Consider the following 113,358-nt stretch of genomic DNA (forward strand, 5'->3'; position numbering starts at 1 on the left):
CAGCTCAGGAGGGAATAATGTCCCAACTCTCTTTTTATCACGGCTTTAGTGGGAATTCTGCTCAAAACATGAAGCTCCAGGTGACGCTGCTGCTCCAGTTTTCTGATGTTTGGACTTCCTCCTGAACCAGACTTTTCCTGCACATTATTTTAACTCAATTAAAATAACATAGGTATCGAAAAAAGTACCGTTAAGGCACTGGTACCGAAAAGCAGGTATCGCTAAAGTAGTGGTATTGAAAAACGAACGGTGCCCAGCCCTACATGAGACACACAGGAGACACACATGAGACACACATGAGACACACATGAGACACACATGAGACACACATGAGACACACATGAGACACACATGAGACACACATGAGACACACATGAGACACACATGAGACACACATGAGACACACTCCATTTTTGAGTACCAATATATTCCCGATTTCCCCCATTATATAAGACACACTGTACTGAGACTGCTTTTGATGCTGTAAATCAGTGGTTCTCAACCTGGGGGTCGGGACCCCCAAGGGGTGTTGGGGAGAATCTGTAGGTAAAATATACATCTTTTTATTAGCATATAATCTAATATTTTATTGTAGCATGTGCGTGCTATTATTTGAACGTAATTTGATGAATTTTACTTTAGCCATTTGTTTTTTTTCTTTGTTCTTTAACCCCTTAACCCTGAACCGAGCACATTTTCTCCAGTTTGGCTTTACCCCAATCCAAAAGCTTCAGGAAAACAGCTGTGAAAATAGCGACAAAACTGAGACGAAAACAATGAAAATGTGACAAAAAAATGACAAAAATTTGACAAAAATGTGATTAAAAAAAATGGACGAAAAAATGACAAAAAAGTTACAAAAATGACCCATTTACCCAACAAAAAAAATGATGGAAAAAAAATCTGATGACGTGATGAAAAAGATCCTCTCGGTTCAGGCGGGAGTTCAGAGGTTAAAGAATTACGTCGACTAATGTGCCTATGTCTCACGATGTGACCAGGGAGGGGGTTCACGAGACCCTTTAACTGTTATAAGGGGGGTCGCGTCTCCAGAAGGTTGAGAACCACTGCTGTAGATCATAAACTGTTGCTACAGAGACTCAGCACTGACTTTGGAACATCTGGTCCTGAAGTGGCTGACGTCCTATTTGACCAACAGAACATTCTCTGTGTGTATAAATAACACTATGTCTGAAGTCTTTGTTTTATGGTGTTCCTCAGGGATTAGTCTTGGGGCCAAGTTTGTTTCTGTTGCACCTCAGCCCTCTTGGAAAAATCACCGGCCGTTTTAAAATGTTTCTTACCATCTCTGTGCGAAAGTCCCAAACACGACTCTAGGAATAAAAACATGGCAGTTCTCGTTCTCTCTCCGTCAGGAACAAATGTTTTCTGACTCCACAGCCTGATGCAGATTAAGAGCTTTCCTTTAGCTCAGCGCCAACAACATGAGCGTCTGAAATATCACGTCCTTTCATCTCAGCCCGTCTGTGATTCTCAACTGCAGTAACTGTAGTACAACAGTGTACCAGCGCAGGCCTAAGTACTTCAGTTCATTACTGGAGTAAAAGTACAGATAATACTGGTCAGATATTACCGTACTCCAGTAACTGATAGCTGATGCATAAATGTTCGAACCAGCCCCACAGGTCTTGAGTGAGTGTATAGTTCCACTCAGGGCTGTGGGTTCAAGGACTAGAGGAGCTCAGAACGGGAACTATCAGATCCCGAAGCAAAACACTTCATTTGGACAATCAGCTTTCTCTGTACGAGGCACTAAAGCCTGGAACTGTTCACCCCCTGACCTGCAGGGGGCGTCAAACACAAACTTAAAGACTTTTTAATCAGAGGTCAGAAATGTGACCGCTGACCGTCTGCTCTGCTGTGTTTATATAGTGTTGTGCTGTATTATTATATGTGTTTTAACTATGTATTATGTGTTTATGTGACATACTTGTCCCTATTCAAATAAACTTAAAGAAATAAAATAAAATAAAAAGTAACTTAAGTCACTTGAGTAAAAGTACTGAAGTGTTTCCATCTGTACTCAGAGGAAAAGTACAGGTGACAAAGGGCAGCCCTGGGGGAGGCCGACGTCATGTAATGCGAGACACTCCAGGTGAAGAGGGAAAAGAAATATATTTAGAGATTTCAACGTCACTGATATAAATATAAGAAAAGTTTTCTGTCATTTTATGTTTTCATATAAAAATAAGGCATTTTGTTCATAATAATGGAAAAAATGTAGATATTTTCAGCAACAAAATAATAGAACTAATGGATAAACCCAGATTTAGAGAGGGGGTGTTTGTGCTTTTGTCAGTCCCATAGCACCAGTCTATATCACACTACAATGATGACAAACCTTCTGTTGGTCTGTAAATGCAGTAAATTAGAATAACTGCCTTGTATAAAATGTCTCTCTCAAAATGGCTGTAGTGAATGTCTTGAAATAGGCGTCTGTCTCTTTAAGAACCTCTGAGCTTTTCCGACACGCCCCCTCCACCAGTGATGTACCTGAACGCGTTCATTGAACGAAAGTTCATGAACGCGTTCATATTTTGGGTGAACTGAACACTGAACGCACAGTGTTACTGCCTGATGAACGAAACCATGAACGCGTTCATTCTGGTGTCTGTGAACGGCATTTCTCGTTCTTTTTACGTTCGTTCATTATGGTGCCAGATTTCTTATATCGGTGATTATAAAACCCCGCCGCGCCGTCAGAGTTTACCAGCGGCTCTAAACTCTGGCGGGTCCACGGTGTAGCTCGCTCCGTTCAGCTCCGCCCCCGCGCCAAGAGCCCGACTGTGTCCAGTTCTGTGGCGGTGAACTCGGCTGTTTATGGCCCTGGCACAGGCCCTGCACACCGGCAACCTGTGCACGGTGCCCGCAACAGCCACAGTGTGAGGTTACGAAGCGAGTCTCCCTTTCCCTCTGCTCCGCGGTGCGCACTCATTTGCATAAAGCCACAATGTGGAGTTTTTTAACTACAAATTAGCTCCTAAAACAATCTTATTCACATGATTAGTTTACCAAATTAACACACATGCAATTCAATATTTGTAGCCTCATTTTCCACTAAGAATTTTCCAATTAAACTAAAAATAATAATAATAATACAAATAAAATAAAACATGATCAGCAAAGATATCCAAAATCCACTCATAAAACAGTGACAGGCTGACATGAAAGAGCTTTAACACTAAGTGAGGAGGCCATAATATTTTTGACTCATGGCTGAACTGGCTCAACTTTCTCCAGCTCTCCCAAGGTTGGCAAAAATGCATCTCAAAATTCTGAAGATCGTTGCTTTAAGGGGGAAATATACTTCTCACCTTTTTCACCCCGATCCGTTTTCATGCCTCAATAATAGCTTGCAGCAAAAAACAAAAACAAAAAAAAGAACTATGAACTAGTTCATTTTTGGAACTATGAACGAACTATTTACTTTAAACAATTATGAACTATGAACGAACTAGTTCATTTTGAAATTTGTGAACTGAACTTTGAACTAGTTCATGTAGAAAATGAACTTTCCCAACACTGCCCTCCACACGCTGTCTGTGGCATCAGTGGGGAGGGGGTTCTGCTGAGGAGCAGTGGTTGGTTACTCGGCTCGGAGGCGTCTCCAGGAGGTGGGGGCGTTCCTAGGAGGACTCAGGCAAACCTATCCCTAAAATGGCCGCCATCAGAGTTTTTACAGATTACTCAGAAATACGTGAATGTGCCAAGGCAACACTTCAGCCATGTTTTTAATGAGGGAGTGACGGAATAACATGATGGAAAGCTTGAAAAAGTCCATTTTGTCTTTAAATATATGGTTTTATTTTGTGACATTTTAGTTACAGAGATTTTGGATTTTGGATCTGGTCTAATGAAAAACGTGAAAACATCCGTAAAATCTCAAATATTGCCCTGTTTTATTTTTGGTTCAAAGCTGAATAAATCAGGCTGGGAATTAGTTAGTATCTAATCTTGTGAAGTCCAAGTCGGTAAAGTTCTGAGTCTGTAGGAGCTAAAGTGGAACAAAAGCCAGCCCGACTTCCTGACGGTCCGAGCCTGCGGGTCCAACACGGCGGCTCCAGCTTCCCCTTATTATCAGGAGGTTCTGTCTTTGGTCATGTGACATATAAACGCCGTTTCCCGGTAACAAGAACCTGATTCTCCAACAGCTTTAACCTCTGAACTCCCGCCTGAACCGAGAGGATCTTTTCCCTCACGTTATCAGATTTTTATTCCATCGTTTTTTTGTTGGGTATTCAACTCTTTTTTGTAACTTTTGTGTCATTTATTTGTCAAATATTTGTCATTTTTTAGTCAATTTTTTCGTCAATTTTTAGTCATTTTTTTGGTCAAATATTTGTCATTTTTTTGTCCATTTTTAATCAATTTTTAGTCATTTTTTTGGTCAAATTTTGTCACATTTTTGTCATTTTTTTGTATTTTTTTGTCATATTTTGTCACATTTTTGTTATTTTTTTGTCCATTTTTAATCAATTTTTCGTCATTTTTTTGGTCAACTTTTTATCACATTTTTGTATTTTTTTTGTCCATTTTTTGTCATTTTTTTGGGTCAAATTTTGTCAAATTTTTGTCATTTTTTTGTATTTTTTGTCATATTTTCTCACATTTTTGTCATTTTCTCATCCATTTTTAATCAATTTTTGGTCATTTTTTTGGTCAAATTTTTATCACATTTTTGTCACATTTTTGTATTTTTTTGTCAGTTTTTGTCACATTTTTGTAATTTTTTGGTCCATTTTTAATCAATTTTTCGTCATTTTTTTGGTCAAATTTTTATCACATTTTTGTATTTTTTTTGTCATATTTTATCACATTTTTGTCATATTTTGTCAATTTTTTGTCATTTAGAGAAAACCAGCTGTGAACGGCGCGGTGGCTCAGCGGTTAGTGCTCTCGCTTCACAGCATGAAGGTCCAGGGTTCGATTCCCACCTGGACGGGGCCTTTCTGTGTGGAGTTTGTTCTCCCTGTGTCTGCGTAGGTTTCCTCCGGGTACTCGTGTCTCCCCTACCACTAAAAACATGCACAATGGGCCGGGATGAATGATGTGTGGGATTAAAAAACACAAACAAAACAGCTCAGCCAAGTGTAGCTTTGTTTTTTAAATGACCAAACCAAGAGACGATGTTCTCTCGCAACAAAACGTCATAAAATAAAAATCGTGCGGGGTCAGTTTAGTCTTTTTTATTCTCTGACGTGAAAACTAAGATGTGAAGGAGGAAACGAGCGACATGGATCGGGTTCCATGTTGGTGTTCGTATTATGAGCTAAATAAAGAGTGTCTAATCAGAGAAACCCCAGAGTTAAAGGTAAACAAGGGGCCGATGGGGCCTTGTTCGGGGACCCTGGCGCCGGCACAGATGTTTGTGGGGCCTTGTTTGGGGACCCTGGGGACAGATGTTTGTGAAGGCGCTCGCTCCTCCGGCAGCTGACGGCGAGGAGACCCCCGTGTTTACAAATAACGGAGCGAGCTGGCGTTCCTCCGCGAGCCGGGGGAGTCCGCCGCTCACGCCGCTCGTCTCCAAGACTCCGCATCGCCATGGCAACTAGCGGGACAGCAGGCGGAGAGGCGGCACTACGGCGCGTGCGAGGAGACGCTCGCTGACATCGGACAAAGGTCAGCTTCACGCGGGCTTTACGCGGCTCCACACAGACCCAGCCCGACTTCCCGACGGTCCGAGCCGGCGGGTCCAACACGGCGGCTCCAGGTTCTCCAGGTTCCCCTTGTTATCAGGAGGTTCTGTCTTTGGTCATGTGACATATAAACGCTGTTTCCCGGTAACAAGAACCTGATTCTCCAACAGTGACCGGGTAATAACAGCTTTGACCTCTTAACTCCAGCCTGAACCGAGAGGATCTTTATCCTCACGTTATCAGATTTTTTTCCATCTTTTTTTGTTGGGTATTCAACTCTTTTGTCTTTTTTTTTTTCATTATTTGTCAAATTTTTGTCACATTTTTGTCACATTTTTGTCACATTTTTGTCATTTCTTAATCTTTTTTTTGTAATTTTTTTGTCACATTTTTGGTCAATTTCCTGTGTTATTTTTGCCACTTTGTCATCCATTTTTCGTCACTTTTTTATCATTTTTTTGGTCATATTTTTTGTATTTTTTGGTCATTTTTTGGTCATATTTTGTCACATTTTTATCAATTTTTTGTATTTTTTTTTGTCAAATTTTGTCACATTTTTGTTTTTTTGTTTTTTTTTGTCACATTTTTGGTTTTTTTTGTCACATTTTTGTATTTTTTGGTCATTTTTTGGTCAAATTTTGTCACATTTTAGTCTCTTTTTTAAATCTTTTTTTTGGTCATTTTTTTGTCATATTTTGTCACATTTGTATCAATTTTTTGTAATTTTGTCAACCATTTTTCTGCACTTTTTTCGTCACTTTTTTGTCACATTTCCATCATTGTTTTCGTCTCAGTTTTGTTGCTATTTCCACACCTTTTTGTCCAGAAGCTTTTGGATTGGGGTAAAGCCAAACTGGAGAAAATGTGCTCGATATGGATAAGAATCCCTGCATGTTTAAGCCGACATAAGGACCCGGCGCATGACTACTCTGACAGGACAGAAGTGGGCGTAACACACAGCCTTGGGGGACGCCGGGGCTGATGGTGGAGGAGATGAGGTCTGTGTTGGAGATGAGGTCTCTGAGCCGCACACGCTGTGGAAGTCTGTTCTCCAGGGTCAGAGTGGAAGTTCAGGCCCAGAGGGAGATGGTGGAAACTTATTCACTTCCCTGATAATGAGCTGCTTTTCCACACGGGGAAATGAACCGTACTTTACACCCATGTTATTTAAATTTAATTCAAACAGCAGAACAGAAAGACCAGACCAGTTCTAGGGTAAATCTCGCTTGAAATAAGAAAGTAAAATTGCCAATGAGATAAGACCGTTTTTCTTTCCCCATTGGCAAAGAAAATGACCTGAAATAAGGACGAAATGTATCGAAACGAGTCAGAAACATCTCAGAACAAGTGAAATAATCCAGTTGAGATGTTTATACTAATCTAGTTAATTACTTTTTACAGTGTAGTTTGACTTTTTTTTCCCCCAAGAAGCTTTTAGATTTGGGTAAAGTCAGATATGAGAAAATGTGCTCAGTTCATGCGGAGGTTTAGAGGTTAAAGAGCATCGACAAGCCCATTTTTAAACATCCGAAAAAAGAAAAATGTTTATGAAGAATTGTGAAATCGATTTGATTTAACAACTGGATTTTTAATTGAAACAGATTTTCTCAGCCCGAGCACCGAGTGGGTTCTGTCAGACCAGTGGTTCTCAACCGGGGGGTCACGAGACAAAACTGGGGGTCGCCAGATCACGCAGATAAAATAAAGATATTTTTATAAGCCAACAGTAAAATATAATATTTGACTGGAGCAGTGCTGTTATTTTAGTCATGATGAATTATATTTTCTTTGTTTTTTAAGAGTGATTCAGGCTTCTGTTCCTCACGGTGTGACCCGGGGGGGGAACTGGGGGGGTCACGAACCCTTTACCTGTTAGAACGGGAACCACTGATGTCCCGCCCTGACGGTCTCGCTCAGACCAGCGGGACGATTCACACCAAACAAAAACATCAGTGCGTTTAAACCGAGTTCATACTAAGCCGATATATCGGCTCGATATTTAGGGATTTTACAATATCGCCTAAAGGCCGAAATGGCACCGGAAACAGGCGACGAATTCTCTGAAAGTCATCGAGACTTCTCGCTTTTTACATCGGAAAGAGTGAGGTCTCGACTCCCTCGACCTCAGAGGAACCGAGAAACATCTAGAACCTTAGTGAATATGGAGAACATTCTGCAGCTCATTCTGAAGCACAACATCTGAAGAACTCAAGTGTTTTCTCTGAAACTTGTCCAAAAAAGACAATGTTCAGAACAAACGTAGCAGGTTTGTGAATCCGGTCACTTCCAAATAAAGATCAACATTTGTGTGGATGAGTCCCTGACCTCCACCCTCAGGGTCTCGGACATGAACCTGCTCTGACCCTCTTGACCCCCTGACCCTCCGACCCTCAGACCCTCTGACCCCCTGACCCCCTGACCCTCTGCCCCCCCGCCCCTCAGACCCACCTGGCTGGAGCTGGAGGGGAAGGCGGAGATGGGCGGCACGTCCAGCACCTTGAGCTCGTACATGGCCCCGTTGAGGACCCTCAGACCCTCAGACCCTCGGACCCCCTGACCCTCAGACTCTCAGACTCTCAGACCCTCAGACCCCCTGACCCTCAGCCCCCCCGCCCCTCGGACCCACCTGGCTGGAGCTGGAGGGGAAGGCGGAGATGGGCGGCACGTCCAGCACCTTGAGCTCGTACATGGCCCCGTTGAGGACCCCCTGTCCCCCTGACTCTCTGACCCTCTGACCCTCTGACCCTCTGACTCTCCGACCCCCCGTCCCCCTGACCCTCAGCCCCCTCGCCCCCCGGACCCACCTGGCTGGAGCTGGAGGGGAAGGCGGAGATGGGCGGCACGTCCAGCACCTTGAGCTCGTACATGGCCCCGTTGAGGATGACCGCGGGCCGGTACACGTAGCGGGCGCGCGTGGGCGTGTAGGCCTCGCTGAAGTCCTGGTAGATGAACTGGCGGATTATGGAGGTCTTGCCCACGCCGGGAGCGCCGATCACCGCGATACTCAGAGTCTCCACCATCCCTGGAGCTCCTCGGCACCATGGGCGGAGCCAAGCACGCCGCGGTCCACAACACGGGGCTGGAGGAGGAGGGGCTCTGACGAGGGGGGGGGGGGGACAGACATCAGTACAATATTCTACTAAACTAGTACTCAGCACATTTAAACTCAAGCACAGACTTAGAAACAACGACAGCCTTGGACACGAACTTGGACAGATGTTTTTACCCGAGTTGTTTCTACAAATAAACTTCCTTCCTTTACAGAATATTAAATGTTCTGATGATCCTTGGTCCGACGTCTTGGAATTTAGAAGCCCCTCCCCTTGGCTTCGAGGGGAGGGGCTAAAATACTCATATACTGAATATCCGGGTAGAGTAACTAGAGGTTAACCAGGGTGGATTTTGATAAACCGATGCCAAAATGCACCACCGATATTTTTGTCTGATATTTTTTGGGCGATATTTATGGCCGATATTTATGGCCGATGTTTTTGTCTATTTTTGTCTGATATTTTTGGCCGATATTTTTGGCCGATATTTATGGCCGATATTTATGGCCGATGTTATTTTTGGCTAAGATTTTTGGCCGATATTTTTGTCTGATATTTATGGCCGATATTTTTGTCCGATATTTTTGGCGGATATTTTTGTCCGATATTTTTGGTTAATATTTTTGGCCGATATTTTTGGCCGATATTTTTGTCCGATATTTTTGGCCGATATTTTTGTCCGATATTTTTGGCTAATATTTGTGGCTGATATTTTTGGCCGATATTTTTGGCCGATATTTTTGGCTGATATTTTTGGCCGATATTTTTGGCTGATATTTTTGGCTAATATTTTTGTCCGATATTTTTGTCCGATATTTTTGGCTGATATTTTTGGCCGATATTTTTGTCCGATATTTTTGTGCGATATTTTTGTGCGATATTTTTGTGCGATATTTTTGGATAATGTTTTTTGTCCGATATTTTTGTCCGATATTTTTGTCCGATATTTTTGGCTAATACTTTGGCCGATATTTTTGTGCGATATTTTTGTGCGATATTTTTGTCCGATATTTTTGGCTAATACTTTGGCCGATATTTTTGGCCGATATTTTTGGCCGATATTTTTGGCCGATATTTTTGGCAATTTTGAAAATATAAAATGTACGACGCTTCTGTGAAATGTGTCCGTGTTCCAGCAGGGGGCGCTTTAATGGGGACTTTTGTCTTTTGGTTTATTCGTTTAAAAGACAAAAAGCAGCAGATTTCCTGATACTAAATTATTCGTCGTCTAGAACCAGAAACATCTGCAAAGTGGAGCTGTCCAGATGTGCAACAAAAAGCGGAATAATCTGAGGAAAAAATGGAGGAAATATTAGTCATAAAAATGAGGGAAAAAATTGGGAAAACAAGAAAAATGTGGGAAATATAATATTTAAAAAATTTGGGAGAAATGAGGCAAACATTGGAAACATTGGAAAAAAAATAGTGAGGAAAATGAATAAATGTTGGTTTAAAAAAGCTGAAACAAGTCTCTCCCCTTAGTGCCGTCCCGGGACCAACAACATTTTCAGTTCCTGCTTTAAAGGGATACTTTCCTTTTTCTGAAACAGGTCGAACTTAAACTCTTGTGACCGTTTGGTTTAACGTTGCCCGAGGCAGGAGCGGCTTCAGTTTATCGTCATCGACTACACATTTCTGACCAAAGTAAAACAGGGTGACCAGATGTCCCAGTTTGAGGCCTTTGCCCCCCGGCCCAGTTTTACAGGTTCTGGCCCAGGTGTCCCGGTTTATGGACAATATGACCCAAAGCTTGAAAATCAAAGTCTTTGGATCACGTGAAGGTCAATGACGAGACTTGAACCTCTTCACCCCCACATGAACCGAGCACCTGTCCCCCAGCTCAACTCTACCAAAAGGAGAAAACTGAGAGGCCAGAGCGGCGGCCCCAGAGCCAGTGGCCTTTCTGTGACATGTCAATCAATCAATCAATCGATCAAAGTTTATTTATATCGCACTTTACAGCCACACCAGGAGGACCAAAGTGCTTCACAGAAAGATAAAAAACATTTAAAAAACACCAAATAATTACAACCTAGACACAATTCAGTGTGTTCTAAGTATTACAAGCAAGTTTGAAGAGATGAGTCTTTAATCTGGATTTAAAATCTGGATTTACATGTGGCCAGTCAAAATCTGGAATTACAATTTTTTGTAATTTTTTTGTCACATTTTTATCACATTTTTGTCATTATTATTTATTTATTTTTTTATCACATTTTTGTCATTTTTTTTGTCCAATTTTGTCACATTTTTGTCATTTTTTTGTAATTTTTTTTAAATCACATTTTTGTCTTTTTATTCCCTTTTTTTTCATCTTTTGACAATTTTTTATCACATTTTTGTCATTTTTTTGTCCAATTTTGTCACATTTTTGTAAAAATTTTTATCACATTTTTGTCATTTTTTTGTCCATTTTTTGTCATTTCTTTGTCACATTTTTATCACGTTTTGTATTTTTTTAAATCACATTTTTGTCTTTATTTTGGTCTTTTTTTTTACTTTTTTTGTTTTTTTTTAGTCATTTTTTGTCACATTTTTATCACATTTTTGTAATTTTTTTGTCCATTTTTTGTAATTTTTTGGTCAAATTTTGTCACATTTTTGTCCATTTTTTGTCAAAATTTACATGTGGCCAGTCCGCCCCTGATTCTAGAGGGAGGGTGTCCCAGGGGGAGGGTGTCCCAGGGGCAGGGTGTCCCAGGGGGAGGGTGTCTTGTTGGGACCGCCACACTGGTCACGCCTCAGATGTAAGAACAGCTTTGGCGACACTTTACAGTTTGGTGCATTACTCAGTCACAGCTGCCCTGGGGTAGACTGACTGAGGCAAGGGGACCAGTCTGTGCCATCGGCCCCTCCCACCACTCCCTCCCTCCCCCAGGCCCCCTGCTGTTTCCCTGCTGAGCTTCAGACCTGTCGGATCAGCAGAGCGAGGGAGGGACGGCTCTTTTTGTTGCTTTTTCATCACTTTTTCCAAACAGTTTTTACATTTGTGTGAACCAGGGAACCTCGGGGGGGGCTCAGGGGTTAAAGGGTTTATCCATCACGAGGAAAGACTGAAGAAATCTGGTCACCCGAGACACTTCAGACACAGATGTGGATTTGTGACGGGTACCATAGTTACCACCATAGAATTCTTATAACGATGTTCTCAAGAGGAACGAGCTCCTCAGAGCTTGTGATGTCACGTGGGAGGAGCATCGATCCAACAGAGTGTTTAACCCCTTAACTCCCGCCTGAACCGAGCACTTTTTCTCCAGTTTGGCTTTACCCCAATCCAAAAGCTTCTGGAAAAAAGGTGTGAAAATAGCAACAAAACTGAGACGAAAACAATGATGGAAATGTGACAAAAAAGTGAGAAAACATGGATGAAAAAGTGACGAAAAATGGATGGAAAAAGTGGAAAAAATGTCACAAAAATGTCAAAAGAAATTGACAAAAAATGGACGAAAAAATGACAAAAATGTGACAAAATATGACCAAAAAAATAAAAAAAATTGACCAAAAGAATGGAAAAAAAGGACAAAAATTTGACAAAAAAATTTAGAAAAAACAAAAACAAAAATTTGACAAAATTGTGAAAAAATGACAAAAATATGACATTTAAAAAAAAAAAAAAAAGACAAAAAAATGACAAAATTTGACCAAAAAAATTACAAAAAAAATATAAAAAATTGACCAAAAAATGAAAAAAAAAACAACACAAAACTGTGATTAAAAAAATGACAAAAATGCAACAAAATTTGACAAAAAATGAAAATAAAAAAAAAGATACAAAATTGACAAAAAAATAAAAAAAATGACAAAAATGTGATGAAAAAAATGAAAAAAATTTGACAAAATTTGAAAAAAATAAATAGAAAAAAATAAAACATAAAAAGACACAAATGTGATTTGAAAAAAACTACAAAAATGTGACAAAAAATTACAAAAAAATTAAAAAAAATTGGACAAAAATGTGATTTAAAAAATGGAAAAAAATTGATAAAAATTGACAAACAAATGACTAAAAAGCGACATAAATGAGTTGAATACCACGACTACCCAACAAAAAAATGATGTAAAAAAACGTGATCACGTGAGGGGAAAAGATCCTCTCGGTTCAGGCGGGAGTTAAGAGGTGAATAACTACTACAACATCCGGGGAACACGCGTGTGGAAAAGGAGATAAAAGAAGAGACTCTGAATAATGAGCTCCAGCCCGTCACCGTCACGTGCGCTGCCTACAACCTCCGCCAGAACCGTGTCCTCTGATTGGCTGCGAGGAGGCGCAACAAAAAGCAGCTGAAATGACAAATAATCACAATAATAATAAGAATAATAAAAACCGGCCTCACTTCTGCCTCACGTGGCGGACGGCGCGCGGCGGCGCTCAGTCGGTCCCCCCGCAGTAACACCAGGTCCCGGTACACGAGCAGCGGAGGGGGGGGGGCATGTCAACAACAGCCGCACGGACGAGCCTCCAGCGGCGGCGCGATCCCACGGCGAGCGGAGCGATCCGGGGGGGGCGGCGGGCGGACAGGACGAGCCCCGGGTGGAAGCGTCGCGCGCGGCATGTCTCAGAGCTCGTGGGGTCCGGAGCGCGCGTCACTCGCTGCCGCAGCCCGCGCGCGCCATCACGCCGTGTCCGTGACCTCCGCCTGATGAGGAGCGCCCGCGGGGGGAGCGTCGGTCAGGGCCGGGGGGGGGGCGGCAGGAGGCGGGCAGGCGGTGCACACGCAGCGGCAGTGAAGGCATCCGGAGGCAGAGGCACCGAGTGGAGACGCGCGCCCCCTCCCGCTGCGCTTTCAACCCCCGCGCAGCCAATCACAGCCAGGCGTGTGCCCGGGAGCGCGGCTCGGCCAATCACAGCGGCCTCGCTCTCTCTCGGTACAGCTGCGGGGGGGGGCGAGGGGGCGGGGGGGGGGGGAGGCGTGTGTGGTTCCGGCTCCACGTTTTTGCGTCTTTGCCAAGTTTTTTTTTTCCTGCAGAGTTTGATCCTGAAGAAGAAGCAGCACAAGGGGGCGCTGCAGGGAACACGGGACAAAGGAGGAGGTATCCGGGCGAGACTCACACATAATGGACGATCACTGGAGAATCAAACAGATGAACCTGTGTAGAAGGTTCGTCCTGTCTTCTTAGGTTCAGTCTGTTACAGTTTGTTTCTTTTAGACCGAAGGTTTCGTTTCCCTGCTTGACTAGTTTCCATCACTTCCTGTGATCTTCCTCAGAGGCGCCCCCTGGTGGTGGAGGTGACGTGTCGCAGCAGCTTCCCCTTGGAAAACCACATCATGAACTGGGACAATGCCAGGGTCACCCATGCCCAAAGTCCCACGGCTGAACCAGAGAAGCATCGAGATCAGGAAACATCAACATCCATGAACCGGGACGAGGGGGCTGCACCTTATCCCACACCTGGGACCGTCCTGGAGGAGGCGCCGGGAACATCCATGTACGTGCCCGTCAGTGACCAGAGCCCATTGACTTTTATGGGCTCTGTACAATTACAATGTTTGTTTATGCATTATATATGTATGTGCACGAAACGTGCACGACAAGCATTAGTGAGTGTTTGAGAGGAGGCGAGCGCCAAGCGCTCAATCTTTCTGTGCTCCGCGCACTTTGGGTGAGTGCGCTCCGCGACGCGCACTGTCCAAATACAATGTTTGTTTTCTGATACATGTGCACGACGAGAGGAGTGCGTTAGTGCATGTTTGAGAGGAGGCGAGCGCTTTGCGCTCGTTTTGTGCGCTCCGCGCACACAATTACAAGACCCTTCGCCAGCCCTGATGGCGAAGGGTCTAAAAATGACAAAAAATGTGACAAAAATGTGACAAAAAATGACAAAAAAAATAAAAAAAATTGACAAAATTGGAATAATAATTTATGAAAAAATGACCAAAAAATACAAAAATGTGACAGAAAGAAACACCCGCCGGCCCCGCCCTTCTCCCTCCCCTCACACACGGCCACACCTCCACAGCCTCGTCACCTCCCGTCTCCACTACTGCAAGTCCCGGCTGTTTGGTTTCCCTCAGAAAACTCTGCATAAACTCCGACTGGTCCAAAACGCAGCCGCCCGCCCTGCATCATCACCCCCCCCCCCCTCCATAAACCACATCACACCCCCCCCTCCATAAACCACATCACACCTGTCCTTCAGCAGCTCCACTGGCCCCCCATCACCCACCGCGTCCAACATAAGATCCCGCCCCTCACATTCAAAGCACAAGCTCCGCCCCTCCACACCTGCCTGACCTCCTCCATATCTCCTATAGGGGGCAGAGTTACTTAGTGCTGCTTTAATGAAGACTTTCCCCAGAGTACGGAGCCCTGTATTGGCATGAGGCAATAATTGTAAAGAAATATGACATTTTTCCAGCCTCTGACTGAGGGTCCGGCTCTCGTCCCACAGAGAGATAAATGAGCTGGAGCAAAAACTGAAAACTTGGATTAGATTTGGAGATATGGCCCTGGTGCCGTCAGGGCGCAGGTTCAGGCCCCGCCCTCTGGGGACAAAGAGGGCGGGGCCTCCACTTTCCTCCCGACCTCCATCCGCCTGCTGAATGAATGACTGTGTGGACCTCGGTCTATCAAAGGCCCATATTATTGTTTTAATGTGTTTATTATTGCTGTATGTTGTTGGATGTGCTGTTTTTATCGGGCCCGCTCTGGCACTTCTCCTGCAAATGAAGCTCCTAACGGATAAATAAAGGGATTTTGAATATAAATGACAACGAACACGTGTGGATGTACCGTGTGCTGAGAGAAAGTTTATTACATAATTATATATTTACTGCTTTTCCTGTGGACGGAGGATCAGCTCCTGGTGCTGCTCAACTGTGCACTTCACTCATGTGTCGATTCTTTATTGTTATTTATTTATTTGTGTTTAGGGACGACTCAAATGTGATGAAACACTTCAATAAAAAACTGATGAAAAATGTTTTCAGCGCAAATAAAATGGTTAAAGATCCTGAACAACTTACAATTCATAATGAACCCGAGAAGCTTTTAGATTTAGAGGAAATGAGCTCAGTTTGAGGCGCGAGTAAAAGGTTAAATCATCACTTACGGGAAACGGGACATAATCTTTCACCACTGAGTCCAAAAAAACAACATTATCCTCAGACTCAGGGTGAAAAATTAAAGCCGCTCCTTCCAAAAAGACCCACAATCCCTTTCTGCGAAAACCCCATGAATTTATAATCCGGCCCTTTGGCTCAGCTTCATCAGCGGGCGGCTCGGAAACCTGGAGATTCTAATGAGCGTCCTCCATCAGGCCCTGGGGAGGGAGGGGCGTCCGAGAGGCGTCCAGGAACCGTCCAGGAACCCGTCCTCCATCAGGCCCTGGGGAGGGAGAGGCGTCCAGGAGCCGTCCAGAGAGGCGTCCAGGAACCGTCCTCGTGGTCAGAGTGATGAGACAATGAGGACTTTAGAGGCGAGAAGATGTGATGCCTCTGGATGAGAGGACGAACAGAACTTTTCATCAGGCTCAACATGACATTTTTTTTGTTTTTGTAATTTTTTTGCTCAGTTTTTGTCACTTTTTTGTTGATTTTTTGTCACTTTTTCTGTTGAATTTTTGTAATTTTTTTGTTGAATTTTTGCAATTTTTTTGTTGATTTTTTGTAATTTTTTTGTTGAATTTTTGCAATGTTTTTGTTGAATTGTAGTAATTTTTTTGTTGAATTTTTGTCATTTTTTTGTTGAATTTTTGTCATTTTTTTGTTGAATTTTTGTCATTTTTTTGTTGAATTTTTGTCATTTTTTTGTTGAATTTTTGTCATTTTTTTGTTGAATTTTTGTCATTTTTTTGTTGAATTTTTGTCATTTTTTTGTTGAATTTTTGTCATTTTTTTGTTGAATTTTTGTCACATTTTTGTTGAATTTTTGTCACATTTTTGTTGAATTTTTGTAATTTTTTTGTTGAGTTTTTGTCACTTTTTTGTTTAATTTTTGTAATTTTTTTGTTGAATTTTTGTAGTTTTTTTGTTGAGTTTTTGTAATTTTGTTGTTGAATTTTTGTCACATTTTTGTTGAATTTTTGTAATTTTTTTGTTGAATTTTTGTCATTTTTTTGTTGAATTTTTGTCACATTTTTGTTGAATTTTTGTCATTTTGGGGAGGGAGAGGCGTCCAGGAACCCGTCCTCCATCAGGCCCTGGGGAGGGAGAGGCGTCCAGAGAGGCGTCCAGGAACCCGTCCAGGAACCGTCCTCGTGGTCAGAGTGATGAGACAATGAGGACTTTAGGGGTGAGAAGATTTGATGCCTGAATGAGAGGGCGAACTTTTCATCAGGCTCGACATTTTTTTTGTTTTTGTTGAATTTTTGTCACTTTTTTGTTGAATTTTTGTCATTTTTTTGTTGAATTTTTGTCATTTTTTTGTTGAATTTTTGTCATTTTTTTGTTGAATTTTTGTCACATTTTTGTTGAATTTTTGTCATTTTTTTGTTGAATTTTTGTCATTTTTTTGTTGAATTTTTGTCATTTTTTTGTTGAATTTTTGTCTTTTTTTTGTTGAATTTTTGTCATTTTTTTGTTTAATTTTTGTCACTTTTTTGTTGAGTTTTTGTAATTTTTTTGTTGAGTTTTTGTAACTTTTTTGTTGAATTTTTGTAATTTTTTTGTTTAATTTTTGTAATTTTTTTGTTGAATTTTTGTAGTTTTTTTGTTGAATTTTTGTCACATTTTTGTTGAATTTTTGTAATTTTTTTGTTGAATTTTTGTAATTTTTTTGTTGAATTTTTGTCACTTTTTTGTTTAATTTTTGTCATTTTGGGGAGGGAGAGGCGTCCAGGAACTGTCCAGGAACCGTCCTCGTGGTCAGAATGATGAGACAAAGATGTGATGCCTGAACGAGAGGGCGAACTTTCCATCAGGCTCAACATAACAGACACTTCATCTTCATTTATCTAATATAAATATATACTTCTCTTTTGCAGAAAGTAAATTACTACTAAAGTGCTTTTTCTCCAGTTCCGTTTTACCCAAACCGTTTGCTTAGTGTGACGTCACGACTTCCGCTTCCGAGAAAAAACCCCATAAAAACTCTTAAAAACATCCATCAATACTGGTCGATCACTGGCTTTACCCGATCTGAGCTGCTGTGCTGAGATTTGGGGAAATAATTACGAAAGTTCACTGATCTCATGAACTCGTCTACAAAAAAAGAGCCGTGAGAATTATCAACAAATCTGGTTTATCTTGATCAGACCAACATATTGAATTTTTGTAATTTATTTGTTGAATTTTTGTCACATTTTTGTTGAATTTGTGTAATTTTTTTGTTGAATTTTTGTCACTTTTTCTGTTGAATTTTTGTCACATTTTTTGTTGAGTTTTTGTCACTTTTTCTGTTGAATTTTTGTCACTTTTTTGTTGAATTTTTGTCACTTTTTTGTTGAATTTTTGTCACTTTTTCTGTTGAATTTTTGTCACTTTTTTGTTGAATTTTTGTCACATTTTTGTTGAATTTTTGTAATTTTTTTGTTGAATTTTTGTCACATTTTTGTTGAATTTTTGTAATTTTTTTGTTGAATTTTTGTCACATTTTTGTTGATTTTTTGTAATTTTTTTGTTGAATTTTTGCCACTTTTTTGTTGAATTTTTGTCACTTTTTTGTTGAATTTTTGTCACTTTTTTGTTGAATTTTTGTCACATTTTTGTTGAATTTGTGTAATTTTTTTGTTGAATTTTTGTCACTTTTTTGTTGAATTTTTGTCACTTTTTCTGTTGAATTTTTGTCACATTTTTTGTTGAGTTTTTGTCACTTTTTTGTTGAATTTTTGTCACTTTTTTGTTGAATTTTTGTCACTTTTTTGTTGAATTTTTGTCACTTTTTTGTTGAATTTTTGTCACATTTTTTGTTGAATTTTTGTCACTTTTTCTGTTGAATTTTTGTCACTTTTTTGTTGAATTTTTGTCACTTTTTTGTTGAATTTTTGTCACATATCTATCTTGATCAGACCAACATATTGTTCTTGGAATCAAAAGTCATTAAACTCACTGAGCTTGTCGATGATCAAACAGCCCAAATAATGTTCAGAGCAAAATACTTTACCAAACAATATACAAACACATTTTCTCACACAACAAACTGTACGGCCTCAGGATCAGCTGATGACCATACATTTACAATACAAACGTTTAAATCAACTGTGAAAAGTGTTTGTGTTTCCATTACTGGGGCCAAATTATGGAATGATTTAAGCTCAAGCATGAATCAGTTTAAGAAGAAATATAAAGAAAACATTTTTTTGAAATATGAGACAACAGAACTTACAGATTAGTGATTGGTCTCATGTACGAGCCTTGTTACTGTGGCTACTCAGCAATTTTCTTTTGAGTTTTGAGGAACTATGTAGGAACAGGAAACTGATGTTATCGATCTGTTTTTGAAATAGGGGGTGGGCTTAAATAAGTTTAACTTCTCCTAGGGCGGCTCGATTATTGAAAAAATAATAATCACGATTATTTTTGTCATAATTGAAATCACGATTATTTGTTGCCTTTAAAAAAAAGTCCATCTTTATTTTATTTATTTATTAATCAAAACACTACACTTTCTGTTTTCTGGACCGTCATAAAAGTACAAATGATTTCAAGTACGCCTTGATTAAAGAGAGGTCCCTGTTTCACACCCGCCCCCTGCTGGCCAGCCCTCACACCTGCGCAAGTAAACTGAGCGGTGCGGCCTGATGACATCATCACACAGCGCCGTTTGTTTTTATGTCAGACAAAAGCATGAGCCGTGACACGTGAAAAGCGAAGGGAAAATAATCCCAGCGCCTGAAATAACGCAAGTCTGCTTTGCAAAAAAATGGCCAAATAAAAAAAAAAAAAAAAAAAAAAATATTATTATTATTTTTTTTTTTTAAGAATTATTATCGATTCTTTGCGATTACGCTAATGTTGTAATCGTTTACTGTTGTAATCGAAATCGTAATCGAATTTCGATTAATTGCACAGCCCTAACTTCTCCTCACTCCTTTTTGGACGTTTGTATTTGGCTTTTCAAGGGAACTGACACGTTTGCTTTTGTCTTTCTGATTCGGAACAGCCTTTACGTTTAACATGTTAAGGTGTTGTGTTGCTCACGTGTTCAAAATAAAATAACGATCGATATTCGTGAAACTCACAGAGAGACTGAACCTCCTCGTGTCTCAGACTCATTAGACAAAAATGCTGAACCTGCTGCTAAAAGTCACATTTCCTAAAGTCGGTGCTTCCGGGGTCGGCGTAGCTGCTGCGCCGTTAGCGTAGCTGCTGCGCCGTTAGCGTAGCTGCTGCGCCGTTAGCGTAGCTCAGGGTCGGCAAGTTTGTGTCATGGAGGCCGAGTTTCTTCATTTCCAAAACACACAATTGTAGCCAAAGTAAAAGCTCCTTTTTTCTACAAATATAAGTTTTGCACATTTTACATAAAGGACGAGATCGCGAATACAAGCGGCCGAAATGAGTTTCCTTCGCAGGGTGGCTGGGGGGGAGGAGCTCAGTTACCCGGGAGGAGCTCGGAGTAGAGTCGCTGCTCCTTCACGTGGAAAGGAGCAGCTGAGGTGGCTCGGGCATCTGTTCCGGATGCCTCCTGGTCGCCTCCCGCGGGAGGTGTTCCAGGCATGTCCTAGTGGGACAAGGCCTCGTGGACCCAGGACACGCTGGTGGGACTATGTCTCCGAGCTGGCCTGGTGTGGCCTCGGGGTCAGAACAGCTGGAGGAGGTGTGGCCTCGGGGTCAGAACAGCTGGAGGAGGTGTGGCCTCGGGGTCAGAACAGCTGGAGGAGGTGTGGCCTCGGGGTCAGAACAGCTGGAGGAGGTGTGGCCTCGGGGTCAGAACAGCTGGAGGAGGTGTGGCCTCGGGGTCAGAACAGCTGGAGGAGGTGTGGCCTCGGGGTCAGAACAGCTGGAGGAGGTGTGGCCTCGGGGTCAGAACAGCTGGAGGAGGTGTGTGTGGATCAGACTGCTGTCCCCGCGACCCGGCCCCGGATAAAGAGGAACAAAATGGATGGACGTCTTACAGGACCTAATGCGGTGTTTTGGTGGGAAACATATTGACAGTATTTTTCACATTTTAGAGCCTTTTCATGTGTTGGGTCTCGATTTATGAAGAAATGTTTCTTCAAAATTCTCTCAGGGGCCAAAGGTTTTATGCTGGAGGGCCGATTTTGGCCCCCGGGCCTGACGTTGCCGACCCGCGCCGTAGCTGCTGCGTCGTTAGCATTTAACTCCGCTAACCCGGATGTCGCGATTTTGATGTGCGAGAAACTACAAAAAAACTCTTTAAAGCAGTACTAAGTAACTCTTCCCCCTAGAGGCCATACGCGCAACTGCAGGTGTCGTTGCAAGTTACGATTTTTTAACTTGGAGAGTAAATACGACGCCGACAGAAAAGGTGAAGGGAGAGAGGGTTACTGTGCATCCAATTATACAATGGAAATATTTTTTTTCACTCAAACTTGGCTGTAAATACTGTTTAAAGTGACGCTAGCCGCAGTTAGCTTTGCCCGTTAGCATGTTAGCTTCTTCTTCGTGATTCCATTAGTGTGTATTGCTTTCTCCGGACCGGTGGCAGTCAAGTTGCAAACATGGTTTTCTGTCCAGAGACACCAGGGGGCGATGAAAGACCCTCCAATCATCCCATAAACACTTGTATCACCCCCACAGGGACGACGGGGAGGATTTATTAAGGTAAACACGTTACTTAGTGCTGCTTTAAGTCCACAATTAATATTTGTGAAACTGCACAGAGAGTTACTGAACAGACTTATTTATCAGAACCATGAGCCAAACATGAACCTGCTGCTGTAAAAGCTACGCTACTTCCGGGTTAGCGAGATAATGCTAACGGCGCAGCAGCTACGCTAACGCCGGGGTTAGTGCTGGATGGTCTGCTCCGGAGGGACAGTCTGCTGTGAAAACGTGAGATATCGTGACACAAATTAAGGTTAGGGCCAGGGAAGTGGTTTAACCTCTTAACTCCCGCCTGAACCGAGAGGATCTTTTTCCTCACGTCATCACATTTTTTTTCCAACATTTTTTGTTGGGTGTTCAACTCATTTTTGTCATTTTTTTGTCACATTTTTGTAATTTTTTCGTCCATTTTTTCGTCACATTTTTGTCATTTTTTCGTCCATTTTTTGTCATTTTTTGTCATTTTTTTAAATCAATTTTTGTCCTTTTTTTGTCACATTTTTGAAATTTTTTCATCAATTTTTTTGTCATTTATCAATTTTTTGTGACATTTTTGCCATTTTTTTGTCAATTATTTATCCAATTTTTGTCAAATTTTTAACAAATTTTTGTCACATTTTTGGTCATTTTTTTAATCACTTTTTGCCACTTTTTCATCCATTTTTTGTCACTTTTTTGTCACATTTTTGTCACATTTTTTGTCTTTTTTTTGTCACATTTTTGTCACATTTTTTAGTCTTTTTTGTCATTTTTTGTAAAATTTTTGTAATTTTTTTGTCACATTTTAACACATTTTGTCACTTGTTTTGTCATTTTTTAATACATTTTTTGTCATTTTGTCGTCAATTTTTTTGTCAAATTTTAATCCATTTTTGGTCATTTTTTTCGTCCATTTTTTATCACATTTTTGTCATTTTTTTTGTCACATTTTGTCAATTTCTTGTGACATTTTTGCCACTTTTTCATCCATTTTTCGTCACTTTTTGGTCACATTTCCATCATTGTTTTCGTCTCAGTTTTGTTGCCATTTTCACACCTTTTTTTCCAGAAGCTTTTGGATTGGGGGTAAAGCCAAACTGGAGAAACTGTGCTCGGTTCAGGTGGGAGTTAAGGGGTTAAAACCTTAAGGATTAGGATTATTTATATTTTTAGACAAACCAACTCATAGATCTATACAAAATCACAGCAGACCGTCCCTCCGGAGCAGACGATCTAGCACTGACCCTAACCCCGGAAGCACCGACTTTAGTAAATATGACTTTTTTAGCAGCAGGTTTGGCACGTGAGGCTCATGAGTCTGAGAAACAAGTCGGTTCAGTCACTCTGTGGAGTTTCACAAATACTGACGGTTGTTTTTAGGAGTTTTTATGTTTTTTTCTCGGATATTTCCGTCTGCGAGAAACGACAAAAACCTCAGAGTAAAATCCAACACGTTTGAACAAAAACATTTACAAGCCCATGTCCATATTTAGAAGTTTAATAAGTCCTTTTTCAAATAATGTACACACGACACAGACTAAAGAGCCACTCAATCAGAAACATGTGACAAACATGTGATAAAACATGTGATTAAACATGTGATTAAACATTACATTTCAGAAGAGGCCGACACAGCCACTGCCCAGCGTCACATGACCAGACACTTAAGAGTCTCACGTTCAGACTGAGACACGAGGCTCGATTTAAGGCCAGAGACTCGAACCATCAGGCCCGAGCACACGGAACAAACACCGAGTTTAACGTCTCCTCGAGTTTAACGTTTAACTAGATCAGTGTAAACATCTCGATTTGAGCACAATAATCCACATTTTAGTTGTTTTGACTGGTTAAGAAGTTGTTGGGCATTTGTCCTGGATTATTTCACTTGTTTTGAGATGTTTCTGACTCGTTTCAATACATTTCGTCCTTATTTCAGGTCATTTTCTTTGCCAATGGGGAAAGAAAACTGGTCTTATCTCATTGGCAATTTTACTTTCTTATTTCAAGCGAGATTTACCCTAGAACTGGTGTGAAATGCATTTTTTGGTCGAATTCTTATCACTTTTTCGTCCATTTTTTCGTCCATTTTTCGTCAATTTTTTGTAAATTTTTTGTAAATTTTTTGTCACTTTTTCACCAAATTATTCACATTTTTTGGTAAATTTTTGGTAAATTTTTTGTCACTTTTTTGTAAATTTTTTGTCAATTTTTCGTCAAATTATTTACATTTTTTTGTAAATTGTTTGTAAATTTTTTGTCACTTTTTCGTCAAATTATTCGCATTTTTTTGGTCGAATTCTTATCACTTTTTCGTCCATTTTTTCTCAACTCGTTTCGATACGTTTCGTCCTTATTTCAGGTCATTTTCTTTGCCAATGGGGAAAGAAAATTGGTCTTATCTCATTGGCAGATTTACTTTCTTAGTTCAAGTGAGATTTCCCCTAGAACTGGTCTGAAATGTCCTCAAACAAGCAAAGGAAACTCCGATCAGGAAAAGTGTCTAAATGAGTGAAAACTGCTCAAAACAAGAAACATTTCCTCAATTCAAGTCATTTAAGCCAATGCTTGATTTACTTTTTGCAGTGTGTGGGGCCTGAAGGAGCAGTGGCTGATCTACCAGAAGAGCACAAACAAAAACACACAAATCAAACCATGGAATGACTCGGAACAAAAACAAAACTCATCACGGGTTTCACTTTCTCCACGACGTCACGTGAAGGGCAGTCACTCAGGAGAACCATCGGCTGGTGGAACGTGTGGCAGGTCAGGACGTTCAAGAGGAACATCTCCAACAGCGTGTTTCCACCTCCAGGTCAGGAATGATGTTTATCTGAACTACAGGCGCTTTAACCTCTTAACTCCCGCCTGAACCGAGAGTCTCCAGTTCAGCTTTACCCAAATCCTGTAGGCCAGCGTAACGCCTCGTTTGAAAGACCTACAAAACTAAATGGATCTTTTTCCTCACGTCAGATTTTTTTTTCATCACTTTTTTTGTTGGGTTGTTTTGTTGCTCATTTTTGTCACATTTTCGTCACTTTTTCGTCAAATTATTCGCATTTTTTGTCAAATTCGTATCACTTTTTTGTCCATTTTTTCTCCATTTTTTCGTCAATTTCTTGTCAATTTTTGTCATTTTTTCAGCAATTTTTTTGATTTTTTTGTCACTTTTTTGTCAAATTATTAGCATTTTTATGTCCAATTATTCACATTTTTTTGTCAAATTCTTATCACTTTTTCGTCCATTTTTTGTCACTTTTTCGTCCATTTTTTCTCAATTTTTTCATTTTTAGTCAATTTTTGTCATTTTTCTCGGCAATTTTTTTGTCCATTTTTGTTTCACTTTTTTGTCAAATTATCCAAATTTTTTCGTCCATTTTTTGTCACTTTTTCGTCAATTTTTTCTCAATTTTTTCGTCCAATTTTTGTCCATTTTTGGCATTTTTTCGGCAATAAAAAAAAAAAAAGTTATTTTTTTTGTCACTTTTTTGTCAAATTTTCGTCCATTTTTGGTACATTTTTTGTCCATTTTTTCACATTTTCATCCTTGTTTTCGTCTCAGTTTTGTTGCTATTTTCACACCTTTTTCCCAGAAGCTTTTGGATTGGGGTAAAGCTGGAGAAAATGTGCTCGGTTCAGGTCAATATGTGTTTTCCTAAGGCCGATGCTGATATGTGGCTCAACTCTCCTCAGACATGACGAACTTCACCGGGAGTGGGACGTCTCCAGCTCGTCTCCATGGAGATGTGACTAAAGCTTTAAAGATTTAAATAGTTTTCATCTGAATCCATTCTCTGATTATCCTCTGCAGAAACAGCATTTACTGAGCTGGACATTAGGGGCGTGTTCTGCTCTGATGGCAGCAGGATCCTCCAAAATGTTACGCAGTGTCCCTTTAACCTCTGAACTCCCGCCTGAACCCAGAGCTTTTTCCTCACGTCATCACATTTTGTTTCCATCATGTTTTTGTTGGGGATTCAACTCATTTTTATAACTTTTTTGTCATTTTTTGTCACATTTTTGTCAAATTTTTTGTAATTTTTTTGACAAATTTTAGTCATTTTTTTGGTCATATTTGTGTCAATTTTTTATCAATTTTGGTCATTTTTTGGTGATTTTTTGCGACATTTTTGTAATTTTTTCGTCATTTTTTTTAAATCACATTTTGTAAAATTTTGTCAATTTTTTTAATCAAATTTTGGTCATTTTTTCGTCTTTTTTGTAAATTTTTCTCACATTTTTTATAATTTTTTTGTCATTTTTTTATCAAATTTTTAGCATTTATTTGTGACATTTTTGTGACATTTTCATACATTTTTCGTCATTTTTTCATCAATGTTTTCTCACTTTTTTGTCACATTTCCATCATTGTTTTTGTCTCAGTTTTGTTGCTTTTTCCCAGAAGCTTTTGGATTGGGGTAAAGCCAAACTGGAGAAAATGTGCTCGGTTCAGGAGTTAAGGGGTTACGGTGATTCAATCATAGTTTCCGTTAGCATTAGCATACCGTTGCTCGCCGCAGCATTTTGCACAGCGATCCAAAATACATCCATGTAGGGCAGGGGGAGGCAAGTTTTCCGATTTTCTTTATCGTAAACAGACCGAGGGCCGAAGCCGCTGATTATTATGATTATTTGCCCAAAGTAAAGCACAACACTGGAAAAACTACCATCATGAGATAAGTGACTTAAAATTGCTTGAATTAAAGTTCTTCTATGTTGAATTTGAGTCGGTTTGAACTAATCCCAGACACAAATGCTGTAGCGCCGACGGAACAAGAATAAAACCCACTTGGAATCAGACAAATAATTGTTTTTCACTTGAAATGACACAAAATGATCTGAATTAAGAGAATAACGACGACTAAAGGTTTTATCTCGTCTAAAACCAGAACAAATCTACTCAAACCTTAGATTTAACCTCTTAACACAAAACCAAATGCTTTCTCTCTTCTTTGCCATTGTCGTCACTTTTTATTTCCCTTGTGTTTTAGTCACTTTTTTTACGGCACTTTTGTAAATTTTTTGCTGGATTATTGTCACTTTTTTGTTGCTCTTTTGTCACTTTTTTGTTGAATTTTTGTCTCTTTTTTTTTTTGCCGGATTTTTGACGCTTTTTTCCTGGATTTTTGTCGCTTTTTTCCTGGATTTTTGTCGCTTTTTTCCTGGATTTTTGTCACTTTTTTCCTGGATTTTTGTCACTTTTTTCCTGGATTTTTGTCACTTTTTTCCTGGATTTTTGTCACTTTTTTCCTGGATTTTTGTCACTTTTTTCCTGGATTTTTGTCACTTTTTTCCTGGATTTTTGTCACTTTTTTCCTGGATTTTTGTCACTTTTTTCCTGGATTTTTGTCACTTTTTTCCTGGATTTTTGTCACTTTTTTCCTGGATTTTTGTCACTTTTTTCCTGGATTTTTGTCACTTTTTTCCTGGATTTTTGTCACTTTTTTCCTGGATTTTTGTCACTTTTTTCCTGGATTTTTGTCGCTTTTTTGCTGAATTTTTGTCGGATTTTTGATGCTTTTTTGTCGGATTTTTGTCGCTTTTTTGCTGAATTTTTGTCACTTTTTTGTTGCGGTTTTGTGCCTTTTTTTTGCTGGATTTGTCGTCATTTTTGTCAATTCACATCCTCATTTTCTTCCCGTTTTTTGTCGCCATTTTGAAGAAGCTTCTCGATTTGGAGAACAGGAGAAAACATGGTGGGAGTTAAAAGGTTAATCTCTTAATTCAAGTAGATTCATGTCATTTCTTCCTGAAAACAATTATTCTTGTTCCACTTCCTTCAGATCCCAGTGTTATGACCTAATCGGGAGCATTGACAGCATTTCTATACCTTATTTTCTCCCATTAAACTCTAATAATGTTGAAAGTTCTCTGTGATTTATGTAATAGTGTTTTTTGCTGCTAATACTAATGTGACCTAATATAATAACAGCCGAGTATATTTAGTTATATTCCCCAATACACTTTATTAACAGATTTAATTGGTAAAGATTAGATTTGATTGATCACTCGCGGCGCCTCTGGGTTAAACCTCCAGTTTCTGCCTCCGTGTCTGGAGACAAGAACAGCTGGATCATCTTAAATTAAACAGTTCTGACCATGATTCCTGCGCTCGATCTGTGGAGAACCACGGCCTGAATCCCACAGACGGATGTTCCTGACGTTCCTCCCCTCGTGTCAGCGGGAAAAGTGAAGTGAAAACATAAAACACGGAGTCCAGAGAGCGACGCCGGGCGGGTTCTCGTCTCCGTCCTCTCAGGCGCTCCTTTAAGTGCTTCTCTGCGCTAAATTTAGACTCCGATTTGTGGAGAAACGGGGCTGGGGGGGGGGGGATTACAGAGACTCATGCAGGAAAGAAAAGAAAAAAAAAACAAGTCCCGCATCTTTCCCACGCACTCACACACACAATCTGAACACAATCTGAAATTAAATCTAAGGGGGCGGGCTCTTCCGCTCGGGCAGTCTGTTCAGCGGTCAGGAGGACGGTGGAGGTCCGGGCTCCGGGTTCCGCTCCTCCGCTCCTCAGGTCTTCAGTTCTTCAGGATGGCCTCGTAGCTTTGGAAAACGGCCTGGGACACCTCCGGAGCTCTGCACTTCAGCGACACCTGCCAGAGAACACAGGACACAGGAGGATGGTTACGTTCAGGAGGAGCCGGACCACTGGTTTTAAACCACTTTCTCCTCAAAAACGTCTCTTATTGATGGATTCCTGTTGATAAAAGTGTGTGCAGCTTTGAAAGACTCAGACCTTGGTAGTTCAGTAACATGTGAGCGGTAGTGACACCAAAACAGACCCATGTGTTAAACTATTAACTCCCGCCTGAACCGAGAGCGTTTTCTCCAGTTCAGCTTTACCCAAATCCCTGTAGGCCAGTGTAACGCCTCATTTGAAAGACCTACAAAACTAAATTGATCTTTTTCCTCACATCAGATTTTTTTTCAGCACTTTTTTTTTGGGGGGGGGGTGTCAATTTTGTAGCTTTTTTTGTCTTTTTTTGTTGTCAATTTTTTGTCATTTTTTTTCAATTTTTTTTTGTCATTTTTGGGTTTTTTTTGTCACATTTTTGTCATTTTTTTGGTCATTTTTGTCATTTTTTGTCAATTTGTCATTTTTTTTCACATTTTTGTCATTTTTGTCATTTTTGTCATTTGTCAATTTTTTGTCACATTTTTTTCACATTTTTGTCATTTTTGTCATTTGTCAATTTTTTGTCACATTTTTGTCACATTTTTTGTCAATTTTTTCAATTTTTTTTGTCATTTTTTGTCAATTTTTTGTCATTTTTTTGTCACATTTTTGTCTTTTTTTTGCTGGATTTTTGTCACTTTTTTGCTGGATTTTTGTCTTTTTTTGCTGGATTTTTGTCACTTTTTTGCTGGATTTTTGTCATTTTTTTGCTGGATTTTTGTCATTTTTTTGCTGGATTTTTGTCACTTTTTTGCTGGATTTTTGTCACTTTTTTGATGGATTTTTGTCACTTTTTTGCTGGATTTTTTTAAAGGCAACAAATAATCGTTTGAATAATCGTGATTTCAATTATGACAAAAATAATCGTGATTATTATTATTTCAATAATCGAGCCGCCCTACACCGGTGGTACTGAAACTTTAATTAACGAGACCAGCTCATCGTACCCGGGATCTACACTATAAAACCACCACTTACTGAGTCTGTTTTTAGCCTCGGCAGCCTCGCTCAGACGCCAGTGTGGGAAAAAGAGCTAAAAATAGAATGATCATATCAAAGACGTGATGTCGGCGAGTCAAACGAACGAGCGAACGGCTGCAGGATGTTCCTAAACCTCCTCCTTCTTCCAGACGGGGTTTGTACTTGAAAATGGAAGACGTGTCGACCCCTGAAAGCTTCAAGAGGAACTCGTTTCTAGCTCTCACGCCCTCCGCTGTTTGGGTCAAAGCTGAAAAGCACTGAGCTCATTTAGACTCTGCATCTGCCATCTTTAAAAGGCTCCATATTTAGACACAGGATGCTATAAATATCTTTCTTAAAAGGCTGGATCATTTATAGAGCTGAGGAGGAGCGGGGGCGGCGGCGGCGGAAACGAGAGGAACAGAGGACGGAGAGGGAGGACGTGTGATTGGCTCGATGTGTCCGCGGTTACGCAACACAGACTCAGGACGAGGCCAGAATCCACGTCCTCCTCGGGCCGAGAGGACGAGGAGGAAGTGCAGCGTCAGCAGAAGCCGCCGCGCTGCGTTTATAATGATGAGTTTAACCTCGTACTGAACCTGAACCGAGCACGTTCACTCCAGTCTGGCTTTAACCAAATCCAAAAGCTTCTGGAAAAAAAGGTGTGAAAATAGCGACAAAACTGAGACGGAAACAATGATGGGAATGTGACAAAAAAGTAACGAAAACTTGATGAAAAAGTGGCAAAAATGTCACAAAAATGTCATAAGAAATTGACAAAAAATGGACGAAAAATGACCAAAATGTGACAAAAAATGTGACAAAAATATGATAAAAATTTGACAAAAAAAAATATAAAAATGCAACAAAAATGTGATAAAAATGTTATAAAAAATGGACGAAAAAATGACAAAAATGTAATGAAAAAATGAAAAAAAAAATTTGACCAAAAAGTTACAAAAATGAGTTGAATACCCAACAAAAAAAATGATGGAAAAAAAATCTGATGACGTGAGGAAAAAGATCCTCTCAGTTCAGACGGGAGCTAAGAGGTTGAAGCATCTTTGTTTGGATTAGTAAAGTCAAACATAAAAGTTTCAGTTGGGGGGGCCCAGGTGTGACTCCTGCCCACGAGTGCCGCATATCGGTGTTTCCTTCCAGGGAAAAGTGTTTCCGGGTTAGTCCTGTTGTGTTGTGATTCTGTGCTGATGTTGTGTCGTTGAGCCTGACTGAGATCCTCGTAATAGCTGCGGAGAATGACTCGCTCTGAGACCAGCCTTCAGTGACCGGCTAATAACCCACACAAAATAGTCCCGTAGTCTGGCAGATTTAGTGACTTTAGTCAATGAAAAACACATTTATTATAAATGTTAGGTTTGTGGGACCCTGGTACAAGCGGATTAAACAACGAGGAGCCGCGTTAGACGTTATAATGCAGGAGGAACAACACTGTGTTGGCCGTTAGAACCGTCTAATGCACTAAGACTACGAGTGGTTTAATCCTTACTTAAGTGGCTGTTCTGCAAAGAAATGTAAAGGAACTGACTGTATGTTTCACATTTTTGAGTAGTTTAACCTCTTGCCACCCGCCATAACCGAGCGCATTTTCTCCAGTTCGGCTTTACCCAAATCTAAAACCTTCTCAACTGGAGCTAAGACCTACAAAACTGATCATAACGTTTTTGTTGCATTGCCGCCATGTTTTTTTCACACTAGTGTTGAGTTTTTTGTATTTTTTTGGTCATGTTTTTGCAGTTCTTTTGTTGCTTTTTAATCGACATTTTTATTTGTTTCTGTTACTTTTACATTGTTTACATTTTTGTCTTGGTTTCGCCACATTTTCGTCTTGTTTTTGTTGCTTCTGTCACTTTTTTGTGGCTATATTTTTGGTGTATTTTTTTTTTGCCACTTTTTTTGTTGAGTTTTCACCCTCGTTTTGAAGCTTTTAGATGTATATGATGATTTGTCGGTCTTAGCTTTCAAATGAGGTGTTACCCTGTCCTGTAAATTAGTGTGTAACCTGGGTAAAGCCAAACTGGAGGAAGTGTAGGAACTTAGTAACTTGTTTCTCTTAATAAACCCTTCCCGTCGTCCCTGTGGGGGTGATACAGGTGTTAATGGGATGATTGGAGGGTCTTTCATCGCCCCCTGGTGGCTCTGGCCAGAAAACCACAATTGCAACTTTTCTGCACCGGGTCGGAGTCACCAATACACACTAATGGAATCACGAAGAAGAAGCTAACAGGCTAACGGGCAAAGCTAACAGTGTTTACAGCCAAGTTTGAGTGACCTGGTTTCCCAATTTTTTCCTATTTTTGGCCCTATTTCCTTTCACAACTTTTCCTTATTTCTTTTTTTCTCCATTTTTACACATTTGACATTGCAGATTAATCTGTTATCGTAAATATGCAGATCTTCCACACATTATCGTTCTGTTTTCTGGTTCTAGATCACAAAAATGTTAGTATTAGTATCAGAAATGTATCGGTATCGAAAACCAAGTACGTTTAAGTACCAGGAAATGATGTTGAGTCAATACCAGCATTATCTAAAAGCATCTCTACAATAATAAACCTTTGTATTACGTGGAGAAAAGGAGTGAAAAGAGTTCCATCACATGGGTCTGAAGTGGATTAAGGATTGGAGTTTCTAAACCTGACTCAGCGTTTGGACTTTAATCACCAGGTTCTAAAAACAGGCGAATGGACGGCCCGACGTTTAAATCCCTCGCTCTGCAAATGAAAAACAATCATCTTTTGTGATCGCGCGGTTTCCATGGGGACGTGAGGGCAGGACAGAACACGCAGCTCCGTGTCCAGACACCTCCATAATATCATGTCTGAGCAGATCATCAGCTTTGATTCTGTTATGACACTATATCTTTAGGAGTGTTAATTTTGACAACATATTTTAATTTAGTTTTAGTCTTTTGACAACCGTAAATTCTCTAATACTGGCCTGTATTCCATTAGCAGCCGGGTTCGCGGCTGGCGGAGGCAAATTAAAGCCGGTCTCTAAAACAGGCCGGGGCTTTTATTAGAAACTATAGCAGTAGAAATATTCCCCATGTTATGAATTTGTCTCATACTGGTGTAAATGAAAACTCAGGTGCAGGAAGTAACAAACTGAACCCGGGCCGAGGGAGACGCTGCGGAGGAGCTGATCCCAGCGTAACTTTGACACAGATTTAGCCACTTTTCAAACCTCCTGTGACTGTATTTGGAAACAGGGCAAATGTTGTGTGACCCTCCAGGGTTTTAATAAAGTCTCCATCGCGTCTTCAAAGCACGTCCAGCTGCTCCGTGTGCAGGTCAGTCCCACGCCTCAAAATAACTCCTCCCATCAGCGCGAGCGTCTCGTCTTCTCTCGGGTCAGTCTCATGATCGATCACAAACACAAACGCTCCGTCTAAACTCGCCTTTTACACGAGATAACAACAAATAATCCGGTTCAGTAAAAACGAAACAGAAACCTGCAGTGACACTGATGTCAAAGCTCCGCTAACAGCAACGAAACACTTCCTGTTGTCCCGACAAAATAAAAGGCGTCAATGTTCCAGCCGCTGGGAGAGGGTTTGAAATGTTCATTAATAAATGAACCTCATATTTTAGGTGCAAATGGACACAAATCTCGTTTTTCTTCATTTTCCTGGTCGTAATTGTGGCCCGGTTCCAATAAAGGCCTGGTCCTGATGCCCTTGAGTGAATCAGTGTTAATTTTGACAACACATTATATTTTAGTTTTAGTCTTAGTCTTTTGACTAAAATGTAATGTAATTTTAGTCGAGATTTAGTCAAAAAAATCTTTTCAATTTTAGTCTAGTTTTAGTCGACTAAAATTGCATATCAATTTAGTCGACTAAATTTATGACTAATTTAGTCGACTTTGCAATGATAATATTCATTATAATCATATTTAATCTTGTTCCTCTGCTTCATGGAGCTGCTCCACATGAACAAAGCTCAGAGCGTTTCCTTTGGCAGAGAATTTACATGATCTGAGGCTCTTTCAGACGGTCAATAGAAGTTTGGATGATTTTAGTCTCTCCTTTTCATTTTTGTTTAGTCTTATTTTAGTCGACTAAAATATCTGGACATTTTAGTCATAGTTTTAGTCCCATGAACAACTTTTAATTTAGTTTTAGTCCAATTTTAGTCACAAAAATATCACTTTGACTAAAATTAAGACTAAATATTTTAGTCGACGAAATTAACACTGGAGTGAATAAAGGCCTATATTAGAGCATTTACGGTAATTCTCTTCCTTTTTTTGTCTAGTTTTAGTCGACTCAATTGAAGATAATTTAAGTCGACTTTACATATAAAAAATATATGTATTATTATCTTATCTAATCTTGTTTCTCATGGAGCTGCTCCACATGAACAAAGCTCAGAAAAAAAATGATGGGATGCACTGATTCAATACTGCTGTAAGTATCAGTCAATACTAAAAAAAAAAAGATCAGGTATGGGTTTAAAATATCCGATGCTGAAGCGATAACTGTTTTGTGCTGACACAGAGCTCCGTCCTCTGGTTTTACTGCTGATTCAGCATCAGTCAGGTACAAATTACAGATGAAAACGCTCACTGGAGAAAGACTGTCGAAGATGTACTTGGCAAAGATTTGATTTTGTACAAAATATTGGAAACTTTTTAAAATTTAGAAAAAACTTGGTTATGCCACCTGACATTTTTTATACAGAGAAACGTTTAAACTTACTTTCAAATGTTATCTTTAAATGTTATCTGTTATCTGATTAGCGACAAAAATAGAGGTTAGGTAACTTTGTGTGAACGAGCAAGAAAAATAGTGATCAAGACAGAGCGAATCTAAACAAGACTTAAAAATGCAAATAACTGAAAGAATCTTATCTGCACTCTTGCCTCTTACTGTAATTGATTAATTCTATGTTGATGTTTTCATTGATTGTATTTGTTTTCTTATATTTATGCAACTGTGAAGCACTTTGAATTGCCTTGTGTATGAATTGTGCTCTACAAATAAACTTGCCTTGCCTTATCTAACATAACATAAGTTGCTTAAACACATAATTATGGACTGAAAAACATACATGCCGTCAGTTTTGAAAAAACCCTTATACGTCATTGACCCTTACACAGATTTTAGTCAATGAAAACATCTGGACATTTCAGTCATAGTTTAGATTTGGGCAAAGCCAAACTGGAGAAACTGTGCTCGGTTCAGGCTGAGGTTAAGAGCGTATGACTGTTTCATGTGGATTGGCCCAGAAATGACAGAGAAATTAAACAACAAACTAAGAGTAGAAATCTGCGTGTCGACCGTTGCCATTGTTACCGCCAACTCAATAATAACTATGGGCTGTTTACAGTGTTGTGAACTCAACCTACGGACAAAAATCAATGTCTCTCAATCTTTTCGGGGACTTCCTTGATCACTGTGATGAAGCGATATTTTTCTAAACCGTCAGAATGATGTAAATGCTTCATGTTTTATTTTTAAATGTAGTCGCACTTTTTTTTTTATGCTTTCTTGAAATTGGAGATTTGCAAGTGTCCAATGTGGAGCAAACACTTGGACATGATCTTGTATCGGGTGTAAAAGCCGCCGTTCTTTAGACTCAATCCATTACGATCAGTCTCCATCAGCGCAGGACGGATTAAAGCTCCTGGAGAGTGAGACGGATTAATCATGTGACCAACAGGTGATCGCTGTCCTCAGATTTCCTCTCACTAATGGCTCGCCGTGTCCCGGAGGACGCTGACGCTGCAGATGTGTGAGCGGCGCACAACAGCTGGCTCCGGCTCGGCACAGCTGGGCCGACCCATCTCTGAAGAGCTTCATCGGACAAACTCTGAGGTCAAAACGCGTCTTCAGTAGTTGAACAAACTCTCGAGAGCAGAGGTGCTTCAGCGGAAACACCGTTACCCTCCAGGATCTACAACATCGCTGATTTTCTTACATCGCTTTGGAAGAGAAAGTGTTCGTTCGTTCGTGTTGGAAACTAGAAACTCCAAACTTTGAAACGAGCCCCCCCCGCTCCTTCTACGCCTCCGGGGAGCTGAGCAACACCGGGGTGAAAAATCATAAATTATCTTCAGAAGCAGATGTTCCTCCTCCGATATGACGGTTTCATGAAGCACATGCTCTGATGTTTCTTAATGAGCAGATACAATAAAATAAAACCTTTTCAATATCCAGATTCGTAATGTTATTCGGGTAAAGAAAACTCAGAGAAAGGCTTTGAGTATTTGGATTAACCTCTGAACTCCCGCCTGAACCGAGGGGATCTTTTTCCTCATGTCATCAGATTATTTTGCCATCATTTTTTTGTTGGGTATTCAACTCATTTTTGTAATTTTTTTGTCACATTTTGGTCATTTTTTCGTCCATTTTTTATCAAATTAGTAATTTTTTGTCTTTTTTTGTCATTTTTTTGTCACATTTTTATCACATTTTTGTATTTTTTTTGTCACATTTTGTCACATTTTTTTCCATTTTTTCATCAGTTTATCACATTTTGTGTCACATTTTTGCAATTTTGTTGTCGAATTTTTATCAATTTTTTTGTAATTTTTTTGTCAATTTTTTGTATTTTTTTGTATTTTTTTGTATTTTTTTGTATTTTTTTGTATTTTTTTTGTCAAATTTTTATCAAATTTTTGTAATTTTTTTGTAATTTTTTGTATTTTTTTTGTCAAATTTTTATCACATTTTTGTAAATTTTTTGTCACATTTCTTTAATTTTTCGTTAATTTTTTATTCAAATTTTTGTAATTTTTTGTAATTTTTTTGTCACATTTTTGCCACTTTTTCATCAATTTTTGTCACATTTTAGCAATTTTTTTGTCGAATTTTTATCACATTTTTTGTATTTTTTTTGTCACATGTCACATTTGTTTCATTTTTCGTTAATTTTTTAGACACATTTTTGTCATTTTTTGGTCATTTTTGTCACATTTTGTCACATTTTTTTCGTCAATTTTTTATCACATTTTTGTCATTTTTTGGTCACATTTTATCATTTTTTTTCCCGTCAATTTTTAATCAAATTTTGGTCATTTTTTGTAATTTTTTTGTCACATTTTTTGTCATTTTTCGGTCATTTTTGCCACTTTTTCATCAATTTTTCGTCACTTTTTTGTCACATTTCCATCATTGTTTTCGTCTCAGTTTTGTTGCCATTTCCACAGCTTTGTCCCAGAAGCTTTTGGATTGAGGTAAAGCCAAACTGGAGAAAATGTGCTCAGTTCAGGTGGGAGTTAAGGGGTTAAAGAGACAGAGGCCTATTTCAAGACATTCACTACAGCCATTTTGAGATTTATTCTAATTTACTGCATTTACAGACCAGCAGAAGGTTTGTCATCATTGTAGTGTGATATAGACTGGTGCTATGGGACTGACAAAAGCAGAACACCCCCTCTTTAACTCTCTAATGTCTCGGAAGTCAGAATTTCCGAGCTTCGAAGTTTCAACAGGAACGCGCACAGACTCTGACTCGGAAACTCGGGGCAGGATCAGCCGACCCGAGAACGAGCGCTTGATGTAACAGCTTCAGTTATGTCGCAGATGTTTCCCAAACAAACTTGTTGGATAAGCATTACTGCTCTGTTGCTAGTGTCTTATTAACAGTAAAAAAAAGTAAAGCAAATAAACGACTAGTGCTAAACGATCACTGTATTTACAACAATTATAATAAACACATTAAACTTGTAACAACTCTCGAGTTGCGAGCGCCTTTCCACCCCCACCGTCCGCACCATTTCTGGTGTACGCCCCGTGGCGTCGTAGACTCACCCCATTTGTCCACCGTTCGCGCCGCCGTTTGAGCTGCCTTCCTTCCTGTTTTAAATGTCAGTCTCCCTCTGATCAGTGTGGGAAGCAGTAGCCGCCGCCGTCGTCAGTTTTAGTCAGTGCGTTACATTCTAACTACAAATCCGAGGCGTGCAATCCCTCGTCACTCCGTCTGCTGGCCGCTGCTACTGGGATCAATGCGTGTCACGTTGTTGTGGAAAAGAGAACAGTACGAGTGCGCTCCTCTCCCTGTGTGTATCTCGCTCCAACACGGAAGCCCTCGGGGGTGCCGGTTGGTGACGTCATCGCGTCTCACGTGAAACCTCACCAAACGTGAGGTAAAAATATCACAAACTAAAGTTTTCCTTTTGTGTTTATTGCCACAAACATAGACTGTAACTTTATTATTATTTTCCGTGCAGAGCAAGTCAGGATTTATTCTGTTTCGTCCTGCCTTATCCTGTGACATGTGAGTCGGTACTTTTTTGTCTGTGTGTGTGTGAGCGGGATGCTGAGTTTGAATCTGTGTATATTTTATCTACAGCTTGTGCTGTGGAGCAACCCTGGTGGGGGGAGTAAAATAGAAGTCCACCTGCCTAGAACTGTGGGAAGGGGACAGATGTTGTTGTGGACACTAGAATTGTAAATACACATGCTGGACACTTATTGTTATTGTGTGGACCCTCTTGTTTTGTATCATTCACCATTTTACCAAGAAAGGGTTTATACAGCCTAGTGTAAATCCTTGTGTGACCGGTAACCCTGTAACCCATATCCAACTTGTCAGGAGGGATACCTGGCTGGCACCCCTATTCGGAAACCCCCTGTGTTCAGAGACCCTGCAAACCGTCACATAAAATAGTGGCACCCCAGATGGGACATGTGAATGGCAAAACAATTGTGAATTGTGTGAAAATAAGGACAGCATAAAAAAATAATAATAATAATAATAATAATAATAAAAAAATAATGACCACAACGACTGTTGATGAAGTCTTCCGGGCACTAGAAGAAGTGACATTTTTTCCCCAACCTTTGCCACCTACAAATGGATGCTCCACAGCATATTCACTCCTAGACATGGAGATCACCGAAGCACAGTTGGCCGACGTGGCTCTGGCTCCACAGGCTCCTAATCAGCCCCCTCGAGCGTCAATAACCCTATCTGGAGGTGAATCCCAGGTGTTGGGTTTAAACGCGAGGATGGAGGAAATGCAGACGAACCTCAGGGTGGAGATGGACAGTATGAAAACCACCCTGACTGACTTGATGAGGGAGAAGCAGAGAGAGGAGCTGGGACATCTTGATACTCAGTTTGAATATTATCTCACACAAATGAAAAGCACCTTGAGTTGGCGGCTTAAGCATCATCATAATGAGATGATCCAGGAAGTAAGCACTTTACTGGCTCCAGTCACAGCAAGTGTGGCCTGCCTGCAAGACGAAGTTACACGCCTGCAGGGGGATATTACACAGTGTACATCCTCCATTAAATCGATGGCAGGAGAGCTCACCGAAATGGCTCACACTAGGCCAACCAATATCCTGGATCCAAGGTATTCCACCCTGTGCCAGGAGGCACCCAATATAGTTACACTTCCGGGGAGGCCAAGGATGGAGTCTACCGCTCAGCTGGGGGTGACAGGAGCTCAAACCGCAGCACCTGGTTGTTTAACCATGCCTGTAAATAGAAACAGAGACATTGGAAAGAGCCCAGTGAAACTTCAGTTCCCTACGTATGGGAAAATTGATGACACCCCAGACCCCCTTCAGTACCTCGAGCGCTGTGAGGATTACTTGGCGCTCAACGCCTTAACTAATGAGGAGCTCATGGCCACCTTGAGAAATGTTTTACATGGTACAGCCCGGGATTGGTGGGATGTTGCCAGACATAAAGTGCAGACTTGGACAGAATTTCAGAGGCATTTTCGGGCGGCCTTCCTGTCCGAAGATTACGAGGATGAACTGGCCGAAAGGATACGTACCCGCGTCCAAGGGGAAAAGGAGAGCATCCGTGACTTTGTGTATATGTACCAGTCTCTATGTAAACGCTGGAAGACACACATCGAGGAAGAGGAAATTATTAAATTAATTCTCAAAAACATTAACCCTCAGTTGGCCAGTCAGCTGAGGAGTAGTCGAGTTGCAACGGTGGAGGAGCTTGTGCGACTGGGGCAGCAGCTGGAAAAGGACAGGGATAACCAACAGCAATATGAACATCGGAAAAAGGGGCATATCCCATCCAAGACCACTGACTATAGACCTCCTAACAGCGACCCCACTGTACGGCCCAAGACAGGCAATTATAATCCAAACCACAACCGGCCACTTCAACCATTCTGCTGGCGATGTAAGGGCAACCATTCCCCTGCTGACTGTCTCCGGGGAGGGCCCAACCGTCAATCTTCACCTCAAGTCCCTCCTCAACAGTCCGAGCAACCATCCTACGTCCGGGAGAGTTCTGCCACGCTTGGAACCCTCACCATTTCTGGACCTCCGGGAGGAGTCCCCATTCCTGCTGCCGGGGGGGCCAGTTCCCTGCCATGCCAGCTTATGGTTCCCATCAGCATGGGTTCCTGGAAAGGAGCTGCCATACTGGACACAGGATCATCTTACACTCTAGTCAATGAACGAGTGTGGGCAGAGTTGAACGGAGTGATGAAGGCTTGGGAGAGAGGACCTCTGTATCTGGCTGATGGAGAAGGACTGCAGCCTCTTGGATGGAGTGAAATAACAGTTGCCTTACAAAACCACACCATTATATTGCCCTGTGTAATCCTGCCTGCCCAAAGTCTCGCTTTTCCGGCTGTACTTGGGCTCGACTTCATATCTGTCTCTGGTTTACAATTCGATGTGTCAGATCAGCAATACTGGTTTAAGTCCAACAGAAGCCACCAATATTCCTTTCTGCAGGAGACGTTAACTTGGCAAACCACCCCATGCCAGCAGCTTGCCTTTTTCTCAGCTGTTGCTCCTGCTCGATTAATAGCCACTCGCGCTTGCCCCGATCTTATTCAGAGGGCAGTCACCAACGCTCACCTAGATGAATTTGGGAAGAGATCATTATTTTGCCAATTACAGGAGAACGTAGATGTGTGTACCACACTTCTAGGGTGTACTAAGGTTCTCACCCACAAAATTTACCTCTCTAATGATGTACCTATTAAGCAGAAGCCGTACAGAGTCTCACCTGCCAAACTCCAAGTGATAAAGACTCATGTGGAGGAAATGTTGGATAACGACATCATAGAACCATCCACGTCGCCGTATGCTGCTCCAGTTGTCCTTGTGCCAAAGAAAAATGATCCGAAACCCCGTTTCTGTGTGGACTATCGCAAGATTAATGCCGCTACTCACACTGATGCATATCCACTACCCAATATCCAGGAGATTTTGGAGTCTTTGGCGGGAGCAGAGGTATTCACCACCTTGGACCTCAATAGTGGATACTGGCAGGTCCAAATGGACCCAGACAGCCGTGAGAAAACCGCCTTTGTATGTCCTTATGGCCTCTTTCAATTTAAAGTGATGCCGTTTGGGCTGAAAAATGCCCCCGCCACCTTCCAGCGACTTATGGAAGTTGTTCTGGGAGAGTTGAGAGGAAGTATCTGTCTGGTGTACCTGGACGATATAATCATTTATTCTTCCTCTCAGGCCCAACACCATTATGACATTCAAGCAGTCTTGGACAAGTTACGTGAGGCCCACCTTACTGTGAACATGAAAAAGAGCCAATTCTTCCGGACCACTTTGAAGTTCTTGGGTCACACTGTCTCCTCGGATGGGGTAGCTGTGGATGGTGAGAAGATTAAGGCTGTGCAGGATTTCCCTGTCCCGCAGAACATGAAACAGCTCCAAAGATTTATGGGCATGGCCGGATGGTATCACCGCTTTGTGCCTGGGTTCTCTGCACTAACTGAGCCGCTAAATGCCCTGAAACGGAAAGGAGCAAAGTTTATCTGGACTTCCGCATGTCAAGAAGCGTTTGAGGCCCTGAAGCGACATTTGACCTCTTCGCCTGTTCTGGGACATCCAAATTTCCATCTGCCATTTATTGTCTACACCGATGCCAGTGACGTGGGCTTGGGTGCCGTGTTGGCTCAGCAAACTGGGCTGGGGACTGAGCAGGTACTTGCTTTTGCAAGCCGCACCTTGAACAAAGCTGAGCGAAATTACTCCACCACAGAGCAGGAGTGCCTTGCTGTTGTTTGGGCAATTGAGAAGTGGAGATACTACCTGGAAGGACGCCATTTCACCGTTGTGACAGACCACTCATCACTGGTCTGGGTCTTCAAGACTCAGAAGCCCACCACCCGGCTCATTCGATGGGCTCTTCGCCTCCAAGAGTTCTCCTTCACAGTGGAGTATCGGAAAGGGAAATATAACACCGTTCCGGACGCCCTGTCACGAGCTCCTGTGGAGGACTCGGAATACCCACCTGCCACCTGTGCTGTTGTGCTTCGGTCCAAGAGAGACACCGCTGAGGATTTCCACCCGGTGACCGATGAAAACATCTGGAGGGCCCAACAGCAGGATCCTTTTGCACAAGAACTGTACCAAGAGATTATGGAGAAAGGTGAAGCTGATAAAAACAACACCAAGTACACAATACTGGAGGACAAGGTGTACCGGGTGGTGAAACTTGCTCATAAGACCATCTACCAGGTGTACATCCCACCTTCTCTCCGACAACCGCTTCTCTACCATTACCATACAGACCCCTTGGCTGGTCATTTGGGGAGATACAAGACCTATAAACGATTGCAAGCTCTGGTATATTGGCCAAGGATGAGCCTCGATGTTCGGGACTATGTGCGAGGTTGCTCTATTTGCCAGAGGTACAAACCAGAAACCCGTAAGCCTGCTGGTAAACTACAACAGACCGAGGTGGAGATGCCATGGCAGATGTTGGGAGTGGATCTCATGGGACCTTTTCCACGGAGCTCCAACGGCAACCTTCATCTCCTTGTGTTCGTGGATTATTTTTCACGGTGGGTGGAGTTGTTCCCACTTCGCAGGGCTACGGCAGAGACCATCTCACAATACTTGATCAAAGACATTTTCACTCGGTGGGGTGTTCCCACGTACCTCCTGTCGGATCAAGGACCGCAGTTTGTGTCATCTGTTTTTGAGGAAGCCTGCCAAAGATGGAACCTTACCCATAAAAAAACCTCTGCTTATCATCCACAGACCAACCTTACAGAAAGGATCAACCGTAACATTAAGGCCATGCTTGCTTCGTATGTACAGGACAATCACAAAAGTTGGGATAAATACTTACCTGAATTCCGTTTTGCTTTGAACTCAGCGGTGCACGAGTCCATAGGAGTGACCCCCGCAGAACTTAACCTTGGGAGACCATTAAAGGGCCCATTGGATAGTGAGCTGCGGCCGAACCAATGCGACCCTGACGCTCCTGCCTATGCGACGGCAAAGCAGATGGCTGATCTCAGGGACTTTGTTGGTGTCAATCTGAAGAGGGCTAAGCAAAGACAAAAACAGAACTATGACCGTGGAAGAAGGGAAGGAGATTTTTCGGTAAAGGACCGTGTATGGCTCCGTACTCACCCTTTATCCCGAGCTGACAAATCTTTTTCGGCAAAGCTTGCCCCGAGGTGGAAGGGTCCGTACCGCGTCACAAGGAGGACTGGGCCTGTGAACTTTGAGGTTGTCCTGGAGGGCACCGGGGAGGATCTCCGGGTGGTCCACGTGGCCCAAATGAAGCCCTGCTACCCCACCGCAAAGGAGTTGGAGAAGGAGCAGCACCGAAAGGTCCTTGAAATTCTTCTGGAGGACAGTGAGGGGGAGGATTTCTTGGGTTTCACTGATGACGTTCAGGAGGCCAGTGCCGTGGCCACACTGACGTAGCAAAGTATCTAAATACACAAACCCCTCGCTAGTTCGGGTCTTCCGAAGGGGGGGGGAGTGTAACAACTCTCGAGTTGCGAGCGCCTTTCCACCCCCACCGTCCGCACCATTTCTGGTGTACGCCCCGTGGCGTCGTAGACTCACCCCATTTGTCCACCGTTCGCGCCGCCGTTTGAGCTGCCTTCCTTCCTGTTTTAAATGTCAGTCTCCCTCTGATCAGTGTGGGAAGCAGTAGCCGCCGCCGTCGTCAGTTTTAGTCAGTGCGTTACATTCTAACTACAAATCCGAGGCGTGCAATCCCTCGTCACTCCGTCTGCTGGCCGCTGCTACTGGGATCAATGCGTGTCACGTTGTTGTGGAAAAGAGAACAGTACGAGTGCGCTCCTCTCCCTGTGTGTATCTCGCTCCAACACGGAAGCCCTCGGGGGTGCCGGTTGGTGACGTCATCGCGTCTCACGTGAAACCTCACCAAACGTGAGGTAAAAATATCACAAACTAAAGTTTTCCTTTTGTGTTTATTGCCACAAACATAGACTGTAACTTTATTATTATTTTCCGTGCAGAGCAAGTCAGGATTTATTCTGTTTCGTCCTGCCTTATCCTGTGACATGTGAGTCGGTACTTTTTTGTCTGTGTGTGTGTGAGCGGGATGCTGAGTTTGAATCTGTGTATATTTTATCTACAGCTTGTGCTGTGGAGCAACCCTGGTGGGGGGAGTAAAATAGAAGTCCACCTGCCTAGAACTGTGGGAAGGGGACAGATGTTGTTGTGGACACTAGAATTGTAAATACACATGCTGGACACTTATTGTTATTGTGTGGACCCTCTTGTTTTGTATCATTCACCATTTTACCAAGAAAGGGTTTATACAGCCTAGTGTAAATCCTTGTGTGACCGGTAACCCTGTAACCCATATCCAACTTGTCAGGAGGGATACCTGGCTGGCACCCCTATTCGGAAACCCCCTGTGTTCAGAGACCCTGCAAACCGTCACAAACTGTTAGGGAAGAGGACGAGCTCCATCAGAGTGAGTGAGTGATTTGTTAGTTTCTCTTCTCCTCCGCTGTGATCCAGTGAGCACTCTGCCTCCGCTCTTCCAGACATTATACTATTGTGTGATGCTACAATGAGGTTTCTCTGTAAACTGATGACGCCGCTCGAACAACAAAGCAACTCCTGAGGACGCGTCAACCTCAGATGTTTCCCACCTGGACGACCCGAACGCTACAACTCGGAGATAATGTTTAATCCAATTTTCTGACCTCCGACACAAGTGGAACTCACCATAACTGTGCGGTTAGACCTAAATATACCATGGTCTGGGTGATACTGGATTCTGATTGGCTGGTGCATTATTTTGGTATAACCGCACACGTAGTCCGGTAGTTAAATCACTGGGATGTCACTCCGCTGTGGCGTCGCCATAGCAACGCCTGACACAGCTGAATCAGATAAAGGCGTAATTAGTGACTGACAGGAACGTATGAGATGGATTTAGTGTTTGCTAAATGTTTGTAGAGGAGAGTGAGCAGCTAGGTTAGCTACTGTTAATAACATATGAGCTTTACATTTCTATTGGAAACGGTTAAGGCTATTCATCATTTTCAGGCGTACATAAAATGATCCTGCATTGAAGCATATTTGTCTGGATTAGTAAAGTCAAACATGTTAGTTTGAGTTGGGGGGGCCCAGGTGTGAGCGACTCCACCGCAGCTGTTTCCATAAACAGTTGAGCTGGTTGAGCTAGCTAGCTTTAGCTTCAGGTTAAACCTTGTAAAAGGTAAATAACTCCTGCCCGCGAGTGCCGCATATCGGTGTTTCCTTCCAGGGAAAAGTGTTTCCGGGTTAGTCCTGTTGTGTTGTGATTCTGTGCTGATGTTGTGTCGTTGAGCCTGACTGAGATCCTCGTAATAGCTGCGGAGAATGACTCGCTCTGAGACCAGCCTTCAGTGACCGGCTAATAACCCACACGAAATAGTCCCGTAGTCTGGCAGATTTAGGGACTTTAGTCAATGAAAAACACATTTATTATAAATGTTAGGTTTGTGGGACCCTGGTATAAGCGGATTAAACAACGAGGAGCCGCGTTAGACGTTATAATGCAGGAGGAACAACACTGTGTCGGGCGTTAGAACCGTCTAACGCACTAAGGGTCCCAGTGGTTTAATCCTTACGTAATGCAGGACAGCTCCAAGCAACGCAAAAGATTCTCATGAGAGCAGTCCTTTTCCCCACACACATTCATTTCATTTCCAAAACGGGGAATACCATTGCAGATTACACACACGTGACTTTAACGTAACCCCAGAACCCTGGTGGGGTGGGGTGTACTGGTGGAGGAGGTGGAGGTGGTGTTTCATGAGGGCCTGCGCTCTGGCTCTGACTGACAAAACGAGCCAGTCTAGACAGCAACAAACAACCAGACAGGTAATGGCACCTTGTGAACGAGGACGTGATGTGAGCGCTCTGAAGCCGGGGGGGGGGGGGGGGAGGAGGCGTTCAAGGACGTCCAGGACAGACTTCACTCACGGGGAAACTTCAGGTTCTGAACGATGAACTGCGATTATCGGGCAGCGACGTCCAATCCGAATGCGATCATTTATGTCCAATCACTTCAGGTCAGAGACAGAGGGACATCTCACAAACTGACACGAGCCATCTGAGTCCTGTCTCCGTCTAAAGGCCGTCCCTGATCTACTGGATTACTTTTATGAAGACTTGACCAAGTATGCAACCCAGAGCACATGGCTACTTAAAGAGGGGGTGTTCTGCTTTTGGCAGTCCCACAGCACCAGTCTATATCACACTACAATGATGACAAACCTTCTGTTGGTCTGTAAATGCAGTAAATTAGAATAACTTTTTTTTTCACTAAACGTTTCATAGTTCTACACCAGGGGTTCTCAAACTTTAAATCAAAAGGTTAGAAAAATAACATTCACTGAAGTCAAAGGTCTGAAAAATGGATTAAATGATGCAAAATCAAAAGTGCTCATTTGTAAATAGTGAGTTCCCTGCATGTTGTCTGTGAAGTCCTGGTTTTATTTGACCTTATGTTGCTGCCCCTACAGGCCAAAGCTGCGACTGCACTTATGGGAACGCATCAGTCCACTCGTTTATCCTCATCAGGAACATTTATGGTTAGTGCTAGATCGTCTGCTCCGGAGGGACAGTCTGCTGCGAAAACGTGAGATATCATGACACAAATTAAGGTTAGGGCCAGGGAAGTGGTTAACCTCTTAACTCCCGCCTGAACCGAGAGGATCTTTTTCCTCACGTCATCACATTTTTTTTCCAACATTTTTTTGTTGGGTATTCAACTCATTTTTGTAACTTTTTTTGTCATTTTTTATCACATTTGTGTCATTTTTTTCGTCATTTTTTTTGTCACATTTTTGTCACTTTTTTTTATCACATTTTTGTCATTTTTTCATCAATTTTTCATCAATTTTTTGTAATTTTTTTGTCACATTTTTGTCACTTTTTTAATCACATTTTTGTCATTTTTTCATCAATTTTTAATCAATTTTTTGTCACATTTTTGTCATTTTTTGTCACATTTTTTGTCACATTTGTCATTTTTTCGTCTTTTTTTTGTCACATTTTTGTCACTTTTTTGTCATTTTTTCGTCAATTTTTAATCATTTTTTTGTCACATTTTTATCACATTTTTGTCATTTTTTCATAAATTTTTAATCAATTTTTTGTCACATTTTTGTCATTTTTTTAATCAATTTTTTGTCACATTTTTGTCACTTTTTTGTCATTTTTTCGTCAATTTTTAATCATTTTTTTGTCACATTTTTATCACATTGTCATTTTTTCATCAATTTTTAATCAATTTTTTGTCACATTTTTGTCATTTTTTAAATAAATTTCTTGTCACATTTTTGTCATTTTTTCATCAATTTTTAATCAATTTTTTGTCACATTTTAGTCATTTTTTTAATCAATTTTTAATCAATTTTTTGTCACATTTTTGTCATTTTTTGTCAATTTTTTTGTCACATTTTTGTCATTTTTTCGTCCATTTTTTTGTCACATTTTTGTCATTTTTTGTCAATTTTTTTGTCACATTTTTGTCATTTTTTCGTCAATTTAATGTCAATTTCTTGTGACATTTTGCCACTTTTTCATACATTTTTCGTCACTTTTTTGTCACATTTCCATCCTTCTCGTCTCAGTTTTGTTGCCATTTTCACACCTTTTTTTCCAGAAGCTTTTGGATTGGGGTAAAGCCAAACTGGAGAAAATGTGCTCGGTTCAGGCAGGATTAGGATTATTTGTATTTTTAGACAAACCAACTCATAGATCTATACAAAATCACAGCAGACTGTCCCTCCGGAGCAGACGATCTAGCGCTAACCAACATTTATCTCACAGGACTCGAGTGTAAATACTCACGGTGAAGACGGGGCTCCCTGCCTGCACCTTGAGCTCGGCCAGGACCCAGATGCCGTTGGTCAGCTTCAGGGACTGGTACAGCATGTCCTGGCCCTCCACGGTCCTCTTGGCGATGGTGAAGACGTTACTGCCCTGGAGCTTGTTGGAGGCGGCGTCTGTGCAGCGAGAAGGAAGTGAGCGTCAGTGACCGGTGAGATCTTATCCGTAATGATTCATAAACACATGTGAAGTGAAACCAAACCAAAGCAAAGGATTCTGGTGGATTTGTGTTAATATGAGATGGTGCTCCACAGACAGAGACATCATCTGCTCCTGTGCTGAACATATGCAGAGCTAGGGCTGTGCAATTAATCGCAATTCGATTACGATTTTGATTACAACAGTAAACGATTACAAAATTAGCATAATCGCAAAAAAACAATTATAATTTTTTTTTTTTCAATTTTTTCAATTTTTTTTTTTTCTTCAAATTTTTATTTTTAATTTTTGGATTTTTGTCACTTTTTTGATTGATTTTTGTCTTTTTCTGATGGATTTTTGTCTTTTTTTAATGGATTTTTGTCACTTTTTCTGCTGGATTTTTGTCTTTTTTTTGATGGATTTTTGTCACTTTTCTGCTGGATTTTTGTCTTTTTCTGCTGGATTTTTGTCACTTTTGTGATGGATTTTTTGACACTTTTGCTGGATTTTTGTCACTTTTGCTGGATTTTTGTCTTTTTTTTGATGGATTTTTGTCTATTTTTTGATGGATTTTTGTCACTTTTTTGCTTGATTTTTGTCTTTTTTTTGATGGATTTTTGTCATTTTTTTGCTGGATTTTTGTCTTTTTTTCTGCTGGATTTTTGTCTTTTTCTGCTGGATTTTTGTCTTTTTCTGCTGGATTTTTGTCTTTTTCTGCTGGATTTTTGTCTTTTTTTAATGGATTTTTGTCACTTTTTTGCTGGATTTTTGTCACTTTTTTGCTGGATTTTTGTCACTTTTTTGCTGGATTTTTGTCCCTTTTTTTGATGGATTTTTGTCCCTTTTTTTGATGGATTTTTGTCCCTTTTTTTGATGGATTTTTGTCTTTTTTTTGATGGATTTTTGTCTTTTTTTTGATGGATTTTTGTCACTTTTTTAATGGATTTTTGTCACTTTTTTAATGGATTTTTGTCACTTTTTTGATGGATTTTTGTCACTTTTTTTGATGGATTTTTGTCACTTTTTTGATGATTTTTGTCACTTTTTTAATGGATTTTTGTCTTTTTTTGCTGGACTTTTGTCACTTTTTTGCTGGATTTTTGTCACTTTTTTGCTGGATTTTTGTCACTTTTTTGATGGATTTTTGTCCCTTTTTTTGATGGATTTTTGTCACTTTTTTGATGGATTTTTGTCTTTTTTTTGATGGATTTTTTGTCACTTTTTTGTCACTTTTTTGATGGATTTTTTGTCTTTTTTTTATGATTTTTGTCACTTTTTTGATGGATTTTTTTAAAGGCAACAAATAATCGTTTGAATAATCGTGATTTCAATTATGACAAAAATAATGGTGATTATTATTTTTTCAATAATCGAGCAGCCCTAATCTGAGGCTTTAAGTGCTGGGGCATGAGCGTATACACTGGGACATGGATTCTGAGTCGTCATTGCGAGTTTCTCACGTCTGACTCCTCTTAGATACTTTAAAGCCTGGAGGAAACATTTGTATCCCCCCCGGCGCGTCAGGGCCGATCCTTCCTTTGACAGATCAAAGTCATAGAGCACATTATCAGCTAAAACAACAACAACAGTCCAAACCAATTTTATAAAGAGAATATTTCATACACGCTTCAGTCGTCAGCTGTGCTTCATCTTCCTGACAGCGATGTGCTTTCAGACTCGTCTAGCCGCGTGTCTAGGGGGTAAATTCCAGACTTTCTTAACAACGATGTTATATATATACAGTGTTAGGGCTGGGCAATCTCTACTTCAGTCAATCTTAATTGTCATGGGACTTTATAATCAACAGGTTTGGAGACTTTTGTGACTCTAATGATGCTGGAAAGAAGCTTTTGTTTGTGTAAAAGTCTAAAGCCTGGTGAACATGGTGCCATTTCTTTTCACACATGTCACACCGCAGACGTGGGGATTGTAAAACCGTGAGCCGCTCTCGTCTCCGCTGTGCGATGGTTCAAAGAGACCATGTGTTCAGCTGGGGCCAGTGCTGTTTGCTAGCGGGGGTTATTGTTGCAGAAAGAGCAGGGAAAGTTCAGTGAAATGCGGAGTCAGACGTGGCCTCAGGTGTTTACGACTCTGGCACGGTGCCGTGTGATAACATACATGAGATAAACTTTAATGTCGCACAAGTGGGGAATCTGTTTTGGGCTGTTCACGCATGTGGCAGCCAAAAATCTATACACATACATAATAAAACATAAACAACAGGCCTGCCCCATTCCATAAAGGTGCTTCCACACCAAATGCGTCAAAAGCGTCAGGTTTACAATGAAAATACATGGAGTCGCCTCGGGGTCAGCATCCAGGGCGTCCAGCCAGGGATGATCACACACTGAGCCAGGCTTCAGCAGCTGTGGTTTACAGACTTTTCAACAATGAGCTGTTGGTGATGGTGACAAGCTAACGGGGCTAACCGGGCCTATAGCCACTTGCTACCGGCACAAAATATGTCCCATATTCACTCGTATGGGCTGGATATCGGCTTAAATACTAGGGAGATTTCACACATGGGGATATAGTTAAAGATCCATAGGACATGGTAGTCGCAAAGAGGGAGACGAGTTTGTCCCAAACAGCAGCTATTTTTCGAGCAAGAGCTGCTTCGAAGATGGACGGACACTCTGAGCTGACGTGTGGCCAGAGCGTCTGACTTCAGTAAGAACAAGCTCCGCTGTGGACGCAGCATCAGAGTACAATAACAGAGTCCATCTCCATTGTCCATTCTCCATAAACCCATCAATGTTCAGCTTTGTTTAGACCTGTTCACCAGCCTGACTGACGCCGGGACAAAAGAGTTCTTAAACCTGACACAGGGACTCTGAGCTGATTCTTCCTGAAGGAAACATTTCGTACTCTGAAAAGATCATGTGACGGATCGAGTTGGCCAAACGCATCTTTGTCCTGGTCTCACTGTACGACCTACGAGTTAAGATTTTGTTGCAGACGGCCAAAATCGTAAAGTGAACCCCCGGCTTAAGTTCATGAATCTGCTACATGAAAATAAATATATAAAGACATTACATTTTTAAAGTGATAATTCTGATCGATGACCGGTGGAGGGACAATAATGTTGTGTCTCAAACATGTACAGTTGTTCGTGTGTGTAGAAGAGCAGCTGAAGGCCTCTGCTCGAGTGCCCGTCAGTAATACAGCTTTCTCCTGTGTTTCCGTGTAGTGTCTGATCAGAGTGATGTTCTTACCTGAGTTGAGATCTCGTCTGTGTTTCTGTGTAGTGTCTGTGATCAGAGTGATGCAGGAGCACTGATGGAGGAGCGATGTTCTTACCTGAGTTGAGATCTGTGTTTCCGTGTAGTGTCTGTGATCAGAGCGATGTTCTCACCTGAGTTGAGATGGCAGTCTTTGATCTGGCACTGGGTCTCGTTGTCATTAGGGATGTCTTTCCATGTGACGAGGAACACTTTACTCTCTGTGGGAGAAACGGCACAATCAGCCTTTAATCGCCCACACTCGGAGGCCTTCGAGCAGCCACGTTTCCATCACGGGATGTTAAAGCGCATTGCGACTCAGAGGACCTGAAGGTCGGACTTATTATTCAAGGTGGACGGACACACGTGGCCCGGGACGTTATAGCTGGAGCAACATCTACCTCACATCAGTGGTTACCGCCGCTTTTTGGGGGAAACAGCAGAAGCGCTCAGTCATTGAAACGTATGAGGAAACTTCACTGCAAAAAGTATTTAACTAGATCAGTATAAACATCTCAATTTGAGCACAATAATCCAAATTTTAGTTGTTGTGACTGGTTAAGAAGTTCTTGGGCATTTGTCCCAGATTATTTCACTTGTTCTGAGATGTTTCTGACTCGTTTCGATACATTTCGTCCTTATTTCAGGTCATTTTCTTTGCCAATGGGGAAAGAAAATTGATCTTATCTCATTGGCAATTTTACTTTCTTATTTCAAGTAAGATTTACCCTAGAACTGGTCTGAAATGTCCTCAAACAAGCAAAGCAAACTTGGTCCGATCAGGAAAAGTGTCTAAATGAGTGAAAACCGCTCAAAACAAGATACATTTCCTCAATTCAAGTCATTTAAGCCAAAGCTTGATATTTACTTTTTGTAGTGTTCTTATTTCCAAATGAAGGTTTTATTTATTTGTTGAATCTAAAAAAGTCATGGAAGTGACGCTTCAGATCATTCACAGAGAAGATGTTAATGTTTTTAAACTGAGCTAAACCCACTGTGATCATGACGTAAATTAAAACCACACAGCCGACGATGTAGTTTTGTAGCTCATGAGCAAATGGTTGAATCAGAAGCTAATCTACTGCTGCTAATGCTAACGCTAATGTGCGTTGAATCAGTCTAAATATTAACAGATTAAAGACGTCACTGCTGTTTCCTCCAAAATGAGCCCTGACAGAGGTCAATAATCGTGTCATAATTGAAATCACGATTATTCAAACGATTAAAAAATACAGCAAAAAAAGACAAAAATCCATCCAAAAAATGACAAAAAAACATAAAAAAAATGACAAATCTCCATCAAAAAAGTGACAAATCTCCAGCAAAAAAGTGACAAAAATCCATCAAAAAAAGACAAAAATCCAGCAAAAAAAAAAGACAAAAATCCAGCAAAAAAAAAGACAAAAATTAAGCAAAAAAATGATTAAAAATACAGCAAAAAAAGACAAAAATCCATCCAAAAAATGACAAAAAAACATCAAAAAAATGACAAATCTCCAGCAAAAAAGTGACAAAAATCCATCAAAAAAATGACCAAAAAACCTTAAAAAAAAAAAGACAAAAATCCAGCAAAAAAAAAAGACAAAAATCCAGCAAAAAAGTGACAAAAATCCAAAAATTAGAAAAAAAATGTGGATAAAAAAAAAAAAAAAAAGAAAAAAAAAAAAAAAAAAAAAAAAAATTATAATCGATTTTTTGCGATTATGCTAATTTTGTAATCGTTTACTGTTGTAATCGAAATCGTAATCGAATTTCGATTAATTGCACAGCCCTATTTAGATCCATCTCAAACTTTTCCAAACATAAATAATATGGTTGATGCTTCTAAGCCTGACCATCACAATGGTTCACTGTAAACATCGCCCAACCCTAGTGCCTCAGTAAAAGTCCCCGGATGTTGCTCCATCTATGATACCGGGTTTCCCTTCATTTGCATAAACTCTCTTGGAAACAAATGTAAACTCTCTTTTGTAAAGCGTTTTTTTTTAAGCAGATTTTAGATAAAGGCACATTTTCTTTGAACTCGTCAGTGTGGCAGGTTCATGTGCTCGGGCGTGTTTCCATCAGTGATCATTCATCTCCACTCCGCTCGGCTCACTCACCCATCTTCCCGTCCTCGCTGAAGAGCACGCTCATGGGGTACTGGCAGCTGAAGTAGAAGACGTCGATGTTGTTCTTCACCGCCACCTGGAGCACAGACGAGAGGGAGAGAGGCGGGTGAGGAGGGGGGGAGAGAGGGTGAGATGTAATCACCTTTGAAGGGCCCTCCAGGAGCACAGAGCGAGCCGCTTATTGCACATTTCACATTTCACATCACCGTCTACACTCTTCCTGAGCCGACGATAACAACGTGTCTTCATCGAATGATAATTAACTTCACTGCAGACGTGATCACCATCAGATCAATAATTACACAGACATTAAAAGCTCGTCTGGCCTTTAATCCTTTTAGTTAAGAATAAACAAACATCAAGAACCTGCCGACAGAAGCTTTTCTCCGAAGATGTAAGAGAATCAAAACGATTGAGACGAACTGGACTAAAAATAGCAGCTGGTGCTTCATGCTCGGGATCAGAGGAGATGGGAGGAGATGGGAGGAGATGGAGGGAGGAGATGGGAGATGGAGGGAGCGGCGGAGGTGAAGAGCAAGTGCTGAGTAAAGGACAGCGGCGTTTGGCTCCTGCATTACTCAGAGCGGGACACGGGGACGTTTCAGACGCCGCTAAGGCCAAACAGAGCTCATGCCTCAACCCCCAAAACCCCGGCCTTAACCCAGCGCATTGTCGACAGTTTTACCCAAATCTAAAAGGGTTTACAGCTACTGGGTAACGCCTCATTTGAAAGCCAAGACCTGGGAAACTCATCTAAGCTTCTTTTCATTGGGGTTTTTTACCATGTTTTATAGGGAAGGATTTATCGATACTCCTTCTCGATCCGGTGCTATAACGGTACTTTAAAAGGAGAAAAAAGTTAGACATTTTATTTCCAATTTGCGCATACACTTACAATACTTCACTTACTTTACTATTTTTTGAATCATGAGTATTATTTAGTAAATCAAGGCTGGTTAGATTTGGCTCTGGGGACTGAGAACAAATGAAAACTTAGTGCAGTAAAATACTGAACTAGACTGGAGCAACAGCCGGTTTTCTGCCTCTCAGCTCGTGTGGGTCAAATTTTTCGATTTTTTTTGTGTCAATTTTTTTGTCACTTTTTCGTCAAATTATTCGCATTTTTTTGTCAAATTCTTATCACTTTTTTGGCCTTTTTTTGGTCTTTTTTTCTCAATTTTTCATCAAATTTTTCTCACTTTTTTGTCTTTTTTTTGGCCTTTTCTTCTCAATTTTTCGTCAATTTTTTCTCACTTTTTTGTAATTTTTTGGGCCTTTTTTTCTCCATTTTTTGTCAAATTTTTCTCACTTTTTTGGCCTTTTTTTCTCAATTTTTCGTCATTTTTTTCTCACTTTTTTGTCATTTTTTTGGCCTTTTTTTCTCAATTTTTCATCAAATTTTTCTCACTTTTTTGTCACTTTTTCGGCCTTTTTTTCCTCCATTTTTCGTCAATTTTTTCTCACTTTTTTGTCATTTTTCTCACATTTTCATCCTTGTTTTCGTCTCAGTTTTGTTGCCATTTTCACACCTTTTCTCCAGAAACCTTTGGACTGGGGTAAAGCTGGAGACAATGTGCTCGGTTCCGGTGGGAGTTAAGCGGTTAAAGTCTGAGATCTTGTAGCAGAGGCAGAATCTCGCCGTTCACTTGAGGCTCGACCCGACTCCCTCACCGACTTAAACGTTTCCTTTCCTTGACTCTCATTACGGAGCGCTTACACTAAGAGTTAAATAATCGGCCTTGGAAGCTTAATCTTCTGCGCAAATGTTTTAAATTATATATAAGAGCCCTTTCCTCCCGGCAATAAACAAGAAGAGCTCCCAGTGGAGAAAAGCATAAATAATGGATGTGCGTCAGACCAGAGATGGATTTACGGCTCGATGTGTCAGTAAAGCTGCACTGATCCCTCAGGAAGCAGATCTATTAAAACACTTCAGTATTTAATAAAGGAGACATTTGTGCTTCTGTAGGTCTGAAGGAGAACAAAGCAACTGCCATTCTACTGTAGAAAACATCAGATTTAGGCCATAAAGTAAAAGAGTCGAGCCGAGACCTCATGGATGATTAAAGCAGAGTAAACAAACACTGATCTGCACTGCTCCTGGACCACGTTATACCTGGACTTCTGGAAACAAAGCTTTGGAGGTGGATTGGATCTCCTGGTCAGCACACTGCAAAAAGTGGATTCTAAGCAAGTAAAAAATATCTTACTTTCAGAAATAAGTTCCTATTTTTTCCCTAAAAAGTAATAATGTCTTGCCGAAAGTTTTCTTGAGAAAAAAAATCTTATTTTAGGAAATAAAATCTAGCCATTTCTTGTTCAGATAAATTTACTAAAAAAATGCTATTTTTTCTTGTAACAAGAAAGAAAAACTTTTTGAATCTTCTTCAGTTTTAGACAAAGAATATTTTTCTTATTTTAAGAAAAACTAAGATCAAAACAACTCTTAATGTAAGAACTGATTCTCACAGAGATAATACATTCCATTCTTTAAAGTGGGCGGCTCGGTGGCACAGCGGTTAGAGCCTCAGCTTCACAGCTCGAAGGTCCCGGGTTCGATTCCCACCAGGACGGGGCCTTTCTGTGTGGAGCATGTTCTCCCCGTGTCTACCACTAAAAACATGTACAATAGGTGAATCCTCCAGCAGGTGATTCTGACCATCAGCCTGGCTCCACATCATGGAGGCGGGTCTCCGGGCAATACTTTCCTTAAATATTAGTATTTTTTAAGAGTAATTTAGAACATTTTACTTAAATCAAGCAACAATTAAGTAAAATATCCACAATTTCTCACTAAATAAGAATGTTTTCCTTAAATTATTCCATTTTCTGAGGACATTTTGCTTAATTCTAGCTATTTATTTGCTTAAATTTAGTGTTTCTTTCTTGTTTTATGATGAGAAAAATATTCTAGAAATAAGAATTCTTAGCAAGAAAAAAACGCTGACCCCATTGGCAGAATTTCTTCCTTAAAACAAAACAAAATGTCTTATTTTAAGATTTTTTTCCTTGTTTTTCGTCGGGTACCTTTTGCAGTGCAGGACTTGGACGAACCTTTTCAAAGCGGTTCCTGTGTTTTTGGAGGATGTAGCTTTGCAGGTCAGGGGTGTCATTTATAAAGCTCACGTACGGACAAAACGAGGCCAAAACCTTCCGTACGAACTGTTCTGTGTTTATAGAACTCAAACTGAACGTGAAACATTAGCACCTCCACACTCGGTCTGAACCGGTCGTACGCAGTCCACACTTTCAGAAACGCCGCACAGACGCGAGGAGAGGCGAGGGGGGGTCGGATTGAGGAAGTGAAGTTTTGTGCACATGTTAAACTGCTGAGCTTTCTTTAACCTCTTACCACCCGCCTAAACCAAACGCATTCTGTCCTCTTAGGTTATTATATAGGCCCGTGTAGCACCTCATTTGAAAGCTAAGACCTACAAAACTGTTTTTTTTCCTTGCGTTGTTGCTGTGTTGTGTCACCTTTTTGGGGATTTTTAAAATTCTTTTTTTTTTTTTTTTTTTTTTTGTTGAATTTTTGTCTTTTTTTTTTTTTTTTTTTTTGTTGTCACTTTTTAGTTGAGTTTTTTGTCACTTTGTTGATTTGTCATTTTTTTGTTGAATTTTTGTCACTCTTTGGTTGAGTCTTTGTTGAATTTTAGTAGTAATTTTTTTGTTGAATTTGTCTTTTTTTTGTTTTTTTGTTGAATTTTTGTCCCTTTTTTGTTGAATTTTTGTCACTTTTTGTTGAATTTTTGTCTTTTTTTTTTGTTTTTGTTGAATTTTTGTCTTTTTTTAGTTTTTGTTGAATTTTTGTCACATTTTTGTTGAATTTTTGTCACTTTTTGGTTGAATTTGTCTTTTTTGTTGTTTTGTTTTGAATTCTTGTTGAATTTTTGTCCCTTTTTTGTTGAATTTGTCCCTTTTTTGTTGAATTTTTGTCACTCTTTGGTTGAGTCTTTGTTGAATTTTAGTAGTAATTTTTTTGTTGAATTTGTCTTTTTTTTGTTTTTTTGTTGAATTTTTGTCCCTTTTTGTTGAATTTTTGTCTTTTTTTTTGTTTTTGTTGAATTTTTGTCATTTTTTTGTTGAATTTTTGTCTTTTTTTTTAGTTTTTGTTGAATTTTTGTCACATTTTTGTTGAATTTTTGTCACTTTTTGGTTGAATTTGTCTTTTTTGTTGTTTTGTTTTGAATTTTTGTTGAATTTTTGTCACTTTTTTGTTGAGTTTTTTGTCACCAAAACAGCCACAAACAATGAGACGAAAACAAGGATGTAAACGCAACAAAAAAATGACAATAATTCAACAAAAATGTGACAAAAAATCAATAAAAATGTGACAAAAATTTAAAAAAAACTAAAATGGTGACACAACACAGCAACAACACGAGGAAAAAGATCAGTTTTGTGGGTCTTAGCTTTCAAATGAGGTGCTACACAGGCCTTATTAATAGCAAAGAGGACAGAATGCACTTGGTTTAGGCGGGTGGTAAGAGGTTAAACTCTCTAAATGTGGCTTTATCCCTCGTGCTAATTTAGCCAAATATGCTGCACACTGTTTCATGGAAAATGTAGGTCTATAAACTTCTTTGAGACAAACGGAAATGAAAAGGCGGCGGGACTGAGAAAACAATTCACTCTGAGGAGAGAGAACAGAGCTCACTCGCTGTATTCTAAGTCAGTTCTTAGGGGGGGCGGAGGAGTGCGGTTACCTGCAGGTTATTGAGCGGCTCCATCTTCATGATCGGGCCCAGCGTGTTGAGGGGGAGGCTCACCTCGATGCTCTGGTTCGGGCTCAGAGGGGTGAGCACCTGCAGAGGACCGGCCGGAGCCAGGCCAAAGCTGGAGAGAAGGACACGAGTCAGGCGTACGTTTGGGTAATCCCGACATCAGCAGCCGAGCGGGTGAGGAGCACGTCGTCATTCTGCGGATGAACTCACCTGTTTCTGTTGAACTGGATCGCAAAGTCGGTCATGACGCTCATGGCTTTGTTGGTCAGAGTCATCTCCATCTGAATGACCCCAGACCTGCGGGCGAAGGTCCCCGAGATCTCCAGACCTTTGCCCTTCATGGCCGGGAGCCACATCTGAGGGGAACAAGGACACGCTGGTGAAGCAGGAAGAGGGATCAGGACACTAAAGGCGAGACACTTTAGGTGAAAGTATTGATGTTTCACGCAGTGGTGGAAGTGGAGATTTGTATCTGTTTTCCTCCCTTTACATCTTAGTTTTCATGTCAGATATAAAAATGATGATGTTTATTTTATGATGTTTTGTCTGCGAGGTGGGGGCGACTCGGAAGTAGAAAGGCCGTCTTTCCCGCGGGTTTTCATTCATAAATATTGACAGATTTGACATCCACGTGTCCTGCTAAGGGGCCCCGTGATGACGCTTTCACCCAAATATGGTGTTTTTCCAAAAATGTGAGAAAAATGTGACAAAAAAATGACAAAAAATGACAAAAAATGACAAAAATGTGACAAAAAAATTACAAAAAATGTGACAAAAAATTGACAAAAAATTGACAAAACATTGACAAAAAATTGACAAAAAATTGACAAAAATTGACAAAAAATTGACAAAAATGTGACAAAAAATCGACAAAAATATGACAAAAAATGTGACAAAAATGTGACTAAAATGTGACAAAAATGTGACAAAAAATTGACAAAAAATTGACAAAAATTGACAAAAAGTGACAAAAATGTGACAAAAAATGTGACAAAAAATTGACAAAAAATTGACAAAAATGTGACAAAAAATGTGACAAAAAATGTGACAAAAATTAGACAAAAAATTGACCAAAAATTGACAAAAAATTGACAAAAAATGTGACAAAAAAATGACAAAAATGTGACAAAAAAATTGACAAAAATTGACAAAAAATTTGACAAAAAAATGAACAAAAAAATGAACAAAAAAAAGACAAAAAAATTGACAAAAAAGTGACAAAATTTGACAAAAAAATAAATAAAAAAATTACAAAAAAAATTACAAAAAATTACAAAAAAATGACAAAAAATTGACAAAAAAAAAGGACAAAAAAAGGACAAAAAAGTGATACAAAATTGACAAAAAAAGTGACAAAATTTGACAAAAAAATTACAAAAAAAATTACAAAAATGTGACAAAAAATTACAAAAATTTGACAAAAAATGCGATGTGATGACGCTTTCACCCAAATATGGTGTTTTTCCTCCTACGAGACGCTGGAGCGGAAAAGTGGAAGAACGGGCCGAGCATGCGCACTCGCTACAAAACTTCAGGGCTGGTTTTCTCTGAATGAGAGAAGCCGCACTCGGGCAGAGCCTGAGCCCTTATAGAAGCTCCCACAGACTCCACACTTTACAGTCTGAGACACAACAACATTTTGAAGGTTTTTTCAGAGGGATTTTTTAATATCTAATTCCTAGCCTGATTTATTCAGCTTTGAAACCAAAAAAAACAGGCGGAATTTTAGTTTTTACAGATTTTTTCACTAATGATTAGTTTATTGAAAAACTAAACAAAATATCCAAAATCCCCTCTGAAAAAATATTTACTAATATGTCAATAAAATAAAACCATAAAATTTAATCCGGCTCAATTCATTACTTTGATTTCGTTGCCTAAAATATAGGCAATTTTGGCCATTTTAATGCTCAAAATGCCTTATTTTTTCATGAAAACATAAAATGACAGAAAAAATGCAATACATTTTTTTCTCATATTTATATCTGTGATGTTCAGCAAAAGTTTCAAATTGACATCTCTACATTTATTATTTTTCCCTATTCACCTGCAGTGTCTCGCCTTAACAACCTCGTCTGACAAAATGGCGGAGAGAACTGACCCGCAGTGACGCCACAGGACGGTCTACTCACCGCTTTAGGGGGACAGTAGGTTCCCGTGGGCATCCCGACTCCCCCGCCCAGGTCGAACAGGTCGTCCAGGCCTCCGCTGGCAGGGGCGCTGAAGGAGGGGGGCATGGCTGAGGCGGGGGCTCCGAAACCTGCGCCCATCTGAAGCGAAGCAAGACCCGGTCACAACGCGGAGTAACAAACAAGACCAACACATGTGCGACACTTACCGGATTCCCTCCGAGGTCTCCACCGAGCTGTGAGGGAAGGAGAGAGTTCAGTCAGGCCGAGTTTAACACCATGGACAGAAGTCGATCAACCAGTGTGGGGCTTTAGACTCTTAACCCCCGTCTAAACCGAGCACGTTTTCCCCAGGGGGGCTGGAGAAAATGGCATTTTTCCATTAGTGTGTATGGGGAATCTGGCCCTTTAGTGTGTATGGGGAATCTGGCCCTTTAGTGTGTATGGGGAATCTGGTCCATTAGTGTGTATGGGGAATCTGGCCCATTAGTGTGAATGGGGAATCTGGCCCATTAGTGTGAATGGGGAATCTGGCTCATTAGTGTGTATGGGAAATCTGGCCCATTAGTGTGTATGTGGAATCCGGCCCATTAGTGTGTATGTGGAATCCGGCCCATTAGTGTGTATGGGGAATCTGGCCCATTAGTGTGTATGTGGAATCCGGCCCATTAGTGCGTATGTGGAATCTGGCCCATTAGTGTGTATGTGGAATCTGGCTCATTAGTGTGTATGTGGAATCTGGCTCATTAGTGTGTATGGGGAATCCGGCCCATTAGTGTGTATGGGGAATCTGGCCCATTAGTGTGTATGGGGAATTAGGCCCATTAGTGCGTATGTGGAATCTGGCCCATTAGTGTGTATGGGGAATCTGGCCCGTTAGTGTGTATGGGGAATCCGGCCCATTAGTGTGTATGGGGAAATAGGCCCATTAGTGTGTATGGGGAATCAGGCCCATTAGTGTGTATGTGGAATCTGGCTCATTAGTGTGTATGTGGAATCTGGTCAATTAGTGTGTATGTGGAATCTGGCCCATTAGTGTGTATGGGGAATCTGGCCCATTAGTGTGTATGGGGAATCTGGCCCATTAGTGTGTATGGGGAATCTGGTCCATTAGTGTGTATGTGGAATCTGGCCCATTAGTGTGTATGTGGAATCTGGCCCATTAGTGTGTATGGGGAATCCGGCCCATTAGTGTGTATGTGGAATCCGGCCCATTAGTGTGTATGTGGAATCTGGCCCATTAGTGTGTATGTGGAATCTGGCCCATTAGTGTGTATGGGGAATCTGGCCCATTAATGTGTATGTGGAATCTGGTCCATTAGTGTGTATGTGGAATCTGGCCCATTAGTGTGTATGTGGAATCTGGTCCATTAATGTGTATGGGGAATCCGGCCCATTAGTGTGTATGGGGAACCTTGCCCATTAGTGTGTATGGGGAATCTGGCCCATTAGTGTGTATGTGGAATCTGGCCCATTAGTGTGTATGGGGAATCTGGCTCATTAGTGTGTATGGGGAATCTGGCCCATTAGTGTGTATGGGGAATCTGGCCCATTAATGTGTATGGGAATCTGGCCCATTAGTGTGTATGGGGAATCTGGTACATTAATGTGTATGTGGAATCTGGCCCATTAGTGTGTATGGGGAATCTGGTACATTAATGTGTATGTGGAATCTGGCCCATTAGTGTGTATGGGGAATCAGGTACATTAGTGTGTATGGGGAATCTGGCCCATTAGTGTGTATGGGGAATCTGGCCCATTAGTGTGTATGTGGAATCTGGCTCATTAGTGTGTATGTGGATCTGGCCCATTAGTGTGTATGTGGAATCTGGCCCATTAGTGTGTATGGGGAATCTGGTCCATTAGTGTGTATGGGGAATCCGGGCCATTAGTGTGTATGGGGAATCTGGCCCATTAGTGTGTATGGGGAATCTGGCTCATTAGTGTGTATGGGGAATCTTGCCCATTAGTGTGTATGGGGAATCCGGCCCATTAGTGTGTATGTGGAATCCGGGCCATACATTTTAATACTGGGCAAAGCCAAACTGGAGGAAAAGTGGTCGGTTCGGGCGGGGGTGAAGAGGTTAAGTTTTCTATGTTGAATTAAGTCACACACAAAGTACGAGGAGAGAGGAATGGGTGAAACATAGTGAAGGATTCCAGGAGACGAGTGAGAAGACTGGGATCACTTTGGGGGGGGGAAGGGAGGGGAGGGGGGTCTAGGTCTATCCTGGTCTCTACTGGTCCCTCCTGGTCCCTGACAAACCTCGGTGGGGCTGTAGTCGGGGGGCGAGGGGGACGGCTGCTGCGGAGTGTCTGTCCGCACGACCATGTGATGCTGAGTGAGAGAACACAGCTGACGTCATGCACTGATGGAGACACTCGGGTGGAGCCGGGCACCGCTACTTTACCGATACCAGTACTTTAACGATACTTGGTTTTCAGTACAGATACATGAAATACTTTTTACGATACATGTACTGAAATACTTGTTATCTAGAACAAGGAAAACGGAACGATAATGTGTGGAAGATCTGAACATGTGGAATACAAAATGAGGAATAATTTGGGGGAAAAATAGAAGAAAATGAAGGAAAAAACTGGGGCAAAAATAAGACAATTGTGTAAAAAAAAGTTGGGATAAATGGGGCTAAAATATGGGGGGAAATGGGAATAAATTGGGTGAAACAATGGGGGGAAATGGAGAAAATCTTACAAATAAAAATGAGGGAGAGGGGAAAAAAAGATGGAGTTGGAGTAAAAATAAAGAATTGCGTTAAAAAAAATGAGAAATCGGGCAAACATTGGGCAAAAAAAAAATATCGAGTTCATCTCCAATGTCAAGAAATGTGTGACAAAATGAGGAATAATTTGGGGAAAAATGGGGAAAAAATAGAGAAGGAAATGAGGAAAAAATTGGGGCAAAAATAAGAAAATTGCGTAAAAAAAGTTTGGAAAAATGGGAATAAATTGGGTGAAACAATGGCGGAAATAGAGAAATTATTAGTAATAAAAATGAGGGGGAAAAATTGGGAAAAAAATAAAAAGTTGGAGCAAAAATATAAAAGACTTGCGTAAAAAAAAATGAGAAATCGGGCAAACATTGGGCAAAAAAAAAATGGAAACAGAACAATAATGTGTGGAAGATCGGAGCATGTAGAATATCGAGTTCATCTCCAATGTCAAGAAATGTGTGACCAAATGAGGAATAATTTGGAAAAAATGGGGAAAAAATAGAGAAGGAAATGAAGGAAAAAATTGGGGCAAAAATAAGAAAATTGTGTAAAAAAAAAGTTGGGATAAATGGGGCTAAAATATGGGGAAAATAGGAATAAATTGGGTGAAACAATGGGGGGAAATAGAGAAAATATGGGGGGGAAAAAAATTGGGGAAAAAAAAGAAAAAGTTGAAGAAAAATAAAATAAAAAGAAACATTGGGCAAAAAAAAAAAATGGAAACAGAACAATAATGTGTGGAAGATGTGGAATATCGAGTTCATTTCCAATGTCAAGAAATGTGGGACAAAATGAGGAATAATTTGGGAAAAATGGGGAAAAAATAGAGAAGGAAATGAGGAAAAAATTGGGGCAAAAATGAAGAAAATGGTGTAAAAAAAAGTTGGGAGAAATGGGGCTTAAATATGGGAAAAATGGGAATAAATTTGGTGAAACAATGGGTGAAATGGAGAAAATATTAGTAATAAAAATGAGGGGGAAAAAAATAAAAAAGTTGGAGCAAAAATATAAAAGAATTGCGTAAAAAAAAAGAGAAATTGGGCAAACATTGGGCAAAAAAAAAAAAAATGGAAACAGAACGATAATGTGTGGAAGATCGGAACATGTGGAATATCAGGTTCATCTCCAATGTCAAGAAATGTGGGACGAAATGAGGAATAATTTTGGGAAAAATGGGGGGAAAATCGAGAAGGAAATGAGGAAAAAACTGGGGCAAAAATAAGAAAATTGTGTAAAAAAAAAGTTGGGAGAAATGGGGCTTAAATATGGGAAAAATGGGAATAAATTGGGTGAAACAATGGGGGAAATGGAGAAAATATTAGTAATAAAAATGAGGGGGGAAAAAAATGGGAAAAAAAGAAAAAGTTGGAGCAAAAATAAAAAAGAATTGCGTAAAAAAAAAAGAGAAATGGGGCAAACATTGGGCAAAAAAAAAATGGAAACAGAACAATAATGTGTGGAAGATCGGAACATGTAGAATATCGAGTTCATCTACAATGTCAAGAAATGTGTGACAAAATGAGGAATAATTTGGGAAAAATGGGGACAAAATAGAGAAGGAAATGAGGAAAAAATTGGGGCAAAAATAAGAAAATTGTGTAAAAAAAAAAGTTGGGAAAAATGGGAATAAATTGGGTGAAACAATGGGGGAAATAGAGAAATTATTAGTAACAAAAATGAGGGGGAAAAAAAATGAAAAAAAAATAAAAAGTTGGAGCAAAAATATAAAAGAATTGCGTAAAAAAAAAAGAGAAATTGGGCAAACATTGGGCAAAAAAAAAAATGAAAAAAATAAAAATAAATGGGGGTGGGACAAAAGCTGAAACAGCCAAGTCACTTCCTTTACTTCCAGAGCGGTATCGTTTGACGGTGCCCACCCCTAAACCCGGGCGATGGAGACGGCGAGTGATGTGGGAGGAGTCTGTGTCTGAAACCACACCCTGAACGACGGCAGCGGAAACACTTGGGAATGGAGGATCATAGTTTGTAGTGTTTGCTGTAAGGCTGCCCCCTGTTGGTCGCTTAGTCAACTCATTAGTGGGTGTGGTCTTTGGTTTTGCATCGTTTAACATCAATATCAGAGACTTGAGGCAGGAGAGAAGATAAGATCATATCAAAAATGGGTGTTTGGAGATAAAGTCGATATTGTAAATGTGCATATCATCCCATGTCATGAAATTAGGAACAAATGGCAATAAAAAAAATTGGGAGGAGTGAAAGAATGTATAGAAATGGAGGAAAATATGGGGGGAAATGAGGAAAAACAGAAAAGAAAATTGGGAAGAAAAAATGTCAAAGCTGTGGAGAAAAAGAAATAGTAAAATAGTGTTTAAAAAAAACGGGGAAAGTGTTAATTTCTGCCCCTAGTGGTCTGTTCAGGACTATTCTCTTTTCAGGCAACAAATAAGCAATGTAAATAGGGAGGCACCGATACCACACCTCTAAAACTGATAAAAGTACAAGGCATTTTCTTCAACAGCAGATCGGTTTGTAATTAGTTCATTTACTCATTCACATTTTTTTAGAGAAGCTATATTAGAATTGAACAGATGTCATTTTATTTATTTAAATTTGTATGTCTCTGTCCATCACAGACAGAACAGCTCATGTCCTAAATACAAATACATAAATGAATAAAGCACAAGCACTGAGGAGCTTTAACAATAGTATTGAGATGTTACTTATTACTGCAGATAAACGGTCTCTTTTCTCCTTTACTTCAGCTCCGTGTGGATTTTCTCCTGTGTTTAGAGTAACTTATCCAGTAGCTTCAGCATTTTGGCTCAATATAAACATGCTGTATCTCTTTATTCTGGATTTTCTGACGACTTTTTAGTCGCTGGGTTAGTTTTTTAGATGAATAAACCCCTGGGGACGGAGTAAACGGAGTAAGAATCTCCAGAACTGTTAGCCGCGAGTTAGCGGCTAGTTAGCTACATTAGCAACATTAGCCTGTATGTTGTAAAAGAGCTGCGTCCTGTAGGAGCGCCGGACACATGGCAGGTGGTATCGGCTTCTGGTATCGGGACCTGATAAATGAGTACGAGTACGAGTATGTGGTATCGGCCCGATACCCGATACTGGTATCGGTGCATCCCTAAATGTAAATGTAGTACATGTAGATGTTTGCATATTTCTGAAGGTTAGCAAAAATGATCGTTAGAGAAAATCCCCAAAAATATTGAGATTCACACTTCTGTAGGCAGTTGTATCGTTTTAGTTTAAAGGAATAGGCCACCGTTTTTACATACTAAGATATGTTCTTACCTCACTTTAGCCGAGTTAATATATTCCCGTCTGGTCTTTGTCCGTGCGCTCACACATACGCAGCCTCTCCCACATGTCACATAGCTCCAAAAAAGCTCACGATAGAAGCTACCAAGCTCTTCCACGTGTTCCCTATTTAAATAAAGTTACGTGAAGTGTTTTCATGCGAAGTATATTTACACAGAAATGTAACATGTGGATTTTATAAGCAGATAAAAAGGGGGACTATATTGTGAGGCGTAATGATACGAGGAGTAAAACGTCCGCGCAGTAACTCCTAAAGACTATTGACGGAAGTGAGCGGGGGGAGTTACTGCGCGGACGTTTTGCTCCTGTATCATTACGCCTCACAATATAGTACCCCTTGGAGCTATGTGACATGTGGGAGAGGCTGCGTATGTGCTCCGTTTGCCTGGCAGAGCGCACGGACAAAGACCAGACGGGGATATATTAACTCGACTAAAGTGAGGTAAGAGCATATCTCAGTATGTAAAAACGGTGGCCTATTCCTTTAAAGCTAATGTTTCACAAATCCTTTAGTGCAGGGTCGGCAAGTCTGTGTCGTCGAGGGACGATTTTCATCATCGCCAAAACACCCAAGGGCCGAACCTCCACACTGTCGCCTAAAGTAAAGAACTATTTTCTGCAAATGCCACTGTTTTACATCAGTGGTTCGCAAGTGTCAGGGCTTTGGGACCCATTACCCTCGGATGACAATAAAATGTTGTATTTTCCACACATGTTTTTGTTGAACAAGCAGTAGATTTCCCTTTAAGACTGAAATTATGATCAAAACAACCCAATAGAATTAATTTTAACAGACAGTTAGTGTTTCTGTGCAGTTTCAGATGGAGAATATTGAAAAAAGGTTCCCTATAGACTCGCGACCCACTGAAAATGGTTCGGTCGCCCACTTTTGGGTCCCGACCCCCCAGTAGAGAATCACTGTTTAACATGACCGGGATCGGGATGTTCTGACAGGACATTTTTTAAATACTCACACTATTTCTCGCACTTATTTCTCTAGTACTTTAACAGTCTGGTTTGTTGAGGTGTTTTAGTCATGTTATGTGTTTGTACACGTAGTTTTTGTCTGAATATTGTGAGATTTATTTATTTCCTTTTGTCTTTTTTTTGTATTTTTGTAAAATGAAGCATTCAGTAACTTCAATCATGGTTAACCTGTAAAAAGATTTGCTTCTCAATAAAAAAATATTTGAATCGAAGAGTACTTTACCAGGTATCTGATCTCTTATCTGCATAATAATGTTCCTCAAAATCAGCTTGGGGCCAGAGGTTCTGTGCTGGAGGGCGGGACTTAGGGCTGTGCATTCGATTACGATTTCGATTACAACAGTAAACGATTACAAAATCAGCATAATCGGCAAAAATCGATTATAATTTTAGTTTTCAATTTTATTTTATTTTTTTCATTTTTTTTTTTCTTATTTTTTTTTCAATTTTTTTTCAAATTTTTAATTTTGGGATTTTTGTCACTTTTTTGCTGGATTTTTGTCTTTTTTTTTGCTGAATTTTTGTCATTTTTTGATGGATTTTTGTCACTTTTTTGATGGATTTTTGTCATTTTTTGATGGATTTTTGTCACTTTTTTGGATGGATTTTTGTCACTTTTTTTGATGGATTTTTGTCACTTTTTTGATGGATTTTTGTCACTTTTTTGCTGGATTTTTGTCACTTTTTTTATGGATTTTTGTCTTTTTGTCTTTTTTGCTGAATTTTTGTCATTTTTTGCTGGATTTTTGTCACTTTTTTTTATGGATTTTTGTCCCTTTTTTGATGGATTTTTGTCTTTTTGTCTTTTTTGCTGAATTTTTGTCATTTTTTGCTGGATTTTTGTCACTTTTTTTGCTGGATTTTTGTCACTTTTTTGATGGATTTTTGTCACTTTTTTTTATGGATTTTTGTCTTTTTTTGCTGGATTTTTGTCACTTTTTTGATGGATTTTTGTCAATTTTTTGATGGATTTTTGTCTTTTTTTTTGCTGGATTTTTGTCACTTTTTTGCTGGATTTTTGTCTTTTTTTGCTGGATTTTTGTCACTTTTTGCTGGATTTTTGTCATTTTTTGCTGGATTTTTGTCTTTTTTTGCTGGAATTTTGTCTTTTTTTGATGGAATTTTGTCACTTTTTGCTGGATTTTTGTCTTTTTTTGCTGGATTTTTTTTTTTTTTTATGGAATTTTGTCACTTTTTTGATGGATTTTTGTCACTTTTTTTTATGGATTTTTGTCTTTTTTTTGCTGAGTTTTTGTCACTTTTTTGATGGATTTTTGTCACTTTTTTGATGGATTTTTGTCACTTTTTTGATGGATTTTTGTCACTTTTTTTTAATGGATTTTTGTCTTTTTTTTGCTGGCAACAAATAATCTTTTGAATAATCGTGATTTCAATTATGACAAAAATAATCGTGATTATTATTTTTTCAATAATCGAGCAGCCCTAGCGGGACGTTGCCTCCCCCTGCTTTAGAGCTTCAGTCCGCGAGGCTGACATGAACTCACTGACGTTTGGAAACTTTGTGCCTCTACAGAAAGGATCGGGTGCGTATGACACTGGAGCCTGAACGCTGTGTTTGCAAACGTAAGGGTAGATAAAGTCTGGTGGATACAGTGAGGAGGAGGAGGTGCTGGTGTCAGACACAGGCTAAGCTACAGGGCCTGGATGTAGTTACCGCTTCAGAATCATCTCCCATCTGCAGGAGCCGCGGTCAGCAGGAGCCGCGGTCAGCAGACACAGGAGAAGAGCAGGTCAGCAGAGAAAGGGGAGCACAGAGGGACACGTTTAAAGGGCGGGACGTACCAGGCTGTCCAGGCCGCCGCCCAGCAGGTCCATGGCCCCCAGCTGCAGGCCGGAGGCGGGGGGCGGGGCGGCCGTGCTGGTGGGGGGGGTCAGGTCCAGGTTGAGCAGGTCTCCCAGCAGATCGCCCTGTGAGGGGATGACGGAGGGCGTGGCCTCGGGGACGGCGGCGGAGGCGGGTTCAGGGCTCTCCACACTCTCTCCACTGAGGAACAAACTGGAGTCAGTCACGTCAGACCAGAGCGACTGACAGGGGGGGGTTTGAAGGTCTTAGCTTTCAAATGAGGTGTTAATCTGGTCGATAGTCTGTAAGCTCCAGTCCAGAAGTTTTTACATTAGATTTGGGTAAAATCGAACTGGAGAAAATGAGCTTGATGAAGATGTTAATCTATTATTCACACACATTATAAAAAATAAACAAAAAACAAAGAAGAAAAAAAATCAGCAGATTCCAAAAGAAGAAAATCGTCTCTGTCTGTTATGTTTCTGAAAGTCTGCAACATAAAATTAAAGGTGCCTCATGCAACTTTTTTGCGTATTTGTCCTTGTAGTGACGAGGGCAGGGTTTAATTAACAGTGTTCCTTTGAAAAGCCCGATATCGATAAAAAAAAACAAAAAAGATTGATTCTAAGGTCGTGTTTGACCACATGAACTAGGTTTATTTCATGAAGTGTAAGGCGGCAAGTAGCGATTATTTTGTAATCGATTAATCCAGGGGCGCCCAAAGTGGGGCCGTGACCTGCTTTTGCGCTGCATGTGGTTAATACTAACTCTCTCCCATTCATTCTCAAAGGTAAATATGGATGCAGTACACGTTTTGACCACCAGCGGGCGCTGTTTCATTCCTTTCACAAAGTTAAGGAAACACTGTTGTGGTGTCTTGGTGGTTATTAATTACAGAGCGTTGTAGCAGCAACTTTCACAGTTTTCCAACTTTTATTGCAAAGGTTGTTACGTCAACAACAGTATATGTTAAAAGTGACTCATAAAAGAATTGATGCTGAACTGACACTTTCAAAATAATCTAATGTGGCATTTTCTTTGAGTGAACGAATGAGGTAAAGTTACTGTAGGAGCTGTAGATACAGGTGTTTGTTTTTTGCACTAAATTGCTACAATTGTTGATTTTGTTTTACTAAAATTAGGCTTTTGCCAGAGTTACCATTTGTTTTAATATAGCAGCTTATTTGCATAGATAGAAACAAATGCTAACGGAAACATTAAAAGTAAATACAATAAAGTAACTGTTTTTCGTGCTTGACATCGCCGTGTTTGGCCGCGACTCACAGGCACTTTTACATTTTGGCCTCGGAGACAAAAAGTTTGGGCCCCCCTGGATTAATCTATCGATTATTTTTACGATTAACCGATGAATCACTTGGCTGTGAGCGGTGAAGGAAAATTGTATTTTAATTTTTTTTAATCACGTTTAGCTTAAGTGGTGCTGCTTGAGGACGTGTTGATGGAGGAAACTAATGGGAGATGTTTGTTTGAAGTTCTGTTCACAATACAGACCCCAACTACAGAAACAAGTAGGTTTTCATCAAAAATACTACATTTTTATGTCACTTTTGCTCCATTTAAGTGTGTGAACCAGGAAAAGGATTTCAGCCCTAATGAAGAGTGTGAAACAAACGTATGAAGACTGTTCCACTCTTCATTTTCAGCACTCGCTCGTCCCTCTCGCCTCCGGGGAGCAGGGTTCATTTTGACGACATATTTTAAATTTAGTTTTAGTCTTTTGACAAAAATGTAATTCAGTTTTAGTCTAGCTTTAGTCGAAAAAAAATTGTAAGTACATTTAGTGGGCTGTGTATTTATAATATTCATTATAATCATATTTAATCAGCTCCTCTGCCAAAGGATCAGCTCCATGAAGCAGAGGATTAAACGATCTGAGGCTCTTTCAGACGGACAATAGAGGTTTGGATGATTTTAGTTTCTGCTTTTCATTTTTATTTAGTCTTGTATAAAAACTGTCACAGTTTTAGTCTCATGAAAAACGTTTAGTTTTAGTCGTCAAAAATATCAAAATTAAGCCCAAATATTTTAGTCGATGAAATGAACACGGCCGGGAGGAAACAAATAGAAAAGCTAATAAAGAATGTCTCCCCTGGATATTTTATTTATTAGTTTATTTGGTCGGGATAGTGCATGTTAATGAACATACATGGTAATAATGGTACTTGCAGCTTTGGGCTAATTTGCATCGGTCGTGCCCCACTCTCACTCTCAAACACACCCTCATTCATCCGGACCTATTGTACATGTTTTTAGTGGTAGGGTCACCAGAAAACCTACAAAACAACTGATCCTGGAGCTTTGTAGAGAGCAGTGTGATGGAAAGTGCCGACCCTCATACAGCCGCGGTGTCACCACAAGGTCAAATACGCACAAATATAAACTTACTCTTGCATAATGCACCTTTAATATAAAACAAACTTACCCTTGCATTAAAAGTTGCATAATGCAGCTTTAATATAAACCTGAGCTGTCCAAACGTGTGATGTATTAGCGTCGGAGTGGGCGCAGTACTCACGAGCCGGCGCTGCCCGGGAGCCTCTTGTGCTGCACGCCGCGGCTGCCCTCCACGAAGGCGCTGGGGGGTTTGTGGTAGACCGAGGCCAGGGTCCCGATGTGGCAGATGAGCTCCTCCAGCAGCGTGGGCTCGATCAGGTCCGTCTCCTCCGAGATCAGAGGCTTCTCCGCCAGCACCACCTCCTTCGCCGCCACCGGGTCCGTGGACAGCAGGCGCCAGTAGATGTAGCCTCGGTCACGCAGGTCCGGGTTATCCGAGTCCTGGAGGCACAAACGGGCACCGCTTAGAGGGCACCGTTTACAGGGCACCACTTACATGGCACCGCTTACAGGGCACCGCTTACAGGGCACGCTTATAGGGCACCGCTTACAGGGCACGCTTACAGGGCACGCTTACAGGGCACCGCTTATAGGGCACCGCTTACAGGGCACCGCTTACAGGGCACCGCTTATAGGGCACCGCTTACAGGGCACCGCTTACAGGGCACCGCTTATAGGGCACCGCTTACAGGGCACGCTTACAGGGCACCGCTTATAGGGCACCGCTTACAGGGCACGCTTATAGGGCACCGCTTACAGGGCACGCTTACAGGGCACGCTTACAGGGCACGCTTACAGGGCACCGCTTAGAGGGCACCGCTTACAGGGCACCGCTTACAGAGCACGGCTTACAGGACACCGCTTAAAGAGCACCTCTTACGGGGCACCGCTTACAGGGCACCGCTTACAGAGCACGGCTTACAGGGCACCGCTTACAGAGCACCTCTTACGGGGCACCGCTTACAGGGCACCGCTTACAGGGCACCGCTTACAGAGCACCGCTTACGGGGCACCGCTTACAGGGCACGGCTTACAGAGCACCGCTTACAGGGCACCGCTTACAGGGCACCGCTTAGAGGGCACCGCTTAGAGGGCACGCTTACAGAGCACCGCTTACAGGGCACCGCTTACAGGGCACCGCTTACAGGGCACGGCTTACAGGGCACGGCTTACGAGGCACCGCTTACAGGGCACCGCTTACAGGGCACCGCTTACAGGGCACCGTTTACAGGGCACCGCTTAGAGGGAACCGCTTAGAGGGCACCGCTTACAGGGCACCGTTTACAGGGCACCGCTTACAGAGCACCGCTTACAGGGCACCGCTTACAGGGCAAAGCTTACAGGGCAAAGCTTACAGGGCACCGCTTACAGGGCACCGCTTACAGGGCACCGCTTACAGGGCACCGCTTACAGGGCACCGCTTACAGGGCACCGCTTACAGGGCACCGCTTACAGGGCACCGCTTACAGAGCACCGCTTACAGGGCACCGCTTACAGGGCAAAGCTTACAGGGCAAAGCTTACAGGGCACCGCTTACAGGGCACCGCTTACAGGGCACCGCTTACAGGGCAGCGCTTACAGGGCACCGCTTACAGGGCACCGCTTACAGGGCACCGCTTACAGAGCAAAGCTTACAGGGCAAAGCTTACAGGGCACCGCTTACAGGGCACCGCTTACAGGGCACCGCTTACAGGGCACCGCTTACAGGGCACCGCTTACAGGGCACCGCTTACAGGGCACCGCTTACGGGGCACCGCTTACGGGGCACCGTTTACGGGGCACCGCTTACAGGGCACCGCTTACAGGGCACCGCTTACAGAGCACCGCTTACAGGGCACCGCTTACAGGGCACCGTTTACAGGGCACCGCTTACAGAGCACCGCTTACAGGGCACCGCTTACAGGGCACCGCTTACAGGGCACCGCTTACAGGGCACCGTTTACAGGGCACCGCTTACAGGGCACCGCTTACAGGGCACCGCTTACAGGGCACCGCTTACAGGGCACCGCTTACAGGGCACCGCTTACAGGGCACCGTTTACAGGGCACCGTTTACAGGGCACCGCTTATAGGGCACCGCTTAAAGAGCACCGCTTACAGGGCACCGCTTACAGAGCACCGCTTACAGGGCACCGCTTACAGGGCACCGCTTACAGGGCACCGCTTACAGGGCACCGCTTACAGGGCACCGTTTACAGAGCACCGCTTACAGGCCACCGCTTACGGGGCACCGCTTACAGGGCACCGCTTACAGGGCACCGCTTACAGAGCACCGCTTACAGGGCACCGCTTAAAGAGCACCGCTTACAGGGCACCGCTTAAAGACCACCGCTTACAGGGCACCGCTTAAAGAGCACCGCTTACAGGGCACCGCTTACAGGGCACCGCTTACAGGGCACCGCTTACAGGGCACCGCTTACAGAGCACCGCTTACAGGGCACCGCTTAAAGAGCACCGCTTACAGGGCACCGCTTACAGGGCACCGCTTACAGAGCACCGCTTACAGGGCACCGTTTACAGAGCACCGCTTACAGGGCACCGCTTACAGGGCACCGCTTACAGGGCACCGCTTACAGGGCACCGTTTACAGAGCACCGCTTACAGGGCACCGTTTACAGAGCACCGCTTACAGGGCACCGCTTACAGGGCACCGCTTACAGGGCACCGCTTACAGGGCACCGTTTACGGGGCACCGCTTACAGGGCACCGCTTACAGGGCACCGTTTACAGAGCACCGCTTACAGGGCACCGCTTACAGGGCACCGTTTACAGGGCACCGTTTACGGGGCACCGTTTACGGGGCACCGCTTAAAGAGCACCGCTTACAGGGCACCGCTTACAGAGCACCGCTTACAGGGCACCGTTTACAGGGCACCGCTTATAGGGAACGCTTAGAGGGCACCGCTTACAGGGCACCGCTTACAGGGCACCGCTTACAGGGCACCGCTTACAGGGCACCGCTTACAGGGCACCGCTTAAAGAGCACCGCTTACAGGGCACCGCTTACAGGGCACCGCTTACAGGGCACCGCTTACAGGGCAAAGCTTACAGGGCACCGCTTACAGGGCACCGCTTACAGGGCACGCTTACAGGGCACCGCTTACAGGGCACCGCTTACGGGGCACCGCTTACAGGGCACCGCTTACAGGGCACCGCTTACAGGGCACCGCTTACAGGGCACCGCTTACGGGGCACCGCTTACAGGGCACCGCTTACAGGGCACCGCTTACAGGGCACCGCTTACAGGGCACCGCTTACAGAGCACCGCTTACAGGGCACCGCTTACAGGGCAAAGCTTACAGGGCAAAGCTTACAGGGCACCGCTTACAGGGCACCGCTTACAGGGCACCGCTTACAGGGCAGCGCTTACAGGGCACCGCTTACAGGGCACCGCTTACAGGGCACCGCTTACAGAGCAAAGCTTACAGGGCAAAGCTTACAGGGCACCGCTTACAGGGCACCGCTTACAGGGCACCGCTTACAGGGCACCGCTTACAGGGCACCGCTTACAGGGCACCGCTTACAGGGCACCGCTTACGGGGCACCGCTTACGGGGCACCGTTTACGGGGCACCGCTTACAGGGCACCGCTTACAGGGCACCGCTTACAGAGCACCGCTTACAGGGCACCGCTTACAGGGCACCGTTTACAGGGCACCGCTTACAGAGCACCGCTTACAGGGCACCGCTTACAGGGCACCGCTTACAGGGCACCGCTTACAGGGCACCGTTTACAGGGCACCGCTTACAGGGCACCGCTTACAGGGCACCGCTTACAGGGCACCGCTTACAGGGCACCGCTTACAGGGCACCGCTTACAGGGCACCGTTTACAGGGCACCGTTTACAGGGCACCGCTTATAGGGCACCGCTTAAAGAGCACCGCTTACAGGGCACCGCTTACAGAGCACCGCTTACAGGGCACCGCTTACAGGGCACCGCTTACAGGGCACCGCTTACAGGGCACCGCTTACAGGGCACCGTTTACAGAGCACCGCTTACAGGCCACCGCTTACGGGGCACCGCTTACAGGGCACCGCTTACAGGGCACCGCTTACAGAGCACCGCTTACAGGGCACCGCTTAAAGAGCACCGCTTACAGGGCACCGCTTAAAGACCACCGCTTACAGGGCACCGCTTAAAGAGCACCGCTTACAGGGCACCGCTTACAGGGCACCGCTTACAGGGCACCGCTTACAGGGCACCGCTTACAGAGCACCGCTTACAGGGCACCGCTTAAAGAGCACCGCTTACAGGGCACCGCTTACAGGGCACCGCTTACAGAGCACCGCTTACAGGGCACCGTTTACAGAGCACCGCTTACAGGGCACCGCTTACAGGGCACCGCTTACAGGGCACCGCTTACAGGGCACCGTTTACAGAGCACCGCTTACAGGGCACCGTTTACAGAGCACCGCTTACAGGGCACCGCTTACAGGGCACCGCTTACAGGGCACCGCTTACAGGGCACCGTTTACGGGGCACCGCTTACAGGGCACCGCTTACAGGGCACCGTTTACAGAGCACCGCTTACAGGGCACCGCTTACAGGGCACCGTTTACAGGGCACCGTTTACGGGGCACCGTTTACGGGGCACCGCTTAAAGAGCACCGCTTACAGGGCACCGCTTACAGAGCACCGCTTACAGGGCACCGTTTACAGGGCACCGCTTATAGGGAACGCTTAGAGGGCACCGCTTACAGGGCACCGCTTACAGGGCACCGCTTACAGGGCACCGCTTACAGGGCACCGCTTACAGGGCACCGCTTAAAGAGCACCGCTTACAGGGCACCGCTTACAGGGCACCGCTTACAGGGCACCGCTTACAGGGCAAAGCTTACAGGGCACCGCTTACAGGGCACCGCTTACAGGGCACGCTTACAGGGCACCGCTTACAGGGCACCGCTTACGGGGCACCGCTTACAGGGCACCGCTTACAGGGCACCGCTTACAGGGCACCGCTTACAGGGCACCGCTTACAGGGCAAAGCTTACAGGGCACCGCTTACAGGGCACCGCTTACAGGGCACGCTTACAGGGCACCGCTTACAGGGCACCGCTTACAGGGCACCGCTTATAGGGCACCGCTTACAGGGCACCGCTTACAGGGCACCGCTTACGGGGCACCGCTTACGGGGCACCGCTTACAGGGCACGCTCAGGGCACCGCTTACGGGGCACCGCTTACGGGGCACCGCTTACGGGGCACCGCTTACAGGGCACCGCTTAGATCACGCTTACAGGGCACCGCTTACAGGGCACCGCTTACGGGGCACCGCTTACGGGGCACCGCTTATAGGGCACCGCTTACAGGGCACCGCTTACAGGGCACCGCTTACGGGGCACCGCTTACGGGGCACCGCTTACAGGGCACGCTTAGAGCACCACTTAGGGCACGCTCATAGGGCACCCCCAAACACTGGTGTGGGGGTGGCCGGTGTTTGGGAGACTCCCTCGTCCTCACCTGTGTGGCCAGACTGAGCACCTGCTGCACCAGCTCCTGAGTCTCCGTGGGCTTTTTGAGGAACAGCTTCACGATGCCCGTCAGAAGCTGCAACTGCACCTGTTTAACACATTTAACACATTTTAACGATGAGCAATGGATTTTCCTGACAACCATTATCAGCCCAAAATGCTTGCTTTTTAACTTGTTTTCACAGATGGTGTAAATGTTAAGCCTAAACATAGTGTCACAGCGCCACACACAGGCCTGGCAGAAGAATGGCAGTGTTCACAGAGAACGTTTCTGAAGCGTTTTGTCTTCGTGTGGATGCAGCTGAAGTCTCCACGTGTTTTTGTTTTAAGGCTGGTCGTGTAAACCCCCATTTCCCGGGCGATCTCCATTCCCACCTGGGTGCTCTCGTCGTGGAAGCCCTCGAGGAAGCTCTCCAGCAGCTCGTCTGCGTTGTCGATCCTCTCGGCGTACTCTCCCACGATCCAGATCATGGCCGCCCTGGCCTCCGGCTCGTCCAGGGAGTCCAGGTTCTCACACAGGGTGGCGATCACGCTCTCGTACCTGAGGAGGACACGGTGGAGAAACCAGTGAGTGCTGTGAGGGACATCATCTACGAGCTCACTAATCTGCAGTAACAATGGATTTCTACAACGAAGACCGACCGGATTCAAGAGACGGTTTAATATTTATGGACAAACATTTCATACGTTTAACCTCTGACCACCCGCCAAAACCAAATGCATTCTCTCCTCTTTGCTTTGTCGTCACTTTCTATTTCCCTTATGTGTTTTTGTCACTTTTTTATGGCACTTGTAACTTTTTGATGCATTTTTGTCACATTTTTTGCTGGATTTTGGTCATTTTTTTTGCTGGATTACTGTCACTTTTTTGATGGATTTTGCCTCTTTTTGCTGGATTTTTGCCATTTTTTTTGCTGCATTTTTGCCATTTTTTTGCTGGATTTTTGTCTTTTTTTGCTGGATTTTTGTCTTTTTTTTTGCCGGATTTTTGCCACTTTTTTGTTGGATTATAGTCACTTTTTTGTTGGATTATTGTCACTTTTTTGCCGTATTTTTGCCATTTTTTTGCTGAATTTTTGTCGTTTTTTTGGCTGGATTGTTGTCATTTTTTGCTGGATTTGTCATTTTTTTTGCTGGATTTTTGTCACTTATTTGTTACTTTTTTTTTACTGGATTACTGTCCTTTTTTTGCTGTATTTTTGTCTTTTTTTTGCTGCATTTTTGCCTCTTTTTTGCCTTTTTTTCACTTTTTTTTACTGAATTACTGTCCTTTTTTTGCTGGATTTTTGTCATTTTTGTCAACTTACATCCTCATTTTCTTCTCGTTTTTTGTCGCTATTTTGAAGAAGCTTTTAGATTGGGACAATTTGGAGAACAGGAGAAAACATGTTCAGGTGGGAGTTAAGAGGTTAATATGGATTTTACGTGAATGAAGAAAACTGCTCATATCCATTGACTTTTTTCTTGATTCGACGAAAGTTCAACGATCCCAACTCTTGCTTCAGGACGCTCGTCTAAAACTTACAAACGCACAGTGTCCAACATGCGAAAAGGATGCAGGATTCTCCTAATTAGAAGTGCGTTCACCAAATAGTTTGCATGTAAACCAGATGTTTGGAAGCCTTTGGTGCCATAACGCAGTGGTTTCCAAACGTTTTGCCTCGCGTACCCCTTGAGTAGTGTATTTTTTTTTGCTGGATTTTTGTCACTGTTTTTGTCACTTTTTTTTACTGGATTACTGTCCTTTTTTTGCTGGATTTTTGTCATTTTTTGCTGGATTTTTGTAAAAAAAATTGCTGGATTTTTGTAAAAAAATGTGCTGGATTTTTGTAATTTTTTTTGCTGGATTTGTGTCTTTTTTTTGCTGGATTTTTGTCTTTTTTTTGCTGGATTTTTCAATCCAATCCAATCCACTTTATTTGTATAGCACATTTAACCAACAAAATGTTTCCAAAGTGCTGCACATGAGATCTTAAAAACAGATACAATACTTATTAGCTCTACCACAAAATAAATAAATAAAAATAACTAAAAACCTTTTTGTCATTTTTTGCTGGATTTGTCAGTACACTTTTTTCGAAGCCAATACTTTAACGAATACTCGTTATTTCGATACCGATACCTGTACCTTTCCAATACCTATACTAAAATATTTGTCGTCTAGAGCCAAAAAAATCATTATAAAAACAACAAAAACAGGAAAAAATATTTCTTTTAGCTGAAACAACCAGGTCACTTTAATCCTTTAATCCTGTCCCTGGACCTGCAGCATCAAAACTTATTTATTAAACAATGTGGATTTTCTAAGCGGATAAAAAGGGGAACTATATTGTGAGGCGTAATAACACCAGGAGCAGTTACTGTCCGCATGTCACACTACTCCTCCACTACTCCAACCTACTCTTCACCTGGTTTGGAGCTATAGAGGAGAAGGGGCTATATGGTAACTGTGCTGTGTTTACGCGACTGAGGACACGCGGGAAGACCAGACAGGTACACATGAACTTGTCTAAACGTCAGCTCACACTACACGACTTTTATGCCCGATTTCGCTCTAATTCTCCGTCGCGTCTAGTGGAAGGCGGTCACACAGAGTCGGGTCGTGTAGTGTGGGCGGTAGAAAGACGCGACTAGACTCCAGCCGTACGAAATCAAACATGTTTGATTTTTAAGCCCGATTTTGGACGCACGGGAGAAACGTGGGTGATTTTACCGACACAAATGTGACTGACAGAGAGATATAAAGACAGGAAAACACCGCCGCGCCTCCTTTTTTCACTTCTCTGTTAAACCAGCGGCACAAACGACTCATGTCATGGCCAGAGCCCCACACACGAAACAGCACAACTTTATATCACCAAAAGTTCACCACAACCACCTTTTCCAGCTACATTTCAACCACGAACAGAGTTTAGCGGCTCTTACTGAGTTTGGAGACGAACTGTTTAGCTTCACCTCCCCGCTAACGGCAGCTAACCTCCCCACTTTCTCCTCCGTCTCCTCCATCTCTGGGCTGAGGTCCGTCTCCTTTTCTTATTAAATCCACTGAAATACGTCCCGCTAGGGCTGCTCGATTATTGAAAAAATAATAATCACGATTATTTTTGTCATAATTGAAATCACGATTATTCAAACGATTATTTGTTGCCTTTAAAAAAATCCATCAAAAAAGTGACAAAAATCCATCAAAAAAATGACAAAAATCCATCAAAAAAAGACAAAAATCCAGCAAAAATAGTGACAAAAATCCATCAAAAAAATGACAAAAATCCATCAAAAAAAAGACAAAAATCCATCAAAAAAAATGACAAAAATCCAGCAAAAAAGTGACAAAAATACATCAAAAAAGTGACAAAAATCCAGCAAAAAAGTGACAAAAATACATCAAAAAAGTGACAAAAATACATCAAAAAAGTGACAAAAATCCAAAAATTAAAAATTTGAAAAAAAAAAAAAAATTGAAAAAAATTGAAAATTTGCGATTTTGCTAATTTTGTAATCGTTTACTGTTGTAATCGAAATCGTAATCGAATTTCGATTAATTGCACAGCCCTACGTCCCGCTTCTTCCTGTCGCCAACTTTTATCTCCATTTGACAGAACTATAGCCCAGTTAAAGCTTCGCAGTAGCAGTAAGCTAGCGCTGCGGTGTTGTGACATTGTTGACACCGTTGACCAATCAGGACACAGACGTTATCCCGCGCTCACAAACACAGGCCTGTCTTTGTGGATTTGGGGTCAGTTTTCGAAGCCGTAGAGACGACAGACGCGCTGTGTTATAAAACATCAGCTGTTTGTCAGAATCGTGTCGTGTTTTCGCTCTTACGATTCTCAGTCGTTAAGTGTGAACCTCCAGACGTTCTATAATCGCACTGAATCCAGTCATGTAGTGTGGACCCCCCATTCTATATAAAACCGTTTAAGACTAGAAAAATCATGTAGTGTGTGCTGACCTTAAGCTAAGGTAAGAACATATCTCATCTCTCTCTTTCGATACCGGTAGAACCTAAACTTGTTTCCCGATGGCACACTGGTTTGGTTTAACGGTGCCCAGGCCTCTGCGTGGCCTCTTAGCGTGAGGTGAAGGTGCAGACTTAAACAGAGGCTGCCGCTCACTTGTTGGGGTACTTGCGGAAGATGTCCTTGATGACCACGATGGCCTCCTGCACCACGTAGTTGACCTTGGTCTGGATGAGGTCCAGCAGCGTGCTCACACACCGCTCCGCTGATTGCTGCGGCACACAGGAGGACAGGGGCATGATGGGAAAACAGCACGGTATTTAAATGTCACTTCACAAGGACAAGCAGCACGTCTTCCGCACGTGTTCCTCCGAGTCTGGGTCACAGAGGAACCTAATGGGACATTTCTGAAACGGTCTTTGATGTGATGGATGATATCGACGCCGCAAAGGCCACAGCACGTCACGCGGACGACTCTGGACTGACTCAGAGCTACACGTTTGTGGCAAATAAAACAAAGTAAAAAGGCCATGATGCTAGAAACGTGTGCACATTTAGCTGTGATCAGTTTTGGTCCTTTTTTGGTATTCATGTTTAGTCACAATTTGAAGAAAAACAACTTGATTCCTCCTGTTAATTAACCACGTGTTTGCAGATTGTGTTCAACATGTTCACGTTTTGTAGCTTATACTGTTTTAGTTCTTGTTGTTTTGCCTCCACTATAGAGCTCCACAGTCCCGCCTCCTCTCCACAGTCCCGCCTCCTCTCCACAGTCCCGCCTCCTCTCCACAGTCCCGCCTCCTCTCCGGTCCGGAAGTAAAAACCCCCCTTTGCTTTGAGACCGTATTGATTTGTAATAAAGTCTTTAACTCTCGGGCTGAATCCAGCTCTGTGGTTCTAAAGCGACCGCAGAGTCAGACGCAGGTGAAAAAAGCACGTCTGAGATCCACCTAGTTTAACTGCGAGCCTTCGTCCTATAGAACTACGTTACCCAGGATGCTCGGGAGTCCCATGATCTACTACGAGGCTTTTGATTGGTGGAGCTTCACGTTCCCACACCTGTTTATTTATTGTAATGTAGACGAAATGTTATAAACAATGTATTCAAACGTAATGCAGGCAGAGAGTGGACGTTTTATCCAGATCTAACACTGAGAGTAAGAAAAACGTCAAAAAAAATGTTCCCAATGATCCAATTAAACCTCTTAACTCCCGCCTGAACCGAGCACTTTTTCTCCAGCTTGGCTTTACCCCAATCCAAAAGCTTCTGGAAAAAACGAAAACAATGATGGAAATGTGACAAAAAGTGATGAAAAATTGATGAAAAAGTGGCAAAAATGTCACAAAAATGTCACAAGAAATTGACAAAAAATGGACGAAAAAAGTAACAAAAAATTGAAGAAAAATTGACAAAAAATGACAAAAAAAGTGACAAAAAAGTGACTAAAATGTGATAAAAAAGTGACAAAAAAGTAACAAAAATGATTTAAAAAATTACAAAAAATGACAAAAAAAGTGACAAAAAAGTGACTAAAATGTGATAAAAAAGTGACAAAAAAGTAACAAAAATGATTTAAAAAATTACAAAAAAGTGACAAAAAATTGATTAAAAAAGTGACAAAAAATTGACAAAAAATTGACAAAAAATTGACAAAAAAGTGACAAAAAATGACAAAAAAGTGACAAAAAAATGATTTAAAAAATGATTTAAAAATGACAAAAAAATGACAAAAAAGTGACAAAAAAGTGACAAAAAATTGATTAAAAAAATTGACAAAAAATTGACAAAAAATTGACAAAAAATTGACAAAAAAATGACAAAAAAAGTTACTAAAATGAGTTGAAAACCCAACAAAAAAATGATGGGAAAAAAATCTGATGACGTGAGGGAAAACATCCTCTCGGTTCAGGCGGGAGTTAAGAGGTTTAACGAACCACCGATCATTTTTATTCCCATTATCATGATTCAGATTGTTTAACAGTGAAATAATATAGAACTTGTGTCTGCAAAGTAACAGAAACTGGCCGTGTTTGCTGAAAACCTGGTTGCCTTGACCAGCGGGCGCGATGTCGCAATGGCTCTTGGGATACGGAGTTTCTATAGTCAGGAAGTGAATGATGTCACAGCCTTGTACCTTTGCCTTTTCTTCAACATGTCGTCTTCTTTTTGGATTGAAATCAAACATTTTATGGTCACGAATTGCAACATACAGTAGCTGATTAGCTTTTGTGGTGACGTTAAACTCTTAATATTTGAATCTTTGGAAAATCGACAGTCGTGCAGACGGGGGTTTTTTGCTTCCGGAACAACAAGACCACAAGGGGCGGGACTGTGGAGCTCTACTGAATTGAATATGACCCAAAAGTCCCAGGCCGATGTTCTTCTCTCAACTCTTTGTCCCACAGCTCACATATTTGTACAGCATCAAAAACCAGTTCAAATATTGACTCGCCGTACCTCCACTTTAATGGCACAGCGGCCAATGGCTCGGACTGCCTTACGGACGAAGTCCACGTCCACCTCGGTGGCGTACTCCTTCAGCTCGGCCAGCACCTGCAGCAGACACACGTGCACTCAGGGACGGCTCACGGGGAATCGTTTAAAGATCGCTTTAAAGATCTGACCTGAGCGATGTTGGCCTGAGACGCCAGGCGGATCATGATGTCCAGCTTCTCCAGCTTCACATATATGGGATCGTTGTACTTCACAAAGAACACCTTCATCTCATGTTTCAGGATCTCAGGCCTAAACAGATTCAAACATTGAAAAGCACGAACACATGGAAAATGTAAGCCTTGATTTAAAGACTTTTGAAATGATAAGAATAAGAAACTAGGGCTGGCGATTTTAAAAAGGTCTCCTGATCTTTCATATGAAGGAAACTGCCAGTCCAGCTCATTCATTTTTAAAATTCATAGTAGCCTACCATTCAAAATTATTGTCATTTCTGTTTTAAATATTCCTTGCCTGCTCTCAAAAGTAAAACTGTAGAGCTGTTTGGTTTTACATGGATCTCCTACACTGTATTCTCATTGCCGTTCTTGTTGTTTTTATATTTTTCCACGGCACACGCTGCCGTAAGTTGTGCCACTGATTTAAATGTTCATAGTGTGAAGACATCGCCACATTATTTTTAGATTGTCTACAAAGTAGCTACTGTGGCTTAATGTTGTTTGTGACTGCTCGCCGCAGCTACATCTCGGCTTTAGCTGCTGTCACTGCCATGACCATGGTTATTGGGAATGCAATTTTTTTTGTTTTTCCAAAAAAATATAAGACATTATCTTCACCAGACCAGGTCTATAGGGTTCTTAAAACCAGGTCCAGTCCAGATCATGTCCAGGTCGGGCTCAGCAACACACGCTTTCATTTATATGTTCACTCAAATTAGGAAAACAACAGATTTCATATAATCTAGACCATCCCATCTACTTTTGTGTTTTTTGGCATCATTATCTGTTTCAACCATATACTTTTCAATGCAATGAAGTGAATGTTTTTGATTATCGTTGCTGTAAATGATAAGGCTGCAACGACGCGTCGACGTCGTCGACGTCGTCGATTACGTAAATACGTCGACGCCGTTTTTGTGCGTCGACGCGTCGCTTGTTTACATTTCACTTCCAGCGTGGCTGCGCGTAATGCAAACGCTACGACCGAGGGGGGAAAAGCACGGCAAAAGTCGTCAAAAGTGTGGGAGTATTTCCAGAAACGGCCTAATAATGTTGTTGTTTGCACACTGTGTCGAGCGGAAATGTCATATCACAGCAGCACAACTAACCTGGCTAACGCCAGACTGCTGTGTGCGCTCCAATCACTTCGAACTGCAATATCACTTGTGATTTAACGAACATGTGAAACGAAAACACCCGCGGCTGCAAGGGCCCCGCATCTCAGTCAAACTACGGTGTTGTTTCACTGATTAATCAACGCGTTGTTACGGGACAGGCTCTGACAGCGCGCACTCACTCTCCGCCTACTTTGCCGCATATAAAACCAAAACGGAGCAGGCTGCTGAAGTGAATGAGCAGGAGAGACCGACCGCCTTCCCCGTCTCTCCCAACACGCGAGTAGGCTACTTCTCCGCTCGTGCCCCGCTCGGCGTCTGTCTCCCGGTTCTCGCTTCGCCTCATGCTGCCCTCATGCGCTCCTCCTCCGCGGCTGCATCCCGTCCCCGTGTCCGGGCGCTGTTCTCATGTTTTCTCTGCGCGGACTCGGGGCATCGGCCACAAACTCATTTAAACTCTCTTGTTGTTGTGTCTAGCGGAGAATCAGGACAGTAGTTTGATGGATAGACGAGAGTAAAGCCGTGTTCGTGGCCTTTTTGTCTTAAAGAGGAGTTGAATCCACACGGTTCTCACAAGCACAGTAACTTACAGTAACTCTGGTTCTCTGAATGTGCACAGTCTGTAACGGGTTGGGCGACTCACAGGCTAATTCTCAGTGGTCAGACTGAAATAACCGTCAGGTGCAGGTTTCAGTTAGTTTTAAATCAGCGGTTCCCAAACTGTGGGTCAGGGCCAGAAGTGAGAGAATGGGCCCATTTGCCATTTACTATTTTAAAAAGTGAGGAAAATAGACTAGTAGTAAATAAATATATAAAAGCCATGCCATTTGGAAACATCAATGTTTTTTTCTTCATTTCAAATGAAAAAATAATCGGTAACATGAAAAATAATCGATAGATTAATCGAAAAAATAATCGATAGATTAATCGATTAATCGAAAAAATAATCGATAGATTAATCGATAGAAAAATAATCGTTAGTTAAATGAATGTATTGATTTAGTGCATCCCTATGAAAAGAAATAATTTAAAAAAGTGTATACATGTGTACTGATGCTAGCTTTCACTGTGTTGGCTAGGTTGCTGCACACTGGACCTGGTTCTATCTATGGACAATAACGTCTAAAGCTCACGTCAAGGATCAGATCATCTGCTGCTGTCCGGGTCGGAGGCTCTGCAGCCGAACCACTCGTTCTCCACTCACTCACCGCGCGCTTGGACCTACTTTTGCTACTACTCGCCTTTTTGTTTTGGTTCCTTCTGTTAAACTGGACTATTCATGAACTTAAACTGGACTATGCATGAACTTAAACTGGACTATGCATGAACTTAAACTGGACTATTCATGAACTTAAACTGGACTATTCATGAACTTAAACTGGACTATTCATGAACTTAAACTGGACTATTCATGAACTTAAACTGGACTATTCATGAACTTAAACTGGACTATTCATGAACTTAAACTGGACTATTCATGAACTTAAACTGGACTATTCATGAACTTAAACTGGACTATGCATGAACTTAAACTGGACTATTCATGAACTTAAACTGGACTATTCATGAACTTAAACTGGACTATTCATGAACTTAAACTGGACTATTCATGAACTTAAACTGGACTATTCATGAACTTAAACTGGACTATTCATGAACTTAAACTGGACTATTCATGAACTTAAACTGGACTATTCATGAACTTAAACTGGACTATTCATGAACTTAAACTGGACTATTCATGAACTTAAACTGGACTATTCATGAACTTAAACTGGACTATTCATGAACTTAAACTGGACTATTCATGAACTTAAACTGGACTATTCATGAACTTAAACTGGACTATTCATGAACTTAAACTGGACTATTCATGAACTTAAACTGGACTATTCATGAACTTAAACTGGACTATTCATGAACTTAAACTGGACTATTCATGAACTTAAACTGGACTATTCATGAACTTAAACTGGACTATTCATGAACTTAAACTGGACTATTCATGAACTTAAACTGGACTATTCATGAACTTAAACCGGACTATTCATGAACTTAAACCGGACTATTCATGAACTTAAACCGGACTATTCATGAACTTAAACCGGACTATTCATGAACTTAAACCGGACTATTCATGAACTTAAACCGGACTATTCATGAACTTAAACCGGACTATTCATGAACTTAAACCGGACTATTCATGAACTTAAACCGGACTATTCATGAACTTAAACTGGACTATTCATGAACTTAAACCGGACTATTCATGAACTTAAACCGGACTATTCATGAACTTAAACCGGACTATTCATGAACTTAAACTGGACTATTCATGAACTTAAACTGGACTATTCATGAACTTAAACCGGACTATTCATGAACTTAAACCGGACTATTCATGAACTTAAACCGGACTATTCATGAACTTAAACCGGACTATTCATGAACTTAAACCGGACTATTCATGAACTTAAACCGGACTATTCATGAACTTAAACCGGACTATTCATGAACTTAAACTGGACTATTCATGAACTTAAACTGGACTATTCATGAACTTAAACTGGACTATTCATGAACTTAAACTGGACTATTCATGAACTTAAACTGGACTATTCATGAACTTAAACTGGACTATTCATGAACTTAAACTGGACTATTCATGAACTTAAACTGGACTATTCATGAACTTAAACTGGACTATTCATGAACTTAAACTGGACTATTCATGAACTTAAACTGGACTATTCATGAACTTAAACTGGACTATTCATGAACTTAAACTGGACTATTCATGAACTTAAACTGGACTATTCATGAACTTAAACTGGACTATTCATGAACTTAAACTGGACTATTCATGAACTTAAACTGGACTATTCATGAACTTAAACTGGACTATTCATGAACTTAAACTGGACTATTCATGAACTTAAACTGGACTATTCATGAACTTAAACTGGACTATTCATGAACTTAAACTGGACTATTCATGAACTTAAACTGGACTATTCATGAACTTAAACTGGACTATTCATGAACTTAAACTGGACTATTCATGAACTTAAACTGGACTATTCATGAACTTAAACTGGACTATTCATGAACTTAAACTGGACTATTCATGAACTTAAACTGGACTATTCATGAACTTAAACTGGACTATTCATGAACTTAAACTGGACTATTCATGAACTTAAACTGGACTATTCATGAACTTAAACTGGACTATTCATGAACTTAAACTGGACTATTCATGAACTTAAACTGGACTATTCATGAACTTAAACTGGACTATTCATGAACTTAAACTGGACTATTCATGAACTTAAACTGGACTATTCATGAACTTAAACTGGACTATTCATGAACTTAAACTGGACTATTCATGAACTTAAACTGGACTATTCATGAACTTAAACTGGACTATTCATGAACTTAAACTGGACTATTCATGAACTTAAACTGGACTATTCATGAACTTAAACTGGACTATTCATGAACTTAAACTGGACTATTCATGAACTTAAACTGGACTATTCATGAACTTAAACTGGACTATTCATGAACTTAAACTGGACAATTCATGAACTTAAACTGGACTATTCATGAACTTAAACTGGACTATTCATGAACTTAAACTGGACTATTCATGAACTTAAACTGGACTATTCATGAACTTAAACTGGACTATTCATGAACTTAAACTGGACTATTCATGAACTTTGCGCGTTGTGGATACGTGGACAATGAAGTGTTACTAAAGGTCTAACCGAGACACTATGAACTTAATGATTATTCCCAAAGGTGCACTCTGTAAATATTGTATATACTGTACATAGTTTTTTTTCTCTTTTTCCAGTACATTTGGTGCTTGGCTTATACCAGCAGATCGTTGCCCTGTGGTTTATTAAGTGCTGGTCCCTTCCTCTGAGACGAACCTATTTCTACCTCGGTCTAGTCCTACCACAAGTTTCACATACACGGTAAGTCATACGTGTTACATTTTACTTTTAGGAACCATTACCTCCGCTGCACGATGAGGTTGATGTTCCTCAGAGCCACGTACTGCAGCTCGGGCTCAGCCGACAGCAGCGTGACCAGAGGGGGGGCCAGCTTCTTCAGCAGCGTGCCGTAGTAATCCAGGTCTTTGGGCAACATCTCCATGAACTTCATCAGGACTTTGACGGCCGACAGCACCACAGCAGAGTTGGCGTGCGAGAGCCGCGGCGTCACACGCTCGCAGATGCTGAGGAGCAAACGGGGACATGATGTTACTCACAGTGGAGGTAAAGAGACTGTTCCCAGAGAGGGCTTTCATCCGACAGTTTTCATTTCCTTAGTCTAATATGTGTGTTCCGTGTCATGTGGGTGAGGGGCGTGTCACCTCTGGGACTCCCGGTCGTCCCGCGGGGTGTAGTTGGCCAGGCAGTCCAGGATGAAGATCTGGCCCCACTCGGTGCACTCGTTCAGAGCCGTCAGGAGCTTGTTGATGGTCTGGGGGTTCAGGTCCAGGAGGTTACTGTTGGGGTGGGACTCGGCGATCTCCGACAGAGCAGCCACCGCGTTGGCCACCACCTGGAGACGCAGACGAACGTGAGACACGGGACTCACGACAGGTTCTCTCTGTCATGGACTCATTCACATGGAATCAACTAGTGATGCACGATGATGCCAATTTGAACCGATAACCGATAATGACACCGATAATCATGTATATATATTTGCACTTTATTTTGTGACAAGAACTCAATGTAACAGTTCACAGATCTGCCCAGAATGCATTAACTCTACCGAGCAATATACATGTGTATAAATATAAATCAAATGATGAGTTTTACTTTGGGTTTGAGTCTCCACCTTTTTCTAAAGCTCTGTTTTTTTACAGTTCCATCATCTGAGCAGGTCTGACTCTGCTCATCTGTGTCACATCTTATTGAAAAAAAGAAGAATATTACTATTTCTACTTCCTTCCTAGTGTTTTTCTTTTTGTTGACATCATACTAATGAATTCTTATTTACAATACTGGAATATGGACAGTATTACAGTATTTCACTGAGTCTAGAGGCGTCTCTGACATGAGAGAGAAGTGATGCCAAATCTGTGACAGATTCTGACTAATAATACGATACTACAGCACAAAAACAAGACTCTCTCCTGCACTGGGCTCATTTATGCATTTGTGACGAGGCTCATTTCATCAATGTAAAACTCCTCTCGTTCATAGCGCTTCAATCTCGGGTCTGTCGTGTTTATTTGATCAGAAATGCTAAGATAATACATGGGTTTTTAGGCCCCGCTCTGTTCCAGTAACTTCACCAGTTCACATTTCCTCGTCTTTTTCTCATGTTGTTGCGGCGCTAATGTTGAAGTGACTTCGATGTAAAAAGTCGAAAACCTCTTCCTTCACGGAGAGCGCCTGCACAGCTGTTTCTCTGGAACACTCGTCGTGTTTTTCAGCTAAAACTGTGCAGAAGTCTGCCGTGGAGAGCGTATATCTGTTGCTGTAAATGTGCTGTCCTGAGTCTGCAGCAGCTCCGGGCTGCAGGACGTGCGGGGCGCGCGGCCGAGAGAAAGGCAGCGAGCTGGAGCCGCAGATTCAATGTCATTTGAGCTTAGAATTATCGGGCCTAATTATCGGCCACATTTTTTTTATCGGCTTTATCGGGGATGGCGCCAAAATCGGCGGCTGATATTATCGTGCATCCCTAGAACCACGATCCAACTCTGGGACTGAAAGCTCGTTTACTTCAGACCTCAGATTTACAATGAAGATGATCCTACAGCACAGAGGATACAGAGGAGGCCGGGAGGACAGTGACACACAGAGGAGGGGAGAGGGGAGAGGACGCAGATCTGTGATGTTACTGGAGGCGCAGGTAACACTGAGCACTGCCAAAAAAACCTCAGAAATGGAAACACGGCGCCGTATTGTATATTAACGTAGAAACACGTGAGCCTATATTGTTACATGACGTAATGATGTAATGATTCCTCCCACACATAAGAGGACCTCTAAAGAGTCAGTGGTCTTTAATGCCCAGCGTGTACCATGGGGTTGGAGTCTGAGATGAGGTCCTTGAGCGTGTCCAGGAAGCCCTGGTCCTCCACCAGCTGGGCGTTGATGTCGTGGAGCTTGGCCACACACACGGCAGCCGTCTTCCTCACGTACGGATCCTCGTCCTTCAGACACTTCCTGAGCGGCTCGCACAGGTACTCCGTGATCTTATCCACTCGGATACAGCCCATGGTGCGGACCGCCAGGGCCCGGATCAGGGGGTTCGGGTCCTCGCAGTCCTGAGGGGAACACAGGGCACGTCAGGCACATGTGACATTAGCAGCTGTTCATACATTATTAACAAGGAATGAGACAGAATACTCTCTTTGTCATAGAATAAACATCGTACAGGGTGGGCTTTCATCTTTGTTATTACTCTGACATTTAAAACTAAGCTGTTATGCGGAAAACTAGCAAAAAATCAACACTGACCAGTGAAAAAATCAATGTTTGTGTTTTGCTTTATGAGGTCAGGGCTTAACCTCTTAACTCCCGCCTGAACCCAGAGCATTTTCTCCAGTTCAGCTTTACCCAAATCCTGAAGGCCAGTGTAACGTCTCGTTTGAAAGCTAAGATCTACAAAACTCATCTAAATGGATCTTTTTCCTCACGTCATCACTTTTTTTTTCATAATTTTTTGGGGGAGTTTCAACTTATTTTTGTAACTTTTTGGTATTGTTTTTGTCAAATAGTAAATTCACTTTTTGTCACTTTCTGTAATTTTTTTGGCCTTTTTTCATCAATTTTTGTGACATTTTTGCCACTTTTTCATCATTTTTTTTGGTAAATTTTTCATCATTTTTTCTTCAATTTTTTGTCTTTTTTTGTCATTTTTTTGTCCATTTTTTTGTAATTTTTTTGCCACTTTTTCATCATTTTTTTTGGTAAATTTTTCATCATTTTTTCTTCAATTTGTCTTTTTTTGTCATTTTTTTGTCCCTTTTTTGTGACATTCTTGCCACTTTTTCATCATTTTTTTTGTCATTTTTTTGTCAATTTTTCATCATTTTTTCGTCAATTTTTGTGACATTTTTGCCACTTTTTCTTCAATTTTTTTGTCTTTTTTGGTCATTTTTTTGGTCAATTTTTTGTCCATTTTTTGTCCATTTTTTGTCCATTTTTTGTCCATTTTTGTCAATTTTTCATCATTTTTTTGTCCATTTTTTGTACATTTTTCTTCATTTTTTCTTACATTTTTTTTTGACATTTTTGCCTCTTTTTCTTCATTTTTTGTCAAATCTTTGTCACTTTTTTGTCTAAGTTTTCTCACTTTTTCTGTCACATCTTCATCATTGTTTTCGTCTCAGTTCTGTCGCTATTTTCTCACCTTTTTTCCAGAAGCTTTTGGATTGGGGTAAAGCCAAACTAGAGAAAATGTGCTCGGTTCAAGTGGGAGTAAACGGGTTAAACAAAACTCTTGCTCTGAGGCCTCACCTTGACGAAGGTGTTGACCGCCATGATGGCCATGTCGGGCTGGCTCTTGGCGTAGTTCATCAGGTACAGGTAGACCAGCTTCTTCAGCTCCAGGTTGTCCGTCTGCATGCAGTTGACCACGTCCGGGAACAGAGCGCTGCAGAGGGGACGGAAATGAAGCTCATTAGTAGAGATTCACCGATTCCACTTTTTCTAAAACCGATACGAGTACTTTGATTTAAGTACTCGCCGATACCGAATACAGATACGAGTACAAGGCATTTTCTTCTCCTCCTTTTTCCACAGCAGATTGGTTTGTAATGAGTTAATTTACTCATGTACATTTCCTTAAGTAAAGTCGGCGACACATTTAAGAGCAGTTATATTAGAATTGTGCTGATGCCGTTTATTTATTTTCATTCAATATATTTTTTATTTGTATGTCTCTGTCCATCACAGACAGAAAAGCTCATGTCCTAAAGCTCCCAATGCCTGAGCTTTATTCATTTATGTGTTTTTATGTAACAATAATATTGAGATGTGACTTAAATGGTCTCTTTTCGTCTTTACTTCAGCTCCTGTAGATTTTCTCGTGTGTTTGTAGTAACTTAGCGAGTAGCTACAGCGTTTTCATTGTTTTGCTGCAGCTCATTTTCCCTCAATATAAACATGCTGTATGTCTTTACTTTGGATTTTCTGAGGACTTTTTAGCCGCTGGGTTAGTTTTTCAGATGAATAAACCCCTGGGCATAAAACGGCGTCAGAATGGCCAGAACTGTTAGCCGCGAGTTAGCGACGTTAGCCTGTATGTTGTAAACACTGCAGACGCTGCAGCGTGTTAGCATCGTTAGCCTGTATGTTGTAAACACTGCAGACGCTGCAGCGCTAACAACATTAAGCTCTGGTTAAATCCAGCTCAGACTCTGGTTTAGAGAGCGCAGTCTGTAATAAAGTCAGCTCTATGTGGATTATTGTGTTTACACTAAACTATTCTGCAGTTTGTTGCTTCTTCTCTCCTCAGCTGAGAGCTGCGCCTCGTAGCTGCGCCTCGTAGCTGCGCCTCGTAGCTGCGCCTCGTAGCTGCGCCTCGTAGCTGCGCTGGCCACACGTCAAATAGTATCAGTTTCTGGTATCGGGACCTCATGAATGAGAATGAGTACAAGCATGTGGTATCGGCCCGATACCGGTATCGGTATTGGTGCATCCCTACTTATTAGAATACTGCTTTTCATGTGACACAACCCTAACATCCTGTAACATCTCACCTGACATCTTTGCCCACGGTCATGGACGCGATCACCTTCTTCACGGCCTCCTTCTTCTTCTCCTTCTTATCGCTGTTGAGCTCAGCCTTCAGCTCAAAGATCTCCCCTGCACCAAAAACACACCGAGGTCACACAGACGGCCTTAGCATGAAGTAAAGTTCAGCATTGGCAAAAACTGGCCGGGGGAAAACAAGCCAAATGTGGGTTTTCGCTCAAAAACTCCAGTGAAATCATTTGCATGGGCGAAGACGGAGAACGACGCGACGTGCCAGGGCTGGGTAAAGTGACAGTTTTCGATATCAGTAAATAATATCTTTAACGATATTTTTTCTTATACTTAGGCTAAAAATGTGTCCTCTCCAACCATGAAACAGATTAATAATGTTCATTTTGTCCTTCCATTCTTTAACCTCTTACCCCCCGCCTGAACCAAACGCATTCTGTCGTCTTTGGCCATTATATAGGTCTGTGTAACACCTCATTTGAAAGCTAAGACCCACAAAACTGATCTTTTTCCTCGCGTTGTTGCTGTGTTGTGTCTCCTTTTTTATGTTTTTTTTTACTGAGTTTTTGTCACATTTTTGTTGAATTTTTGTCATATTTTTGTTGAATTTTTGCTGAATTTTTGCTGAATTTTTGCTGAATTTTTGCTGAATTTTTGCTGAATTTTTGCTGAATTTTTGTTGAATTTTTGTCACATTTTTGTCACATTTTTGTCAAATTTTTGTCACATTTTTGTCACATTTTTGTCGAATTTTTGCTGAATTTTTGTTGAATTTTTGTTGAATTTTTGTTGAATTTTTGTCACTTTTTGTTGAATTTTTGTCACATTTTTGCTGAATTTTTGCTGAATTTTTGTCACATTTTTGTCACATTTTTGCTGAATTTTTGTTGAATTTTTGTCACATTTTTGTTGAATTTTTGTCACATTTTTGTTGAACTTTTTTCACATTTTTGTTGAATTTTTGTTGAATTTTTGTCACTTTTTGGTTGAATTTTTGTCACATTTTTGTTGAATTTTGTCACATTTTTGTTGAATTTTTGTCACATTTTAGTTGAATTTTTTGTCACATTTTTGTTGAATTTTTGTGACTTTTTGGTTGAATTTTTGTCACATTTTTGCTGCGTTTGTCTCTTTTTTGTTGCGTTTACATCCTTGTTTTCTTCTCATTTTTTGTGGCTGTTTTGGTGCTTTTTTCCCCAAGAAGCTTTTCGATTAGGGTAAAGCCAAACTGGAGAAAATGGGATCCAAAAGGCTGCGCAAGAAGAACCTAAAACACTGCACCGTGTGAACATTTACGTGATTTTGTCATCCCTTAAATCAAGCCAACACCAGTGTGCACAACAAACACAGGCGAGCTCGGGGTAATCTCTTTAAAGTATCGTATGTGGCCCCTCCCTGGATAAACGGAGCAGGTGGGGGTGAGAAGGCCCAATAAGTCAACACTGAAGCAAATCCAGCAGACACATAATGACACCTGTGAGCTCTTTCTCACCAGAGTCCTGAAAAACAAATGCTGGGAATTTCAAACACACTTTCCACCAACTCTGAAGGAAGTGTCTCATCCGTATCTGAGGCTTTACAGCGGGGGCAAAACGAACTAGCATCATTAACAGTCTGGGCCCAACCGATATATCGGCCGGCTGATATTAGGATATTTTCAGTATCGGCTATCAGCCAAAATCGACTAATAAAAAGGGTAGGGCTGGACGATATATCGATATATTTTTTAAATGAGATGTGGAATTAGACCATATGGCGAATACGGGGATATTAACTTAACTCCTTAACTCCCACCTGAACCGAGCACATTTTCTCCAGCTTTACCCCAATCCAAAAGCTTCTGGAAAAAAGGTGTGAAAATAGCGACAAAACTGAGACGAAAACAAGGATGAAAATGTGAAAAAAGTGAAAAAAAAATTATGAAAAATGTACAAAAAAAATGACAAAAATGTGACAAAATGTGACAAAAAAGTGAGAAAAATGTGACAAAAAAGTGAGAAAAATTTGACAAAAAAGTGAGAAAAATTTGCCCCCCGGGCCTGATGTTGCCTATCCCTGCTTTACTATAACAATAAATGTTTAACTTTAGGCTATTTAGGAAAAAAATAAAAATAAAAAAAATATCGGCCAACTCCTTCATATCGATATCGGAACCCGAAAATCCACATCGGTCGGTCCCTGAAAAGAACATTAGTAAATGAAGTGACCTTTTGAACTGGCTTTAGTTCTACACACCCTGAACCGAGCTGTGGGAGGAAACAAAGCTTCCCTTTTCTCTCCGATCATTTTCAAGATCTGTGTGAGGAGACACTTTGAGATTAACCCCTTAACTCCCGCCTGAACTGAGCACATTTTCTCCAGTTTGGCTTTACCCCAATCCAAAAGCTTCTGGAAAAAAGGAGTGAAAATAGCGACAGAACTGAGACGAAAACAATGATGAAGATGTGACGAAAAAATGACAAAAAATGTGACAAAAAAGTGACGAAAAAATGACAAAAAATGTGACAAAAAATGTGACAAAAAATGTGACAAAAAATGACAAAAAATGACAAAAAAATGATTTAAAAATGACAAAAAATGTGACAAAAAATGACAAAAAATGATTTAAAAAAAGACAAAAAATGACAAAAAATGATTTAAAAATGACAAAAAATGTGACAAAAAATGACAAAAAATGATTTAAAAAATGACAAAAAAATGATTAAAAAAAGACAAAAAATGTGACTAAAAATGTGACATAAAATGTAACAAAAAATGATTAGAAAAAGACAAAAAATGTGACAAAAAATGGCAAAAAAATGATTAAAAAATGACTAAAAATGACTAAAAATGTGACATAAAATGTAACAAAAAATGATTAAAAAAAGACAAAAAAGTGACGAAAAAATGACACAAAATTGATTAGAAAAAGACAAAAAATGTGACAAAAAATGACAAAAAAAATACAAAAAAATGACAAAAAATGGATTTAAAAAAATGACAAAAAAGTTACAAAATACGTTGAATACACCCCCAAAAAAAGATGGAAAAAAATCTGATGACGTGTAGGTCTTAGCTTTCAAATGAGGCGTTCCACTGGCCTACAGGATTTGAGTAAAGCTAAACTGGAGAAAATGCTCTCGGTTCCGGCGGGAGTTAAGAGGTTAAATACATATAAAACAGGGCCTTAAGGAAACATATTCTCACCCAAAGATATAGATAATGATAATATATATTATGGGTCATGGTTTGTCCCAAAACAACAGTTGGTCTAAACTACAGGTTTACAGGAGATAAGGCCCCACGAAGACGAGATATGTTGTTTATCGCAAAGTATTGTAAACAAAGATAAATCGAAATAGACGCACATTTCTGATACAGACGAGAATTCCTGTTTAAAGGATGTGACAAAATAACTGCCGTCGATCAACTTGCTGATCACAAAGAGTAAGATTTTGATTTGTAATTTATTATGCAGGACAAAAGTGAAGACGTTTTCTCATAATTTAACAGAAAACCTCATGAGAAATGATTTTATTTGATTGTAAAATGACCTTGAGCTAATCTATGACACCGATAAAAAGCAAAAGTGTGTGTATATGTGTGTGTGTGTGTGTGTGTGGAGGTCAGACCTTTCTTGGTGGTGGTGAAGTACTTCGAGTCCGTCATCTTGGATCCAAACTGGCGGTTCTCCTTAAAGCCACAGAACAGAAAATGTGTTAAACTGGACAGAGGAGACGAGGCTCGAACAACAGGAAGTACCAGAAGTGCAACTACAGGGAAAGCAAAGGAACTGCGCTTTCCTGCACGGCTCTGTCGCAAAGCCTCAGTCAGCAGTCAACTTCTCACATGGGCTCAAGATTTAAAAACATATAAGAATAAGAGAAACGGTAACTTTAATGTAGGGCTGAAACGACTAATCGATTATTGAAATGGTTGAGAACTATTTTAGTGATTGATTAATCGTTTTCTGGTTCACACAGACTCAAATAGAGCAAAACCGACATGAAAATGTAGTATTATTGATGAAAACCTACTTTGTTTTTCATAGTTTGGGTCTGTAGTGTTTTGTATATTGTAAATTTCATAAATATGACAAAAATTGATTTAAAAAAAAGACAAAAAATGTGACAAAAAATGACAAAAAAAGTGACGAAAAAATGACAAAAAATGGATTAAAAAATGACAAAAAAATGACAAAAAAATGACAAAAAAGACAAAAAATGTGACAAAAAAGTGACGAAAAAATGATTAAAAAATGACAAAAAAATGACAAAAAAATGGATTAAAAAAGACAAAAAATGACAAAAAAATGACAAAAAATGACAAAAAAATGTGACAAAAAAGTGACGAAAAAATGACAAAAAATGGATTAAAAAAAGACCAAAAAAAGACAAAAAAGTGACGAAAAAATGATTTAAAAAAGACAAAAAATGACCAAAAAAATGACCAAAAAAATGACAAAAAAGTGACAAAAAAATGACAAAAAATTGATTAAAAAAGACAAAAAATGACAAAAAATGTGAAAAAAATGACAAAAAAAAGTGAGGAAAAAATGACAAAAAATTGATTAAAAAAGACAAAAAATGACAAAAAATGACCAAAAAAAATGACTAAAAATGTGACAAAAAATGACAAAAAATGACAAAAAATGACAAAAAAATGACATAAATTTCATAAATATCCGTCTGTGTCTCGTCCAATCAGAAGCAGAATTAGCGCCAAGAGCCTCCAACAAACATTCACTTTAAGTTTGCTCCATCATCATGTCCTCGAGCGGCGCCACTTTAGCTTCATGTGATTTTTTATTTATTTTTTTAATCCAATTTTCCTCCACCGTTCACAGCCGAGCGATTCATCGATTAACCGTCAAAAAAATATTCGATAGATTAATCGACGACAAAATAATCGTTAGTTGCAGCCCTACTTTAATGTCATTTTCACTGGCTGATATTACTCTGTTTTTGATCATGTTCTAATGTTGGAAACACCCAGGACAAATTAGACTAAAAGCTTCAGCTGTAGGATTTCAGTTTGACATGTTTTGTTATGTTTGTTTTGATTCCAGGACAGACGAAGAGGCAGAATTTAAACTTTTGAAACGAATTGAGCCAGTGAGAAATGACTGAGATCTGTGGACCAATGTTTTATTAAGTATTTTCAAAATGTTATTCAACTTTTCCACATAAAATGGCCACTTTACTGGTGATAAACTTTGATAAATACTTAGCACAGGCAATGTCTCATAAACCTGCCAGCCTGTCACGTGCACTTTCGGAGGACTGACAAAGTAAACATATGTTGGTTAATAGTGAAACATGAGAGCATCAAATGAATGACATGTTTAAATAAATGATCTGTTCATAAACATTACAGCCTCTGAGACTGACAGTAGAAGCTTTCACCATTTCTGCGCATCATCATAACGAAGACGGTTAGAGATAAGTTGGAGAAAACAGATAAAGTCTCAGCTCTACCGTTAGCAACACAAACACAATGTTCAGGTTAAAATGTAAACGCACAGTTACACTAACTCTAAACAAATGAACAACAAGAAACGTCAGGGTTTGGACACACACTGATCAGAACTATGACGAGTGTTTGTAGCGAGTGAAGCTTGGACGGTTGCTATTAGCATTAGCACGCTACCCGCGTTAGCATCGTCCAAACCCACAAAAACCTCCGCGTTTCCCCCGGTCACGTCTGTAAAACGGCCGTACGTGACCCCCCGGAGCCGGAGCCACGTGTCGGTTTACTCACACATAACTGATTGGCCCACTCCTGCATGTTTGCCACAGTTGTGTTGCTAGTTTGACAGATGAATGAAGCTAACGCTAGGTGCTAGCCCGCCGCTAACCGCCGCTGTGCCTGTCAGTGTCAGGCGCTCGCGCAGCTAGCATGACCTTCTTAAGGAGCGGCTTACGGGAAGATTTGAGTCGGGATCGTTAAGCTCTTAATCTGTCAGCCTCTTTCCAAACCTTACCCGACGCAATTAGCTCCTGACTTCAGAGCAGAAGGTGAGGAGGAACACGGGCGTCTTAGCGGGACGTAGTAGCAGCACTTGTAGCGGGGGTGAGGTGATTACCGGGGCCTCGGTTCCTCCCACTGCACTTCCGGGTTCTCACAAACTCACAACTTTCATTCATTAACCTCTTAAGAGGAGATCTTTTTCCTCACGTCAGCAGATTTTTTTTCCATCATTTTTTTGTTGGGTATTCAACTCATCTTTGTAACTTTTTTTTGTCCTTTTTTGTCACATTTTTGTCACATTTTTGTCATATTTTGTCAAATTCTGTCAAATTTTTGTTATTTTTTTTGTCATTTTTTCGTAATTTTTTTATCACATTTTTGTCACATTTTTGTGATATTTTTTTTGTCCATTTTTTATCACATTTTGTCACATTTTTGTCATTTTTTCATATTTTTTTTTATCAAATTTTTGTCTTTTTTTGTCACATTTTTGTCATTTTTTTGTCATTTTTTGTCATTTTTTGTCACATTTTTGTCACATTTTTGTCATTTTTTATTACATTTTTTATTACATTTTTGTAATTTTTTTGTCATTTTTTTTGTCATTTTTTGTCAAATGTTTGTAATTTTTTTTGTCCATTTTTTATCAAATTTTTGTAAATTTAAAAAAATAATAATAATCAAATTTTTGTCATTTTTTTTGTCCCATTTTTGTATTTTTTTGGTCAAATTTTTATCACACCTGAACCGAGCACGTTTTCTCCAGTTTGGCTTTGAGACGAAAACAATGATGGAAATGTGACAAAAAAGTGAGAAAACATTATAATAAAAGTTGACAAAAAAATTACAAAAATGTGACAAAAAAGTGAGAAAATTTTCACAAAAAAGTGACGAAAAATTGATGAAAAGGTGGCAAAAATGTCACAAAAATGTGACAAGAAATTGAAAAAAAAATGTGACAAAAAAATGACAAAAATGTGACAAAAATTTGACAAAAAAATGACAAAAAATGTGACAAAATGAGTTGAACCCCCCCCAAAAAAGATGGAAAAAAAGGAAGGAAAAAGATCCATTTAGATGAGTTTTGTAGATCTTAGCTTTCAAAGGAGGCGTTACACTGGCCTTCAGGATTTAGGTAAAGCTGAACTGGAGAAAATGCTCTCAGTTCAGGCGGAGGTTAAAGATTTTCACACATTTTCGACCGGACTGGGCTGATCGACTCATTCCTCCAGAATTTAAGGCAAATCTCCTCAACTGAATGAACCCTATATTGTATCATAACTGATGGATTGATGCATTGCTGGTGCAAAACGATGGATAAAGAACGAAAGACACAAAGTCATGTGAATATTCTCCACATCCTGGAACCATTAAAACACAACTTCATGAAGAGAAAAGAGATTTATTACAAGTGAATGTTGTATTGTATATACAACAAAAGCAGTTTATTTAAGTATCCTGTTACTTTTTGAGTAAACAGATTAAATACAATTCTCAGTGTGTGTTTGTGTCGACTCTCACTCTTTTTCACCCTTTGGGATTTTCCATCTCATTAACCCCTTAACTCCCGCCTAAATCGAGCACATTTTCTCCAGTTTGGCTTTACCCCAATCCAAAAGCTTCTGGAAAAAAGGCGTGAAAATAGCGACAAAACTGAGACGAAAACAATGATGGAAATGTGACAAAAAAGTGACGAAAAATTGATGAATAGGTGGCAAAAATGTCACAAGAAATTGAAAAAAATGGACGAAAAAATGACAAAAATATGACAAAAAAATTACAAAAATGTGACAAAAAATGACAACAAAATGACAAAAAAATGTGATAAAAATGTGACAAAAAATGTGACAAAAAATTACAAAAAAAATTACTAAAAAAGACAAAAAAATGACAAAAAAATGACAAAAATGTGACAAAAATGTGACAAAAAATGTGACAAAAATGTGACAAAAAATTACACAAAAATGACAAAAAAATGAAAAAAAAAATGTGACAAAAAATTACAAAAAATTACAAAAAAAATTACTAATAATGACAAAAAATGTGACAAAAAATTACACAAAAATGACCAAAAAAATGACCAAAATGTGACAAAAAATGAAAAAAAATGAAAAAAAAAATGTGATAAAAAATGTATTTTAATAAATTACAATAAAGTTACAAAATGAGTTGAACCCCCCCCCAAAAAAAAAGATGGAAAAAAAATGTGATGACGTGAAGAAAAAGATCCATTTAGATGAGTTTTGTAGGTCTTAGCTTGAGGTGTTACACTGGCCTACAGGATTTGGGTAAAGCTGAACCGGACAAAACGCTCTCGGTTCAGGCGGGAGTTCAGAGGTTAAAGATTTTCACACATTTTCGACCGGACTGGGCTGATCGACTCATTCCTCCAGAATTGAAGGGAAATCTCCTCAACTGAATCAACCCTACATTGTATCATAACTGATGGATTGACATAAAGTCATGTGAATATTCTCCACATCCTGGAACCATTAAAACACAACTTCATGAAGAGAAAAGAGATTTATTACAAGTGAACGGTTGTATTGCCATTTCATACAACAAAAGCAATGTATACAAACCACCAGCATGAGAATCTCACATTCATTCTTTCTCTGCGAATAGAAACCAGTCAAAGAAATATTACATGTCGGGTTTTTTTTTGCGTTTCTTTTCTATAAAGTCACGTCTGCAAAAAAGAGTAGCCCACACATACAGTAGTGTCAGATCTGTCGAAAACACGGCAACGCCCCCCCCTCGTCCCGACTCCGGGCCTGGAGCACAATCATCAAAGTGCCTCAGGTTCAGGCGGATAATCTCCTCACCTCCACCTGAACCACTTTCCTCTGCTGATCCTCCACAGACGGCGGCTCTTCGCTCGCCAGGCCCCCCGTGTAGCGTCCCGTACTTCACCATAAATAAATAAATACCATCGCCCGTCCGTCCATATGTACACACGGACGTCCCGAAGCACAAACAGTTCCATCACCCTCAGATACATCATTTACAAAGTGCGTGTGCGTCGACCCAGCGAGAGGCCGGGCGGGGCAGGGAGGGCGGGGCTTTAAGGCAGGGTGACCAGATGTCAGGTGAGCCGGGACAGGCCCAGTGTGCCCACAGGTTCTCCAAAACCAAGGCCGTGGGAACCCAGGGTGCTGAGGGCGCTGCAGCACCCCCCCCCCTGGTGGATAGTTTGTGAACTGTAGGTAATATTAACCCCCTTAACTCCCACCTGGACCGAGCACATTTTCTCCAGCTTTACCCCAATCCAAAAGCTTCTGGGAAAAGGCGACAAAACTGAGACGAAAACAAGGATGGAAATGTGACAAAAAGTGAGAAAAATTTGACAAAAAATTGAGAAAAAATTGAGAAAAAATTGAGAAAAAATTGAGAAAAAAATGAGAAAAAATTGAGAAAAAATTGAGAAAAAAATGAGAAAAAAATTGAGAAAAAATTGAGAAAAAATTAAGAAAAAATTGAGAAAAAAATAAGAAAAATTGACAAAAAATTTAGAAAAATTTGACAAAAAAGTGATAAGAATTTGACCAAAAAAAATGAAAAAGTTGACGAAAAAGGGAGAAAAAAGTCGCGAAAATTTGACAAAAATGAGTCGACTGCCCAACAAAAAAAGTGATGAAAAAAAATCTGACGTGAGGAAAAAGATCCATTTAGTTTTAGTTCTTTCAAATGAGGCGTTACACTGGCCTACAGGATTTGGGTAAAGCTGAACTGGAGAAAATGCTCTCGGTTCAGGCGGGAGTTAAGAGGTTAATAAATAGGATTTATGCACAGAAAAAGTATTTTGGGGGTACATTTTGTCCCTCAGCGCCCCCTAACTAAAACATCTTCCCACGGCTCTGTCCAAAACCGATCATTTGTCCAGGTTTTACTCCTCGAAATAACACGCTTCACTAGAACATGGATGTTTCTGACCCATGTGGATTTTACAAAGCGACTGTTGAAAGATTGGACGTCACTAAACTTCACTTTAATCAGCTCAGGCACCGGTTTCCCGTCCGCTCACCCTGAGTGTCTCCTGAGCCGCTGGAACAAGTGAATTTCCACATTGTGAGATTAATAAAGGCTTATTTTATCTCTGATCTTAGTCTGTGCTTTCATCACAAATCGTTTAGATTAAAAACTGCACTTAATGTCGGGCTCGATCAGTCGCCTTGACTAACTTGAACAAAACGCTGCTCCTCAGATTTTAAAGGAACAGGTCACTGGTTCTAATCTGTGGAACAAACCGTTTGACTTTTGAATGTTTTGTATTTTTACTGTTCATTTGTTTATTAATGTCATTTTACTGCTGTGCTATAAATACAGTTGGATTGGATTAATAATCAAATATAAATCCATTAATCCCTTAACTCCCACCTGAACCGAGCACCTTTTTCTCCAGTTTGGCTTTACCCCAATCCAAAAGCTTCGGGGAAAAAAGACGAAAACAAGGATGGAAATGGGACAAAAAAGTGACGAAAAATTTATGGAAAAAGTGGCAAAAATGTCACAAAAATGTCACAAAAATGTCACAAAAAATGACAAAAAATGTTACAAAATGTGAAAAAACATGACAAAAAAATGACAAAATTTTGATGAAAAATTGACGAGAAAATTACAAAAATGTGTCAAAAAATGACCAAAAAAATGACCAAAAATTTGACAAAAATTTGACAAAAAATGATAAAAAATGATAAAAAATGACGAAAAAAATGACCAAAATGAAACAAAAAAATGACAAAGTTTTTATGAAAAATTGACGAGAAAATTACAAAAAAAATGACAAAAAATTGACAAAAAAGTTACAAAAATGAGTTGAATACCCAACAAAAAAATGATGGAAAAACAATCTGATGACGTGAGGAAAAAGCTCCTCTCGGTTCAGGCGGGAGTTAAGAGGTTAAACGTCTCCGTTCTAACCCTCCTCCATAGGCTCAGAGACAGCGTGACCGTCCTGGGATTAGACTTGGATGATTTGAAAAACCCTGCAGCGTTTTCCCGAAATGTTTCCCACTTTACAAGCTCTGGTCACCCGACTTTAAAGACAATAATCTCACACGTTCCCGTTCAGCCCCAGCCTCTCGCGCTGTTTCAAAGCCTCGGCACAAAACCCTCAGGAAAAATCCACACAAACATCACCGACATCTACGATTCTAAACTCTAAAGTCATCGACGCTCTGACCTCTGACCCCGGAGCAGACATTGTGCCTTACCTTAACCTTAACACGTCATAAACCCCCCCCCCCCCCCACGTGAACCATCAGTCCCCCCGCAGCCTCCGACACGTGAACCATCAGTCCCCCCGCAGCCTCTGACACGTGAACCATCAGTCCCCCCACAGCCTCCGACACGTGAACCATCAGTCCCCCCACAGCCTCTGACACGTGAACCATCAGTCCCCCCGCAGCCTCTGACACGTGAACCATCAGTCCCCCCACAGCCTCTGACACGTGAACCATCAGTCCCCCCACAGCCTCCGACACGTGAACCATCAGTCCCCCCGCAGCCTCTGACACGTGAACCATCAGTCCCCCCGCAGCCTCTGACACGTGAACCATCAGTCCCCCCACAGCCTCCGACACGTGAACCATCAGTCCCCCCGCAGCCTCTGACACGTGAACCATCAGTCCCCCCACAGCCTCTGACACGTGAACCATCAGTCCCCCCACAGCCTCTGACACGTGAACCATCAGTCCCCCCGCAGCCTCTGACACGTGAACCATCAGTCCCCCCGCAGCCTCTGACACGTGAACCATCAGTCCCCCCACAGCCTCTGACACGTGAACCATCAGTCCCCCCACAGCCTCTGACACGTGAACCATCAGTCCCCCCACAGCCTCTGACACGTGAACCATCAGTCCCCCCACAGCCTCTGACACGTGAACCATCAGTCCCCCCACAGCCTCTGACACGTGACCCATCAGTCCCCCCACAGCCTCTGACACGTGAACCATCAGTCCCCCCCGCAGCCTCTGACACGTGAACCATCAGTCCCCCCACAGTCCGGGTCCTTTGCCGTTTGCCGGTCAATTTTGTATCAATTTTTTGTCCCATTTTTGTCATTTTTTGGGCAATTTTTTATCAAATTTTTGTCATTTTTTCGTCACATTTTTATCACATTTTTGTCCCATTTTTGTCATTTTTTGGTCCAATTTTTATCACATTTTTGTCCCATTTTTGTCATTTTTTCGTCATTTTTTCGTCAATTTTTTGTCACTTTTTTGTCATTTTTTCGTCACATTTTTATCACATTTTTGTCCCATTTTTGTCATTTTTTGGTCCAATTTTTATCACATTTTTGTCCCATTTTTCGTCATTTTTTCGTCATTTTTTCGTCAATTTTTTGTCACTTTTTTGTCCAATTTTTGTCATTTTTTGGTCCAATTTTTATCACATTTTTGTCATTTTTTGGTCCAATTTTTATCACATTTTTGTCATTTTTTGTCCGGGTCACAGTCCGGGTCCTTTGCCGTTTGAGTTTGTGATTGGGTGAAAACAGAAACATTCAGAAAAAGCCGAACCGTCTTAAGGCAAAGGGAAGGGTCAAGGCATCTGTGACACACGTATGTACACGGTGCGTTTGAGGACACGGTCAGACTGGGAGATCGCGGCTCCGCCTGACGCAGCCAGAGGAGAGGAACAAAAGAGTCTTATTTACTGCATGAAATAAAAATTAAAAAACATTTGGAAGTTTTGGTTCAGCCACTGCGCTGGAAGCAATAAACTCAGGAGTTGATAAAAGTGCTCATGAACCCTGACCTTTTGCAAAAGCCCCGCCCCCTTAGGAAGTGTTAGATCCGGCAGGAAGTGGAGTTTAGCTTTATGTGGTTCTCAACCTTTTGGAGCCGCCATTATAGCAGTTACGGGGCTCGGGACCCCCATCCGGGTCACACCGTGGGGGACGGGGACATTAGCCTGTAGAATTATTAAAAAACAAACAACAGCGACATGAAATTTATCAAATTAACCTCTTAACTCCAGCCTCCCGAACCGAGAGGAGCTTTTTCCTCACGTCATCACATGTTTTTTTTCCATCGTTTTTTTGTTGGGCATTCAACAATTTTTTGTCACTTTTTCGTCATTTTTTGGTCAAATTTTATAACATTTTTGTCATTTTTTCGTCCATTTTTTGTCATTTTTTCCTCAATTTTTATCAAATTTTTGTCCCATTTTTGTCACTTTTTCGTCATTTTTTCGTCATTTTTTCGTCAATTTATTGTCATTTTTTATTTTTTATCAAATTTTTATCACATTTTTGTCATTTTTTCGTCAATTTTTTGTCATTTTTTCGTCAAATTCTTATCAATTTTTTATCAAATTTTTGTCATTTTTTCCTCAATTTTTATCAAATTTTTGTCACTTTTTTGTCATTTTTTCGTCATTTTTTCGTCAATTTTTTGTCACATTTTTTTGTCACATTTTTGTCATTTTTTCATCAATTTTTTATCAAATTTTTGTCACATTTTTGTCATTTTTTCGTCATTTTTTTGTCATTTTTTTGTCAATTTTTTGTCATTTTTTCGTCAAATTGTTATCAAATTTTTGTCACATTTTTGTCACTTTTTTTGTCATTTTTTGGTCAAATTTTTATCACATTTTTGTCATTTTTTCGTCAATTTCTTGTGACATTTTTGCAACTTTTCATCATTTTTCGTCACTTTTTTGTCACATTTCCATCATTGTTTTCATCTCAGTTCTTTCACACTTTTTTCCCAGAAGCTTTTGGATTGGGGTAAAACCAAACTGGAGAAAAAGTGCTCGGTTCAGGCGGGAGTTAAGAGGTTTAAGAACAAATGATGGCACTTTGGTAAAACATCCTCCAATAAAACAATAATAATAAAACATATACATTTTTATCTTCATGATCTGGCGACCCCCCAAATTTTCCTCACGACCCCCCAGGTTGAGAACCACTGTGTTAAAGAGGGAGAAGAGCTCTTTTTCGGTGCAAAACAATGAAGTTAAAATGGAAAGTAGTATCGCTTCCATCACAGCAGCATAAATAAACTCTCTAATCTCGTCCAAGCTTAAAAGATGCTTTAAAAAAAAACGGGTCGTGTTGAGAAAATGGATGAAAATCAGCGGTTTGCCAAGAGTTAATATGTGAAAGTCCACTGAGCCTTATCATTACACTGAATACTGCACGGATATAGAGAGGAGTGAGTAGAACATGACCAGTATAGAGGCTGTAATGTGAATGTTCAGCCACCAGAGGGAGCCAAAGCAAAGTCCATGCACACAACAACAGAGTAAAAAAACAAAACGTTCCTTTGGTAATAAATAATTTGGCTTGAGTGCAAACAAAGCATGACGTGTCGCCCCCTGCTGTTCAGCGAGGGCAGAACTAAGGGTAAAAGTGTTGGACATGCAGTAGAAAAACAGCCCATCGCCCGATTCAAGTCTTTTTTTTTTTTTTTTACAAAGCCACGTCTGTGTTGATGCATTTACGGTTCACACATTCACATTAGTGTTCGGGACGAGTACATTCAGAGAGAGAGACGTGAAACCCCTCAACCCCCTAACCCCCGCCTGAACCGAGAACATTTTCTCCAGCTTTACCCAAAGACCCAAGATCTACAAAACTCATCTGAATGGATCTTTTTCCTCACGTCATCATTTTTTTTCTCCATAATTTCTTGGGGGGTTTTTCCAACTCATTTTTGTAACTTTTTGTAAATTTTTGGTCACTTTTTGTCACATTTGTCCTTTTGTTGTCAACTTTTTGAGAGTTTTTGGTCAAATCTTTGTCACATTTTTTGCCACTTTTTCATCATTTTTTCCTTTTTTTTTTTTTTTAAAATTCGTAAATTTTTTGTCAATTTTTTGTCAATTTTTTGTGATATTTTTGACACTTTTTCATCATTTTTTCATCATTTAAAAAAAAAAACGTCAATTTTTCGTCAGTTTTTTGACAATTTTTCATCATTTTTTCATAATTTTTTTTTTAAAATTTCATACATTTTTCGACCGTTTTTTGTCCTTTTTTGTCAATTTTTTGTGACATTTTTTGTGACATTTTTGCCATTTTTTCAGCATTTTTTTTTATTTTTCGTCAATTTTTCGGCAGTTTTTTGTCCTTTTTTTCTCACTTTTTTGTCACATTTTTGTCATTTTTCATAATTTTTTGCTCAATTTTTTGTCAAATTTTTATCACACTTTTATCACATTTTTGCCACTTTTTTGTTATTTTTTCGTCAATATTTTGTACATTTTTCAGGGTTTTTTGTCGCTTTCAGTCATTTTTTTGTCAATTTTTGGTCCATTTTTTATCAAATTTCTATCACATTTTTGTCATTTTTTCGTTTGATTTTTGTCATTTTTCCGTCAACTTTTTGTAATTTTTTTGTCAAATTTTTATCAAATCTTTGCCACATTTTTGTAATTTTTTTTGTCATTTCTTTTGTCATTTTTGTGACATTTTCCTCCTTGACTGTTTCCAAACATGACCATATATGGGCGAGTCCAGAGATGCGTCTGTATTGACTGGTGTTTAGTTCAGTTCAGAGCTAATATTGCAGCACTTTGGGTCTCGCTGTATCGAGATTGTATCACAACATACTTTTTTACCATCGAATCGTGAGTCATGTGATCAACAGACACACGTTACATCGTAAATAAAATGTTTTCTTTCTGAAATCACGCGCATTTTAAAAGGTGCTTTTTCATAAAACATCTATTTCCTGTCCCTGACGTCCTTTATCATCGGATCATTGTGGAAAGAGGGATAAATATGACCAAATAAAACTGTTAAATAACTGAAAATGCATCTTTTTTTGGTCAAATTTGTATCAATTTTTTGGTCAAATTTTTATTAAATTTTTGGTCAAATTTTTATCCAATTTTAGATTTTTTTTTGTCACTTTTTGTCATTTTTTGGTCAATTTTTTCGTCTAATTTCTGTCATTTTTTGGTCAAATTTTTGGTCAAATTTTATTAAATTTTTGGTCAAATTTTTATCCAATTTTTGCCATTTTTTTGTCACTTTTTTGTCACTTTTTTGTCAATTTTTTTCATAAAACATCTATTTCCTGTCCCTGACTTCCTTTATCGTCGGATCATTGTGGAAAGAGGGATAAACATGACCAAATAAAACTTTTAAATAACTGAAAATGCATCTTTTTTTGGTCAAATTTTTATAAATTTTTTGGTCAAATTTTTATCCAATTTTTATAATTTTTTTGTAATTTTTTTTGTAATTTTTTTTGTCACTTTTTGTCAATTTTTGGTCATTTTTTGGTCAAATTTTTGGTCAAATTTCATTAAATTTTTGGTCAAATTTTTATCCAATTTTTCGAAAAAATTGTGTCACTTTTTGTCACTTTTTGTCTAATTTTTGTCCATTTTTGATCAAATTTTTGTCACATTTCTGTAATTTTTTTTGCAATTTCTTGCCATTTTTTTGTCACTTTTTTGTCAAATTTTTTCATAAAACTACTATTTCCTGTCCCTGACTTCTTCTATCGTCGGATCATTGTGGAAAGAGGGATAAACATGACCAAATAAAACGTTTAAATAACTGAAAATGCATCTTTTTTTGGTCAAATTTGTACCAAATTTTTGGTCAAATTTTTATCCAATTTTTATAATTTTTTTGTAATTTTTTTTGTAATTTTTTTTGTCAATTTTTGGTCATTTTTTGGTCAAATTTTTGGTCAAATTTCATTAAATTTTTGGTCAAATTTTTATCCAATTTTTCGAAAAAATTGTGTCACTTTTTGTCACTTTTTGTCTAATTTTTGTCCATTTTTGATCAAATTTTTGTCACATTTCTGTAATTTTTTTTGCAATTTCTTGCCATTTTTTTGTCACTTTTTTGTCAATTTTTTTCATAAAACTACTATTTCCTGTCCCTGACTTCTTCTATCGTGGGATCATTGTGAAAAGAGGGATAAACACGACCAAATAAAACGTTTAAACAACTTCAAATGCATCAGCACAGACGGGGCGACAGTAGTCAGGATTCAAAATCATTCAAAAAAAAAAAACATGATTGTTAAGGTGCTACATCCAGGCTTCAGTGTCCAGGCCCCCCCCCGACTGTCCGGGGAAGGGGCAGTCCTTGCTGCCCACGGCCGGGGAGCGCTGCTGGGGGTGGATCATGTCCGTGAAGGCCTGGTGCAGGCTCTTACAGGAGGGGGACATGGGCGGGGTGTGGCAGGGGGAGCGGTAGCTGACCGGGGTGTGGCAGGGGGAGCGGTAGCTGACCGGGGTGTGGCAGGGGGAGCGGTAGCTGACCGGGGTGGGGATGCGCGAGGGGCTGTGGGCGGGGCGGGGGTCAGTGCGGGGCCTCACGCGGGCTCTCAGTTTGTGCTTGTGGATGTCTCTCCTGGAGGACTCGGTGCCCCCGTTGAGCAGGTGAGGGGGCGGCGGAGGGGGGGGGGACTCGGAGTGCGACTCGCTCAGGCTGAAGCACATGGAGGAGGAGGTTTCGCTGGAGGAGTCCTGGTCCTCCGAGGGGGGCGGGAGGTCCTCGTTGCCGTTCTCCCCTGACGGCGGGTCGGGCGGGGGATCCGTGTGCGGATCACCCCCTGGTTCCGCCACGGACCCCCCGTTCAGGTTCCTACACCGGGACTGCAGACGGTCCCCGCTGTCCGGAGTCCGCTCTCCCTCCTCCACGGCGCTGGAGATGGCGGGGAGTTTCCTCAGGCCCCGCCCCGCCCACGGCTCCGCCTCCCCGCCCGCTCCACCGCCGTGCCCGTACAGCAGATTCAAAGGGTCGTCCGCGGGGAACTGTCTCTGGGCCCTCCTTGTTTCCTTCAGGTCGGGCAGAGACCCCGCCCTGGCGCCCAGCGAGGACGACGAGGAGTTCGACGACGAGTAGGCGGAGTCGGTGACGTCCGCGCCGGGCAGCGGGTGCGCTCTGGCCCCGCCCATCGCCTGCCGGGCGTTCTCCAGGAACTCGGCCTCGAAGCTGCGGTACAGGTCCTGCTCTCTCTGCGGGTCCAGCGGGGGCAGCGCGTGGAAGCCCAGCCCCGCGCCCGGCCCGTCCGCCGACCCGTTCCTCTGCAGCCCGCCGCGGCTGCTCCGCGGGGGCCGGGTCACGTGGTTGTGGTGGTGGTTTGGGGAGGAGTGGGGAGAGCGGCGGCCGCCCGACGCCGCGGGGAGGAGCCGGCCTTTCCCGAGGGCGGGGGACCGGGGCGCTGGGGGTCTGGGCGTGGTGGCCGTCCTCTTACTCGGAGTGCTGTTGCTGGAGACTTTTGCCGGAGAGTTGGTCCCTCCTGGTTGCCTCTTGGCGGTTCTGGGGGAGGAGGGCGTCGTCTGTTTGGGGCGCGGGTCCTCTCTTGGGGGGTCCCTGAGACGAGACGCCGGCCCGGGGCTGGCGTCGCCGGCTCGGGCACGGCCGGCGATCTTCCCCTGGCTGTGAGAGCGCGGGACGTGGAACCTCCGCGGGCCGTCGGGGCCCAGCGAGCGGCCCCTCTCCGGCCTGTCCTCGCCGGTGGTGGTGGTGGTGATGGTGGTCGGGGGGCTGGGCTTCAGCGCGGGCTCTCGGGACTGGCTGCGGGCGCGGGGGGACTGGCGGAGAGCCCTGACCGGGTGGTTGGCGCCGGGCCTCTCGATCACGTGCCTGCCCTCCTTGCGGTTGACCATCAGGATGACCTCCTCCCCGGAGCGGCGCGTGTACGGAGCCCCGCCCCCCTTTGAGGAGGCCGTGGACGAGTCGCTGTCCCCGGAGAGACGCCGGGTCAGGGGGAGGGCGCTCTCTTTAGTCCTGCAGACACAGAAACGTGAGGGTTAAAGTGTGAGTACCGTAAATTCTCTAATACTGGCCTGTATTCCATTAGAGGCCGGGTCTGTAACAGGGGCCGGGTTCGCGGCTGGCGGAGGCAAATTAAAGCCGGTCTCTAAAACAGGCCGGGGCTTTTATTAGAAACTATAGCAGTAGAAATATTCCCCATGTTAGGAATTAGTCTCATACTGGTGTAAATGAAAACTCACGTGCAGGAAGTAACAAACTGAACCCGGGCCGAGGGGGACGCTGCGGAGGAGCTGATCCGAGCGTAACTTTGACACAGATTTAGCCACTTTTCAAACCTCCTGTGACCATATTTGGAAACAGGGCAAATGTCGTGTGACCCTCCAGGGTTTTGATAAAGTCTCCATCGCGTCTTCAAAGCACGTCCAGCTGCTCCGTGTGCAGGTCAGTCCCACGCCTCAAAATAACTCCTCCCATCAGCGCGAGCGTCTCGTCTTCTCTCGGGTCAGTCTCATGATCGATCACAAACACAAACGCTCCGTCTAAACTCGCCTTTTACACGAGAAAACAACAAATAATCCGGTCCGCGGTAAAAACGAAACAGAAACCTGCAGTGACACTGATGTCAAAGCTCCGCTAACAGCAACGAAACACTTCCTGTTGTCCCGACAAAATAAAAGGCCTCAATGTTCCAGCCGCTGGGAGAGGGTTTGAAATGTTCATTAATAAATGAACCTAATATTTTAGGTGCAAATGGACACAAATCTCGTTTTTCTTCGTTTTCCTGGTCGTCCGTTTTGCTCAAATAGAAATAAAGGCCTGTCTCTAATTGTGGCCTGGTTCCAATAAAGGCCTGGTCCTGATGCCCTTGAGTAAATAAAGGCCCCGGCCTCTATTAGAGCATTTACAGCGTCTCCAGTGCGTGAAAGACGGGGCACTCAGAGTTTTTATATTTCATAATCAGGTCGATCTGAGGTCAGTTTGTTTAAATCCACCATCGTTTGTACTGGATGGGTTTTCATGATCCATGTGTTAAATACTGTCTGGCCTGTGCCCCCCCTCTCAGCGGCAGCAGGGGCGGACTGGCCACATGAGCACAGAAGGGCCACTGGCTCTAGGGCCACCTTAACCTCTTAACTCCCGCCTGAACCGGGAGCATTTTCTCCAGTTCAGCTTTACCCAAATCCTGTAGGCCAGTGTAACGCCTCATTTGAAAGACCTACAAAACTAAAGTGATCTTCTTCCTTACGTCAGATTTTTTTTCATCACTTGTTTTGTTGGGCAGTCGTCTCGTTTTGGTCAAATTTTCGTGACTTTCTTGTCACTTTTTTGTCACATTTTTCTTTCTTTTTTTGTCCATTTTTTGTCACTTTTTCGTCAAATTTTTGTCATTTTTTTGTACATTTTCATCCTTGTTTTCGTCTCACTTTTTTCTAATTTTTTAGTCCATTTTTTTCTCACTTTTTTCTCACTTTTTTGTCCAATTTTTGTCCATTTTTGTCATTTTTTTGTACATTTTTTGTCACTTTTTTCACATTTTCATCCTTGTTTTCGTCTCACTTTTTTCTAATTTTTAGATTTTTTCTTGTCAATTTTTTTCTCACTTTTTTGTCAAATTCTTATCACTTTTTTGTCCATTTTTTCTCAATTTTTGGTCAATTTTTTCTCAAATTTTTGTCAAATTTTTCTCATTTTTTTGTACATTTTTTGTAAATTTCTTCCTCACTTTTTTGTCACATTTCCATCCTTGTTTTCATCTCAGTTTTGTCGCTATTTTCACACCTTTTGGATTGGGGTAAAGCTGGAGAAAATGTGCTCGGTTCAGGTGGGAGTTGAGGCGTTAACTGAGCTTTACCCAAATCTAAAAGCTAAAAAGAAAAGCATCAAAATAGCGGCAACAAAGAGGATGAAAAGAAAAACAAAAATGTGCCGGAAAAAGCAACGCGAAAAACGACAAAAAATGTGATGAAATTCAACAAAAACACGACAACGAAGCGACGGAAAGGCCACGAAAACACAACAAAAAATGATGGAAAAAATGTGACAAAAACACAACAAAAAAGTAATGAAAAAACAACAGAAATATGATCAAAAATGTGGCGACTTGACAAAAAGTTAGAATCACTCTTGTAGGTCTTTCAAATGAGGCGTTGCATTGTTGCTCTCCAGTCG

General features: G+C 41.2%; 2 protein-coding genes across 4 annotated transcripts in view; both read right to left on the reverse strand.

Moving 5' to 3' along the window:
- The window catches only part of rasl10a (RAS-like, family 10, member A), a 44,538-nt gene extending 35,791 nt beyond the window's left edge, over window positions 1-8,747 (reverse strand). The window contains 1 exon segment of the mRNA XM_079579836.1: window positions 8,462-8,747. Within this exon segment, the coding sequence (XP_079435962.1) occupies window positions 8,462-8,677 (216 nt within the window). The 5' untranslated portion in view covers window positions 8,678-8,747.
- Window positions 8,748-27,862: 19,115 nt separating this feature from the next.
- On the reverse strand, window positions 27,863-98,628 carry ap1b1 (adaptor related protein complex 1 subunit beta 1). 3 transcript variants are annotated; one of them, XM_079560609.1, is made up of 23 exons: window positions 98,565-98,628; window positions 96,155-96,215; window positions 92,540-92,645; window positions 91,296-91,431; window positions 89,855-90,100; window positions 88,190-88,380; window positions 87,830-88,051; window positions 82,637-82,757; window positions 82,470-82,565; window positions 80,168-80,283; window positions 76,428-76,593; window positions 76,042-76,140; window positions 70,764-71,023; window positions 68,227-68,428; window positions 68,099-68,119; window positions 59,617-59,643; window positions 59,411-59,548; window positions 57,489-57,634; window positions 57,261-57,390; window positions 52,546-52,630; window positions 50,578-50,664; window positions 47,043-47,197; window positions 27,863-27,953 (listed from the first exon to the last, which is right to left on the reverse strand). In XM_079560609.1, the coding sequence occupies exons 2-23, from the start codon at window positions 96,189-96,191 to the stop codon at window positions 27,879-27,881; spliced, it is 2,862 nt and encodes a 953-aa protein (XP_079416735.1). In that variant the 5' UTR covers window positions 96,192-96,215; window positions 98,565-98,628; the 3' UTR covers window positions 27,863-27,878. The 3 variants fall into 3 exon arrangements, with proteins under 3 accessions (XP_079416735.1, XP_079416736.1, XP_079416737.1); XM_079560610.1 differs by having other exon boundaries at window positions 98,506-98,618; XM_079560611.1 differs by lacking the exon at window positions 68,099-68,119.
- Window positions 98,629-113,358: the final 14,730 nt, after the last annotated feature.

This window comes from Gobius niger (genome assembly GCF_951799975.1).
Source record: "Gobius niger genome assembly, chromosome: 1".
In the NCBI taxonomy this organism is placed as follows: domain Eukaryota; kingdom Metazoa; phylum Chordata; class Actinopteri; order Gobiiformes; family Gobiidae; genus Gobius; species Gobius niger.

Excerpts from the sequence above, each read along its gene's own strand:
- ap1b1 (XM_079560609.1), bottom strand. The coding sequence starts at position 96,191 with ATGACGGACTCGAAGTACTTCACCACCACCAAGAAAG. Across the intron at positions 68,120-68,226 it reads GCGGCGGCCTGGACAGCCTG|ATGGGAGATGATTCTGAAGC; the intron begins GTACGTCCCGCC and ends CGGCTCCTGCAG. Across the intron at positions 59,549-59,616 it reads GAGACCTCGGAGGGAATCCG|ATGGGCGCAGGTTTCGGAGC; the intron begins GTAAGTGTCGCA and ends GCTTCGCTTCAG.